General features: G+C 42.2%; 8 protein-coding genes and 1 long non-coding RNA gene across 30 annotated transcripts; 5 read left to right on the top strand and 4 right to left on the bottom strand.

The window, feature by feature from the left end:
• Positions 1-8,379: 8,379 nt before the first annotated feature.
• LOC124341825 (glutamate receptor ionotropic, kainate 2-like) lies at positions 8,380-20,486 on the top strand. Of its 3 annotated transcripts, XM_046794771.1 has the most exons (20): positions 8,380-8,839; positions 12,070-12,231; positions 14,119-14,228; positions 14,341-14,482; positions 15,140-15,315; positions 15,760-15,813; positions 15,919-16,089; positions 16,159-16,311; positions 16,836-17,039; positions 17,290-17,493; positions 18,022-18,225; positions 18,376-18,480; positions 18,672-18,895; positions 18,986-19,019; positions 19,121-19,318; positions 19,385-19,610; positions 19,673-19,834; positions 19,915-20,015; positions 20,090-20,264; positions 20,346-20,486. In XM_046794771.1, exons 1-20 carry the CDS (start codon positions 8,707-8,709, stop codon positions 20,408-20,410), a joined length of 3,003 nt encoding a protein of 1,000 aa, XP_046650727.1. In that variant the 5' UTR covers positions 8,380-8,706; the 3' UTR covers positions 20,411-20,486. The 3 variants fall into 3 exon arrangements, with proteins under 3 accessions (XP_046650727.1, XP_046650729.1, XP_046650730.1); XM_046794773.1 differs by lacking the exon at positions 17,290-17,493 and having other exon boundaries at positions 8,385-8,839; XM_046794774.1 differs by lacking the exon at positions 18,022-18,225 and having other exon boundaries at positions 8,386-8,839.
• Positions 20,487-21,994: 1,508 nt separating this feature from the next.
• Positions 21,995-47,698, top strand: LOC124343434 (actin-associated protein FAM107A-like). 4 transcript variants are annotated; one of them, XM_046796738.1, is made up of 4 exons: positions 21,995-22,169; positions 45,945-46,188; positions 46,496-46,649; positions 46,946-47,698. In XM_046796738.1, the coding sequence occupies exons 1-4, from the start codon at positions 22,115-22,117 to the stop codon at positions 47,069-47,071; spliced, it is 579 nt and encodes a 192-aa protein (XP_046652694.1). In that variant the 5' UTR covers positions 21,995-22,114; the 3' UTR covers positions 47,072-47,698. The 4 variants fall into 4 exon arrangements, with proteins under 4 accessions (XP_046652694.1, XP_046652696.1, XP_046652695.1 ...); XM_046796740.1 differs by lacking the exon at positions 21,995-22,169 and adding an exon at positions 33,640-34,030; XM_046796739.1 differs by lacking the exon at positions 21,995-22,169 and adding an exon at positions 42,530-42,786.
• LOC124343433 lies at positions 23,619-29,769 on the bottom strand. The gene is made up of 9 exons (XM_046796736.1): positions 29,172-29,769; positions 27,113-27,554; positions 26,858-26,955; positions 25,276-25,597; positions 24,897-25,060; positions 24,538-24,761; positions 24,264-24,450; positions 24,102-24,188; positions 23,619-23,972 (listed from the first exon to the last, which is right to left on the bottom strand). The coding sequence occupies exons 1-9, from the start codon at positions 29,752-29,754 to the stop codon at positions 23,770-23,772; spliced, it is 2,310 nt and encodes a 769-aa protein (XP_046652692.1). The 5' UTR covers positions 29,755-29,769; the 3' UTR covers positions 23,619-23,769.
• A 1,741-nt stretch (positions 47,699-49,439) lies between the features above and the next one.
• LOC124344359 lies at positions 49,440-50,754 on the top strand. The gene is made up of 3 exons (XR_006919710.1): positions 49,440-49,480; positions 49,776-50,091; positions 50,126-50,754. It is a non-coding gene; the product is annotated as an uncharacterized LOC124344359 (long non-coding RNA).
• Positions 50,755-54,055: 3,301 nt separating this feature from the next.
• LOC124344357 (S-adenosylmethionine mitochondrial carrier protein-like) lies at positions 54,056-56,447 on the bottom strand. Of its 4 annotated transcripts, none has more exons than XM_046797886.1 (7): positions 56,357-56,447; positions 55,804-55,913; positions 55,574-55,730; positions 55,384-55,496; positions 55,047-55,314; positions 54,838-54,976; positions 54,056-54,766 (listed from the first exon to the last, which is right to left on the bottom strand). In XM_046797886.1, exons 2-7 carry the CDS (start codon positions 55,849-55,851, stop codon positions 54,664-54,666), a joined length of 828 nt encoding a protein of 275 aa, XP_046653842.1. In that variant the 5' UTR covers positions 55,852-55,913; positions 56,357-56,447; the 3' UTR covers positions 54,056-54,663. The 4 variants fall into 4 exon arrangements, with proteins under 4 accessions (XP_046653842.1, XP_046653844.1, XP_046653843.1 ...); XM_046797888.1 differs by having other exon boundaries at positions 55,804-55,908; positions 56,357-56,446; XM_046797887.1 differs by having other exon boundaries at positions 56,285-56,376.
• Positions 56,448-56,615: 168 nt separating this feature from the next.
• On the top strand, positions 56,616-58,059 carry LOC124344358. The gene is made up of 4 exons (XM_046797891.1): positions 56,616-56,885; positions 56,949-57,165; positions 57,256-57,398; positions 57,464-58,059. Exons 1-4 carry the CDS (start codon positions 56,825-56,827, stop codon positions 57,574-57,576), a joined length of 534 nt encoding a protein of 177 aa, XP_046653847.1. The 5' UTR covers positions 56,616-56,824; the 3' UTR covers positions 57,577-58,059.
• Positions 57,747-62,565, bottom strand: LOC124344356 (telomerase reverse transcriptase-like). 3 transcript variants are annotated; one of them, XM_046797885.1, is made up of 4 exons: positions 62,488-62,565; positions 62,254-62,372; positions 58,509-61,225; positions 57,747-58,436 (listed from the first exon to the last, which is right to left on the bottom strand). In XM_046797885.1, the coding sequence occupies exons 3-4, from the start codon at positions 61,215-61,217 to the stop codon at positions 57,966-57,968; spliced, it is 3,180 nt and encodes a 1,059-aa protein (XP_046653841.1). In that variant the 5' UTR covers positions 61,218-61,225; positions 62,254-62,372; positions 62,488-62,565; the 3' UTR covers positions 57,747-57,965. The 3 variants fall into 3 exon arrangements, with proteins under 3 accessions (XP_046653841.1, XP_046653839.1, XP_046653840.1); XM_046797883.1 differs by having other exon boundaries at positions 62,259-62,372; XM_046797884.1 differs by lacking the exon at positions 62,488-62,565 and having other exon boundaries at positions 62,259-62,397.
• Positions 62,566-62,644: 79 nt separating this feature from the next.
• Positions 62,645-107,359, top strand: LOC124344354 (plasma membrane calcium-transporting ATPase 2-like). 11 transcript variants are annotated; one of them, XM_046797875.1, is made up of 23 exons: positions 62,645-62,914; positions 64,525-64,757; positions 81,139-81,247; positions 81,340-81,669; positions 83,956-84,141; positions 85,033-85,041; positions 85,749-85,981; positions 86,074-86,209; positions 86,331-86,465; positions 87,611-87,637; positions 88,425-88,628; positions 88,721-88,923; positions 89,040-89,282; positions 89,380-89,621; positions 89,686-89,950; positions 90,016-90,195; positions 90,304-90,498; positions 90,566-90,971; positions 91,071-91,279; positions 91,387-91,538; positions 92,632-92,770; positions 99,760-99,828; positions 103,010-107,359. In XM_046797875.1, exons 4-23 carry the CDS (start codon positions 81,513-81,515, stop codon positions 103,259-103,261), a joined length of 3,642 nt encoding a protein of 1,213 aa, XP_046653831.1. In that variant the 5' UTR covers positions 62,645-62,914; positions 64,525-64,757; positions 81,139-81,247; positions 81,340-81,512; the 3' UTR covers positions 103,262-107,359. The 11 variants fall into 11 exon arrangements, with proteins under 11 accessions (XP_046653831.1, XP_046653827.1, XP_046653835.1 ...); XM_046797871.1 differs by having other exon boundaries at positions 87,608-87,637; XM_046797879.1 differs by lacking the exon at positions 99,760-99,828 and adding an exon at positions 95,297-95,477 and having other exon boundaries at positions 87,608-87,637; positions 103,010-103,266.
• Positions 107,360-108,298: 939 nt separating this feature from the next.
• On the bottom strand, positions 108,299-121,812 carry LOC124341892 (arrestin domain-containing protein 2-like). 2 transcript variants are annotated; one of them, XM_046794843.1, is made up of 9 exons: positions 121,339-121,812; positions 113,361-113,541; positions 111,864-111,986; positions 111,600-111,730; positions 110,819-110,914; positions 110,563-110,742; positions 110,051-110,248; positions 109,857-109,971; positions 108,299-109,729 (listed from the first exon to the last, which is right to left on the bottom strand). In XM_046794843.1, exons 2-9 carry the CDS (start codon positions 113,470-113,472, stop codon positions 109,377-109,379), a joined length of 1,308 nt encoding a protein of 435 aa, XP_046650799.1. In that variant the 5' UTR covers positions 113,473-113,541; positions 121,339-121,812; the 3' UTR covers positions 108,299-109,376. The 2 variants fall into 2 exon arrangements, with proteins under 2 accessions (XP_046650799.1, XP_046650800.1); XM_046794844.1 differs by having other exon boundaries at positions 113,361-113,537.
• Between the last annotated feature and the right edge of the window lie 5,674 nt (positions 121,813-127,486).

Here is a 127,486-nt window from a genome sequence, read left to right as displayed (position 1 = left end):
GACCCCCCCCCCCTCCATACGGCCCGCCAACTTTGAATAGCAGCCAATGACATTTTCGGATTTCAGCCCCGTTAGTCTCGATGAGCTCTCGAGAGCAGCTCGCCTATAGGATTTGTCGGCCCCACCAGAGAGTCGTGACAAATGTGATCCAGTCTAAATGCAAGTAGGAAAAACAAAAAACAAAAAAATACTGAAAGAAGCTTTGAACAGACAGACGTCGCACATAAATATATTAAGTCTCTTGTCTGAATTTCTGCCTTATCGCATAGAAACCAGTTTGAAATGCAGATATTGTGCGACGTCTAACAAGTCAACCAGATGGGATTCGTCGCCAATCAAGTTTAAATCCGAATGAAATGTTTTAATTGGAATAATTCAAACCCGTCGGTTTTAAAGTAGACTGAGTAGAAGTAGAAGTGAGCCTGTTTGAAATTTTTGGCGGGATTGAGCTTTTGAATCAAACTGAGGATAACTAATAGGTAATTGCATAACTTTCCATCCGAGCGGAGTGGTGGTGGTGGCGAGAGAGTGGCGACGTGTGTCTTTTTTCATTTGATTGACTTTTGATTATCACGATAATTATATTTGTATGTGTTTGTGTGTGTGGTTTTTCCTTTGATTTGGCGACCGTGCCGAAAGGGCGCGCCGTGACGTGAAATCCAGATCGGGCGCTGTGAGACTGATGAGACAAGAGAGAAACGGGAGAGTGCACGGACGAAGGAGTGGGCGGGACACGGGAAAACTCGTGACTCTGGGCCGAGAGAGCCACAGCAATTAGTGGATGAAAATTGGCCGCCAGAGGGGCGATGGGGATTATTCGGACCCGGAGTGCAGCTGAGGAATTTTCTCTCTCTGATTCAATTGCAACAGCCAAGCGGAAAACGACCGGGACAAAAAGAAAGAGAAAAAATGGGAGATAAGAGAGAGAGAGAGAGAGAGAGAGAGAGAAAAGGAGAAAGTCAAGACAGAGACTGAACGTGTCACTATATAGAAGAAAAAAAGGAGAAGAAATGAACCGAGAGCGAGGATGCACAATAATCGGTTTGCTACAATGGAAAGAGGAGAGAGAGAGAGAACGGGAGTTTATCCAGCACGTCAAAAGCGAGTGCTGTCTGTGTGAGTCTGGCCCGGCTTCCCAGCCAGTCGAGAGTCTATCCCCTAGCCGCAAACCGTTGACCTTTTGCCGACCCCAATCTTTTCTTCATTTTCCAATGCGTTTTTCTTTTTTCTTTCTTTCTATCGCAATAGCCATTTCAAAACGAAGCGATCTCTCTTCTTTTTGGAAAAATAAAACTCGCTTCGAAAGCGGGCCCACGATTATTGACTTTGCATACGTAATAGAATGTAGATTGCGTCAACTCTACGATGATGATGATGGTGGTGAAAAAGGATGCCACACAGCACACACACACAAAAAGCCCCACGCAAACAACCGGATCATCAATGAAAAAGATCAGACTTTATCGTGTTTTTTTTTCCAAAAGGCCTTTGCGCAGCAGCACAAAAGAAGTAATCGTCGGTAAACTAATGTCCCTGCCGCCCATCAACCCGACGCAAATAAGGTAACTAATAAAGTGAAAACGACCGATAGATTGATTGATCGGAAATGCGGGGATAAAGAAAACTGAAGTCGCCATTTAGGAGGAGCCGCTTTTTTGGGGGGTCTTTTTGATTGTGATATTCGGGAAATCAACAAAGGGAAATGATGTAGAAGCCATCGAACCACATCTCGCAAGCCGCTCGACATCCTCACTCTCTCTCTCGCTCGCTCGCTAGCTCGCTAGCTGAGGGGATATGCCTTTAAACAATGGCGAGAGATCGAAGAGCGATGGGTTCATCTATGGCTGCGAAGCGAACACAAACAAGACAAAACGGAAGAAAAACGTCAAGGAGCAAGTCGACCGAGCCAGCGGCCTCTATATACAAGTATAGATGGCTTGGTGCTCTTATTCCAACACTAGAAAAAAACAAACCGAATCAGAAAAGTTACATCCAGCAAGAGCCGGTGGTACCCCATCCGCTCCACGTCTTGCGCAAGAGGGCGGAACCAGGAACCCTTCAACCCTCACCAGCTTCTTCTTCTTTTTTTTTTTGCTTCCACCACTCGGAAGTTGATCGTAAAACTTCGGCATGTGTCGAAAAACCCGAGAGCCACTAGCCCGACGCGCGCTACTTTTACGTACTAAACTATATATACGTATATGGTGTTTTTCTTGTTTCTCTGGTAGTCTCGAAACACTTTGTGTATAGGAATGGGGTGACTGGAACCTCTCCCTTTTTGCTATCGACAAGACGATTTGTTTTTCTGCTTTTTTTATTCGAAAGCTTCAGCCGCTGTGTATGGCTTTAAGTCTTGCAAGAGACAGGAAGAAGGATAAAGCGAAAGAGGAAGAATAAGAGATGGGAATAATGGCCAACATTCGATATCGATGTTTTTAACTTGGATGGTGGTGGTAGTAGTAGTAGGGACGTGGGGGGGGGGATGGGATATCTATGCGAATGGATCGGCGATGGATAAAGACAAAAGTGGAGCCAACAGTTGAACTAACGGCGGAAACCTTCTAGAGACGTATGTCCGCTCCATTGCGCCAAGTCTTTGTGAGAAAGCTCGTCGTGTGTCGTGCTGGCTGTGCTTGTGGCTACTGGCTGGCGAAAGGCGGCTCTGGCGATGCCATAAAGTTGGCCGAGTGAGTTTGACTTGAAACTCTAATACAGTCAACGTTGTATAGTAGAAGGCGTTCCGTTATTCTCGTAAATATCTGGATATGGTGTCGCGCAATTTCGCTCATAAATTTCTGACCCACCAGACATCAAATCGTTTTTTACGATTGGTTTGTTGATTGCGATGGTTACACGTCAAAATTGGTTGTGCAAATGAAATTCGAAACCAGTTTTGCAGCTTTTCAACCTTCTCCCATTGCGAAATGGAATGATATTAAGATTAAATCAAACGATACTCGAGTTTCTTTTGCAGTTGCTAAAATTTTCTTTTTACGGGGGGCCACTTATCTGTCACTTATTGAGTGGAAATCAGAAAGTACCAAAGTTTTTTTCGCCTTGCCATTTTTGCACTCGAGTTCCTTTCGCTGCTCCTTCTCTTTTCTCTATTTTTTTTTGTTAATGGTATAATAGTAGTAGTAGTTGCAAATGCGCGCTAGTTTTCCTGGTTTATTCACCTCGTAAGTTTTGATTGATCATACTTAATCAAAGAAAACTACGGTCGCCCACGGTAGACTTTTCTGATGCGGCAACTTTCTCTTTTTTTTTTCATGTCATTTTGATTTGATTTTTGGCATAACACTCGACCCTCTTGAAAGCAAGACTCCCTCCTTTTTTTTATTTCAGTTTTTCTTTCATTACAGCTCAATTTCATTTCTTTGATTGGATAGCGCGTAGTCGTTTGATTTTGACTTATTTTTCTATTACGAACGCGTCAAGAATAGGAGGTTTCCAATTTAACTAATGGAGAGCAACCGATTGATGTTCTGTCCATCGCGCATAACAGTAAATAAATAAATTGAAGAAACTTGTTCCGTAGTTAAATTAACTGATACATTTCGTGTAATTTAGAAAAAGTTGTTTTCAACTTGTTTGTGGGCTTGGCAATTACCCGAACAGAAACCACTATGCAAACAAGCCAAACCCGCCAAACCGCTGTTGTAATACGTAAAATATGGGTCAAAATCTTTGACATTGTGCTGGTAAATAAAACAAGTTCCCTTTCTTGACGTTTTCGCCCCAACAGGACACCCTTCTTTTTCCTTTTTTAAATTTCCAAATCTGAACCGAATGCAAACAAGCGCCAATTAAAGAAAACATTTCGGAACAGTTTCCAAGTACAAATTTCAATTTTTGTAGAATATCGTTCTCAATTGCGACTCATTTCATCACGTTATTTTGCGTAGAGTGTCAAGGCCTTTAAGGAGGAGGGAAATTTATGGTATTGCGTCAATATTTGTTGATTCAATGGTCTGCAGAATACTAAAGGCCCTTTGTTGGACACTGTCTCTGTCCTTCCTTTTCATTTTATTTCACATTTTATTTTCTAAAAAAATATATATATATATGTGGCGTTGAAAAATAGCAGACCGTGACTGGGCATCTTGTTATTTCGACATCGTCATCGTCGCCCACGAGATTAAGGTTATGAAGCGTAAACTATCATCCACCACCTGACGCCATAAAAATTTTTTTTGCGTGACCGCGTGATTTGTTAGCTTTTTGATCGTGTGACGGTATTAGACCACCGCTTTCCCTTCACTTTCACCGTCTCTATTTCACATCCCCTCTGTAAATTCGACATTGATCTTAGTTACATAACGGTGGATAGCGCAAAGTTAAGAAGCCAAGAATCGGTAAACCACAGCCATGACGAAGCAAGATATAAAATCCGCTCAAAGTAAACCGTCTTTCATTTAGAAGATTTGTTTTTTCTCTTCTTGTCATCATCCGACGACATAAAGTCCTATATGGTGATTCAAATAACCATCTACTCTGCACAGGGAAAACCGTTGCAAACCGTTGAGCCAATGTAGTCTTTCGTTTTTTATTTCGTTGTCGGAAAACCTATTGCCTATCTATTTTTTGATGAAAACAAAGCGCGCTAGATAGTAAAAAGGTATGACGTTGGTTGTTGCCAATGTAGTGGTCGTATGTTGCAGGTACTATCATGTGAAATGTGCTGTCAAGTAAGTGTAATAAGACCGACATCGTCAGGGATAGTAAACAAGAGAAAGGAGAATGCGGCCGGATCGTTACGTCTCGCAAATTTACCCTTAGATATTCGGAAATGTTAGAGCAATTTTGGCGGAAAGTGACTTAGTGTGGTTACGGTTTTGAACCAACGAAATTTATGGATAGAACTAAATTAAGAAAACAAAATCTCATATTGTTTGCGCTCGGGTACTGGTTGCGGTTTGGATCGTGGTACGTTCTACATTATTAATACAATACCGTGTAGCCCTGTAGCCCACAATCACCAAAAATAGTAACTAAAGACGTCTTCTCCTATATTAGCAATCTCTACTCCTAAATTGCACCCATTTTTCACATTCTCATCGCGACTGCAGCAGCAAATCTTTTTCGTTTGAACGGACACTCGTCGACATCTAGCGAGAAAATACGGAACTTTGTGCTTTTTTTCAATTTCGAAAATAAAGTGGAGGACAAATCCATTTGGATGGACTCGCGATTACAATTTATGCTAGCAATGTAGAAATAAAAAAGCCGCGGTCTCATGATTATAACTGGACACAGTAATAAAAAATAAAAGCGCCGAAAGCTTTCCGCTGCGTTAATCATCGACATACATGGCGTATTCTGATTGAAGGCGAAGTAGGGCGTTCGCGTATCTCGCTAACGAACCTAATCAAGTACTTTCAGTCGTGTGTAAAACGACCGCTAGCCTTTGCTGCATCCATATAAAGCTGAAATAACTCACTTTCGGCCTATCGCGATTATGGAGAGAGAACGACGTGATTGGCGGTTGAAAGGGAAAGACACGAATTAACGAGCGTAAGGGCCGAAAAGATTTCCCCTTTTTTGGGAAACATTTTAAGTTTTTTGGGACGTGCTCATTTGCGATCCTTTTTTTATCCCTTTCACTTCCGGCAGTGATGAATTTTGCCTCTTGTGCTCGCACTTGTAACTCACAGCCATCATGCGGTTTGGTTCATTCCAATAACGTCACGATCGGACGACCGAAAGAACAATCGATTGATCCCGAAAGGAAAGTCGTGCAGATAAAACGCTCTGTTGTATCCTGTTAACTGGGAGAAACTAAATAATAATTGCCCTGTGAATGGGAATTGTTGCCGCAAATATGCCCTATAGCTGGAAAGTTTACATTGTATAATGGGCAATATTTTTGCGAACTAGTTCACTTCATAACGGTTCGGTACTGCATTGAGAATCAAGTCCAGTCTCGAAGCTCTAGCGATTTCTCCTGTCATACGATTGAATGGTGTAAGCTTAACAGGAAATCAATCAACCTGAAGGAGAGAGCTGGGATGATAGAGAGGACCCGATGTATTTTCATACGTATGGGGGTCTTAAAAAAAACTGTCATCTCGTCCGATTTTTATCTATGTCATCTAGCCTGTCGACTAGCTCATGGAAATTGGCACTTTTTTTTCCTGCGATGAAGCATCGTTCCACTTCAATGTTTCGGCAGGGCAAACTAGCAGTGATTTTTTATTGTCTCCCCTTACCCTCGGAAAGCGATAGAAAAGATGAGCGATAAAACCAGGACAAAATATAAATAAATGCATACACAAAAAAAATACAAGAAAACGCCGAATAACAAGTTTCGTACATATTAATATACGGTCAATATAAAATGCCATAGACGCGCGGGTGCTGCACGTTTCATTTACATTTTTGCTGGCTCGGTCGTTTTCGGGGTGATGGTCTAGTGGTTGATGTAATGGTAATCAGATTATCTCGTGTTTTCTTGGAGGTGAGCCTAAACCTTGTAAAGGAGTCAAGTAGACCGATCGGAGCCTTCATTTTCCATTCTTTTTTTCTTTCTCGCCCTACATGTATGTGTATATACCGGCACTGTCATCCTCTATTGACTTTCTTCGCCCCCCCATCTTTTGTATTTGTTTACCATTACACCCCAGCGAGTAGTATTTGGCTAGCCGCCAAAGGAGAAGAGAAAAAAAAACTAAACTTCTTTTTGCGTCTTTTTTTTGTTCCCTTCCGCCCCAACGAGCCACTGCTATACCTCACAATCAATTGTCACGGAATCACAACAACCAGCCGTCACTGAGTTTTTGTCCTTTTTTTTTATTGCGCACGTCACTGAAACCAAGACACATTACTATAATTTATTTCTGAAGCTCTTTCTGGGTGTGGTGTAGTGCAAGGAAGGTGTGGCCATGCGTGGGTTATGTAATCTAATTCCATTCGAAGTGCGCTTGATGTTTCTCATTGTATGCAAATGAATTCCACCTTTGGATTTATTGACGCATATTCATCACATTCAAGGAATCTGACTTTGGCTACTTTTAATTTCACGCACTGATTCCCCCCGGGAAATTTAAAAATAATTTTAGCCCGAAAAATAGATTGGGCAACTTGAACGAGATCATTTGTGAGAGTTCTGCGACTCCTAGGCGAGACATGAAAGAACGGCCGTAGAAAATGAACCGAATGAAAGGCTGCGGAAAATAAAGAAGCAACAAAACCGAAAATGTTACGTAATCTCACAGTTTGAATTTTACTTCCTGTTCAAATTCAGCTCTACATAGAGTATATATGGACATACTATATGGGCGTGCGCATATAGTTTCAAACTTGAAGAAGATAGTCCATAAAAGGAGCCGAGCCCATAGAGTCTCACACAAAGTGACGGAGTTTCAATCCACTTTGTGGATCCCCCCGTACCGACTTTGAAATGACGATGGAACGAGATGACACGAGTCTCTGGGCCGTCTTAATAAGTCAATTAACTTTCCATAAAGTCATGAGTTGCAAAATCGTTCACGCGCAGACCGGGTCGTGATTAGCCTATGGCACTTTCGATTACCGACGAGTGACGAAACTGTCAACGGGAAAAAGAAAAAAAAAAAGTCTTTTGGGTGGGAGGACTTTCTCATTTTCGGCTGCTACTACATTTTTCTTTAGATTTTCAACCATTGGACGGGAGCCAATCGTTGAAAACTGAAAACTCAAAATCATAAATTCTTATAGGTCATTTCCATGTTAAACTGAGTTTGGTGCATAACTTCGCTAATAAAGCCAAGGCAGCCGGATAGATGCGTATAAAACTGGGAAATGGGTTTTTCTACCAAATGTGGCCATCCATCCTCTTGCTGGATGGATGTGGCCCAGCCGTCTAGAACCGTGAAGACGGATGAACAGATGGACATTGACCGAACCTTTAAAATCACGGATGTTGTAAGTTTCCTGTCTTACTTTATCCTCAATGAACTCGCAACTCATTCCTTTGTCTTTTCTTTCTCCCGACTAATTCCGTCAATCAGAAAAGCCTCACATTAGAGGAATCTACTTTCAACATTTCCTTCCTCGCCATTTTTTCAAAAGCAGCAAATAGGAAAAAGCCCACCTATAGTTCAATACAAGACCGTCTTCCTAAACGTTTACGTGACTTGAATCGCTCAATCAATCGGCAGCAGAAATGAACATCCGGCTGCCATCGGGGGGCGTATGTAGCCGCATCGACATTCAAAAGCTTGTTGTTGGCTTAGCTGTCCGTTCCGTAGAGATAGACAGAGAGGAATAGAGAAAAAGAAACAGATACAAACCAATGGTTAATAACGACAGTCATTGGCTCGGGACGAATGGGGTAGATGATGAAGATTTATGGTTACGAAACATGTTCACTTTTGTACGACCTCTCATACGCTCATGCGCCAACAGGCCTCTGGTTCTCAATCAGAAGAACACCATACAGCCGGACGGTAACGCGCTCGGGGTGGAAATCCTCGACTGGGCCAGTTGCACGTGACTGTTGATCCTGTGTGGAGGTGACTTCCTTCGTCTGTGATCCACATTCTTTCACACACAGGACCAAACAGACAGAAATACACGATTGGTAAACAAACAAACTTGAGCGCAAAAGAAAAAAACAAAAATAACGGAGGAGAAAAATTGATAACGAGAAAATAGAAAAACAAAAACTGCGCTAAACTTTCCCGTGTGATTTCCCAGCGCCTTGGATGGTTCAATGTTGAGAGAAAAATGCCGGAAGAGCGCTATTACAATCCGCTCGACTGCCGGACAAGATCCGCAGCCATCACTGCCTTCGTCGTCGTTTATCTTCTGTTCGCCACCGTCCAGCCTTCTGGTGGATTGCCCCCAGTCATCAAAATCGGCAAGTTTTATTGCTTTCGACCACTTGTGTGCCGAAAGCAGAAGAACTGAACAAGCAATTTTTTAATTAATGTTGTGTGTCGTATAACGAGAGTAATAGGGGGCCTGATTCAAGAAAAACAATAATCCCCCTTAATTGCAGGGCTATTACTGTTGATTCCAATAGCAAAGATTTAAAAGAAAATGGTTGTTATTATGTCCATTCGTCACCCTGTTTGACCATGCATAATGCTGGCTACAGACCAAATCAACTGCGTTCCCTATGCACCGATCTGCATTCGTCGATTAATTCAATCGAATAACGAACCAAGGGCACAGCGAATGCGACGTTTTTCATTTGCGACCTATCCATCGAAAAAGAAGTTGTCGTTGGAGTGATGTCCGCTCCTCATCCATCTTTTTTTTTTCTTCTGGATAGTTGATTTTCTTTGTTTTCTCTCTTTCTCTGTCAAGAGTTTTCTGGTCGATCGGAATGTTTTGTTAGAAAAGCTTTTTTTTTTTTTGGTTCGCCCCATCCAATCTCCATCCGTTCTATTCAATATGTCCCGACAGGAATCAACTCAACGTCGCATCCTCTGGCTCAATGTCAATATGCGATATATATCTGCGAGGATGATTCGCCTTCGTAAGATTCTCAGACATCATGTCGATATGAGCGTCAAACCTCCATCAGTAAGTTCCCAATAGTGAACAGGGTGTACAAGGAAACAAAGTAAGATGGAAAAAATAAGGTATTGAACGAAAATCCTTCTTGATTATCGTGAGGAAATTGGGCATCGAGCAAGTCACGTCTGCCTGCGATTTGAAGGCCATAAATCATCCACAGAATTGAGAATTCACCATCGTAAAAATAATTTTTAAAAAATGCGTTGAGCTCAGGAAGCTTTTGCTTTATCTCTCTTAAAGTTTCCGCTTCCAAGACTTTACGGGACCCATGTGTCAGGCTAATATTATTTGCGAAACTGTTCAATATAATAACTGAAGCAGCTGTAAATATCTGTAATCAAATTTGGAAAACTTATCGATAGAGCAGTTGGTTTTCAAAGAAGCACTTCCTTCAGCTCGTTACTTATTTTTAGCTGTGGGAAATATATGCTCTTTAGAGAACTGAGAAAAAAAGAATGAAAAAACTAATTAATCCAAGCGGTGGTAAGAATAGAAGAGAAAATCGACCAAAGCGATGCAAATCTAGTTATACTTTGCCAATATTGCAATATCTAATTTTATCCTATAATTCGGTTTTATTCGATTTATTTTAATTTATTTGATTTATTTTCTTACCCAATCATTTTATTGAATATATATATTTTATGGTATGTTTTTTCTTAATTTTGTAAACCGGTGTGAATTATTTTTGTGTAAAAAGTTGGCAGAGGCAGACACAGACATAGCTTTCTTTCTTGTCAGATTCAGGCTGAGGCCACCCTAGCATAATTAGAAGAAAATTTAGAAGAAAATAAAGGCATCATTCAGGCATAGTTTTCTTGTTCAACATCAACATCATCCATGATGTGAAGAAATCACTTATGGTTCTCGTTGGTGAAGCAACTTAAACACTAAGAATTATTTGTTTTTTCAATACGTTGAGTTTGAGGACTAGGAATTTATCTATTTAGTTTTTTAGTTAGTTTGAAAACTAGATAAAACTGAATAACAGACCAAGTGGCAAGTACTATATAGTTTATTATCTAGTTTGAAGCAAAACAAAATTCAATAATCATTTCATTTTATTACGTTTTTCGAAAAACAAAATGATTTAAATTTAATTTAGTCATGTATGAAATTTTTAAACTAACTTTCAACGCTACAAAACATCATCATACGTTGATGGTGACCAAACCATCTAATTGGAAGTAGCCGTCAAGTTCCAAGAATTAATCGAGCTCGCGTGCTTTCTAAATAAGAGCCAGACAACAGCAATAACAATGGGGAACAAAGTCAAATGTATCATTAATTTAATATGAGCCGCTTTACAAGCCGTCTTGAAATCTAATGGGAGGTCGGACTAAAAATAGAGCGAAATAGAGGCTCAACAATGCGGCATGAATGGGCTTGAGCTAGTTACAGTAGTTAATATGTGGGTGAGCACGTTCCAAAAGGCTAGAGCATCTCTCCGAGACAAAGCCGACTCCTTATTTTGATTGGGCAGCCACCGCGAGGAAGACGGCCATCATTTGGACGTGAGCTCTCCTTTATTTTCTGGTCTTTTGCCGTCTTCCCTCTTCCTTGTCAGACTCCAAGGCATATATTCTTATAGTATAGTCTTCCACCTTGTGGGGGCTGCAATCACCCTCCAACTCTTATCGCGATGACTGAACGGTCGTCGGATCAACACGTCCCATTCTCGACATCAGAACAAACGCCTGCGTCTTTAGTTATGTCCTGGTCGCCATTCTTTCCTATCTACACTTTCAAGCCTAAACCGTTTATAGTGCCCTCTTCTATTCTCGATTTCCTCCTCGGCTATTGTCAATCCTGTCTGCCGCTCTTTCTTCCCCATTTTCCTTTTCAATCTCTTTCAATTTCCCATTTGTCCGGCGATCGATCAACAAGCAATCAATCGTCCATGATTCGAGGTATTTATGCTCAGTAGCCTACGAACCTACCATCGCGTGTAGGCGAAAAAAGATATGGAATTGAAGAGCAATAATTAGGATATCATTCAGTTCCAGCATCGATTTTTTTTTTTTTTTTCTAAACCTAGACATTCTATCGACTTTTATGTCTAGCTCTTTTATTTTTTCCCCGTCTCCAAGATTCATTTCTTGTTTTTCCATCCGAACGGTCAGTGATATAACTCGCAAAAGATGGCAGGCAAAACTTAAATCCACTGCGCTTACGTCACTGTCATACTCCAAGTACGGTCCTTACTTTCGAGATATATGTCTAGTAATATAGCCAGAAAACCTATTTGCGATAAAACTAGCTTGTCAGTTTTTATGAGTTGCAAACTGTACAGCATCAGGAAACTAAAGTTCGTGTCGTAAAGAAACGAGAAGAAATAATCCGGTGATATGTTGCTGTTCCAACGGACATATCGGGCGTGTTATCGTCTACCCAAGAAGTTCAAGTTTTTCTTTTTACAAAATCGCGGAAGACGCGGTGGGGTGTAAACGGGGTGCTATATTGATTTACTCGTTGTATGCTATATATACTGTGTAGTGTGTATATCTCAAGTGATTCCCTCACGGACACTGCTGACACCCCAATCGGTGTGCCTTGTATTTATAGGAGCCATTATGACCGAAGAGCAGCGCGGTAGCCAAACGGAGCAGCTTTTCAAGTACGCCGTAGAGAGAATAAATCGCGATCCGGAGTTGCTACCCAACACGACCCTGATCTACGACATCCACTACGTCGACCGCGAAGATAGCTGGCACGCATCGAAGAAAGGTACAAGTGTGTTGATGCTAAACCTGTCAAGTCAAAGTAGAAGTCTAGTGTGTAAAGTTGAATGGCTTTTACGTCAGCCATTTCATTATGCCTTCAACAAGAACGTTTACTGAATGGCTGTCAGCTACAGCCACGAGAGCTCACGTTGATTTAACGACGGGAATTTTAGAACTCCTGTACGTTCTCCGTAATATTCAACGATTTTTAATCTCCGCCGACTAGTATACGGCGGTGTACGGTCTGGATCCTATAACAAAGACTTATTGAGAGCTGTGTATAGTACAGTATAATCACCAGTCGAGACTGAACTTTTCAAACAAGATCTTGCCGTGCTGTTTCGTCAACTGAGGGCTTCACTGCCCTTCGTGTACACTCCTAGCTTATTGTTCTAACAAGATTTTGAAAAAAAAGTATTATGTGTCGGCTTGGGCCACGTATGGCCTCACTTTTTCATGAGCCAGCAAGAGTATAAAAGAATATTACAGTCTGCTGCCGACAGAGTGTGCCGATCTGTCGTCATCAATGCCGCACTTGACGAGATTCCATCGGTCAGACGGTATGACTCGTATGCACTCGATCGACATGGCAAAATCGACGCATTGACGAAATGTTATTTCAAATAGAGGAATTCAAGGTGAAGCTTTTCTTCTGTTGTTGTTCTCTTCGACATTTGGCTGCTAACAGAAAGAAAATGACAAGGGGAAATACTCCAAGGGAAAACTAGATGTTAACAACCCTAAAGGGCTGGCGGTGAACTCTCGAGTCACTCGGTCTCCCGGATGGTAGCCCATCCACGACCTACTGCTGCTACTTTTCTTTCTTCTTTCTCCTCTTTCCTCTCCTGTCTTCGTATAAGTTCCTAATCGAGAAATGGGTTAGAGCGACAAAAGGAACTGTTAATCACACTGTTCAGGAATGGTCACGATGCTTATTTATCTAAAGCCAAACCGTGCAAATGGAAGAGAAGATGAGGGGGCATTCGATGTTTGTCAAATAGGAAGCCTTTATATGTACCGCGGGGGGAGAGGAATTGGGAATGCTAGCTGCCGCTTAGAAGTCATCCGTCATCTTATCCAGCAGCCGATCGCGTTCGAAGCAATAATCAGCTCCGTCGCACAATCTCCGCGGAATTTCCGGTCTGCTTCTCCCGCCCATCTTCTTTCGGCTTCCCGGTTCCCTTTTTCACATCCTCCACCAGAGGAATTCGCACGTTATATATTCCCAGCACCATAGTTCAGTTCTGCACTTATATATAGAAGTTGTGTGTATGAGTAATTTATATCGCCCAATCCCAGACAATGAGCGTGGGGAGATGGGAGTGTAATGGTGTACGTTCTTTGTCAGCCCATTCTCTCTTTCTTCCGCCTCCATTATTACCGGTCTGCCCAAGAAATTCTTATGTCTTCCCCGTAATATGATTTATCTTTTAGCGGCTTCCATTTTGTCCGCATTGTTGGTGATTGATGACAAACCAATAAAAGCTGAGGCGCGGAAAAATTAATGCCCGACATACAAACACACCTCCATTGAGATGAAAGCCAAATTTCATTAGGCCTTGCTCATAAGCAAGCTTAAAAAATAAAGAGTAATCTTGTTTCGGAAGGTTGACATTTTGGACCCCTCACTATTCATGGACTCAGTTCGTTAATTCTATGCTCAACGATCTATTTCTTCAGAAGTCGACGGATCGCGACCTCAATACAAACGCTGTCTGATTTACTCGGATTTAGAAAGGCCTATAATCAAATTGCAAATTCTGTTAATTGCTGCTTGACGTAGTTATAAAGATATGTACTAAAGACCAAGGCCCGCTGTAGTTCTCTAGACCTAGGTATACAGAAGAAAGAGGTCTCAATTAATGGTCAAAACATTCCCCCCCCCCCTTAGCCTGCTTACAAGTGCAACAAGGAGCGCACGCTATATTCGGTCCGTCGGATCCGTATCTTGGAGCTCACGTCCAGTCAATTTGCGATGCGCTGGAGATTCCTCACCTTGAGGTGAATATAGTCTTTCACCTTTAATCAAATCTACTTGTGTAAATGTATTTTAAAAGAATATTTGTCTAAACGTAATTTTGTTTGCTCGACGTTTCCATTGAAAATTCAAAAGGCCCGCTTAGATATGGACAGCGAATACAAACCCTATTCGATCAACGTGTATCCACCAATAGACATCATCAACAAAGCCTTCATGGACGTTATGTTCTTCCTCAATTGGACCAAAGTTGCCATCATTTATGAAGAAGACCAAGGTACATATAGGTGGATAATCAATTTTCCGCCGTTTGTCATGGGTATTATTGTATAAATTAGCCTGGCGCAATCAATCTTAATATTACCGCAGTCCCTTACGACGCCGACGGTTCGTCTCGATACTTTTGTTGGCACGTTTCGCAATCGATAGCTATTCCTTGGTATAGTGAAATAAAGCCAAGGAGCAATGTATTTCATGTTAGATGCTTCTCCAGCAAATGTAATGCAAATTTCCATGTAAAATGCCGCCATCAAATTTTTATGGGGTCTTTCAAATCGGTTGTTGCATTCATAAAATTGTGATGAGAAGCGAGAAACTATTCTGTGCGAACTTTTAGTGGGGAAAATCTACTTAAAAAAAAACACCAACCCTTTTAGAATCGCAGTAGATCATCCTCCCTCTCTTGGGTAATCGAACGACTAGTAACCCAATCTACATAATATATACAATTTTGCGATGACAAGCGACAATAGAATTGGATTATCGATCCGTTCACGAAAAAAAAAACTGCGTTTGTTACAGTTTCTTGAATATATTTGGGGTTTCTTTCCTGCTCTCAAAACGATCTCGAAAATATGTTTCTCAATCGACCTGTGAGGACTATGAGATTTTGACTTGTCTGTCTTATACTTTTTGCCCCCAACATTGTATAAAGGGTTGGTGATGCTTCAGGATATGATCCGCGCTCCAATGGCCAAGCCCATGGAAATACTCCTTCGTCAGGCGTCTCCCGACACATACAAGGACGTGCTCAAGGAGGTCAAAGCCAAAGAATTCTACAATCTTGTAATCGACACCAGGCCGGAGAACATGAATTTCTTCCTCAAAGGGGTGAGTTCGGTTGCCATAGCTATATATCCAACGATCGTATCTAGCGTCTTATTGTTCGTGTTGGAGATCTTTTCTGGTTTTTCTCAAGTCGGATTGGAGAAAAGAAAAAAATAACTAAACTAAACTAAAACACTGAGAACAAACGAGAGCCGATGCGTTCCTGACGACCGACCCGTAATAAATATTTCGGCATCGATTCTCAATCCTTTAAACCCTCGTCCGGTCATATCCGGAACGTTGAGTCCGGGTGCGAGTGGGCGTTATCGCAATCCATTCATATGTCGTGGACTGGTGGTTGATCGATCAAGGCAATCGATTCTCTTTTCTTTCTTTCGTTCTTTCTTTTTTTTCTGACACCATGACAAAAAAATCGCTTGAGGCCTTGTACAAACGTATTGTTGTTTGATTCGAGCCTATAAAAAAAAATCCCTTCTTTCACAACAGGTTCTTCAGCTTCAGATGAACGATTACAAGTACCACTACTTGTTTACGACTTTTGTAAGTGTTATAATTTTTTTTAACCTCCGCATCTCAAGTGGACGATGATATGAAAATGAATTTGCATCTCAAAAGTCTCTTATCTGTTTGGAATGTGATTGACAGGACGTGGAAATATTCGACTTAGAGGCCTTCAAGTACAACTACGTCAACATAACGGCATTCCGAGCCGTTGACAGCGAATATTTCCGTGTGATGCAGACGCTCAAAGAGATGGAACGGGTTCAAATGCCCGGCTACAATCAATCGGTCATCAATCGAACTCGAATCCTTCAGGTTTCTTTCTAGATAGATCTCATTCTCTACAACACTTCAAATATAAATAATTGACATTACTCTGGACAGATCGAGCCGGCCTTGTTTTACGATTCGGTCCACGTTTTCGCTCATGGACTGCAGGCGCTGGACCGCAGCTCTTCTCTTCGTCTGGCCAACATGTCGTGTGACGATGAAGTTCCATGGAGTGACGGCTCCTCTCTATTTAATTACATCAACGCAGTAAGTTTCCTTGCAGCGATTTAATTCTTTTATGTGTAGTATCTTTAGATCTGCGTTTAGCTTTAACTCAAATGTCACACCAGTTTACCTAAGCCCGGTTTTTTAGTTTACCAAAATTGAAATAGAAATAACAAGCATAACAGTTGAAAAGGAGAATAGACGTGACACCAAACTTACTGATGGATTGTTCGACCAGCAACTTTAGCCAAGTTGTCGCTACTGCGTTGTTCATAATCAAATACGCCCACTAAGTGAACTTTTGTCTAGACTACTAGGAAGCCAGTTGGTATATAATATTGTTCCAACACTATTGACTAAAACTACAGAACGTGATGTGAATCAGTGTAGGCGAAAAGCTGCACACACATCACGCCTCTGCCACAAAAGTAGGACGAAATCAGTCATCGGTACAACCTGCTCTGTAACGCTGAAGGCGATGTTTTATTGACTGCTCCAGCGTCACCACATAACCGAGTTAACTGAAAATTAAAGTTGATACTAATAAATAAATCCCCTTTTCGCAGGTTGAATACAGGGGATTGACCGGTCCGGTGCAGTTCCGCGAGGGCCGCCGCACCAACTTCAAGTTTGATCTTCTAAAACTGAAATCCCACGCCCTCCTCAAAGTTGGCGAATGGACGCCTCGAACCGGAGTCAATCTCACCGACCCAGTGGCTTTCTTCGACGCTGGAACGATGAACGTCACTCTCGTTGTCACCACCAACTTGGTCAGTGGCACGAAATAATCGTTATTCTCTCTGGCATGGCCATCACTTGGATTTCGCTATTCCCGTTATATTATTTCGCAGCGTTTTCTTCCGCTTCACGCGACAGCTGATGAATCGTGTCACCAAAAAGCTCTTCTTTATACCCCCCGTTCAATTATTATGTGTTTTCTCAATGTTGGCATGATTCCTAATGGCATGGCATCGCCGAAACATTTGCTGTGTTTTTCTTCACGGGAAACTGGACACACAGGAGCGGCCGTACGTCATGCTGAACCACGGTAAGAACTACACGGGCAATAACCGGTTCTACGGCTTCTCAATGGAATTGCTGGACGAGATCGCTCGCATTTCCAAGTTCAGTTACATCGTCGACATCAATCCGGATGGGGCCTATGGCGTCAAGAATCCCGTCACCGGCGAATGGAACGGCGTCGTTAAACAACTCATGTCACACGTTAGTTCCGACCCTATAACCGGTTTATTTTCACAGTTACACGTTTAGTTATATAGCTTTGTTAGTACTTGGATTGTCAGAAAAGACACTCGAGTTCAAGAGCCACAACGACGACAACAATTTAAAGGAAAAAACAAGGTAACGAACGACTTTCCGCGTTTCCGGCCATTATGGTTTTTGTAGTGCTTTCTTATCTGCGCTTATTCACGTTAATAATCAGATGATGGAACAGCACACGCCAAAATCTCGCATGCCCCCTTTAATGGTTTCATTAAGCTGCAGCATGAGTAGTCTATGTAGTGGAGTCTGCTTTTGCATGTAGTCGTTAAGTATATTCGGCTGCTGAATATAGTCTTGCTGTGAGAAACTGCTGAATAGAATGCGCATTGCATAAATAGAAAATAAATTCCTTAGCTCATTATGAGACTATCAAACCTGAAACGCCGGTACAATTATCCCTGAAGGCACTTGAGTTTCCTTGTATAGTCTCCACTATACAGACACGTTGCTATACGCGTTCGTTTGTAGGAAGTGCCCTACGTATTGCTTGCATCTGGCTACAATCTGACTGACAATGAACGCTACGAAGGCTTCTGCGTTGAATTGATCAGAGAAATCGCTCACTTGGTGGGATTCAACTACACCATTCGGCTAGCGCCCGAAGCCAAGTACGGCATCTCTGATCCGAAAACGGGAGAATGGAACGGTATTGTGCGGGAACTCATGGATCGGGTAACGCATTTTCCATTTTTCTATTCAATCAATTCCGACTCCTTTGCGGTGCTTTTTTTTTTAGAATGACGAGTCGATGATATGGACGGATAAAAATCCTTTTATTTTACAATTCAAATAAGCGACTAATCACCTTGTTCTTTTGTACAGAAAGCAGACTTGGCGATTGGTAGCATGACGATCAATTATGCGCGAGAGAGCGTCATCGATTTCACGAAGCCTTTCATGAACCTCGGAATCAGCATCATGTTCAAGGTTTGTCCTTTTGACCAGTTTCAATTATTCATTTTTTCTTTCTTTCTGGCACAACAAATGATTGAACGTGGTTGATTTCACTTTTGAAATTTTAAAAGAAGCATATTGGCCGTGAAATTGCGAGCATGTACTGCGCCGTACAGATATCCAAGAAGGATAATGATTGATTTTCTATCCTTTATTATTAACAGGTTCCAACCAAGCCGCCAGCGCGTCTTTTCTCGTTCATGAAGCCGTTGACGTTGGACATTTGGCTCTACGTTTTAGTAGCCTATGCTTTGGTTTCCATCACCATGTTCCTAGTCAGTCGATTCTCACCCTACGAATGGCACAATCCATATCCGTGCGTCGCCGATCCCACTGTCATCCGCAATCAATTCAGTCTGGGCAACAGCTTCTGGTTCACTGTCGGCACGTAAGCACGCTGGGCTGCTTTGCCTAATCTAATACATATGTTGAGTGCAATTAATATTCCGCTGATGGCCTGTCTTGTTATTCATTGTAGGTTGATGCAACAAGGTTCTGATCTCAATCCCAAGGTATACAGGGGCAACGTTATTCGCTTCCGCAATTAGTAGCAGAGCAGCATTAGGTGATGTAGCTTTGATCTTGAAATTTTATTGACCATTGAATCGTGTAGGCGGCTTCAACGAGGATCGTGGGCAGCATCTGGTGGTTTTTCACGCTGATTATCATCTCGTCATACACCGCCAATCTAGCCGCCTTCCTCACCGTCGAGCGGATGGCCTCCCCAATTGAGTCGGCTCAGGATTTGGCCGAGCAAAGGGAGATCTCCTACGGGACCCTCGAGAGCGGATCGACCATGACATTTTTCCGAGTGAGTCATCGCTTGACTATTGCATCATGGAGGACTTGAATTTAAATTCGTTACATTTCATTACAGGATTCGAAAATTGAAACTTATCAAAAGATGTGGCGGTTCATGGAGAACAAAAAGCCGTCGGTGTTCGTCTCAACCTACGACGAAGGCATCCGCAGAGTGCTGGATGGCAACTACGCATTCCTGATGGAATCGACAACGCTCGATTATTTTGTGCATCGAAATTGTAACCTTACCCAGATAGGAGGCTTACTCGACTCGAAATACTACGGCATCGCTACGCCTATCGGTAACATATTAAGAATTACAGTTCCCTACGGCATTATTTTTATTTTTCCCGGCTCGTTTCAGGATCTCCGTGGAGAGATAGGATTTCCTTGGCCATTCTCGAACTTCAAGAGAAGGGCGTCATCTACCAATTGTACAGCAAATGGTGGAAGAATAAAGAAGAGGTCTGCAACAAATTCCCTCAAGGCAAAGAAACCAAGACTACTTTGGGCGTCGACAGCATTGGTATATCTCAAAATATTTGCCTATATTATTCCCGTCGTTTTTCCCTTGAGTGAATACGGCCAATTTTCAATCGTTTGCAGGTGGCGTTTTTGTTGTCCTGCTGTGCGGATTGGCCGTAGCTGTCCTTATCGCCATCATCGAATTCTGTTGGAATTCGAAGAAGAGTGCGGCCTACGAACAAGTGAGTTTCAAATAAAATAATCCCAGGGGGGAAACAAATTGATTTTTCAATCCCGTTTATTAAACATGGAATAGCAATCGCTATGCTCAGAGATGGCCGAGGAGTTTTGTTTTGCCGTCCGCTGTCGAGGATCCGTCCAGCGTCCAGCTTTCAAAAGGAAATGCTCCCAGTGCGTCACTCACTGCTCGTACTTGAGAGAAATGGATTCTCATCACGTGCCGGTTCCCACAAACGGACTTTTAGCCGAAAGTACGTCATTTTGTTCCCACTTAGTTCAGACGTTCATGAAACTTTGAGATTACGATTATCACAATTCTCTTGATGTGTCAGATTTCCGAGAAGATTTCAGCACCGAGTACCAAACCGAAGGACTGTCCAATAATACCGTCGTTTGAAGATATATTTCCGACTATTTGATCTATTTAAGATGATCTCAATTATCGGGTTTGAATAAACTGTTTTCCCTTATTACTGATGTGGCTTTGTTAAAAAAGAAAAAAAAACCTTTTCTCTGAAAAGCGAAACTTAAGAGCCTTAAAAACTTCAACTATCGATTATATCCCATGACGGATGACAACAAAAATAAACATGAATGTAGAATATAAATGAAAGCAATCCATATACCAGCTGCGGCCCTTAGGGTCCTCAATTTCTTTGTGCAATACTAGTAACAATTTGAAAACGAAACAAGCCAATAAGTGATTGAATGTGACAAAGCCTCTTATCTTTCTCTGACGTCCTTGTATGAGTGGCCTTTCTTGATTCCTTTTGTCACTGTAATATAGAACCAGACTTTATCGATTAGTCGGGATTCTTCCTATTGAATTGTAGACTCGGACGTGACCATCTCAGATTTTGTTTCCCATCCCGTTCGTGAGTAAAAGTAATTTTTCAAAAAGCCTGTTTTGCAAAGATTATTCCGCCAGATTAGTCACACTTTTCCCTCTTGGCTTTTTAAATGAGGGTCCTATGAGGGTCTCATTGTGGCGGTGTAATACTTATCTGCGGGTTTCGTGCAAATCGTTACTTTCATCTTGACTCTGGTAAGGGGGCTCAGTGTAACTTGATGAGATGAGCTGTTAGATACTTAAATAATCCTGATCCGTTCAGCGGATGTCAAGCACGAGTGAAAAAATCGCTTTGGCCGCTATTGTCAAAAACTGCTCAAAAGCCTTTTCCCTTTTGAGCATATCAGCATACCTACTTGCTTTTGAGCAGTTTGGATTTAGGGGGGGGGGATTTTAATCGATATCTTAAGTTGGCTAATTAGAAGATAAGTGTCGTCTGCTTTCTTTTTGTTGAAAAGTCGGAAATCTGACGAAGATAACAAATAATAAAATGAAACGATCATCTTTTTGGTACGTGGCTGCACAAAAATTAGCACAAGAAGTTAAATTACAAAATTCATCGTGTCAAGAGTCAATTCTGGACAAGAACTGAGTCCTGCTGAGTCGCGTGTTCATAGAATCGCTTAATGCACATTCCATGATGTTTAGCAGGTAAATAAAAGCAGCAGGCTGATTACAAATAGAATGATTATTGGAGCTTCAATAGAAGAGTTAAACCTGTTCATGTGAAATGTTAGTTCCTGACTAGCATGTGTTATGTATGCCCCCTGTCAATGCATGACAGTTTGTTGGCACTAATATCTGCTAATATGTAATCTTCTCCTTTTTGCAGATTTGAGGCCTGAGCCAGCCATCGTAACAACAGAACTTTTTTGTTCTGGTATTGACCTTTCATCAACAGCAATCTCAGGATCATCACTTGGGTAATGATTTTCGTTACTTTCATTTACTTGTGACTATGTAATCTGCTAGATATTGCATGGTAAACTTAAATTCTCCTGTTTTTTAACAATTAATGTTTGACCACTGTCTCATTTTCAAATTTTTATTTACTTATTGTTGTTTCTGCAAATATGTTTGGTAACCCATTTTTTTATTTGTTTAGATAAACAAATAAAAGTTAGATGGAAAAAGCAACCGATTTTCGACGAATTACGAATTTCTTCTTCCCTTTTCTTTAAATCCCCTCAGTTCTCGTGTACACCTTTGTAAGTGTGACACGAGGATACGGGACGGCCTTTTCCCCGCCTGATGGATTCAACTTTTCTGCGGATGGAGGACCTGGCTGTATTTCCCGGGCTTAAAGGTAGGAAACATTTATCTCTGTCCTTCCTTTTTGACTGTTTGGTGGCGTCGGTTATAAATTGGGAATTACGATTATTCCTGAGTTCGGCGATTATCTGGAACTGTTTTCTCTTGCCGATTTGTTGACTCAGTTAAACCCATGGTTCCATTAAAAAACCAATGGAAGTGGTTGCTCATTTGTAAAACGACTGCAGGTACGATTTTTTTTTGTACCTCACAACTTTGTCTTGTGGGGTAAACAATCCAATTCTAAAATATTTATTATTCTAAACACTTCAAGCAAAGTGCAACGAGAACATTAGCAATGGACAAGAGTTCAACTTTGGTTATTTAGCGTATACCTTTCTTTTCGTTCACGAACGCAGTCGCCAACTTACTTTTACCGCGTGTCGTCTTCTTTATTCTTTTCTTAGCGAGTTGTCCCACTTTGACATATCGACGTTTTGTATTTGTCAAATGAATACAGATCAGGCCTGTTTTTGTTTTTTTGTACCTCACAACTTTGTCTGTGGGTGAACAACCAAATTCAAAAATATTTATACTTTAAACACTTCAAGCAAAGTGCAAACAGTTAATGTTTATGACCAAGGGGGACCTGCCGCCACACCGGCACCTCCTCGTATGGCAATCATCACGCGGTGAAATGTATAATAAACTGCCAGTGGCACGCGATGCGAAAGTAAAACCCATATAGACACAAATTTGGTTTCTCTATACTTAAACTGTTAGCTTGTTGTTTAAGATTTCAGCCTTTTGCGCAGAAGGAAAGTCTGCATAAATATTTTGTTTTGTTTCTTGTTCATCCTATTTTCAAAAAAGATGAGTTTAAATGGAAAGTCTGCTGGCCGTGTGTATACAAGCAGGTTATTGCCGATTTCACGACAGCGAAATTCCATATAGAGCCGAAGGTCCCTCCTTGAATTTAAATCTCCCACCAGGCGACTCATAAAGAAATTGTACAGCTTCACTTTGCTTCACAAGTCTTTTTTTTTTGTTTTTGTTTTTTTATTATTGAACTGCTGCTGGATGGATATTGTGCCAGTGCATATTTTTGTAATATTCTTAGCCAATCGCGATAGTGCGCTTCACTATGCAATCAACTCGCCTGCGTGCACCACTGCTCCCGCTTGAGGACCAGTTTCTTAAATAATCGACTAGGACATGGCGGATGAAAAGAGCACGGTCCAAGTCTTTTGTTCATTTTTGAAATTGATCATTTCTGCCCAAGCGTAAACTTTGCGTTACTCACAGTCAGTTGAACCGAATGGAAAGCCCGACGGTCAAGTCGCACGCGGAAACGGGTACACATCAACTTGCGTAACACACGTTCAAATCAGAGTATATAGCGCTCGGAGCGCTCGTCCGATACTTTTGATGTTTTTTTCTATCCAATTCAAACATTTTGAAAATCAGCCGACTATTTGGACTTAAAAGAAAAGCGACCTGCCAGTGTGAGAAATAATAATAAATTTATTTAAAAAAAGAACGTATCATGTCAAATAACCTGCATGAGCGACACGGAAAGCACAAATGTGGCTTCGAGCCACACGGTAATAGGTGGCCTACAATCGAAAAAGCGATCACGCTATCGATCAGATTGTTCATAGTATTAGATTGTCGACGACGTGCAGAACGCCATTGGTCAAGGTGATGTCTCGAACGGCGATGCAGGCTCCGTTGATTCCTACACAATCCGCGTCGCGGCGCACTGTCAGGACCTGATCGTCGAAGGTGAACAAGCGATCGCCATCAATCAAGCCCGAAGTGAACCATGTGCCGCGAACGACATGGCGCCTCAATATGTCTGAATGGAATTTTTTTTTAATTTTAACAGAAAAAGAAAAAAAAAAAGATTTAAAAATAGAATTAGCGATTCTGGGTCAGAAAAGCAAGGTGAACGAAAGGGGAAAAAAAAGGGGGGGGGGGAACTCACCTGCTACATCAGACGGGCTTGAGCCGACTAGTAAAGCGTCCAGCACTGGGCTATCGACCGGTAGGAAAGCCGTCAAAGATACGGAATCTATTTCGGAAGTAAAAATGAATGTCAAACTTGTATCATTCGTTTGAATCAAGGTTTGAATAGGATTGTCATTACTGTTGGTAAAAGCAGGATTGGAGACACTCTCCAACATCGAAAAAGCTGTTTGTAAAGCCGGCGTCCATTTGACAACCGAGTAGAAATCACCCAGAGGCGGAAGAAGAACGGACTTGACGACGTGAACGACTCCATTAGACGCCAGTTCATCCAGGTCCGATATCTGGCTGCCAGAAGCAGTGTACCACTATTGACGAAATATTCAAAAGAATCGGGACTTATTATATATGTCTTGATTGGAAAAATTAAGAAGCGATTAGGAGACTCTACTCACGCTGGCCCATCCGTCCGTGTAGAAATTGATGTGGATGGGTCGGCTATCGTAGAGCGACGGCAGCTTCTCGTCGTTGATGAGCTGCACCCTGGTTGCATTGGCCTGGACGACGTGGTAGGTGAGGATTTGTCTGAGCAGAACCGGGTCGCTGACAATATGGTCGAAGATCTCCTTTGGCAGCGCCTGCCACGCCTCGTTATCAGGTGCGAACACCGTCCACGGGCCTTTAGAACGAGAATTTGGTCGTTTGTGAACGCGCGGATAGGGAGGGCGACAACACAACGCAAACGGAAAGAAACAACAACAACAACCAAAAAAGAGAAACTTCTCTAACGCTCTCTAACGTCTAACTCGATCACCTTGACGGGTGAGCGTATCCATCAAGCCGCTGCGCTCCAGCAGCGCCAGAAATGTCGACGCTCCCAAACTCTGCAGAGTGGCTATTACATTGTCCTCGGTTTGCCAAGTTAGTTTCACAGCGTGCGCGAAGTTGTCGATGTTGACTAACAGCTCCAGCGGAATGCTGGATATTTATATTCGTTTTTTGGTGTGTTGCGTTGGGTTGGGTCGGTTTTTGTATAGATCCGCCGAGAAAATAAAAAAAAAAAAAGAAAAGAAAAGAATGGTTAGTCGGATGATGGTCCATTATTTTTATACGCCGATTCGGGATTTGGTGTTGACGTCTGTTTTTGCAGTTGAAAGAGAAAAATGCGTAAAAAGATGGTTTTTCTTCCATACTTGGCCTCCGGTGAAGGGTCTGTCTCTTTGGGGAACGGCACGACGACGACATCGAATGCGTTGTGGTCGATTTCGTTGGACGGGTCGTACTGCAAACTGGCCAGGAGATCTTGGTCGGACACTTTTCGAAGGCTAATACTGTGATTGGTTATAACGTTTTCGACTGGCTGCTGCTGCTTCTGCTGGCCTTGGGGGGACGATAACCGTTGTCTCAGAGACGGGCAGAAATCCATCAAGCGAGGACGATCCATCAGGCCGTCGATGATGTGCACGACTCCGTAATCGGTTTCAATGTTGGCTCGCAACACTTCCACCCCGTTGGCTGTTTTTGTTTCGTTTTCATTTGGACCGTAGTGTACCGTGAGGGAATGCACAAAACAAGCGAGAAGATACGACTTGCGTCATCATCAGTCATGCGAATATTACACAATGAGAACACAAAGGCAAACACACATTCGGGGGGAAAGCATCACGACAAAATTGCGGTTTAGGCCATTTTGGTAGCTAAATTTTGGCATTGTTGTTTGAAAGAACAAGGGGAAACCTTTTTCTTCTTTTGTTCCCTATTCACAAATGGATGTGCGTCCCCAGTGAACCATCAGCGTCCACCGCTTTTGCCTTCTTGTCTGAGCTTGTGTTTAGTTTTTCGCATAATTTGATGACGGTTTACTGTGACTGGTGCAGAGAAGGAGCGCTCCGCTAATGCCAACCGTCACCTGCCAAGTCTTCAGTGTCGTCTAAAACTTATTGAAGAGCTCTGCCAAAATTCACCTTGGAGGTTCTTTTTTTTTTTTTTCTTTTTCTTTCTACGAACTGATTAAGGATATAATCACAGCGTGTAAAAAACACACTCGGTTGACACGTAATTCCTCTGCCTTTTTTCTTTTCTTTTTTAGAGCCTGTAGTGGTGTTGGTTTCTTGACTTTTGATGGGAAGGAAAAGAAAAAGAAAAACTTTAAGGAGCGTGGCATGTGCAAGAGGAGGTCGACTGCTCCTTGAATTTTGGACGATTATTTATTTATTTATTTATGTTGAACGGCGTCGACTTTTTCTCGCATTGAATAGACACAAACCTTGGAAGTCAGCCAGAAAATGAAAAAAAAATATGTATATAAACTCTCTTTCACGTCGACTATCTCATCCTACGACTCTAGACGCGATATAGCCGAGGCTACGGGGCGCTATATAACTCTATGCCATATTTCGGTATAGAATAAAAACGAAGTAGCATTTCACGATATTAAAAAAGAGAAAAAAAAAGGTCGGCCGTATGAAGATTGAGCGAAGCTTTTCATGTGTCTACAAAAAAGAAAAAAAAAAAAACACAGGGTCAAAGAAGAAGAAGAAGAAGTCTGTGGGTTTCTTTGGCTAATTCAGTCGATTGTAGCCCATCATCGTTGATGGTACGCATAAGGAGCTCAAATCCCACTTTCCCACGTGCGAAGCTTCGTTTCAAAAGGAGACTATATAAATGTTATTTCGGACTCTATCGATGGATAGAGAAAGCACTCTATCACACAGAGCGATAGAGGCTGGCGTAGGCCATATCGCCGCTGTATAAAGTCAGAGCTAATAATCTTACCTTCTTTGGCGCAGATGAACACGGGTGAGTCCTCTAGTGACATGGCCACGTCTTCCATCCTGTCAGAGAGCGTCACTCGACCGAGGACGGTGTGAGATCTGTTGACATAAAACAATTCCGTCAAACTAATCTCCTCTTTGGAAAAGAGCTGGTCTCTATGCCAACGATAGCCGTTTTAGACACACAAGAAAGCAAGCAACCATGTAGATATAGCTGCGTACGGCCAAAAGCCACGGACTATTAGCTGGCACTTACCGCACGATTTGGCTGACACATTCGGGGTCTTTGAGAGCCACGGCTGATAGCGAAACGCCGAGGCTGTTCAAATAAGCGTCGGACGGTGCGAACATGGTGTAAACTGAGCGCTGGAGATCCAAACGGGCGACGACGGCGGCTGTCACAAATTGATCGTAGGTAATTCTTTTGCTATTCGCCGATCGTCCTTCTCTTTCGTTGTCCTGTCCTTGCTCTTGTTGCTGCTGCTCCTGCCACTGGATGTAGGCGGCCGGAAACGTCTCGGGACTTTTTTCAAATATTTCCAACAAATAAGGATCCGGTGCGGCTGGCGGTTGCGGCCCTTCACCGGGCGGCGGTGGGGCTGGCGCTTTGATGTTGATGCCATGAGTTGAAGGTGGCTGCGGTTCCGACCTCTTATTCAGCTGGAATCCGGACTCTCCCACAGGTGGTCCTTCAGGTTCTTTAAAAAAAAAGAAAGATGGTAATTGAAACGTTAAACCGTGAGCCGTAACGACCGTTCACCGAAAAGCCAAAAGAAAAGAAACGTGTAATTAACGAGAAGATCTTGGGTCTTCCGGACGGAACCACTTTGTCGGTTGTCAGCCTTCGTCCCTTGAGAGAGCCGAGCGCGGACTCAACAACAGAACATTTTTTCGGGCAATTTAACAGCCCATTGCGTTCGGATCGAAATCGCCGTATTATCTGTGATAGTTAACGCTAATAAATCATACGCGCTTTTGGCTGCTCGCGAGTCGACCTCATTAGAACCTTAGACCTTGGATAAGTTATGGTTATGTAGGGTTTCTTTCTTTATTTCTTGTCGTTTTTCTTTTCTTCCCCGAAACGATCATAAATATTGATCGATGGACAAGGCGGCGGCGAAAGAATGTGGCGTCAAATTGTTGTGTCGATTTTTTTTTTTGTCGGCCAGCAATTTTAAACGGCGATGGGCGGCGAGAAAATGAAATAAAAAAACAAAACCAAACGGATTGGGCGCCAGTCGTCTAGTCGCTGTTGTGCTGCTGCTGCTGCGCCCGTGAAATTGACGAATCTATAATCAAGGACGTGTTGAAAAGCGAATACAACTCAAACCCAAGAAAAGAAAAAGAAAAAGAAAAATTACAACATCAACTGTGTAAAGACTTGACGGATGGGACGGAGCCAGCTGGAACGTGATGATCGTCGTCGACGGCGACGTTCTCCAACTCTTTTTGCGCGCTATCTTGATGATTGGGAAAGTTTACGAGAAATTCACGACAATAATCTGTCGAAAGAGAACGAGAGTTGGTGCTGCTGGGTCTGACTTCGTGCCGTTCTCCCATTGCCCACCCTGACATCCTCAACTCTCCTGACGAGCCCGTTATTGCGCATTTATTCAGGCACGGCGCGTGCAAGGGAGTTGGGAATAGTAGTGGGGCCGGGCCCCGCTTTTCCAATGGTGGAATGCCAAAGAGGACATGGGAACGGAGAACCGTACCCAGCAAACAACACAGCACACACACGCTACAAAAACACGTACGACTCGGATTTCGATTGCTTGTTTTTTTCTTGCCTCACGGTGCGGAACCGCGACCGTCCCGCGGGCAAGGTCCTTACTGACGTCACGCGATGACGATCGTCGCCAACTTTCCGACGACAATACAAACCCAAAAATATTATCAGGAAAACCAGAAACCCCAAAACGCACATAGGTATATCTATAAGAAGAACCCATACAAAATTCGAGAAAAAAAACATATACCCAGTATATAATGTACATAGTGTATACGTATTTTACGACTGAAGGTATATTTTTTTTCTTATCGAATCCTGTAGATCTAAAAGGGTAAAAGGCTCAGGTATTTTTTTTTTCGACCGGAGCCTCTGAATAAGACGAAAGCATTTTGGTAAAAAAAATAAAGAAATTTCAATAAATTCTCTCCAGCTGAGTGCTGGCTTCTCAACCTTGGGGGCCTCTGTTGGGCGATCGGTAGGGGAAAGTGTCGTTGATTCCTCATCAATTCCCAATCGAGATAAACGATTATTTCAGGAACTGTTTTGAATGGCTGTATTTGAATTAAAACGCCGTGTGGTTTACCTCCGAGTGTTTGGCGTAGAATTCCTCCGTTGCTCGAATTGCTCAACAAGGTGAAGAGGAAGCAGCCGAGCCAGAAGAACCTCATCTTGTTGCGAGCGTTGGTCAACACAATTTGGTCGCAAAATCGATTTGAAAAATCGAAAAAAAATAAATACGATGGAATGCGGAATTGGTTTTGAACCGTACTGATCCTGGAAACCGACTGGCGATGACTGCGCTGTTCCCCAGTCACAAAAGTCGAGGCTACCCGTTGTCCAGACGAGCCCAGAGGGGGGTAAAAACAAATCAGCACTTGGAAGTCAGGTGCTTGGACAATATCTGCCGATGCTATTGAAAAACGGAGGGGTGGAGCGATCCCCAGGTTGTTGTTGTTGTTGTTTAGTGGTTGGTCTCTGGCCGTTCGCGAGCGCGAGAGAGAGACAGAAAGATGCTGGAAGCCTAAGCCGAGCCACGAAGTGCACTGACGCGATTTGTTTGTTTGCCGCTGGTCAAAAACCTGTTGCTGCTGCTCCTTGGCTGCTGCTGCTGTTGGCGGATGGCGCAAGCAGCAAGAGGGGGAATCAACATCCAAGACACCCGTCATGGTGCAGTTACAGGGCCAACTCGTTGGAATCCTCCCAGGAGATGGTGGAGGAAAAACAAAAATAAAAATAACAACGGACTCTGGCCCAACACGCACAGCACAAACACGGGATCTCTTCCAAGAAATGATTATATGTGTGGTTTGCTGTTGATGTTCATTTATTCAAAAAAACCGCTAGTCCGTGACCTCTCTCACTCTCTCGAATCTTGAACTTGCCTAGCTCCTGCTCCTCGGCTATGTTGGAAAGCAATTACAGGTGGGAAAACGCCGGAGGAAACCGCATGTTAGTCTTACGTAGCACAACCAAAAAAAGTGATTCGGGGCTGTTACATCAGCCAAACAACTTTGAAAGTATAGTAGTCATCCCATCATGTGTTTTCATCATCATTCTTTTGACACACGACTTTGTCCGCGTTCAACGGCGGGAAGAAAAAGGGCCCCACATATCCTTGGCGATGTAATACCTTTTGTGCAAGTTTTTGCGCTTGTTTTTGAAAATTTCCTAAATTTCTAAGAAGAAGATGGTTTCTTTTGTTTAGTTAGCGATTTGAATTTTATTTTTTTCACGGTCGAAACTGACGGCGAAAGTCAAACGCTTTTTTTTTGTTGTAAAGGAATTTCACGCCCGTGTGGGCAGCAGCAGCCGCCTGACAACAACCGTGTTCAAAAATCATGATCTGCCGATTTCAGATTGTTCCTTCTCTCAACAACAACAACCAAACAACGGAGAGATTAGCAAAACAAAAGCCGAAAAAAAAAGTAAAAATGCGAGACGAACATTCCTGACGCTTGTTTTTTTGTTTGTTCCTTTTACTTTTCTATTTTTTTTCCCCTCGTGACGATTCAAAATGACCGTCGGGGCGCGTTTATTCTTGTCGGGAATCGTAGATTCGTGCGTGGATCATTTCTTCCTCCTCGTCGTCCTTTCTTCATCTTCTTTCTTTTCTGACGTTTTGCCTTCGAGTCGCCCATGATTCATAGCTCCTTTTGAGAATCGTGAATGCGAAGGTCGTAAACCTCTAGTGCGCCGTTCCACGACGACGACGACGACGTCCATCACGCGCATATATTACTATCACTGGCTTGTGTTTTTTATTGTATTGTATTTATTCTTTGATCCATACGACGCATTGGCGGATGGATGATGGAGTTGTCTAGCCATCTACTGAGTAGGTGTTGAAGTTGGCCTCGCTACTTATTCTCTTTGGCGGTTTTTTTGCGCACCATTTCTTTTTGCCAATCAACGCCAGACAATCTAAATACGTGTTTGTGATGGACGTCTGGTTGATTCCTGACAGGATGTAAAAAAATAAACCATTTACAGCCGATTGGGAGTCATTTGAAACTTACCCTCGAAAACTGGGAGTGAATCGGTCTGTACTTTCCAAGGCTGCAACAACAGATCCGGTAAATAGTTGTAATTGATTTTTTTGAATAATTTCAAATCTCTTTGTTGCGGGTGATTCGGTAAATATGGGCTAGCGTAGAGCGTAACGTGACTGACAAGTCGATTTCGTTTGAGTACCTGCTTCGAGTATTATCGTTCTTTTGTGTAGGTATTCGTAATAGTAAATTTGACTCAACAATTCTAATTCCCGCTGGCTTAAGTAGCGCGGAACCGACGCAGGCGCTGATGCATTTTTATTTATTTATTTATTTTTTGTTGTTGTTGTATTGTCCAGTTTACGGGTCTGGCGATTGAGGAGCTCGCCATTTGAAGTAGCCTCGAGTAACCTTTAATTATTTCAAATTTAATAACTGATATTTGTGAAAAATACAGCAATTGCTGGTGTAACATCTCACGTGCAAATTAAATTAATTACAAGCTGGATAATAATCGTTCGAGTTTTTACGACGGCGGTGAATTAGAGGGTTTCATTTCTATACCAACAATGCGCAACAATAAAACTGCGGGAATTTTCAATGTGTTGGGTTTTCTGGATTCGTAAGATCGCTCCATTAGTTGTTCTATTCCTGCAGGCCACTCTTAACGCGACTTATAACGGGTTAAATCTAACCTGTTACAAAAACCTACATTTCTAAAACAGGAATTAAATGAGAATTCGATTAATAACAGGTGACCAGTAAGATGCTGTTGTTATCTTTAAACTATGAAAAAGGCATTGAGCCATTGACTGTATCCCATTTGTTTAATGCACTCGGACTTGGTTAATGCCACATAGACATTTATCTCCGGAATTTTAGAGAGTCGATTTCCTAACAGAAGACACCCGAACCTTTTAACTGAAACCCAATATACTTGGACTCGGAATATTTGGGGAGGTAATGTGAGTTGATAAATTAATTTAATAAAATCTCCGAGTAATTTGAACTGGGCACAGGACAGCTTGGGGGGATCAAGCAGGCACGTCACAGTCTGATAAATGGCTGGTGACGACATCGTTCGACTTCACGACATCCTAATCCGCCGGCCCATATAGCTATTTAAAATATCCGCTTGTGGCTCTATTGGCTCTAAAAAAATTTTCCACTTTTCATCCAATTAAAAAGGCATTGAAAACACAAGTATCTGACATTGAAGAGACTTCCGCTTACGTTAACAAGCAATAGTTGGGAGGAAGATATTAGCAGCAGTGAAAGGATGTGACTCAGACTGTGTATCATTTTACTTACTTGTGAAGAGCGCGTGTCAAATGGAATCGGTAATAAAAACAGCCAGTAAAAAGATTTTGCCCAACCCAGTTGAGTGATGAAATTTCCCCTTCAACTTAAAAAAAAAAAAAAAAAAAATATAACACTGTAACTAAATACGACTCGAAAAATAAGGAATACTTTGAAAAAAGTAGTTCTTGGCTCGCCCAATTAAGATTGGCCTATATTTCGTTCAATTTAGGTTTTTTGATAAATGGCCGTCAGTCCAAATAACTGCGCGTTCAATTTTGGTAACCACTAATGCCTCGAATAAGTGCTGGTAGTGGTCAGAGTAAAATCTGTTGATTCTAATAAAGACAATTTTTGGGGGGACTTGTAAACCGAATTTGGCACATTGGTTATAGCTGCGCAATATTCGTTTGTAATTATTCAAAGCTCGCATTTGTTTAAACCCAACAGCCAAGACCCCATTTGAAAAAAAAAAATCAGTTGCGTGAAAGACGGATGAATTTGGATTCGCACTCGATAGATGGCCTCCATTCCATATTTGGAACGGAAGACAAAAATATCCCCCTCCAAAAAAAGAAAATGCAATGCGCCAGCGGCCGGGAAAGAAGAAACTACGCGCGCGTATCGTGATTGAATTACTCCTGCAAAATGAACTTCCGTTCGACTTATCAACCCAGTTAGACAGCTTGGCGTTATTGGATACAAAAACAACCAGTATCCTGATCCACCCCCCCCTCCCAGCTCTCCATCACTCTCTGCCGTTGCGTTTCCCTCCTTTGATTCCCGTCATCCTCATCATCAAGTTTCTTTTCGATGTTGATTCGTTTTGATTTTTCCTGCTTCGCCGTCTCCTTTTTTCACGTCGTTGTTGTTCACTCTCTCGAAAATTTGTTTTCGTCTTCATTTGCTGCTCTGGGCGAAAGAAATGATTACATGAACGAGCCTCGGAGCTAAATTATAAACGATCCCTTCTCTATCTCTCTCTCTCTCTTTCTTCTTTCCGCACGGAAATTTTTCCTCCTTTTTTCGCATCGACATCATCACGGAGCGTGGCGAAGGATAGACCGGCAACGTTGTCTTTTTTAAAAAATTCTGAAAATATTATTTTAGTTTTTTTTTTCTTTGTGTATTGTTAGATGGTTGGCTGGTTGCGAAAGAATGGGTAAAGAATGGTTTTTTAGCTGCCGGCAGGTAGGAGAGGTACAAATTGGTTCTCAGGTGCGTTGGGACGGGCTTTTTTTATTTGGACGAGAGGTTCAGTCACCCCTCGGCATTGGCGAGAACAGCAAGTGTAGAATCCCAAAAGACAGACGGAACGGACCGTTCTTGGTAGACAGCAGTGTTGATCTGTCTCTCTCTCTCTCCCTACCTGGGCCGGCTCTTTATCATTGATATATCTTCCCCGTTGTACGACGTTCCGCGTTCTTTTGATTCGTGACTTCGTGTGACAGCGGAAGCAACATTCTCCGTCGTTCATCATAACGCCTCAGTGTCAACCGGAATAACCACAAATTGGCGACGAGGGACACAAGAAAAACCTGCACTGGGAAAAAGATTCTTTTCTGTTTTTTGTCTCTTTGATAAGTTGCAAAGGAGAATCAAACGCGCCGAGGGTTACCACCTGCAAGTTACGTGATCATTCCAAAGGCTAAAGGTGAGAGTGATACAATTTATTTTTTCTTTTCTTGGATTTTGAAATCGTGTTTCTATAGACTACACAGTCGTATAGTCCCGAACTTGCGAGTCACGATTTCGGTTGTAATACGATGTGAGAGAGAGGAACAGGTTCTGATTTCGCTTGTTGCAATTTGAATAATTTTACCATCGAGGGGCGTTTTCCACGTCGAATTTTGCGCGTCCTAAAAGGAGTGACTCGAATTTCTATTTCAAATTTGGCTGACGGCAGTCATGACGGATTCCTTCATTTTTTTCTCTCTCTCTCCTCCGAGGCAAGAAATGATCAATGGCGTATTTATTTTTTTTTTGTTGTTGTTTTACTTGTTGTTGACCGCTCAGGTCCCGCGATTCCCGCCGGAGATTTTGGGAAAATGTTTTTTCGAGTTCTAATTTCACTCTCTCCTCGAAGCAATTTTCTTAATATCCCGATGGTCATTTTCTTTTATGGTTTGAACGAGGTTGTAGAAATTGAAACGCTTCGTCGAGCAACTCGTCGGGAATTCGTATTTCTCTGCAGGGTTTTTTTTTTTCTTTTTTTTTTTTCATTTTCTACTTTGTTGGAATAACCCATCGAGTATTTTGGTTTTTTTATTCTTAAAGATGCGTATGGGCAGATAAGTAGTCATTATGTCTGTATAAGGGAGAAAATTCCTCTTCTCAAATTTGCTGGACACCTAGATTTTTTCTTAAATAAAATGTCGTCCTAGTGCTAGGAAGTTACTCTAGCGTGACCAGCTTCATTCCCTCGGTATTTCCAAGTGGCTACTGCTGCTGCTACCGCTGTTGGCACCGGCAAACAGATGAATAAAAAGATTTCTCTTTGCCTTCGTTTTACCTCCTACTGATTCCCGAAAAAAAAAACCCGTCGTAGCTATTAGTTGAAAGCTTTTTTTAAAAGCGCACAGCATCTGGCGATCCAATCGCTTACACACCTTTTTCACCTGTTTCTTTCTCTTATTCAATTTTTTTGTTTCTCTTGCTGCCTCCATGTTTTATCAAATTTTCGATGGGTGTGAGAGTTCTCGACTGCCTCGAGTGTCTCTTATTTTTTATAATATTTTGGACATGTTTCATTCGGAGAGAGAATAAAAGAGGCGGATCCCGGATCCCAGATTCCCATGGCGTCCCCTCTCGCAATAGTTTTCACTTGAAAGATGCAAACATTCTGGGGTAGGGTAAGCTAAAAAAAAAATTACTAAAGAAAACCGGAACGTTATTTAACTGTTTCTCCTTTTGGGGAAGCCTACCCTTACCCAACACCGTCTGCTGCTACAGATCAGATACATAAATTTGCATTCTTATATAACGTTATCGACCTTGAATATCAAACTGTCTGGACTGTCAGTTGCGTCAATTGGCCGCTGAAAGGAGAAAAATGGTGGTGTTGGTGGGAAGGGGGGGGGGTTATAAAAGAGTTTGAAAATCCTGTAGAACAACAAAAGACCACACTTAAATTTTTGTTCGTCTGTTACTAACTGCGTAGTACTTTTTTTCTCTGCGCGTTTATCTCCTTATTTTTACTGCTATTTCGGCCTTATAACTAGCCGGCCAACAGCAGATGGACAAAACAGGAACGGGCTGCACAATCGAAGGGGAAATGGTCTTTAAATTTCAAGTAAAAAGAAGAAAAAAACAATTGAAATAATGTCCGATGATAACGATCCTATACGGTCTTTGTTCTCTACTTCCTCGTCGTTTTAGTTGGAAATAGACGGATCGAGAATCGTGCAATGAATGCGATATTATTTCCAGCTCCTTTTTTTTTGTCCTCGCCACAGAATGTCGAACCCAAACGACCGTAACGGCTACCGAAAATTCTTTTTTGGGGGGGTTTTGGTCCGCCTCGTTTTTCTTATTGTTGCGTGTACATTTGTTTCTAAAAGGAAATAAGTCTTGGATATGAACGACCGAATGACCTGCCCTGATGACCTACGTGTGACTAAAAGTCTCTTAATTTCCGTGTCTTTTTTTCTTCCCCAACTCCAAACGGAAGTTTTGAACTGAGATTTTTTGAAAAAACCTTTGCTGGGAAAACAATGAGGTTCCGTTAATTGAATTTGAAAAACGAGCGCCTATCGATGCGCCGTCTGTCGTGCGCGTGTTCTTATTTAAACTTGCTTTTCCATCCGTTTGATATCGCATAACTTGTTTGCTCAAACCGCTACTACTACCTACTGCCATATCGTTCCATTGTGTCCGCCATTCGGGACATTTATTTAACGACGGCAACAAAAACAAAAGCGACCAACAAAAAGGTGAACTCCTCCCCCCGTGAAATATTTCCCGTCCCGAACTTCCCAAATGACGTCGTTCTCCATACCGACGCTCTGATAGACGTCTGCAAATGATTGCGGTAGTCACGTCAGAAACTTGTTTCCCCCCCCCCCACCCCCCCGCAGTTGTAAACTTTTTGGCGGGCGTCATAATAAACCACAGACTTTCTAGCGCGCGCACATTGGCATTCCCGCGCGTCTTCTTTCTACACATCCGCGACGTAATTCTCTCACGCCATTTGGTCTGAGAGAACCGGAGGCGAATCTCCTCTGCAGGTCATTGTAGCGGCCGGCTCTAATGGAGGGTAACCCCTCACTTTTACACAAGATGTACGCACTGACGTATTTTTTTTTCTGAGCAGCTGGAGTCAAAATGCAACGATAGACGAACCGGTAAATCTGATGTGTTTTGCTTTCGAGATGGAAGAACAAAAGAACATATAGTCAATAACACGGCTATAGGCGAGTGGTGGTGGCTGTATAACCCAGTTGTTAGCCCCGAGGGCCACCGGAATATTCTTGTTCTCTTCAACTTTTTATCTCTTATTCGGCAAACTTGACACCTGCGATCTGGACTATAACGGGAGAGCGCCTTCCAAGTTTAGTCTGAGGAGGCGAAATAGCTCAGACTGCTACGATGCTATTCCCTCCTGCTAGAGAGATATGTACGAAAAAAAAATAAGGACGGTATGCCGTTTTCACGCTGTCTTTTTGCCAATGATTTACCATAGAGTTGGACTCACGGTCTTCCTCCAGTTATTTGCCTCGCACGGTCAGTCAATCGCTTTCGGGAGCCGCTGATTGGTTCTCCCGCATGTGCCACTGTAGATTCTCTGACCGACCGTTGCGCCCTCATGTCTTGTGTGTGTAGAAACACGTAACGGACGGTTCTGCCTGCTTGTTTCTCTCAAAAATACGAGCCACAGTCCATGGCAGGATGAAATCTTTTTACATCGATAACTATTTCATGCTCACGAAATGTTTGAAATTGGCAGAGACTTGGAACTAAATTATTCCGAGAGCAACAGATTGCCGCCGCTTCCGAAAAAAGAAAAATCTGTCAGGAGAGCGAACGCATCTGTGTGCACGCACGCCACCTGCGACGACACGGACTATCTGTGAGCTGCTTGTCACGAGCAAACCGAGTCGAATACAAAAGAGAAGTGAAGGAGAGAAGATGGAGAGATCATTCCCTTCCCTTCATCCCTCAAGTCCCGTGTGCGTGGAGAGAAAGAGAGCGTGATCTTCCTTTTCACGCACAAGGTTAACTTCTCACGGTCCAACTCATTTTTTATTTCGGTTTTTAATTTGGGCTATTAAATAACGTCAGGGCTTTTCACGTCTGGCATGACGACCGCCACCTGACGACTTTTCAGAGAATTTTTGTTTGTCTTGAGCAACGAAATATAATCAGCACCGCGGCGGATGTGTGTGTGTGTGCGGAAGAAAATTAAAAAATAAATACGCATCAGCTCCAGCAGCGAATCTTGGTAGATTTGTTAAGAAACTGGAAAATTATTTTAGTCTCCACGGGTGCTGGTCTCATGGGCTGTTTTAATATTGTTGTTGTTGCTCCGAACTTGGAACGTCTGGCGCATCTGTTTCAACAGACGTACTACCATATAACACAGTTTTTACCGGGCTGATAATTTGTTTTCGTGCTATATAATCTTGGAAATTTTCTATTTGACTCGGAATTTGGAGTAGAGAAAAAACCGTTTCGACATTGTCGGAAAGTATCGACGTAAAAACAAGAAGACCGGAAATAAGTGTATATAGGTATATACGCAGTCGATCCGGCTCCTGCTTCTTTTGTCGATGCGGAGCAATGAAAATCCCCGTTAAACTACTTATTTGTATTATTATTATTTTTGTTTTTTTATGGCACCTACTAACCGTGACTCCATCATATTAAAGAATTATATTTTTGTTTGCTACATTTAACGCGGTGGAAGGGAAAAACAGAGAACCGTCCAGGGAGAATTTTTTGTTTTTTCCGTCAAGCGCTTTCTACTTTTGTGAAACGAATTCGAACAATTCGCCAGCGTTGTTTTTCCGTTGCGAACCAATCTCAACCAATTCGCCCAATCGAAACCTCCCGCGATGAGTGGCCCGCCCGTCGAGATTGAAGTAACGGACAGTTATTAATGTCTATACTTTTCCGAAGAAAATTTATTTATCTTGTTTTTTTTTTTTTGTTAAAGATTTGGGATTTGTGCCAAAATTCCATGGCTAAAGCACTGCTGACTGTCAGGCCTCTTGACTTTTGTGCGTGAGCTTACTATACACGAAGCGACGGTGACGTAAGAATGGGTGCGGAACTAAGAGAAGCGTCGGCGTGAATCGGGCACGTAAGATAGGCGCGTGACCGTTTGTGCGTTTGCCTATTGTGCCCGGCCAGTATGTTGTTGTTCATCCTCGTTTCGCAGAAAAAAAAAGAACAGCGACACACACGCATACAAACGGCGGCTGAATACGGCGGCTGCAAACTAAGCCTCGACTGGCTGTTACGACCTGTTTATTTCGAACGTATCTAGGAGGGGAGTCGACAGCGGGAGGGAGAAAAAAAAACAAACCAAATGAATAGAAATGTCTTGCCAAACAGGAGGAAAATCGCGTGAAGTTTTCCTCGTGATTCGAGCGCGCGGTGCAGTCTCAGGCCTCGTGCGTAGATTTGACCCAAAACCTGGATTTTTGTAGGCTTGTTTTTTCCAATTATTTGTACAATTGTATTTACACCATCTTCTTGTTTGGAGGTTCTCTTTTTTTAAAATTCCCTGCTGAGTCTATTTTCGGTGATAACGAATTTTAGAACAAACCCGGATAAAGTTCTGGCTGTTGCTTGTTATCTCTCTTGTTTTAACACAAAACGTGTGTCCAATTAGAAAGAAAACACACTCTGGTTTATACTAGTTAAAATAAATGGTTATTATCTGTTGAAATGTTTTTTTCATCTTTAAGTGCGTAGTCACGGTCCGTAATCTCTTTTTGCTGTTAGTCTTGGTTATCTTGGTCAAAGAGAGAAGGAAATGAAGGAGGGACCGATAAGAGTCTAAACGGATGATGGAAGATTATATAAGACCGCTGATGACAAGACAAAGACCAGAAGAGAGAGAGAAAGAAGAAAAAAGAAACATCATCTAGGTAAAATGTCTTTGGAAAGTGTCTACAGGAAAGGCCCAAAAAGAATGAGATCCATAGCACCGGCACGAGCCTCTCTCTCTCTCTCTCTCTCTCTCTTTTCGTATTTTTCTGGGTACCAGGTGCAAATGATTGGAAAACATGACCATTTAACGAGAAAAAGAGAGAGAGAGAGTTTTTTTTTTCTTGAGGTTTGTCTCTTCCTTACTCTCTCGTATTTTTGAATCGTTCGTTATTAAAAGGGGGTCCCGAGAAGTAGGATGGACCCGCGTGAAGAGAAAACGCTTTTGAAAAATGCCATGAGCCGCGTCAGAACTCGGTAAAAAATGGCGAATAAAACACGAGACAAACCAGAAGAATAAAAGTCTTTTGGGTGGGGTGAGGACGGCTGCTCTCACGCGCGCAAGAGATGCCGTCGGAGAGAGAAAAGCAGGACGTGTGAATGAAATGCAAACAAGCACACAAATCACATGGGTTTTTTTGGATGTATCATTGGTGGCTTCCTTTTCTTTGAGTATCTCGTTAAGGCGTAGTATTACTGCCTTTTCTATTTCATTTTATGATGATGGAGTCTAAATTTTGTTTTCTACGACTGTCTTTTGCATTGTTTTCCCTTTTCTTTCTCTGGTTAAAAACTCAAAACTTTACGGAGAAACGCAGGACATTTTCGTTCAGGAGGAGAAATGAAAAACGAAAAACGAGAGTTTCGGTGGGCGGTTTCGATTTCTCCATTCGCATCGGTTCGCACTCTCCCGGATGGGTTCCGTCGTCGTCACGGTACGATCTTCCCCCGCGGTCGGTTGATGATGAATCGATGACGTTGATTTTATTTAATTTTTTTTTTTTCTTTCTCGCGGTGGCAATTGCCAAGGCTTTTTGCCGGATGTTGCAATCTCTCCCACGTACACATTTTACACTGTTTAGTCGACTGAGGAAGAGATAAGAGCTAGTATTAGGTAGAAACAAAGTATCGGGCGTACATATCATTTTGAGACATTCCTCCGAGTTCAATCACTCCGGCACGGATGTGTCGAAATCGACGGCGTGGGTCGTTGTTTTTTTTTCTTTCGAATCTCAAAAGAGAACAACCCTTTTATTTTTCCCGTGTTGATGAGATAAGCAGATTTCTTTTGCTATGACTATCTCTCTCTCTCTCTCGTCATCTGGATGGCGTTTATTTTTTTTTTCGGGGGGGAATTTCCAGGCTGCGAGAGATTGGATGTGACGCATCTTTGTTTTTAATCCTCCCATTTATAGCACACACACACACACACACCGCCCCACATGTTTTGAGCACTCTGCTTCTGTAGGGCGTCGTCAAACTTTTTTTTTTCACGTTGGTGGTATCGGCAGCCGCAACACGGGAGTTTATGTCTATTACATTATATAATAGGTGTAAACTCTTTTACCATTCCATCAGACATGCACTCTGCTTCACTCATTTCACCCATTAGTGTGCGGGGGGGGGGGATGTAAAGCAGACGCATGTATATATAACAACACCCACTCCACTGGACGGATATATTTATAAATTTGCATGTGGGCATACTGTTTATTTGGACTGTGGCCGAGCTGGGAAACCAGGACCTTCCTCTGTCGCCACCTCCGTTAGAAAAGAAAAGGGGGGAAAATGTTTCTGCGCCACCAACACACTGCACTGCTGTACCCATTTCCGGTTGTGACATACATATCGAACACCGATCGGATTTCCGACCGTGTTTTATCTCTTTCCTACATTGGCGTCATCAGTCAAACTTTTTGGTTGTTTCGTTTGTTTGTTTGTTTTATTTCCTTTCGAAAAAAAAACCCGCGATTGAAATGTCGAAAAATTGCCGATAATCACTCGACGTAATACCTGCTGCTGATTACATGGTGGTATGAGATGCAGCGGTGCGCACGAACGCCGCCGTCATTTTTTTTTCTCTTTCGGGGTGATTACTTCTTCAGCCCGTCATCCAGCTCCAGCAGCAGCAGCAGCAGCGGGATAAATAACGTACTATTATCAAGCTCTAAATGATGCGTTCCGCTGACAAATAATTGTCACGCAAGACCGGATAGGAATGAAGTGGGGGGTACTACTACCACGGAGTGCGTACACTATTTCACTCTCTTTCTTTTTTCTTTTCTTTTTGTCTTTTCAAAAAGGTGAATTGTTATGTTTCTTTTCCTTCCACGTCGAAATTACCGTTTTCGGGATCGCTCGTTCGTGACACACGGACAATCTGTTGTCGATCGGAACCGAGACAAAAGAACGTGATAGCGTTTTTTTGTTGTTTTTTTTTCTTTCGTTTTGGTTGTTCCACTCTCCCAGACCCAGTGAGTGGTCATGAGAGGGGGGGGGGGGGGGCAGTTTGAAAGTCGATGATGGAAAATCGAGAATCACTTTTGACCGAGACGAGAAGAAAAAAAAAAAGTCTCAGCTCTTTCCCCCCGCTGCGTTTCGCCTCTTTATTTTCTGACCTCCTCCTTTTACCCTCTCCCCTCCATCTGTCTGTTGGATAATGACCGACTGTAAACCCCCCCCCCCCCTCTATATATCCACTAACTCATAGAAAAGAATCTCTTCTATTACAAGGAACCCCCAAAAGAAACTGGAGGGAGTTTTTTTTTCCTTCCATCCTCCGAGTTATCTCAAACTCATTAAAGTTTTTCTTCCATCCTCAGTCGGTACATTCCAGTGAAACTTTGGAGAAAAAAAAAGCGCCCAGGTAGTAGTAGTATATACTTATATTCATAGATCTCCGAAGACGACAGGGCGAATAGAGAGAGGCCCTAGCAAAGTATACGTTTTTTATTATGATTATTATTTTCCCTTTTTGTTTTGGTTTCTCTCTCTATTTTTTTCCCTCCTCCAACGAAGAGAAATACACCACCACCATCATCATGCGAGAGAGTGCTGAGGAGAAAGAGAGAAATCTTTGGGGTCTTTTAAAAAGAGAGGGTTTGTTTAGATTCGTACGGTGGGCGGGGTCTCTTGAGCTTGGGTGTCTATGGCCATATTCTCTCTCGCACTGGCGTGGCCCGCTGGCCCGCCTAACACACAAATACAAGTACGGATGCAGTCGGTGGCCATTCGGTTCACAGGTCTCTAGCCGGAGAGTCGTTTTCGACTTTCACTCTCGACTTGCGTCGAACAATTCCAGTTTTAAATCCACAGCTATAACTGATTGGACCCCGCAGTGTTCTTGTCGTGCATGTGCTAGTATATAGTATCTCTAGTCTTTGTGAACGTGTGCTCCATTGTATTGCTTTGATAATAGAAACGGGAGAACAATCGGAATTCATTGAAGGGATATTATGTGCACCATGGAGAATCGAGGTAAGACAACTATGGGATCCGCTCGGTGAATCGTTACGTATTCTTGAAGTTAGAAAATGAAAACTTTGGTCTGTCGCATTCCCTTTCGATGTCCATTTTGGTATCGACTTTGTTTTGTTTTTTGTTTTTCTTGGTCCATTTTTATACCTACGAATCTGAAACGCTTCCAAGGTTTCCACAGCCTTTTGGGATGCGGCATTCGTTATGCATTTCAATCTTTTTCTTGTTTCGAAATGTCTTTTTTGATGTAATGCCGCCCTTTTAGCGGCAATTCAATAAGAGCTTTTTTTTATTTTTTGAAATCTATCCAAGTGCTGACCCGCCAACTTGCCATGAATATTCCTAGCAACTCTGGTAAAAGTGAGGACGAAAATTCAGCGTGAAACATGATCACTGACTTTCTGTCTTTAACTTGTGAAGAGATTTGCGAACAGCTGTTTCAAGCGAAAGGATTTTGTTTTTTCTCCGTTTCATTTTGATTGCAAAAAACCGAGAAAGTTTGACGCATAAAAACCCAAAACAAAAAAATCGAAAGGGATTTTCACTCGTTTGTTTAAGTCGGGTTAGGACACCGACAATTTCCGAATTTCGTGTGCGCATACCTTAATTATTCACCTGTTGTGTGTGTGTGTTGAGTTTCTTTATTCTCCTGATTGGACACCGCAACATTTCGCTCGAGTTTTTGTTTTTTGTTTTTTGTTTTTTCTGCTCCAAAGATATGCTTTCACTCGTGTGGTCACCAACGAGGACCCGAGAAAAAATCCAGTCGCATTTGTCTCGATAACTGGAAACTCGACGAAAGTTTCAGCGAAATGGAAAGGGAAAGTCAATAGGATTTTTTGAATTTTCCGTGCGCCACAAAACAAACCGAATGTTTCAGTAGAAGAAGCTCGAATTTTTTATCGCGCTTGGCTGCTTGCTTGCTTAGATTCCTCGATTTTATCGTCTATACTACCGATACGTCCATCCAAGTTAATCCGTACAAGGATGAAATAAGAAAACTCTTATAAAACACAAACTACTGTCGTCCGCTCCATATATATAAATGTGATGGTCCCATATGTGAACTTTTCAAGGCTAAAATACCAACGTGGATTTTTTTTCTTGCTGGGCTCTCCCCTAACAACAGCGGCGACAATAAATCAAGGGGAGAAATTGAAGTGATTACACACTTGCACCCAAAAGAAGGAGTCTGAGAAAACCAGAAAGGCGTGATTTTCCATCATTCCCGATCATCGTCTTGTTCCCATCCAGTCTCTTTGCATCTCCTTCTCTCACTCTCCAGAGAGAAGGCCATCTTTTTCATGTCGAGGAAAACCGGCCAGTTGAAATCTTGACCGCCGGATGAATATTTGGAGACTATAGCACTCGACCGATCCGACCGCTCAATCACGCGTCCTGCCAACCGAGCGCACCAACGATAAGAAGAGGACACGGAGAAAATGTTGTTGATGACCGACTGGGAAATGGTTGAACCGGACAACGAATACTATATATTTATATCTATGCGCTCACGATTCGGTGAACGAATGGAATTTTAGCCGAGAGTTCGATGGACTGTGATATTTAATACCCGTCGTGATATGCGACGTGAATGCGTAATGAATAAAAGTGTCCAATGGTGTCGCATATGGCCTGGCTGGCACATTCCAAGCGCTCTAGGCGATCGAGTCTTTTAAAAAAAAATCTTTGAAACTAAAAATTTTAACTGGACAGCAGATCTGCCGATAAAAATGAAAATGATTGGAAATCTTTGACTGATACTCGCAACGTCGCTGCTGACATCTATCACGTCAAAAATCTACCTTTCTTTTTGAGTCAACAACAAGAGGAGAATGACCACTTATTGATGCAGAATTTTCTCTTGGACAAGGATCAGGAACTTGACAGCTGGAATTGGTTGGGGAGAGTGTCTTGAATGACAACATATTGGTAGGAAGCTGGTTCCTTTAGAGCTTTTGCATTCAATTTGGGAGGGTTGCGTATAGAAGAAGAGGGAGAAAGTCTGTTGGGGGACCCAAACTCTCTCTCGAGTCTCTTTTCTCTCAGCGCTATCACCTTGCGTCCTCTTCTGCCTCGGTTGCTGGTCGTGATGTGGATTGTTGAGAATTCTATTTCAACAGCGGTTTGTCGGGTCTTGGAGTCGATGCTACGGGTAGCGACAAAGAGCGTGCGGCGAAAAAATAAAGGTCCCTTTTTAAAAAGTCACTACCAACAGTTGCGGTGCTGGTGCCAAAAGACTTTTTTTTAAATAAGGAAAAACATCGTTAATTCTAATCAACTTGATGCCGTAAAAAAATTTTTTTAATAGATTCTTGCTCTAATGAACAATCCCTGTGAACCTATACTGTGTACAAACTTAAAAGAGATCGTTAACTCTTCCGGTCATCCATATTGGAAGAATTCATCGATTTCAGCTTATAGTTTGGCTCAAGTAGTCATTGCGTACAATCTAGCCTTTTGTGTTTAAAAATGACATAACCTCTCTAAATGGTCACCTCTTATATTTTATCACTTGCTAAAAAAAAAAATGGTTAAATGCGCCGTGATTTTCAGAGGGGAAAATGCTGTACGAAGTGTGCGTGCCGCGACCTCTTTAATCCGTTATTCCATCGGATGTTGACGCTTTTTGACAGTCACGCTACGAAGCCACACCACTGAGAGAGAGAGAGACAGGGACAGGGAGGATGCTCATTTGAGGCCTTTTCTATGCGCACGAATGCGCCGAGCGATGCGCTCTTGCTTTGCATTGTCTCCGTGCGTATGGCGAGCCAGGTAAAAGCTTGAGTTAGCCTGTTAGTCGTTGCCTAGTTAGAAAAGTTGTCATGACCGGTCATTTGGCTCATTTCGGAGTCAACTGTAACAACGTTCAGACATGTGGAATCAGCAGCAGCAGCCACGCAAGCAGGAAAAGGACAAACGCCGAAGTTCCATTTGGCAAATTGTGGCTTTTTTCGAGTGTCGAAAAGATGGTATTCATTGCAGTTTTCGCTTATAATTCATTCCTCTGTGTCTTAGTTTGTAAGTTGATTTAGTTGGTTCATTTAATTTAATTTTCTTGGACCTCTGTCTAGCTCTGATTTGCCCCAAATAACCGTTATTTTCTGTTTTGCTCCACTCTTGTATGTGTGCGTCTGTCTCTCTCTCTCTGTGTGCAGATAAAAAAAGCGGCCGAATGATTCCCGAACCGGACTACAATGAGGACGACAGACCAAACTACCGACGAATTTACAACAATTTCAACAACAACAACATCAACGAAAATATGAAGGAACGCTTGGGCGGCGGTGGCGTCGTCATGGACAAGGAGGGCCTGGTGGTTCCACGAAAGCCCCCCAATCCTTGCATCGCCTCGATGGAACGTCGTGACCTGCACCGTGAACTCGCGTTCCACCAGAAAACGTGAGTCGTCTCAGTCGTCATTCATGCGTGTCAAACCAAACAAAACATAAAAAAAAAAGCGTTTTCAAATTGAATTAAGCGATTCCGATGACGAAAAGTCTATTATCGATTTATAACCGAAAATGACGAGCGGCGCTATAGGTGAAGACCTTGCCGGTCGAATCTCGTAACGCTTGCCCAGCGTCACCGGTGGCTAACGCGATTAACGAACTGTGTGTTCTGTTTCTGTAGTTGCGTAGTGCCATTTTTCCTTAAACTTGTTTGTTGATTTTCTTTTTAAACTTGTATGCTGATGACTAATTTCCAGAGGAAAAGCTGTACTGAATCAGAAAAGTGAACTGCAACGAGCCTTGCAGAAACAGCGAGAAGTGCAGAGCAGGAAAGAAGTTGAAAAGGAACGTTTGTCTACGCGTTCAGCTCTGGAAATCACGCTGGAAAAGCGTGCTCAACGTCTTGAAGAGGTCTTTATTCCGATTTTCATTCTCAATTGCATTCTTTCGAAATATGAATGGACGCTTGATTATCTTGAGTTTTCCATTCGAACGCACCAAACAAGGGCAAACTCGTCACTTGTCGTCAATTTCTTCGATACGTTAACGTCAATAACGTATTCAGTGACGACCACTTTTATTCCAGTTTGATTTCTAACGAAAAAAGAAGCAGTTTTCTATTCATTTGACATTTGGACATTTTCTATCCGTTGACTCTAAAAAAAACATACTATTTTTCCTGTTATCATCCCTTTTTCTGATTTTAGCTGGAGCGCGGTTTCACCACGAACGAGTCTAAGCAGCAGCCAATGTCACCAGAATCCAACAACGAGTTTCTGCGGATGCACGCCAAACTGCGGGGACGGGTAGAACGTACCGCAGCCATGCCTTGAGCGATTCGTGCGGGTCATTAAGGGAATAAACAAAAAAAGACGAAGAAATAAGACTAGCAAACTGGAAAATTTCGTTTTAACCCCTCCACATGCTACCCGGAGAGGATAAATTATATAAGAGAAAAGGATGAAGAAGTTCGAAGTTCATTTTTAATCGATAAGGCTTGATCGTGTAAAAATCTGAAAGTCACCCGTAATTCATATTGCAATCGTATTTCATTTCAAACCTCTTAATATTTCCCCCTCCCTATTGTCTCTATTTCTTTTCCTTTTCTTTTTTTAAGTTCTCCAGTCCTCTTTAATTTCGATCTTTTTTTTTCGGTGTAATCTCGTTCGTGTAATTTCCACAAGTCTCCGTTGTGTGAGTGATCTTGCAATTGATGTGAAGTTTACTTGTTCTCTTTGGAATTCTGTTCTAGCTTTACAATGTTGTCAGCTAGCGATCAGAATGAAAACTTGACTGTGACCTATTGCATATTCATATCTAATTTACCCTTGTCGCTTTTTCGTTACGCTCGATGTCGACGCAGTCTGCTTTCACGCATGACTACGGTATACCGATCATAATGTTGTACATCATTTTCATTTCAGTTCAGTTTTTTATGTATAATACACAATCACAATGAAGTTGCGCGCACTTTGTTTTTGCGCCGTTCCGTAAAAATTCGGGGGGTTGGCCGGGAAAGTGAAGGCTTGTTCGTTCGCATAGAAAATAGTTGAAATGAGAGCGTGTAGATTCTGTAGAATAAAGACAAAACAAGTGGAAAACAAACAACCCTGAAACGGCGAATTGGGTCACTGCATTTGAGAGTTGTGTTCTAGTGGTTGCATCCGATGGCCCTGATATATATATAGATGCGGGCATCACGCACAGACGTGTGTACCTTATGAGGAATTGTCAGCCGAAATTATACACAATTACGCGAAAAACCACCGAAAGTCGAGGGGGAAGGCGGCCAACATAATTTTTTTTTCCTGGCTGAAGTAGAACACGACGAGTAAAGTACCAAATTTTGGCCTTCAAGTGCTTACTTGAGTCCTGGAGCAAACATGACTTTTAAATTTGCGTTCCTACTCCGAACATGGGTTACAGGCGGTGCTTGAGTGAATTGTTTATTTTACGTCCAGTGGGTCCCGTTTGAAATGGACAAACAATATTCGTTGAAAACAACATAGATCAAACTGCCAGGCTGTGCCCTTTTCAAGTAAAGTGATCGCCAACGTTAAAAAAAAACCTACCCGACAGTTTGTCTTGGTACTGGTGGGATATGGCAAGTAATAACTAACAACGTCCTCAAAAATGCCAATTCGGGAATAATTATACAGAGAACGACCGACAAGGAAATATGAAATTTTTCAAAGCAATGGCTAAGGCTAACTTCGAGGAAAGATCAATTATACAATATGGCAAGCGCAAGCCGTTCATGACACATTTCACGGAATGTGTAGAGGTAACAGCAACACAAGTTGTATAGTTGTAATGCTAATTCCAATTGCAAACAACTCAGTTAAAAAAGGGTTGTGATGTTAAAGATATAATAACATTAAAAGCACTGCACTAAAAAGGTAACATTAAAATTTCGTTCGCAATAGGTTTTCAATCGAGGATTAATCAATGAAATGGCTTATTTTCAATCAGAATTGTGTAATTCCCTCTTTTTAGTTGAACCAGCAGTAGTAGCTCGACGACTGTGGAGTATTCGAGGAAAAAATGTGTTAACTGTTTCACGTTATTGAAGGTGGTGCATAGCTTAGAACAGCAAAGTAGCGTGTCCGTTAAACCGTTAACGGTTTAGTAAACGCTTTTACTCAAATGCCCTACCCTAGATGGCGAAGCTATCGAGCTATTCCTATTTGATTAATCCATGCTCCATCTCCCGGCAGTCATGGAAAAGGTTTAGTCTCGTTTGGATCTTCTTTCTTTACGTCGAAATAAAAAAAAACAAACAAAAAAAACATGGCGATCGAGAGTCCATGATCGAACCACGTTGCGAGTTGCGACTTGTAAAGAAGCTAACGTCAATAATTAGTGCCGTACCAAAACAGGAAGGTCGCGCCTATTGCCTCCCCAGAATCTGGAGGGCAATAGATTTTACCAAACAGCAATCAAAAGCACCATTGATTGACTTGTGGAATGTGGATTGTGTTTTGAGAGAAGAATAGCTTCCCACAGTTAGTTAGGTCACAGACTGTGGTTAGGTAAGAATTATAGAATTTCAGCAAAGAGTAAAAGATCAAGTGTAGAAATAAAAATCTTACAATAATTATGAAGCTGCTAGTAATAATTGTTCCTTTTATTCTTTATTCTTAATAGGTTTCAGACCCACAACATTTTAAACAACCAAGTACCAATGGTGATCAAGAACAAAAAACAGGTATTGCTTTCATCTTTTCATGTCTCTTTCTCACGTTAAAGTACTGGAATATTTCTTTAGTAAACTGTGTAAATGTATGAAGTAGAGAGGACAGAGGAAAAGACACTGTATTTTTAGAGGACCCAACAAGTGATTTAGAATAAAGTGAGATTTTGCTTTATAAATTAATTGGGATAGTTAAATCTGTGTGGACTAACAAACTCAAACTTATCTTCTGCAGAAATGTTTCTTAAATGGAATAACCAATGGAGGCTTATTGGCTCTTGACTAGCATGTGCAGATCATAATTACTGAATATTGTAATGGAATTCCTCATTTCATTTTCTCAGACTCTGGAATATTTGGGTAAAGACAGCAATCGGCGCAAATACTGATTCATTGTAAGACGCAGCTATGGTCGGCTATTGTGAAGAAACTGGCAGCCTGGAAGAAATTGACGGTGATGGTTGATGTGAAGAAACTATTGCCGTGGAGTACCGTATAAGATAATGGCACTACTCGAGAAGCCCCATCAATTCGCCCAGTTGATTAAAGTTTTGACTACGACGGAATCTGAAAAGGCCTTTTATCAAGAGCAAAACTCAACCTGAGCCAAGAAATTCAGTCAGGGGGCTCCCACAAAATAGTTGACAAATGAACGTGGAGGTATTTGCCTCTCATATTTCGTTATAATATTTAGGCACCAGCCAATTCTATCTGGAATTTTGCTATAGATGAGACTAGACTTTCAGACGGTCGTCAACGTTGAGAAAGAAGAAGAATCTGAATCCAAAGTAGAGCCAGAAGAACCAACTACTACCGGTATACCAAGAGAACTTATTCCACACGCTCTGGATTGTAAAACGGTCAGGGAAGTCGCCCCACCTGATTACGTAAATGCAAGTTAGTGGAAGCGCCCAAATCGTCGCAACCAACCATCACATAAAAATGAAGATGACTTGCAACTTTAGGGTGCTACTAACTAAGCATAACGCAGCATTGCCAATTTCAGTTTTGCTATTAAAAACGTCCGTATCTTGCATCTCTGCAATCGCGAAGAGCCAATCAGCAAAAGCGGCAAAAGTCCGACTGTGAACTATGATTTACAAGTTGATGTTCTGACAAACTTGTCTAGATCTACATTCTAGATTGATTTTATCTGAATATTATACAAGAAAAAGAGACAACAATATCAAATGAGAAATCTTTTTATCTAGTGTGAAGATTAAAAACTATCATAAATCAAAGGACAACGGGAGGAACACTCAAAATGCGTAGATTGGATGAAAAAATATAAGGGTTACAAACCAGTCCGATTATTGAGGAGGGTTTGTTTCTTTTCAATAAAAAAAACGTGCAGTTGGCTTACAGACACCGTTTATCTGCTCAAAAGTGGGATACGATAAACGTGTACATGTATTCCATACAATATTATACAGGTACATCAGTTGGCTGGGCAGGCAACAGATAACAAAAGGACGGATAAACAAAAAAAATATCCCACTAGTTAAAATCGTCACGTAAGGTAGAAGAAATAATTTCCATCGAGATGGACCATTGTTAAATTGAAGAAGAAAAAGGGAGAAATAAGAATATAGGAATATCCAACACTTGTTCATCAACTGTTTCATCAATCCAAATGGATCATGCTTGTGAACTTACTAGGCACTTTGACGCAGCTGGCTGGCATTAAACAAAAAGTGGCGCCCGGAACGTTTTTCTTACTCCAAGGGAAGGGAAGGGGGTCTAGGGGATCAGCAAACGTTTAAAAATCCAGGTTAAGATATATATAATTACAAACAACGCTTTTTGCGACCCCTCATTTAGGATTTCTGCCTTATGGGCTGGTTACTGCTTTCCTCTTCCAACATAGAGCCCAATTCGTCCCTCAAGTCAGCTAGCATGTTGCCAACGTCGTTCAACACGTCGCTAGTTCCTGTTAATCGAAAACAAAAGTGGCAATGACAAACAAGCGTTGAATTTGGCAGCAAAAGCTAAACTAAATGCAAACGCTAAGGAGTTTCAAAGCGAGGCAAATGGGACGAGTGAGAGAATTTACTTAAGAGACAGGGGCGCACAATGCTCACCGAGATTATGTTGGTTTTGCTGGTGGATGGCGCCCGTCGGCCGAGTGACGGCGACAGAGGAAGAAGAGTACGTACGTCAGTGCTGCAAGGGCCGAGTGAGCCGGCGCACTTCACTATTTGATGGTACCGGCGTTGTCGTTGGCAAACGGCATTGAATCCGATTCCGTGCTGGACGCCGACTGCTTTCACCACAGATAATAGAAAACAGTTGTTTGAATTCGTCAAACCAATTTCGAATGGAATCATTTGCATTTTTACCTTGAAACTGGCATCGGATCCATTCCGGCGTTGACGGAATTCCATGGCCGGGCTTCCCGGTTTAGTATCTGAAGTTTCAATGCATTCGCTCGGACTGCATTCTCTGGTCGAGACCAATTTCATCAGATCTTCATCAGAACTCCTCCCTGGACGAGCTGTAAAAAAAATTCGACGACCAAATCCATCAGGACTTCGGTTTACTAGGACAATTTGATGGATGGACCGACTGACCAGATTTTCTCAACACTTTAATCTGATTTTTACTCCAGATGATTACCTCCAGATCCCAAAGTCTCTAATGTGCACTTAAGTCGAAAAAGATTAGGTGGTAGTACTGGCAGCAGATTTTTCGAACCTCTTGCGGTAATGCTTAGTTAGTAGCACCCTAAAGTTGCAAGTCATCTTCATTTTTATGTGATGGTTGGTTGCGACGATTTGGGCGCTTCCACTAACTTGCGTTTACGTAATCAGGTGGGGCGACTTCCCTTTTTCCTTTTTTCTCAGCGAGACATGCAAAGCGTTCGATCTTACAAAGCGAATTCTTTAACGATTAGAGGCCGTCTGTGCGGAAAAACGTGTCATTCCTGAACATAGGTCTGGCCAATGAGTAGATCCAAGCTGGTGAGTTATTCTTGCGGTCGCAATGGAAATCTTGAACGACATCGGGTTATATGTTTCAATTCGTGATACGGTCGAACTCAATTGACCGTAAAGACGAATTTCATCACCTTAGTGTTTCCGGATCAGTTAGAAAGAATAAAATGCTCATTAGCTATGGATTCGAAAACAAATTTAAATGTTTCCTATTACCTGATGCTTTAGTCCTTTGATATGATGGAGGTGATAAAGGTTTGGTAACGGGGAACTTGAGCGACAAGTTAACATTTACAGTGGTTCTCCTCCGATGCCTGGTGCTTACTGGCCACAAGTGGATTGCTCGTGTACTGGTTAACATACGTCTGGTGCCAGCCGCCCAATGCCAAAATTGAAAATAACGTCGGTTGGTAAAGAATATTTCGATTTGCTGGAGGTACCACTGCTTTCTTTATTGATGACCCCACCAGCAAAACTATTATTCGTAAGTCAACAATGATAAGCCACAATAATGCTAGTCTTGGAGTGTGTGGAATAAGTTCTGTTGGTATAGCCTACTGGTAGTAGTTGGTTCTTCTGGCTCTACTTTGGATTTAGATTCTTCTTCTTTCTCAACGTTGACGATCGTCTGAAAGTCTAGTCTCATCTATAGCAAAATTCCAGATAGGATTGGCTGGTGACTTAATATTATAAGTAACCTAAATAGAATGATAGAAACAGTTATTAAAAGCAGTTTCATAATTATTGAAAGATTAAATTTCTACACTTCAACTTTTACTTTCGCTGACATTTTACAATTCTTACTTAACTAACTCAGAGCTATAAAGCTAGTATATAGCTCTGACTAACTATTGGAAACTGTTCTTCTCCCCGACCACATTCCACACTCAATAAAAAGGTAAGCCTCTTTTACAGGAAAGCTCTGAACTCACAAGTTACAACGTGGTCATCAGTCTCGGACTTAGCACTCAGGTCACCATATTTTTTTTTTTTTTTTTTTAAGGAGAAGAAACAGACAATTTTCTTGACTGCCGTGAGATGGGGCATAGTTCGACGGCTTCGCCATCTAGGGTGAGGAATAAGAGTAAATCGTTTACTAAACCGTTAACGTTTTAACGGACGGACATGCTAGTTTATTAGCTGTAGTTTAGCCCACGCACATAACCTTCAGTCATTTAAAATTTTTTTTTAAATAACACAAATTCGTTGAGCTACTGCTGGTTCAATTATAAATTTAAAACTCGGCATTACAAAATTCTGATTGAATGAGCCATCTAATTGATTAATTCCTGCATTAAAAGCCTCTGCAAACAAAATTTTAATTTTACCTTTTTAGTGTCACAGAACTTTTAATGTTATAATATGTTTAACACTACAAGCCCTTTGTAGTATGCGCGTTACTGAGTTGTTTGCAGTTGGAATTACCATTTCAACTACGGTATACACTTTGCGTTACTGTTACCTTTACTTTTTCCTTATTATCACAGAATCCCATCAACGTTACGCGCTATTGGCAATTGGAAATATCACTGCTAACTTTCTTTGTCGGGGGGCTTAAAATGTGCAAAGCCGCCTTTTGATGTAGCCAAAATAGACCTCAGAAACCAGGTATTAATTAACAATGACCTCCTTAAGTGTCGAATGACGCGTATCACTCCCGCGTGTTGACGCAAACCAGCCGCATTAGTGAATCCTTTCCATCAAATTTACTACGGGCTCCATCATAATAAGATAACGTAAGTGCAGATTGAATGAATAAGATTTAAACAGTTTTTGCGAAAAAGATTCCACCTTGATGATGTTGATCAGACAAGAAAATGGTGGAAAATTCATTAGGTATCCGTCAGACTAATTCACATTTTACAGGAAAATAAAAATGCAAGCTAGTTTTAGAAAGAATATCCTTAAACTATTAAGCTACCAGTCCTAGCAGAGCCTGGTATCGATCGTTGCATATTAAATGGTTTGTGGCTCACAAAAAAGGTTGCGCGTAATGTCCTTCGTCAGCGTCAAACTTTTAACTTTTACACAATAGACTATATGATCTGTTTAGTCCGAGAAAGGGCTTTGATGCAGGTTCTAATAGAGCAATCTATATTACTGAAGACATCAATTATCTTAACAAGACATTTCCTGCTGAATGATTGCAACAACCAAGTGCAACAACAAAATCCTTTTCTTGATTGCAAATTCAAACGTAATTTAAAAATGGCAGATTTAATTCGGTAAAAAATCAAGCCAACTAAACATGTTACAATTTTGGGTTTCCTGTGAGTAAACTGCCAATGAAGTCAAGGATCTAGTCATGAATAAGGGTAACCAAGGCTTTGTCGTAAACTCCGAGAAATATTGCTCCTCCGATTGATATCCAAAGAACACGTGGGATGATTCCAGCAAAAAGTCTGTCAATTATAATAGAAATTTTATGTTAGAAGGGATGAAGAAAAGCGGAATAAATAAATAACTGCATTACCCTTTGATTCCTTGAGCAAAGTAAATGCTTCTCAAAACTAGGCTGAGTTTTCCACCCGCTTCAATACTAGCCGGGTCGGCCAACATTATTCTTGTCTTAGCCACGTCGAGGGGTGTTGTAACAGCTGCGGCTATTCCTCCTAAAAGAAACCCAACAGTCAGTCAATTAGTTACTTTGTTACAATTATAAGAGCATAAGATCTAACTTACCCGAAACAGCGCCGCAAACAGAAGATTGCCATGGGCTGACTGGTCGTCCTTGTGCGTCTGACCAAAAGGATTTCATCCCCTCCCAAAGAGGAAACTGAATAAATGAAAATGGAATTTCGCGGAGAACGGTTGTCATATAACCCCTATACAAGCCAGCGATTCCTTCTAGCTGTAGGATTGACCGAAAAATATGTTTGCTTGAGGAATGGAATCCTGCTTGTCGTCTTTGTTTGACTACCTCGACCGGAACGCGTATTAAGCATGCTGTCTAGACGACAAGTTTCATATTTATTTATAAACTATTTTTGTTATGTAAGAAGAGGTGCACATGACTTACAACTTCACCAAACGCAGCACTGGTCATATGAACAATTGGCTGCCAAATAGTGAAAAAGCCATTACTATTCAGTAATCGTTTGGTATTTTCATAAGTACAAAAAAATAGTGCCGCTACATTTCGCAAAAAAATTAGCAAGTAAATTAAACACATATTTGCTTGTGTAACTTAAGTCAATTCTACCACTTACCAGTTGGTGCTGAACCCAAAGCAGCTGTCCCGAGTCCAGAATAAACTCCACGAAACCCTCCTGACTTTACAAAACCATCAGGACTCTGTAACCTTGTTTTAATAGTATCAAGGGGGAAAAGTCCAGCATCCACAGAAATTCCTGCAATTCCACCAGCCTACAAAAAGTAAAGTTCACATATATTTACAAAAATAGCCTAAGGAACTAAAATTATCTCTAACCATCCTTACGATTAGGAAGTTGTGAAATGAAGTATTAAAACTTGTTTCAGTAGTCATCTTGTTCAAAACTGGAGTTGTTTCCAATTAAGAAAATGTTGATACCAGGTACAGCTACTATCCTTGACATAAAAAAAAATTACTTGTTAGATTGACAATATTGTATTGTTGAATAGAAACACACAAGACGGAATGGTAAAAACGGTATTTCTAAATTTCTTATAACTGACTAAAATGGTTTTGTAGAGAAAGAAGCTCTCTAAAATTTTCTGACAGCTGTGCAATGATTTTGTTTATCTATGAGCAACATTTTTTGCGCGTACTGGGACACATTTATTAGACTTTAGATCGAGAAAACAATGTGCTAAATTCTTTTCTATCGTTTCAATTTGTTAGAGAATGGAAAAGAGATTTTTGACATGTTTTCAGTAGAAAAGGTATACGGTAAAATGTTTGAAGAGAAGAAGAAAGTGTAGAAAACACGCAAACATGCCTCTCTTAATGTTCAACATAATAACGAGAGTTTAGAAGTAAAATAAGTATAATTTGCGAAAATTTCTTGTACTTGAACTTGAAGACATGTTTAGCCGGTTTCCGTCGTCTGCCTCTTTAACAGTTTTCCTTGCGCTACGCTGTCAGATATCGTCGATTCACACAGTAGAGCATTAAATAAAATTTTATAAAAATCATCATTTTAATTGTTTAAAGTTAAAAATAAAGCTCCTAATATAATTTTAATGACTCTGGAAGAATTTTGGAACAGATGTGAAAATTTTAACAATGACCTCACTGGGTAGCTGTTTAGTTATGTGCTTATGTCAAGTTGGGCGTGGTAAACACGACACATTCTGCAGCCTCAGGCAATTGTTCTGTAATGTTGTGATGGGTAGAATTTGAGCACGCTATTTTCAAGAGCACTAGACTAGAGACACGAGAGATTTTTTCTCATAGCGTTGCTTATTTTTCATCATTAAAGTAGCCATAATTCTACAACATTAAGTTGTAATTTCTCATCACTCATCAGTATAATAAGATGTGTTTCAAAGCATTTGCTTCCATAGCAATACTTTTCTCAACATTCTCTCTTTTCCCATGTAAGAATAATGTTTATATTTTTACTTGTTTTCTTTTTTTCTTATCTATTTAAAATTTTGCAGGCATTTATGGAAGGTTATGCCAAATTGAAAATCACAGAAGATGGATTAATGATAACACTTCTCAATTATCTGATGATCAAGATCTCTTTCACTGTCCTAGACCTGAAGATCCTCCCCAATTTACCGATTGTTGTTATTCTGATAGCCAAGCTGTTCCAGCTACTGGTATGTGCTGTGAAAGAAAGTCACATGATTCTATGTTAGGATTTGGTGATAGGTAATTAACAATTTTAGTGATCTTAAGCTTTAAACTTTTACATAATTTGGTTCTTTTTTTGCATCTATTCTGATGTATTACTATTTACAGTATGCTGATAGCTATATCAGTTGGGGTCATTATTTCCTGCCTTTTATCTTCAATATTGGTTCTTGTTTGCTGTTTTTGCAGTAAATGTCCATTATACTCTGTGTGTCACAGCAAGTATGAGCATAATGACACAATTGCTTTTTGTAAGTTCCTTGAATTTAAAAACAATGAAAAACTTGACATGATTCTTTTTATTTTTTAATCACAGCTACCAAAGAAGAATTGATGAAATTAAATGGTATGCCGAACGAAGATTACAAAATTCAGCAAGGTTATGAACCGAATGCCGTTCAGGTTCGGCCGGTCCTTTATGACGCTTGACGAGCGCATCGTCTGAACCTCCAGTATCTCAAATTAACACTTTAATTGCAATACTTAATGAATCTCATCGAATTCACGCGGTAACTTTATGCTGCATTAATGATATAACCTCATCTCGTGCTGAACTAAGAAGCTTAAATTGTCTTCGTACAAAATTATTTTTGCGCTACTTTCTAATACTATTATGCTATTTGATGGTGAATTCGTCCATTTTGAAGCTTTAGACGTGATTGATCCTCCAAGAAGAATTGTGTAATCTAGTCACGTATGCAGCTAATCTGTTTGTCTGTTTTGCAACGATTTATCACAATTTTGATGAAAAAAAATTGCATTTTCTTTTATTCAAGCAAAACACGACTTGAAAAATACAAGCTTTGATACAAAACATTTTACGTCACGCGATCTTTCATCCGTCGGAATGACCGGGGAATCCGGCGCCCAATCCACGATCGAATGTTTCTGAGCTTCGCTTCTGGCAACTTTTTCTCGTACTCTTTTTGTAGCATTCGGATAGCCAACAGAACATTCGAGTAGAGCTTTTCGTGCTGGTTGAGCTTTCGGTGAAACGCCTCGTAGCAGAGCCAGGCCGTCTCCGTCCTACTGAGAATAATCTTGACATCTTTCCTGCGTCGGTGGACACTGCTGACGTGGCCGACCATTTTAGAGCAGCATTCCTTTATCACAGTGTGGGCGAGGTAGCGAGCGTCCAGGGCTTTGTCACACCAATGATGACGTCGGGTACTACGCATTAAAATGTGTTTCACAATGGCATGAAACCGGAAAGCGGCCATGAGACAAGCATTGAACATGGATCTGGTAATAGTCGGTTTCCTATTCACTCTTGCGTCAAGGTAAATGGTCTAAAAATTTAAATAAAAAAATTACACGTGTAAAAACAAACTTTATTTTTGGAAGAGAAAACTGAAAGTCACCTCAATTTTTAGTGTTGAAATTCCTTGTAGACGCTTGAGTAATAATTTTCCCGGCTCTCCAGATGTCGGCGTGATGCAGTGGATAATGTCCGTCCCTTCGTATTTGGTGTAGTCTCCACGAATTTCCAACGTTTTCGTGTGGAATTGCAGCCCACAGAAGGAGAACCAAACAGGTTTTCGGACCGGTTTATCTTTAGTTTCGTCGCGAGGCTCGGTCAGATCCAAATTCGTTGCAGATTTGTTGATATTGACGTAAGAGTTGTAGTCTGTAAAGCCCTGGTGGATGCGATGATGAAACGCTCGAGCGCGCTCGCCATTAGTGGTCAGATAAAGGAAATCATCGACCACCCGAATTAGTAAGTCTTCTGGGTGATTGAGAAATTCAAACAGATGCTCTCGAACCAAATGACCGTAGTAAATGTGACACAGGGCACTGGATAGCTGAGATCCTTGTGGAATTCCTCGCTTCAACCGATAATGTGTCTTATCATGGTGGACGACATGGACCTCACGGACGGATTTGATGGCAAATTGCAGGATTTTGACAATGTCCAATTTCTCAGTGCGGGTTCCTGTATGGAAAACGACAGTGCCGGGTGACATTTGCTGCACCCATCCTTCTGGATTTGTTTTATGGAAGTACGGAATGACTTGGAAAGGTTTACTTCGTCGACCATCGGGACTGACGGTACACAAAGTGCGGATCTGTAGCTCTTTCGGAAGTGTCCTGCCATATCCTTTCAAGAGGGCCACCATTTTCTGGTGATCAATAGATCCAAAAGCGTCTTCGACGTCAGCATTGACAAAATAAACGGGTTGTTCTTTGTCTCGATTTTCGACAAAGTGGACCCATTTTCGATGCAAACTGTGGGTCGATTTGGCATCCATCCCTTCCGCATAAAGACCGGCAATGGTACTGAGGAGTAAACGAGCGGTGTTGACTTCTTTACGACTAGTATTTCGGAACTTGGTGGACATGATGGGTCGAGAGCCGTTCTTTTTTGGAACAAAACGCAATCGAGCGAAAAGTAGGAGATTTTGCAATTCCGCCGCTGGGTCGGGAGCTGTCGATTTCTCCAACACGGGTAGCGGTTGACGGAGACTGACGGAGCAGATAGAGCGTAGCATTCGATGATGGATCCTTTGCCAAACATCTTTCGAATAGAAAAATATCCGATTACGGCCATAAGATGTCTCTGTGGCATAAAAATGCTGTCGGATCAAAGGTTTAACGAAACCCACGAAAAGCCAAGTGATCAATCTGGCCAGCAATGAAATCTGGACGGGTAGGCTCGAAAAATGCGAGAACCAGTGGCATTTACTGGTCTGCATTGACTGAATGAGATCATTGAGCGTGAACGATGTGCCCCGACCGGCTTCAACGAATCGTCGGACGTTCGATAAAAATATTTGCTGGTTAGTTTGGCCGCCTAGCAACTCGGTTGGCACAACTTTCTTGATAACGCATCTGATAAACAGATAAACACGGCCGGCATCGACAAAAGACTTTTTCGGGTCGTAGTCTGAATTGGCCAACATCCGCCGTACGATTGGATTGTAGCGACATCGACGGTGATTCTTCATCATGACCTCGATCAGTTGACCCAATCTGGGCAAATTTGATCGTAGTTGATCTTCTGACTCGTTGCATTCGGTACCGACGGCCGCTCTCAAAATAGCCAGCACAGTCGGATTCGGAGAAGAATGAGAAATCGGATGGGTTATCGGAAAATGGGTCCAGCCAGAGCTACTGTAGAGAATTTCATCGTGTGCGATTTTGATAGAGCCATCAATAGCTCTTCGATTATCTACATTTTGTTTTGCAATCAACTTGTTGCGCCAACGCCGAGTCTTCTTCTTGCCCATTTCCTTCCAACTGGATGGATGTTCAGTTTCGTTTGTTGGCACTTTGGCTTCGATAGATAACGGTATAGGAAGAGACAAGCTGTCAGATTGCTGGAAGCGTATTTTTTTCAAAACAGGCACCAAAGATGTCGGTGCATTATCTGGAATTTTATCGACGATCGGAGCGATACTTTTGGTCGTATCTACAAGGAACTCGACATTCTGAGACTGCCCATCACTGGATGCCAGACGAATTTTCTTCAATGGTCGCTTAACAGACGGGCGGTCGAGAACTGGAAGCGTCCATGTTTTGGGCAGAATCGCTACCACATTTTCTATTTCTTTCCTTTTGCGTTTGGTGGCCTTTGGGGCTGCGCGGAATTTGAAGATGGGCGGATAGCTTTTCTCCAGGTCACCTTTATCCAGCGAACCGCAAATTTGTAGCAGGGCTCGGCTTTCAACAAGGACGAAGATGCTGCAGTGGATGAGGAGGCATTTCATCTTTTGGGTTCCGATTTCCGCATGGAGCGCCTCCCAATCGCTCTTGGTGGCATGTGGTACGAAAGGGCATTCGCAGACGCTGCTTGTTGTCACACAAGGCAGGTGCCATTTGTCCTTTAGGCCTCTCATGAACAAGTTGGAATCGCAAGACTCAATTAATTGATACCAGTCCAGCTGTTGTTCGGCTCCAACCTGCGGCGCAGCCCGCAGCTTGCACTGGTGCTGAACATGGATGGCTACAGCCTTTCGAAACAGTTGTGGCAACTTTTTGTTATTTTCCCCATCGTCCTTCAAATCAGCTAAGCTGATAACCTGCCTGCCGGCAAAGACTTTCTTCAAGATATCAAATCCGCTTTCAGTCATCGGGAATTCTGCGTGAAGAAAAAAAAAAAGAACAGAAAATTAAAGCAATCAGGCAAGACGGAGAGTTTCAAAACACAGCGCAGTATTTTCAATTTTCTCCCGATTGGTACTGTACAGATCAATCAAGGGTGTTGAGTCATGATGGTTTGAATTGTCTCTGTTCTCTTCCATGGCTCATTCAACTCTCAAAACTAGAGCGCTAGGTATGTGATGAGAAACAGGATCACAAGTTTTTGTTTGTTCTTTTTTGCTTAGGAACTATGGGGGGGGGGGGGACACAAAAGGGAAAGTGGGGCATTCGTTCATATTTGAGAAATCCCATGAAAAATTTACCGCAAACGGTGGAAATTACCGCCGTCTCCGCTTTAATACACCCCGGAGCTGTAAATAATAGCCTAGGACTCAACTTCTGTTGTCCGCCTCTCACCACAGAGCCATGTGCGTCATCGAAACATTGAACGCCACCATTTCTTCTTGGCTAGCACAAATACATATCCAGTTCACAGATACACAATTAAGGATGAATGAGTACATTCATTATTGCCCAAAGGAAGACTTTTATTGGTTTTTAATTTGAATTATGTAAAGGAGCCTTTTATATAACAAAATCTGAACAATGGATCATATTATCATACAATCAACTCATAAACTAACTGAGCTGATAAGTAGTCGTGCAGCAATACGATCCAAGTTTTAAGTTATCTATGTTTGAGTGAGTCAACACAATTTGACGTCAACCAACAGTAAATGTCAAAAGGTATTAACTGGGAATACAATTATTGTAAATCAAACAAAGATAGTCTTTAAAACGGAGAGTAGTGGTGACGTAACTGTCTAACGGACCGGAATAAGGCCTAGAACCCAATTTCCTGAAGACCTAATTTTTTCCACCTAATCATTTGACTAAATTAGACCTGTTTAGGTACCGACCCCAGATGACATTTCCTACTGCCCCATAATAAATTCCATGACTAATGAATAAAGATAGACAAAGTCATGGATATTGATGAGTCTAGCATATCATGAATGACGATACCTTACATTTTTCATCTAGATTCCTCTCCATTTTCAAGGCGCGAGTCCCGCAACAACAAAACAAACAAACGTCGTCTGCTGGTGACGAGACCTCCCCAGAGTTGACAATCTGTGTTATCCCTTTTGAAACAAATCAGCAAATGAAATAAATGAAATCGTTGAATGAATTTAGAAATATTGAAAATAGCTATAGTCACTTCCAAAAAGTAAATATACCGTTAGAGACAACCATTACCTTGAGAAAAAATGAGAGATTCGTTGAGTGAACGCGCCCGAGCCCGCCACATTCTGTCGGCTCCTCCTTTCTCCCCACCTCTAAAAAGAAAAAAAGATGGCGTTAGTGCCGGGCAGTGAGTACTAGTAGGGAGTTTCTCAGTCGACTCTGTAAGAGAGAATACGGTCGGGTCGTGATTTTGGGGCTCGTGAATCGTATTTTCGATTGACTTTTTTTTTCTTCTTTGCTGTCCACTAAAACAGTGTGATTGTGTATGTGTGAGTGTGCGTGAGGCCATATTTTTTTCGCAGCCGGTCGTGGACAAATTTCGACGTCTGTGTGTTGAGATTTTTCGATTTTTCCTTTGGCTGTATACTTGGGACACGTTATTGCAAGAAATATAACTCCTGTTTAGCAGTTGTGTGTGCCCATCGGTATTTGCAGCTCTGTGAGTATATCAAACGACACATATATATTCTCCCTATCGGGTTTTTATCGTTCGTTCGTCTCAGTGTGAATATGGCGAAACCTTTTCTCTTTCTTCCCATGTTGTGTCCACACCGGCAAGATCCCGAGCAAAGCAGCTGTCTAGAAATAATTCATTCTCGATTCGTGTCCCACAAAACGTGACCTTGTTTTTTTTCTTTCTCTCCAACATGGGCTTTGAAAATGGAAGGGAATTGAATATTTTTTGTTGGCGAAGAAAAATTCACACACAGTTGAGAGAGAGAACCATGCATATTCAATGGCCGAATGGGGGGGTGTATTTTTTGTCTTAAAGATTATAGTACCCCTTGACAATTCGTCATTTTCCACAGCTGGCAATAGTTGAAAACGTTTTTTCTTTTCTTTTTCTCCACGAATTTTCAATTAAAAAAGACTGTATTCGTCATCCACCAAGATATCTTCTGCCTTTCATATTCGTGATGGATGAGATGTGAAAAAGAAATCCTCGAGAAAAAAGATACACGAGACACAGAGGCTGCTATTTTCGTCAATAAAAATGTCGGGTTCCCTCAGCTCCGCGCTTGCGCCTCGTTTCCTTTCCTGTGAAAATTGGGGATTACTAATCAGGTCGTTGCCATTTCTTTCTTTTTAGCCTTCCAACCTCCTCACTATTTTCAAAAAATTCACGCCGTGTGTGTGTGTGTTAACCTCAAAGCCAAAATATCAACCCTACAGCAGCTACAGTGAGATTGTCTGGATTATATGTAGGTCACGCCATCCTTTTTTCGGTTGTTGTTGTGTCGTGCTGCTGCTATTTCTGCTGCTTCTTGAATAAAAGAACCTTTCTCTTCTTTGTACAAGAAAATGAAGCCCACGTTTGCATGAACCAACAACACCTGCTTTGCCATTGAATCAAGTTTTCAGCCGAACTAATGTCCGTGAACGATTCTTCGATCCAAAACACTGAATTAAATCACATTTGGGGGGGGAAAAAAAGGTGTCTCATCCTATCCCTTTATGAGCGTGAGAATGTCCAGTCACGTGGTAGCTGAGAACAATCGACCAACTGAATGCGGCCCTTCCTGTAAGAACGTGATTAAATTCGTCTCTGCTTTAGAGCAGACGCTTCTCGGCTCAATTTGCAAAACATTGGAGAAATATGGAGAATAGAGACTTTATTCCAATCACGACGTTTTTGTTCGAAAACGTTTTGAGAAAATGCCAACCAATTCAGTTTGTCGCTTTTTTCCCGGTCCCACACACTTTAGTGTCTCGACACGATCCATATATCTTTTTTTGTTTTTTAATCTTCGACATACGGTTAATACTTTAGGGCGTAACTTCTTGTCATCTCTCGCTCTTGTCGGTAGGCTTTTTAGTCCATCAGAGATTGCGATTGGGGAGTTAGTCGGGTGGCCATTGCCAGGGCAAGATAACGTGTTATTGTCCTGGTATATTTTTATTTTCCCGTTATCTTTTTTCCCCCCTATAATCTTTTATAATTTTATCATTTCACCTCAAGTAAACCTGCAGACCTGATGTCTATATACAGGAAAAATGACGTCAAATCCACTATAATATTTCTTTATTTCCTCTTGTTTGTGATTTCAGATTTCTACCTACCCACAATGGGGAGTCGGAATAACAACTGATTGATCAATAGAATTTGTGATCGAGTGACACACACACACACACACACCCGGACATTGGTAGGCAGACAACGACGCCCCGATAGACTTTTTTCTGGAAGGGCGAACGGTTCTTTTGTGTGTGTGTCCTCCTGGAGGCATGGAACGCCACACCAGGAAGGTTTACTCGACCACATCCATCGCATCCTATTTCAGGTATCTATTGATTCTTTTGCTTTTTTTTTGATATTTCTCGTGTGTGTGTGTGTATTTCTTGCTCGTTTTTTATGGACGTATGTGTTGCAACAACCAACCCCTAGAAGATATAGAGAGTGACGAAACCCGTTGGTTGTTTGTTGCTCGACGATTGGGTTGGTTGGATCGATTATGTATGTAGTCCTACTATTCGCCGTATGGATGAAGGTACACACATATATTATCCATCGTTGTGCTCGGTACAGAGAAAGAGCGAGAGCAGATTCCCTCGTTGTGGTATTGATTCGGTTGGTGGCACACGCGTCGAATGGGTTGCCGCAATTATTTTCATTAGAGTTAATAATAGTCGCCATTTCTTCTCTGTCATCATCTTCGATTGGATCGGCGGCCCCTCCCCAACTATTGTTTGCTGCTATCCGGATGATTATTTCATTGTATTAGGTTCTATTCTTTATGACCAGGAAGGGAATAATTCGATAGAAACGACGATGACTACCGGTAATGTTCAATAAATGAGTAGCGTAGGGCGTCGGTATTTTGAGATATACCATTTTCTTTTTCCCTCCTCTCTCTCACTTTTTGTTGCGTTCTCTTCTCTCCGGGTCTGTCGGAGGGCATTAGTCCGATTAGTGATTTAACCCCCAACCGCCCATTCCTTTTAGTCCTTCCCTCGTCTATCCACCCACTCCCACACACACACACATCGGAAGCAAAAGAGCCGGAACGTGTTGTTCTGCTTCTCTTTCCACTCTGTTCGCGGCTGGCAGCCTTTTTCTTTTTAACACCCTTTCTCGCTTTAGCTTATTAACTGCACCAGCTCCTGAGAGAGTGTAGTGACTAGTGAGGTAGGAGAAAGAAAACCTAGACTGCGATTCGCTGCAGGGGAGGACCGCCATTGTTGTGTCGAACCTTTTCGGCTCGATGATTAGACCATACATGGAATCTCCATTTTTCACTTGCAAAGTTCTGTGCATCGGGCCGGGGGTAGGTAGGAGTCCTCGAGAGCGAAACTTTCTTTTATTTTGCCTCCTCCTCCTAACCCGTTTCTGATTGATTTGTATACGGTGCGCAGTGGTGGTAGGTAGTCGGCACGTTCTCCAATAACACAAGCTCCTAGTTTCTAGCTACTCTTTAAGGCGCTTCGACAATACACTAGGCAACTTTTTCGGTGTTTCTGATCATTTTTGAGAAAGTGGAGGACAACTAAAAGAGAACGGGGTGGAAGGGAGAGGGTGGGGGGTGGTCTCCCGTTGTCACGCTATATATTCTTTTTGTGCGTGTCAAGAGTGTGTGAGTATCGATCAGATGCCACTCTTGTATTTGTTTATATGATCACGGCCCCCCCCCCCTGTTTTATTCAACCACCCATCGCCCCCACCTCTCATCAGAATTTGTTTTCGGGAGCGGGGTGGTGGTAGGTCTCTTCTTGAGCGCGCCAATCCTTGTTACATCACGATCTCTTCGACCCTTATTGATTAAAATAAAAACGGAAAAAAGAAAAGGAAACAGGGATGAAAACAAGTTGACGTTTTATTTATTTCCCTACCTCCCTTTCCTCTTCACGTTTTTTTTTTTTTTTTTTCGTGAATCGAAAAGCCAGTCGAGCCAACCCCATGACTAAGCGCCGTCGTAGAACCGGCTATTACTTGAAAAACAGGACAGGATTTGGTGGACTTGGATGGGCTTGTTGTTTTTATATCCAGCGGGCCGCAGGGAACCGCGGCCGGTTAAAAGAAGAAGAAAAAATAAGGGACGAAAGAAAAAGATGGAAGCGAATAGCGTGAGCCCCCCCTTCCTCCTCTTCTTCTTCTTCTTTCTCCAAGAAACGGGAGCTCTATTGATCGTGGCTACCCTTCTGGCAATGATGGACCCTGTGTGGCTCCTTGTCTCCACGATTCCTCCAGGAATCTTTGAGAACACGACATTGGCCATTGGCTCGGCCGTTCGCAGTTCTTCTTCTTCTTTGATTTTCCTTGATGATCTTTGATTTCTACGATGATCTTTCACGCCGGCAATGGGAGTGGTAGGAAGGAGGACGGACGGGCGATAGGATCACGCTCACGCCGTCGAACGCAGTTGGGGTAATTGTGTCAGATCTCGCGTGTGTGTGTGGGAATGATTTTCTTCTCCTTCCCACCATCCATCCATCCGTCCATCCATCGCGCCTATTAAAAGAGAACCGGAAGAAGAGATGACATAAAAAGGGAAAAAAGACAGGCCGACGCCCGTGTGTGTGTGTGTGTGTGTGTCTGAGCTTTGATTGAATGTGAACCTCAGAGGGCTTCCAGCATTTTCTATTGTTTTACCCGCCTTGATTGCTCAGCCTGACGGACATGGGCGAAAGACACAAGAAATCTTGAATGCTGTAGTCATTAAGACAACAAAAAAACGGAACAAGAAAAAAGAATAGCGTGCGCACACAAAGATAAAACCAAAATCAGTTTAAGCTTCTCTTTCTCTAAGGAATAGTTGCCGGATTGTGTGTCTGTACTAGAAAGATGTTATCATTTCTTGGAGGGGATCCATGTCGACTTTTGACTATCGATTTTTATCACAACCACGTATTTTTCCCTGCTTTCCCCCCCCCCCCCTCACTTAAGTTTCAGTTTGTCTTGGGCCCTGATCCGGAATTGCGGAATTCTCCAAGTGGAGAAAAACTGGTCGTCTCACCCTCTTGAAATCTCGTTATTAAAATCGGCGTCCTTTTCTTATTCCTTTTTTTTATTTCCCCCTTTTATTCGTGAGCGGATGTTGCACGAAAGCTCTCTTTTTTAATATTTAAATTTGAAAGTAAAATAAAACATGGGAGACAAACAGGAATAAATCTGTCGTCGTCAGCGACGGATATGACATAAAGAAACGAAACAAAAATAACGGGGAAGAATGAAAAAAGAAAGAAAAAAGAAACTAGGAGGTTGTTGGGTGGACGAGAAAGTAGAGGGGGGATGTGAGGATTTTCTAGTGACGAGACAATCGATCCGGCAGCCAAGAAGCCGGAGCAGGCCACTGAGAGCGGAATGTTGACAATCCCAAAACGAGCGAGTATGTGGACTCGTTGTGTCTTACCGAAATACAGAACCGAGGACTTATAACCGTTCCCGCGATCTTACCCTAAGAAATAATAAGTAGTCTAGTTTGACTGCTTTTGCCTTTTTTGTTTTTTAGCATTTTTGTATTTTTGTATTTTTAAAAGGGAATTGAATTTTGGGTTTTTGTGTCAGCCGGATGTTTGTCGTCGACCGGTTCTTTTGCGCGAGTCATAGTCTGAGCTCGCCTCCTTCTTCCTTAAGACTTTCGTGAGGGAAGATTGCATTCGAATTTGGCAAGAAACTGACGAAGGAGTTTCTGTCTTCCTTTTTTCATTTTCCTTTTTTTTATTTTCTTTCGAGATCCAAATGGTGGAGCCAAGTTTCTTTTTGAAATGGCTGTTGGATATCATGGCGAAGGAGGATGATCTGTGTGATGGCCATCGTTGTTTCTCAGGCTGCGATTCTCTGTCCGAGCTTCTCGACGAGCGAACGTGTCAGTTGGATTCTGTGAACATTTGGCGCAATAAAAAAAATAGATGGAGGGGGGAGAGAAGGCGAAGCAAAGAAAGAGAGGAAAGAAATGGGTTGTGCGTTGCCGGTTGCCAGGACTGGTGTCATCCATCACTCTGTCGTCCGGATCTCTCTAGGACTCTAAGCCTAGCAGAGTAGTAGAAAAAAAAATATCTAAAGAAAAACAAGGAAAAGAAGAACTACACTCCCTCCGCCCTTTTAATTTTTTTTTTTTTCCTTTTTTCTTCTGTTGGCAAAACTGCAAACACGGAGAGAGAGAGTCGACGTTGAACTTGGCCGTCCGGGAGAGAAAGGAAGAGGCGAAGAGGAAAGCGAATGATGAACGATCCACTCGCTCCAGCTCCTCTTGCAATAGTCTTATTAACTATCAGAGCGATTGGTTCTTTTCTTTTGCCGGGGTCCTCCTATAAGGTCCTTTGACTCGTGCAGTCGTACTTCATGTCCGATCCGTGTTATTTATTTATTTTTGAATACGACTTCTTTACTTTTTGCCGTTTGGCGTCTTTCATCTAGTTGAATCGACTACCACTAGAGAGCTCTATCTGTATCTTTTTCTTCCCTTTTCAATGTGTCGGAAGAAAGAGAGCCGGACTCCGGAACCTACGAAACGTGAACGCAGCCCAAATCGATTTTCCTTTTTTTCTAGTTTTTGCTATTATTTTTCGATTCAATCAAGTTGAGAATTTCCGTACGTGAATTCTGAATTATCGATTGGATGGGCATGTAATATATATAAGAGTACGGAATCACGAACATGGTGTATAGCAGAGGGGGGAGACCCACCCATGTTCTATTTATAGAGGCTCGTCGTTGGTCTGGGAAAATTCCTATTGTTTTTGGGGGTCTCCCGTTCTCTCTCCCCCCTTTTCTCTCTGCCGGTTGAGCAAGCTGGATCGTTATTCTGGCTGTTCGCGCGACGGATTCTGTCCCTTTCACACACAGCACAAGCCCCCCCCCCCCTCCTCTCTCTCCTTTTCCACCCGGAGCATCGACCGTCCGTCCAGTCAGTTCGTTCTCGAATCGACTGCCTTGGTTCTGCGAATCCACCAATCAGCCTACACGATCCGATCCGTCCGCCCACCAACACACCAACACCCGAGGACTTCACTTTCACGCCCGTCCTGTCGATTTTGGGACCGCTGAGCTTTGAGCGAGGAAGACTTATTGTTCCGCCTACGTAAGCTGCATCTCTCTCCTCTTCTAGACCCCTGCTCTATAAAACCTCCCCATATCTTTTTTTCTTAATTTTCTTTATGACGATGATGATTATTCTTTCCTTTCTTCTTGTCTGGCAACCAGAAATACCGACCGACCCACATACTCGGCTGATGACTTAATTCGGCGTCTTTTCTTTTTTTCTCACCATTTCTGCGACTTTCATTTGTTTTTATAGTGAGAAGGGTGGGGTGGTAGAAGAAAAGCAAAACAATAATATTAATGGACTGGACTAGTGGTGGTAGTACTAGTAAAAAGTGAAGGGTTGCCTTACACGATATGATGGATCTGTCCCAGCACTTAAACCATATGGCGTGGATAAGTCTAAGAGAGAAAGACGGGCGGGGGTCCTTTAGCTCTGTGAGCTGCCGGGCTCTTTTTGATTTGTTGTGCTGTGCAATGTGTTGTCGTCCTCCTGTTTGGTGCGTGAGCTCGTATATGCTCCCCGCTCTGCACGACTCTCTCTCTCTCTCTTTCTCTTCGACATGTCAAATATCCGTCGAGAGATGAAGGCAAGGAACTGAAAGGACCCGAGAACTCATCGCCATTCCTCCCACAACCCCACCCATCGTCTAAACCCCCTCCCCCCTTCTCCCACCTCCGTTTGAGCGAGTGTGGCAAGAGGTTCTTATCGATCCTGAAAAGCGAGTCCGCGCGCCACTCCCGACCTAGTCCTCCTCCTCCTCCTTCTATTCGCTAAGATGGAATAAGATGGATGGACGAAGGAAACGGAACATTTGGGGAGGGATCTTTTTTTTATTATTTTATTTTATTATTGGTTACAAGGGGAAGAGGAAGGATTCTTCTTCCACCCTTTCTTTTTTTAACTCTTTGGAGGAAATGACATTGGAATGCATTTTTTGGGTGGTGGGGAGCGATTTGAGGTCGGTGAGGTTGCGTCTTTTTTTTCTTTTTCATTTGACGACATCGTTTCCATACGTCGGCGTGGATCGATATGCAGTTTGTTTTTGATCACCTGTCGCAAATGGGAGTCTGCAAACTAAAATAACAGAGAGTAGAGTAGTCGTACCAGCAAGCGTGCACACACCTGTCTATACACAGATGGACCGCACTGACCTGACAATGGTGATGATGACGAGAGTTGTTCCCGGAGAATAATGGATGATTGTGCAAGTTTTGTGCGAGGCCTTTTTGTTGTGTTTTGGGTCTCTCTGTGGGGGTATTATGCCGGGCCGTATCCGGGTAACTCTTGTCTCTCTCTCTCCCTCTCAAATCCTATTCCATTCTTTAGTTTAGACATTCGACTCGGCTATTAATTGCGGCGATTTGGAAGGAAAAAGAAAAAAGGGAAGGTCTCCTCGGTTGGCAGCCATCTTGTGGCCGGGAACGGGACAGGATTGAATCGTGTCCCGTCCCGATGTCCTGGCCCCCCCCCCTCCCCTCCTCCTCCTCTCCTCTCTATTGTCGTGAATGAAACATGAAGAAAATGGTTGCCAACAACAAAAGGGCAAGATGAAATGAGAACAAACAAACAACAAGCGAGAGAGAGAGCTAGGGAAAATGAAGCGCAAGCAAGCAAGAAATGAAAATCCCCCCCACCAAAAGAAGAAGACGGGAAGAGTAATAGAGGAGGAACGATGGAATCGCCCAAACGCAAACAACAAAATCTAAAAAATAAAATAAAAATAGAGGTAGAGGAAGGACAACATGGAAAAGCATAGCGACATGGACTGGACGATTAGCATTTATATTGATCCCGGGAGAGAGATGCCTCTTGTCTCTCTCTCTCTGCTATCTATAGTTTCCCTCTCTTTTGCTCTCTCTCTTTATGTGTGCATGTCTCTGGGTTCTTATGTGTTTGTGCGCGCGTCCTGCCGGACATTGTAGTGGGACCAAGCGGAAACTGGCAAAGGTCGAGCCCGGCTCTCATGAGTCTACCATCTGTCCTCGTTACGCATGCATGAAAACGGACGGGGCCGGCCCAGAGTTTTCGGACGTTCCATACACCAAACTGGGCAAAAGCAGCGGGTCCGTAGAGAGAGAGTGTCTCTCTAAAGCTGGTCGGAAATTGTAGACTAGAAATTTGCTCATCAACATTCTGCCAACTGGGAAAGAACAACAACAACAACATCAATGCAAAAGGGGGAGGAAGATTGGATTGGATTGGATTGGGAGATCAACCTCAAACGGCATTCCATTTTGGTAGACCGAGGCAAGAGGGTTGTTTTTAGAGCCGAGTGTGGAATAGAAGGGGAGGTGTATCGTATCGAAATTTTTCATTACGAAAGGGCGGAATGCCGGCCGATTCCCGGTGGGAAATAGGCCTAGCAATACAAGAATCAAGATTGGACTTGGACTAATGGACTTTCCGATGCTGTGAGAAAGAGAATGGCGGAGAGATAGGAGCCGAGTGAGTGAAGGAGGGTGTATCTACTTAATACTACACATGTATAAAGTATGGACTAGAGACGATGAGAGAAAGCAAATACAAAAGAGCTGAGCCAAAGAAGAAGAAAGAAAAAAAGTCGCCAACGTCACTGGGCAGTTCAGTTGACACCTAGCGCAGACTGGCGGTCGGCAGCGGCGGCTCTATCGATCCGTCCGGATGAAAAATGTTGGAACTTTTTTTCCCTTTTTCTTTTTTGTAATTCTTTCTTTTTTTTTTATTTTTCCCTTCTCGTTTCTTTTTGTGTTTGTCTTCCTTTTTTTGTTTCTCTTTTAGGTCCGTCTTTTTATATATATTCTGAGTGCGCGCACAGCTCTCTTTGATACAGAGGCGTATGCCGCGAGTCGAGCGTAACAGCAGCAGCAGCACAGAGGACGAGAGGTAGAAGTCCCTTTTACCCTATAGGCCACCGTACAGGGCACGCTGTAGTATACACACGCACACACAGAGGGACTGGTGTAGTTTGGTGACTTGTCGGCAGTGCAAGTATACTCTTTGTAAGAAGAAGAAGCGGAAAAAGGAACGAAACGAGGGAGTGTGTGTGTGTGTAGCTAGCTAGCTAGCTGGACTAGGCGAGAGCGTGAGAGCGAGAGCTATAGCCATCGGAAAGTGGGGGAGCAGGAGGAGTAGGTGAAAGAGTAGGAGCCGGAGAAGACGTCGAGCACCGCTCCGCTAGTGCACGGTCGAGCGTTGCCCACTACCGGTGTGTCCCGGCAGCGGCTCGTGCTGTGGTGCGTGTGTGTCGGTGTGTGTGTTTACGCTTGTGGGACCCCCCTTCTTTCCTCCCCTCTCCTTATTACCCTGCCCTCTACAACCCCTATGTACTCGTCCGAGAAGAAGAAGAAGAAAAACAAGACGGGAAAGTCAAAGAAATCTAAAAGTTTTGTTGTGGCTTTTTTGAGTGTGTGAGTGCGTGTGTGCCGTGCTGTTCAGTCGGTCCCCCCGCTGATTACACGCCGCCTCGGGTTTTTAAATACAAACCCCATCGCGTCATTTTTCAAAGCGACAATTAGATAACCGAATCGAAAGAGAAAAACACAAAAACAAATTTGCCGAAACTTTTTCAACGGCGAGCGCGCACTTTCAGCGTGTTGCGTGTTTGCGTGAGTGTACATGTGCGAGTGTCCATCTTAACGGTGCGCTCCGAAATAGGATTGCCGACGAGAAAGAGAAAACCGATTTAAAAAAAACAAAAATCAAGAGAGAAGAAAATTCGACGTTTCTCTTCTTCCCCATTTTGATCTGTAATTATTGGCTGTCTCTTTCTATTCTTTCCGTTTCTTTAAACGTCCGTTTTTACTTTTTTATCGGAGAGAGCTGGGGATTGGAGAACTTTATTTGCTTCTTCTTCAGCCATTTTGTCTCCACCCTTTTTTCTTTTTCCTCTTGTTAACTTTGATGATGTCACGTGCCGGCTGACGATTGGACCGACGCGCTTGCGCCGCCGTTAGAACTGTCCCCTCGAGACGCAAGCGCGCACTCTTTCATTTCCCTCCCGGATCTTTTATCTTTATCCTCCTCCTTTTCATTATTGCTGTAATCCTCCCCAATTTATTTCTTTTCCTCCAAACAAGAATTCGCAACGACTTTGCTCTCCTTTCTATATTTGATTTTTCCCTTTTGTGTTTTCCTGTTTTTTTTTTCTTTTTTAATATTTCCAATTCAAATTTTTCGACTGGCGCAAAGGGAGAAAAACAAAAAGTAAACCGGAAGTGAAAAGTTCACGGAATAGTTTTTAAACAACCAACTTGGTTTCGCTTTGTCTATGCCGCCGTCGTTTGGCAGCAAATTTTTCCTTTTTTTTTTAGAGAGAGCAGTTCACGTTTTTCGTTTTGCCTGAGATCCTACCCGACTCGCTGTCGGCTCCTGTTCAAAAGACAGACTTGCCCTCCCGCTACACCAATGCGACTTACCACACGAATCCCGCCGTCCAGTATTTTTAGCCTGTTCAGCTCCTCTTTGGCTGCTTGGCATTTTTTTTTCCTCCTCTTTTTTTTTTTGCCGATGAATAAAAAAGAGGAAAAAAAAAGTTCCATGCATTGACTATGAAAACCCGAAAATAGCGAAAAGCCTTTCTCCGTATGCGACTTCACGGCGCATATATGTGCTTTTTGTGTGTGTGTGTGTATATTTTCCAGCGCATGTTAAACAATTGGAGCCGGAGCCGAAATGGATGCTATAGTGTTCTTGTTATCTTTGTCATAACAGTTGGGGGAGACTGGTTTGTGTGTCGGCAATAGAATAAAGGGCACACACACACACATGCACAAGCTTCTCTTCCTTTCCAGGCTGCCTTCCTTCCTTTTTTCGCCAAACAAATTGAAGTTTCTGTGCACCGCTCGCCGCTATTGCTCCTCTCTTGCTGGCGTTTGACGATAGCAGCAGAGGCGCAAGATAGCAACAGCAGACGCACACACACTAGGTTATGTCGGAGCTAGGAGAGAGGATAGATGACAAGACGGAAAATGGAAGTGAGGCACAAGGAGGAGCAACTCTTTGCCACGGCTGAGACTTTGAGCACTACAACAAGTAGTAGTAGTAGTAGAGTCCTACTAACTAGTTCCTTTACCTACTTACAATAGTTCTAAGCCAGCCAGCCGAGTGGGGGTGTCTGTATATGTGTGTGTATTTGGCCCAATTGTTTAGATGAGTTAGCCGAGGCGATCCTTTTTGGAAAAACTTTCAGGGATCGGGCAAAGCAGCACAAGTTGTTGTGTTATGTGTCCTTTATCGGACACGGTCCTTTTCCACTGTAAATGGAGGCCGCGCCTGGGATTTTGTTTGTGTATTTTAGCACGTGCCTCTTTTTCTCTCTCTCTCTCTCGACCTAGTAGTATAGTAGTCCCACGCAAACATACACACTTGTACCCATCACCCAACTGTGTGTAGTGTGTGTGTGTGCTGCTGCTGCAAGTAGTTCGTGTATATTTACACAAGGTGAATTGTACAGCAGGAGCTTCTGTTCAGAGTAGAACGAATGCTCCAACTTGCGTTTAGGAATGTCCTCGCTCTCCATTCGCCTCTCGTGTTGTTGATGAGATCCGGATCTAATACCCAGCTGGGCTGGTACGGACGGTGGAGGAGGGGGGGGGGTTTACTTTTGGATTTTTCCACAGTCGGACAGCCTCTCCTATTGCGCCCGTTGTCTCGGGGTTGTCTCTAAGCGCCTTTCTATTTCTCTCTCTTTCTCTCAGTTTCTGTTTAGTTGTTAGTTTGCTGTTTGTTTTTCAAATTGACATACGCCCCTGTGTGCGCTCTCTCGTCGAAATCCATCCGGATTCGAAATAGAGACTGTAATGGTGGCGGTGGTAGTGATGGTGCAACTTGCACGCAGCTCCTGGGCGCCTTGTTCTATTGTTAGATCGGAAGTTAAGACCCTCGTTCGCCAATAACGTACCTCCTCCTCTCTTTTTTTCCGTTTTGGTTCCTCACACTTTCGCCTCGTTTCGGTGTGTGTATGTGTGTGTATGCACCTACAAGACAAGTGGGGCACCCCACTGTGGAGAAGACAGCAGCTGCTGTTTGGTGCTCTCGGGACCTGGCTAATGAAATTATTTCACTTTCTTTTTTCTTCTTTTCCCGTTGCGTGGGAAAATAGCGTAGCCAAGTTATTTTCGAAAAGACAACAAAACTTTTTTTTTATTTTTTCTTAAAAAGACTGGACTCGATTGATGTGCGGAGCTGTTGCGCTTTTATGCTGCAATCGGTGCACTCGTCCTGGATGCCTAGTTAACGTAAACACAACCTGTCTTTACACTTCCTTCTAGCTCTTTTTTTTTTTTGTTTCTAGTCGCCGATGATTTTTTATCGCCGGAATGTTCCAGTCATCTTTTTATTTTTAAGGATCGCTTCCAACCTTGCCGTTTCCCTCGCAATGGCTTTCTGACGCGCCTGTCACGACGCCATGTTTCCTTGTCTGTCGACTTGACATGCAGAACGTGGGTGAGCCGGGTGTCCCATTCCTCCCCAGGCATTTATTTTTCTTTTTTTTTTTCTTCTTTCCACAGTCGTGAAAGCTCAAAAAACCCTACAGTCAAAGATATTCCGCCCCGCCAGGTGTCTTTTATGAGTACTAAAAACAAAAAAGGAAAAAAAAAAAAAGTGGGAATATGTAGATATACAGCTGGACAGAAAAAAAAAGTAGGACCCCTGTCGCTGTCGTCATCGACAGCAGCACGCTGACGTCACGGGATTAGACGCCTGTTCGAAGGGGGGCGTCTGTTCGAGTCCGTTCGGCTCTAGCCAACGAGAGGTGTTTGGTCCCAAGGAGGCCATATAGGGTCGAGTTATGTCAAGAGAGAGAGAGAGAGGGGAAAAAAGGGGAAGCTTGTACGTTATTGATTCGCCTTGTCCGGCTAGGAGGAAAAGTGGAGTCTTTTTCTCGTTGAATGGCTCAAATAGAATCAAAAATAGAGAAAAATGACGAGTAGGAAAAGCCCCAAAAAACGGACGTCTAGCTGATGGACGATTGTGTTTCTTGCTAAAAGTAAGTCGAGGAGGTTTGAATGGTTCCTTCCAGTTCTGTGCGACCTTCTTTCGGACTTGCCTATTGACCATTGAAAAGAGCTAATAGAAAAGTAATCCGGATTTCTTTCTTCCTCTTGGGGCAAGTCTTGTCTTTTCAAGTGGTGTATCCAGTCTGTTGCCATGGAAACTGCAATGCCGACTCGATTGACCGGTTGAACTCTCCGGCCTACACCCCAAGAGGGGGGGGGGGGCCTCTTCCGCACTATATGACGAGAGGCAGAAGAAAGCAAATGCAGCAGCAGGTCTTTGATTAAAACTAATTGAATCTTTACCGGGATCGGCACCGACCTGATCCATCCGGTCTGACGACGAACAGATATTTATTATCATTTTCCAAAGAAGAGAGCCCGGGAGAAGCTCTACACAAAATAAAAGCTGTAGAGTCAAAAAAATGAAAAAAAAAAGGGGAGTTTGTGTCTGCCCGTCTGCTGTTGTGTGTAGCTAGGAAGAAGAACTTGGAGGGCTTGGAGCCGATTTGATTCTCCATCCAACTATCGCCAATGATTTGGGTCTTAAACACATACACACACACCCATAATACAGTATCGATTCGATGACGGGCACCACATCTAGTCGATGTTGTGTGTGTTTCTACCCGCTGCGCGCGCGCGCGCCGTTTCGATCCTGGCTCTTTTTCCCTCACCGACATCAAGGAGGAAATGGCTTCTTAGGAGGGGGCGGGCAGAAAGTAGGGGGCTAGAGGATTTCACAAGATGGAAACAAGGATCGCCAAAAAAAGCGAGTTAGACAAGAGAGAGAAAGATATACACACACACCAAGTCCTCCGTAGTCATTGTGTGTGTGTTTGGGGTGCGACATATTCTTGGCTGTTTTTGTTCCTAGACGTTAGGAGAGAGTAAAAGGGAGAAGGCAGAGACTCAAGCTCTTGACAGTTTGATCGAGTTCCTCCTTTTTTGTTTATTCGTTCCGTCATTTGCTTTACCCCCCCGTCCCTCGATCCTTGATATAAACACACACACACACAAGACTTTTCGGGTGGAGTCGGGCAGATGCCAAAGTCGTGACGCTCGTCGCTCCTTATCCATTATGATGCTTGTGGCTCACTCTCTCGACGGCCACGTCGAAGGAACGACGATTTATTTTCTTATTTTGCCTTTTTTCTTCTTTCCTTTTTCTTTTTTTTTTTTTTTGGGGGGGGGGGGGTTTCTCGGTCGAAGATGTTGGCTCTCCTCTACTCTCTTTCTCAAGGGCAAGCATTGAAGCTCTCTGGAGCTCCTCTTTATCGATTGAAGAGCGCTGGAGCTACTGCTGCTAGTACAGTAGTGGTGGGAGGTTTCGTGACACGATCTCTCTCTCTCTCTCCGTTCGTGCTCCCATGTATGCTTCACGTCCAAAATGGCTGCCGGGCGTTTTGCCTCTTCAACCAAACCCCCCCACCACCACCATCTTCTTCTTCTTCTCCTCGATTCTTGGCTCTTCAATATTACACACAGTTGCTAGGCTCTGTCTCTCTCTCGCCCCTTTAACTTTTCTCTTCCTGAATCATTTGTTACAAAGCCTCCATCCCGCCCGTCCAAAGTGGCGGTGCTCTGTCTGGGGAAGAAAAGAGTATCGATACATCGTCCGTCGGATCGGAACAAGATACTTTTTTTTTTGGCTAGCAATTTTCTTGATTTAGGGATGAAGTATAAGACGCAGGAAAGAAAAAAAAAAGAGTCTGAAATAAAACAAAAGCGGAAAAATGAAGAAAAAGAAGAGTGTAGTTTGGAAGAGTGGGGAGGAGCGCTGTGTGATGGATGATCGCGAGCTTCTTCTTATTTTATTTTTCTTTTTTCTTCCTCCTTTTCTGGTCGAGTTGTTCGCGCCGACTCGACTATCTCTTCGTCATCGATTACCATGTCTCTTTTAACTCTGCACAGCAAAGTTGGGCGTGTGTGTGTCCTCGTAGCTCCTTTTGCTCCTGGTTCCTTCCGTCCTCTGCGAAATCTTATCTCAAGAATAAAAAGTAGTCGAAGAACTTGTTATGATTATTTCTCTCTTTTCCATCTCCTTGAGCCAAGGAGGCCGCAGGGAGGCGGTTGGGTAGGAGGAGGAGGCCAACCCCGAAAACCCAAAGTTGTATAAATACATTCACAATTTACTGCTGCTATGGCTCCTAGTTTCCTGCGGGCGCATCCTGAAGCTTATTCGGAGAGAATGCTAAGGAAGGAAAGAGTCATCATTTCCTCTGCCTACCCACAGCCCCAACGTCGTCGTCGGCACCGGCTAAAGAGAGAGAGAAAGAAGACTCTGTCTCTGTGCAACTCGAAAAGAAGAAGAAGAAAAAAAAAAAGGAAAGAGCCGGTGGATGGCTGCTTTCATTGAGGGGGGAGGGTTTTTTCTTTTGAGTTTTGGTTAGGTTCCAGATCGGCCGCAAGGGGTAACCAATAGAGGTTAGGATTTTTTTATTTGATTTCTCCTGAAAAGCCAAATAGGTTTGCTGCCGAGTGAAGAGATGATGGGGTTCATGGTTTTGAGATGGCGCATTTTATACTCGTGGTTGTACCTCGCACGGTCGTTTTCTCGTGGGTCGTCGTAGTAGTCAAAGTACTGCCACTAATACAAGAAAGCGAGACAAAAGCGACGAGTTTTCAATAGGAGGCGAGGCTCCTCCGTGCTAGGAGGAGGAGGAGGAGGCAGCTGGCCAACAACCGTCCCTTTTCTAACCTTTTCATCTCTCCTTTGACGAAGAAGACGTTCCCTTTTCAATTTGAAAGAGGATTTCCTCTTTTTCTCGCGTTTCTTTTTCCCTCGCTCGCTCGCTCGCTCGCTCGATTCTTCTTTTTCTGTATTTTATTTCTTTGGCTTTGGCAGATGCGATTGTCTTCATTTGTCATCGATCCCCTTCATGTCCCTCCCCCGTATCTTGTCAAGCAGAAGAGGAAAGGGAACAACTCCCCACTTTGGCTCTTTCGTCTCGTAGCCAAAAAGAAAAAAGAAATGAGCCAACTCTCTAGCTCTCTCTGCGTTCGGTCGTGAGCGTCGGAGGTGATACGCGATTGTGACAAGATAACACTGCAGATATTCACCGAACAACTTAGTATTCCCTCCCTACTACTCTACTACTTCTTGGCCATCCTTCCGCGACTTGTGCTGGAAGAAAGAAGAAAAAAAATTGTGACTCGTAGCCTCCTCGTTTGATTTAATGTCTGTCATGCTGCTCCTACGGGTCATTTCCAGTTAGATAGGGCGTTGCCGGCAGCTCTCCTTTCTCGTTATCGCTGCTCCGACGGGCGGGCCGACGGACGGGCGGGAGAAAGGAAGGAAATAAGAGGGGGAAAAAGAGAAATGGTGTAATGTTCCAAAACTTTGGGTTAGAGAGAGATTTTCCGTTTTCTCTCGCAAAAGTAACGAGCACTTTAAGTCACTTTGAAGACGAATTTCATCGTCTACCAATTGGACGGCTGTTGTTGCATGTCGACGACATCGTCTTCGTCGTTTGTGGGCGTGATGTGTACAAATCTTTTTTTATTTTTTGTTTCTCTTTCCTTGATCGAATTAAATCCCTTTTTCTCTGTTTGTCTCTAGTAGTACCTTCATTCCCATCTCCTCCGGGTCTTGTTGCCGAAGATGTAGAAAAGAAATGGTGGGAAGGGCTGAAGAGAAGAGAGAGAGAGAGGGGGGGAATGGATTTCGGTTACAAAATCAATTGGTCGTTTCATCCGCATCTTAATACTCCCCGCCCTCCACGAAAGAAGGGAAGGAAGGAAGAAGAAAAAAAAAATCCTGATTTCCTGGCATCGTCTTTGTATTGTGCCGCCTCCTCGTCCCTCTTTCGCGGGGCGCGCTCTATCTCGTTTTGGCAACGACTCGCGAGTTGCGCCGAGCCAACTCGTAGGCTATAGCCGACTAGTCTATACCCGACCAAGCAAAGCCAAACCAACCAACCAATCGCTTCTGACGTCATTTGGACCACACACACACACACATTTCCCGGCAAAAGCCTCGCCTCTGTTACACATGAGAGGGTGCACTGTACATAGACTGCTGTACTACTTTTGTTGTTGTTCGTGCGTGCGTCTGTGTGTGTGTCTGTGTCATGGATTTATCCGAAATGAAATGAGGGTATGGAGCAACCAACCAACCAACCGACCCAGCTGGGGGCGGTTAGCTTAGCTACTCCTAGCCACGTACTATTTACTAGACAGTATAGCGCTATCATTACTGTTATTACGACGACTGTACAAGCATGTCTCTAAATCGTTAAGACTTTTAATGTCGAGGGGAAAAGGAAAAGGGAAAAAGCGGGGAACGAGTCTACACACTTTCGTTGATGCGCTCGTCTGATGCAAATGACCGGATTTGACGTCATTGAGTTTCTCCCCATTTTTTAAAAAAATGTCGAGTTCAGTGTGTTTGTTATGATGACTTCGATATTGCAACAATGTATTGCCCGTCGGCTACTTGACAGCTTCCCATCCTCCTATTGAGATAACCCTTTGTCTGATCGACAGACTGTAGTTAAACGACTGAGGCCCAGTAAACACCCGTTACTTAGGCCCCTCCATACCATCATTCATCGTGTGTTTACATTTGTCATCAAGTTATTAACATTTATCCGTCCCTTCATATAAAGTGTGTGTGTTCCCCGAAATCTTATTGTGTGTGCATAGCCGGAATGTAATTTCATCATCTTTCATATCTCTCTCTCATTTTTTTCTGACGTCTGTAGGTTGTGATGTAATACGCCAACGCCCGGCGTATGTGTGTGAGTGTGCGTGAGTGAACGCGTGTCATCTGTGTACTTCAGTCCTCACTGGAGACGCTGTCTGACAAGAGAGGTATAGAAACAATTTACCCATTTAAATCAATTTTGATCATTTATGAAATTTCAAAAAATGAATTTACAAATTTGTTTTTCTATGAACGACAGAGTTGTCATCGGTGAAAGTTTTCCGAAATTCGTTGGAGGAGTGTTGGAGCTGTGTTTCTCTTTCCCACCCCTCTTCTGGCTGTTGTTGATCTGAGGATCAGTTGGACGACGCGCACAAAAACCCTTTTTACCAAAGAAAAAAAGTTCCCAGGGACAAAACCCCCAGCATCAAGATGGCGACGGTGGACGGAAGGCCGGCCCAGTATGGGATTTCTCTTAAACAGCTCCGAGAGGTGATGGAGCTGCGGGGCAGCGAGGCCGTAGAACAATTGCGTCATTATGGCGGAGTCCAGGAGTTGTGCAAAAAACTATACACCTCACCGACGGAAGGTAAAATAATCCCAAAAATAACATTTGCTCACGAGTTTTCAACATTTATCCGTGCTCCTTCATTTTTCCTTTCCTTTTATCCTCTCCTTTTGATTATATTGTTTTGTTTTTTTGTTTTTTTTGTTTGTTTTTTTTACTTTTCCATCGGGGATATTAAAAAAAGAACCAAACGGAATGAATTGAATATACATCCATTTCGAAGGGCAAAGTCGTCATGTCGCTCAAGTCAGCTGGCGCTGGGAATAAACGTCACGAAAGAGAACGATGGGGCATGTCGACATGTTTTTCGCATGTCCTCGTTCCGTTTCGTTGCGTCTGCACAAAAGGGTTTTTCTCATTTCGATTCCCCTCTTCTTTTTTTTTTCATTTCTTTTCACGTCCTCTCTTTTTTTTCTGTCCAGAAAATGTCGTTGGATTGATTTTCACTGGTGTGAAACTTAAACAACTTTTTTTTTTGCGCTCTCCTTTTTATTTTATTGTCCACCGTTACATTTTCTCTTTTTTAAGGGTGGCCTCGCTAGTTCTTATCGCACTCGTTCGCAGTTTAACACCCGCCATTGACAAAAGTCACCCCCGACTCCCAATCCTCGCCCTTTCTTTTTTTCTTTTTTATTATTGGACGTCGCTTTAATGGCACGTTTCCCTAAATATAAGTAATAAAAAAAAGGGCTAGCTCAGTTCTTATCTCTCTCTCTCTTTCTGTTTCTTATATATATATATCCTAGCTAGCTGTGTCTTGTCTTGGCCCATTCGTTCCTCTTTTACCCGCTAGACTGGCCCGGCCCGGTCGATATATAGAAAGTCTTTTCTCATTGCTTCTTCTTTTTCTTCTCTCTGTTGTTGTGTCTGCCTTATCTGTGTGTGTGTAGCTCTTTGCCCCTCCGATACTCGAACGGTGAGTGAAACGCGTCACGGCGGGCCAACTCAAATAAGGGTTACACAATGCACTCTGTGTACACTGAAAAGTGTATACGAGAAAGAGAAATAATAATAACGCCAGAGAGAGGAAAAATGGAAAAAGGAAATAATAATAATAAAAAAAAAAAAAGATTAGATGGTACACACACACAAGAACTCGAGAGCGCCATCGACCCAGACGGATACGAAGGGAGAAATTTGAAGTGGACAAACAGCCGGTGATAGTGTAGTGCGAGGGCTATGTTGCTGGGATCGGTTAAACAACCGGCCAAGAGGTCTTTGCGAAACCTGATCCGATTCTGACCAATTTGACCGTTGGTATGTGTGTGTGTGTGTGTGTCGAGGGTTTAGCCATAGATGGAGGAAGTACTTCAGTAGCGAAGAAGAAACTTTCGGGAGAGGGAATTTCATTAGGTCTATTTGATATCAATCAAACTGCAAACGTTTCTTTTTCTTTTCCGTTCGCCTGCCCTTTACGGTTAGTTGTTGTGCAGCAGGGTTTACCATTTCAAAGTTTGATGATTACATCACCATCATAAGCGCTCGCCCCGTCGTCAGGTTCCTCCTTGATTTTAAAGCTCCGCCTACCTTACCGTCATTGACGTCATTGCCGCGTCACTATCGACGCCTTCAAAAGAGGAGCCCTCCAGCAAATATCAATTTGTCCTTTTTTTCTTTTTTCTTGTTTAAACTGAGAGAGAAAACTCCGTAATTTCCAAGATCTCGGCTGTGCCCCTCAAACTCACTTATTTAATATGTGAAGCGGGTCGTGTGAGTCTGTTTTCGACTTGATTTTTGTTTGTTTTCTCTTTTCTTTTCTCTAACCAGGGAATTGTTTGCTCATTTGGGAAGTTCTCTGTTCTCTGTGTGTCGCTTTTTATTTGCGGCAGCCGTAGATTATTGCTCACAAACAGAGACAGAGAAGAAGAGACAGACAGACAGTACGTGCTGGCTTTCATTCCGGTCCCTGTAACGAACTCGTTGCCCTTCTTCTTCTTCTTTTTCTATTTTTCCTTTGCCCTTTTTTTCCTTCTCCATCGCTTCACTTGCCTGTGCCTCAACGTGTCCGAAAATTCGATCAACTAATCAAGCTCATAGGGATTGAATCGATAATAGAACAAGAAGAAGAAAACAGGGGTAAAGCCCCGACCGGAATAATGGATGATGTATTTGCACGCGTGCCAGACTGTCGCTATTGTAGTCGAATTGGATTATTCATGTTTTCTCTATCTGTCTGTTATTCCTCCTCCTCCTCTATGCTCAATTTTTTTCCCTTTTTTCCCGTCTCCGTCCTTTGTTGATACATATTCATGTACTGCATATTTGGCGGGTATAGATTTGTTTTCATCTGTTTGTTGTTGATAACAGGATTATCCGGTTCGCCGAAGGACATCGAACATCGGCGGGAAACATTCGGATCGAACACGATCCCACCTAAGCCGCCAAAGACCTTCTGGAGATTGGTGTGGGAAGCGCTGCAAGATGTCACCCTCATCATCCTCGAAGTGGCCGCCATCGTCTCACTACTTTTATCTTTCATTCCTTCCAGTAGCGGTAATTACTTACATACCAACTCCCTCTCTCTCGACCGTGTGTTCTTCTTCTCCTCTCTCTCATCTCCCAAATAATGCTCTCTCTATATACGCGTGTGTGTGTTTGTGTGTGAAACGGGGATTTTTTTTTCTTTTGCAAGGGATCATGGCAAGCAAGAAAAAAAGAATGACGTGAATGCTGCACTTCATGCGCGCGCGCGAGAGAGAGTCTGTGTGTCGAGTAATATGGCCGGAGCTTGGCTCTGTTTTGAGGTTTTTTTAGCCGTCACGGAGCGCCCGCAACTAAAGAGGTCGTGCAATAAAACAACTAACCCAAAAAATCCATCTCGGTAGCAGCAGCAGCAGCAGCACAGGCTGCTTGAAATAGATCTCTGAGCCCTCCCCCTCTTGGACGATCAAGATCTCGAATCGATGAGAAGATCGCACACAAGAAAAGAGTAAAAAGGAAAATATATAATAAAAAAAAAGATGAAATAATAATAAAGGGCGGTGGGGAGAGGGGGTTGGGGGGCAAAATAACGTAACGTCGATTCTTCACCGTCTGGTTTTCGGTCGGGCTCGTTATCCTTGGCCGACTTCCTGTGGGAAATGTCGGGATTATTGCTGATTGCTGGAGAATTTCTAAGAGGAGATGGAGGTGGTTATGGTTTAGATTGAGTTATTTCTCGCCATCCTTTTTCTCCGTTGCGGGCTGGGGAAAGGAGAGGGGGGGAAGCGGTTAGGGATTGGGGAGGGGTTGCTCATAGTGTGTGTATCACGCACGCGGAGAACATCTTCAATCATCGTAAAGCACCATAACTGCCTCTCGTTGATCGGTCTTTCCATCTCTTTCTATCTCTATATATTTCTTTTTTTTTCTCAACACATGCTTGACGTCGTCTCGGTGATGTAGGCGACGAAGGTAAGGGTAACAACCATTAACACGCATGGGTGATGACTCCTTCCTTCCTATATACCCCAGCGTTTTTTCTCCCTTTTTTTATTTTATTGTTGCTGTTTGTTGTTTACACTCGTGCGCCCTTTGGCTGTAAAATTTGATGGGCATTATATATCTGGGAATCTGGGCCTTTATTGACGTAAGATTTACAAGGAAACTGGGGTTTAAAAAAAAAGGGGGGCGAAAGCAAAGCCAAGTTGATGCGCTAGTTGAGTCGGGTCGGTGTAAGGCGGCAAGCTGGAGCTGCTCGCAGCTGTGCGGCATCAGAACAACTAAAGTTTTGGACTTTGGATTTTGTGGAGCATCAAATTCGACTTGATTAGCGACTCTTGTACTTGTACGACTCTGCTCGGTCTCCCTCTTAATTGGGGCCGTCCTTGAATGTTCGTTTCATCTTCGGGGGGTAGCCGGGGAAACGAGCAAGCCTCGCTGCTGTAGAGGATTCTCTTCTGGTTTATATGTTCGCCCTTTTCGCGCTCGATATAGCTTTCATATATCATCATTTATCCATTTGATGTATTGCTAGAAACCTCGTACCGCTCCCGACTGTGTATTGACAGTTGGCCGAGTTTTGAAGGCAAAAACGTCCGCGCCCGTTTCTCTCCAAATGCTTCATCTCTTTTTTCTTTTTCTTTTTTTTTCCCCCATTTTTTTTATATTTTGTCTCTCAGAAAATGAGCTCGTTCACGAGGAGGACAAGTCTCACGAATGGATCGAAGGCCTGGCAATTCTTATTTCCGTCATAGTCGTCGTCTTGGTTACTGCCTTTAATGATTACACCAAGGAACGACAATTCCGCGGACTGCAGAGCCGAATCGAAGGCGAGCACAAATTCGCCGTTCTGCGCGGAGGCGAGAGCAGCCAAATCTTCGTCGGCGAGATTGTCGTCGGCGACATTTGCCAAGTAAAGAGAATTTTTTCTGCTCCCACGAAAAGAATTTAAAAGGATAATAATCATAATCATAATTTCAATTGATCATCTTTTTTCTTGTCCAGGTGAAATACGGAGATTTGCTGCCCGCCGATGGCATCCTGATCCAGAGCAACGATTTGAAAGTGGACGAGTCGTCACTCACGGGCGAATCGGATCATGTCAAGAAAAGCGAGCTGACGGATCCCATGCTTCTCTCCGGTAAGAAGAGGGGAAAACAAAAAAATAGTTGCCAACTCCACCGAGGTGGCCATTGGCCAATGACCGTGAAACGACATTCCCCCGGTCTCATTTGACTGTTTTGCGCTACCACCTAAATTAGGTACTCACGTCATGGAAGGCAGCGGCCGGATGCTGGTGGCTGCCGTCGGCATCAACTCCCAGGCTGGCATCATTTTCACGCTGCTAGGTGCGGCCGCCGATCAGCAGGAAGCGGACGCTAAACAACGGAAGAAAGGTGACACTCTCTCGCCTCAATCTTACCCACCCTTTCCTTTTTTTTGTTTTATTTTTTTTTTCTCCTCGATAGTCGTTGTTAGTTCGATTTTACACGCCCCGTTTATTCTCTCCCCTCCTCCCGTATTGGCTATTTTTGGGGTTTCACGTCGATCGATACCAATGATCTTATTTAGCCGGTTCGCTGATCCCCCAGCATTTGACTATGGGGGCGTTAGACATTGGATGAAATTCCATTCGTTAAAAGATAAAAAATTTAACAAAGTAAAACTAAATAATAAGGAATTCCGTCGAAGAAAAATCTAGAAGGAAAGAGACGATGATCAACTCTCTTTATTTGTTTTTATTTAAAAATTTAAAATTTTGCAAGCGTTCTAGTTCTTATTCAAGAACTTTATATATTCTATGAATTGTGGATTTTTTTCATTTTCACTTTTGGTTCGTAGTTTGCAAATTCGAAACTTTTTTCATCTCTTGTGCGTGTGTGTGCGCGTGAGTGTGAGTGATACGTCTCATGTTTCCACCATCGTAAAGTATGGACACTTTATGATGAGCCTAGTATGCCTATTCTTAAGTTTTGGATGCATTTTTCAGGTTCAAAATTCCTGCCTCCAGTAATTTTATTTAAAAAAAAAAACGTCGTTTCCTACTTTATTTTTTTTTTTATTTCAGTAGAATTTGATGGTACTGCGGGATTTATTAGAGCATTCAAACGGGTTTTCTTTTTCAAATTTTTTGAGCGATGAATCGATATGGTAAATTATGGAGGGATGTTGAATCTAAATTTTAAAATGGTTTGAATTCTTTGAGTTTGAATTTCCAAAAAAGATTTCCCTTTTATCTTACTTTAGTGCTCCTCGTTTCTTTTTATCGAATATTTCTCTCTTATACATGTATATTTACGCATGGCCTTTATTTTTATGATTCCCCTATTACCATCCATTACCCCAAAAACCACGACCAAATAACCACCGTCACGCGACCACCGACACGACCCGACCCGTACAACTTCCTCTATACTACAACAACTACAACAACAACAACTACTTCTACTTCCCCGATTGCAAAAAAAACCCAAAATCTTGTACAAATACACCAACACGGCGTCTCACATGCCTATCATAAAAATGGGGCGTGTTTCAGAAGCTAAAAAACAACGGAAGAAGAAGAAAGGTACGCAACAACCACAAAAAAAAACATCATCAACACACTGCAGCTTCTCTCTCTCTCTCTCTCATTCTCTCATTCTCTCGTTGTCTCTCTCATTCTCTCTTCACTTTATCTTATCTCTCTCTTTTCCAAATCTATCTTTTCCTACATACTTTGGTCTATCGCTCGTGAATTGGTTTGGGTTGACGCTTTTATTTAAATCTTTTGATCACTTTTGCATTTTTGACCAAACAGCTTGACTTTTACTTGCATGTTTTTTTGTTTTGTTTTTTTGGTGAGAGATGCCTATTTGTTTGAAGATTTGAAACGGGCCAGTTTCCTACTTTTTTCTATTATTTGTTTTGCGAAAATCGATACTCTGGTTTTATTTGATTAAACTTTTATTTACGGGTGGGGGGGAGATATACATCGTCATTCGTCTTTGATGTCAAAAGATGAAACAACAAAAACAGAGAATTGCACTGACACAAAATTGGGCAAAAAAGAAACTTGGCACTCTTTTATCTATCATATCTTTTATCCTCTCGATATAATAACCGTCGCTCTCTTACGTACCTCTCTGTCTCTTCTCTCCTTTCTCGTCTTCTTCTCCGTTCTGTCGCTGCCTTCGCTGTATGCTCCATTCATCAAGCCTCCGGCTTTTGGGTTTTATGTTTTTTTTTTTTTTTTTTTTTTTTTTTTCGGTTCTCTGTTGAAGGGAAGACAGGGGGGTTGTACTTCAATCTTCTGTGTGTTCACTAACATCTAACGCGCATTGTTTATCTTGTCGGGCTCCGTTTGACGTCTCCAGGAGATGTAGAGGAAGGCGCTGTTGGCAACAACAGCCACCCGTCAGATCATGGAGGGAACAACATGGCCAGCAAACAGGAAGCCAGAGAAGGATCCAGCGGACCGTCTGGCGATGCTCCCATCAAAGAAGAAAAATCGGGCCACAAGGATAAGTCGGTTCTGCAAGCCAAATTGACAAAACTGGCCATTCAGATCGGATACGCCGGTAAAGATGATTGTCGTATTTTTATTGTTGTTGATGAATTCCTATCTGACCTTTGGGTGTACGACTTTTTGTGTGTGTGTGTGTGTTTGTAGGTTCGACCATCGCTATCCTGACGGTCATCATTTTGATAACGACCTTTTGCATCAAAACTTTCGTCTACGAGAACCAGCCGTGGAAAAACGAGTACTTTAACTACTTCGTTAAGTTCCTCATTATCGGTGTCACCGTCTTGGTCGTCGCCGTCCCTGAGGGTCTCCCCTTGGCTGTGACTCTTTCGCTGGCCTACTCGGTCAAAGTGAGTAGAAGTTGTCCTCGCTCACGGAACATGAGCTTCCCAACGAGCAAGCTATTAGAGCGACTAATGATTTGTACCCCCCCCCCTTCTTCTTTTCTTTTTTCGTGTGTAAACAGAAAATGATGTTGGACAACAATTTGGTGCGGCATTTGGACGCTTGCGAGACCATGGGTAACGCCACCGCCATCTGTTCAGATAAAACGGGAACTCTGACAACGAACAGAATGACGGTCGTCGCTTGTTATGTCGGAGGACAGCATTACAAATCCATCCCGAAGTACGATTCACTTCCACCGCAGGTGGCCAACCTGGCCATTCAAGCTATTTCCATCAACAGCGCTTATACCTCGCGTATTCTGGTAAGAGAGAGACGAGACTATTCTGGCCACGTCCGCCGCCCATCGATTGACAGCTTTGAATAGATTAACAACACGCATGTCCTATTCGATCTTTCAGGATGGAGACTTGCCTAACGAACCCATCAAGCAGGTTGGCAACAAGACGGAATGCGCCATGCTTGGTTTCGTGCTGGATCTGAAGAAATCCTACCAGAGCATTCGTGATGAGCATCCGGAAGAGTCCTTCCACCGCGTCTACACCTTCAACTCTAGCCGCAAATCGATGAGCACCGTTATTGCCCGTGAAGGGGGCGGCTACCGCGTTTTCACCAAGGGTGCATCCGAGATGGTGCTGAAAAAGTGAGTCCAATCCAGCGCTTCCGGGTTCCTTGATAATAAATCCAATTCCTTTTTTTTTTATAAGGTGCGCCTTTATTTATGGCGTCGATGGAAAACTGGAGAAATTCACTCGTGAGAATCAAGATGGGCTAGTGCGAAACGTAATCGAGCCCATGGCCTGCGACGGCCTGCGTACCATCGCCGTTGCTTACCGCGATTTTGTGCCGGGCAAGGCTGAGATCAATCAAGTCCATTATGACAACGAACCCAACTGGGATGACGAGGATGGAATCATCAACAATCTCACGTGCATGCTTATCGTCGGCATTGAAGATCCTGTCAGACCTGAGGTAAGCAACGCGGTCCAATCGATTTGTTTGACGTCTCTTTGTTTATCATTCTGTTTGATGAATAGGTCCCAGAAGCTATTCGACAGTGCCAGAAGGCCGGTATTACAGTGCGCATGGTGACGGGAGACAATGTCAACACGGCTCGATCCATCGCCATCAAGTGCGGCATTGTCACGCCCGGAATGGACTATTTAATTATCGATGGCAAGGAATTCAACCGACGTATTCGGGACTCGAATGGCGAGGTTTGTTTGTTGTAATTCGACTTCGTTGCCATGGTTATGTTTAACCTTGGGCTCTCGTGTGTGTTTTTCTTTTGCCTTCCTTCTTTTTGACCCCATGCGAACGTCCAGGTCCAACAACATTTGCTCGATCAAGTTTGGCCCAAGCTTCGAGTGTTGGCCCGCTCTTCACCCACCGACAAGTACACCCTGGTCAAGGGAATTATTGACAGCAAAATATCCGACAACCGGGAAGTAGTGGCCGTGACGGGAGACGGTACAAACGACGGCCCTGCACTTAAGAAAGCCGACGTCGGTTTCGCTATGGTGAGCCACTTCGGGGAAATTCATTTCCTTCTACGGTGACATAACGAATGCCATTCTCTTAACTCAGGGCATCGCTGGAACGGATGTGGCCAAAGAGGCGTCCGACATTATCTTGACGGACGATAACTTCAGCAGCATTGTCAAGGCTGTCATGTGGGGTCGCAACGTTTACGACTCCATCGCCAAGTTCTTGCAGTTCCAGCTGACCGTTAACATCGTGGCCGTCATCGTGGCTTTCTTCGGCGCTTGCTTCATCCAAGATTCGCCGTTGAAGGCTGTCCAAATGTTGTGGGTCAACTTGATCATGGACACCCTGGCCTCATTGGCCCTTGCCACCGAAATGCCCACACCTGACCTGCTTACGCGCAAGCCCTATGGCCGCACTAAACCTCTCATCTCACGAACCATGATGAAGAACATTACTGGCCAGGGCATCTACCAGCTGTCGGTCATTTTCACTCTCGTCTTCGTCGGTAAGGATTTTTTATTTTATTTTTTTTTTTTTAGCGGCGGCATCCCTTTTTCCCTCGGTTGTTTCACACCTCAAAAAATCGCGTTTCGTTTTGTTCCAGGTGAGCAATTATTTGATATCGATTCGGGCCGATATCGGGCCGATACCATACCCACCCAGCATTTCACCATCATCTTCAACACTTTTGTGATGATGACTCTGTTTAACGAAATCAACGCTCGTAAGATTCACGGGCAGCGGAACGTGTTCGCCGGCATCTTCACGAACCCCATTTATTATTGCATCTGGATAGCCACAGCGGCTTCTCAGGTGAGACGAACGTGTGTGGTTGAGTTGAACATGTTTGTTGTTTGGGTTATCATTATTCGATTGTTTTTTTTGTGTTTTATTTTTTGTGGTTTCGTGTCTATCCATAGGTGGTCATTGTGCAATTCGGTGGTCAAGCGTTTTCCACTGCCCCCCTCACGATAGCCCAGTGGGCCTGGTGCGTCTTTTTCGGCGTGGGAACCCTAGTTTGGGGCCAGGTGGTCACCACCGTTCCCACTAGCAAGATTCCCAAAATCTTCTCGTATGGCTGCTTCCTTTTTCCATCCAATAGTGTATCGAGTCAACCGTGATTCTTTAATCTTGTATAGAACATTTTCATCTGTTTTTGTCTCGCACTCAAAACACTCAACACACCTGGTCTTTGCCGGCCACGATTGCACACGACGAAAAGGTGTTCCTTAAAGTCACAAAACTTTGTTTAGTCGCCTCCGCACCGTAGTAGCTCTTTTTTTCCCCTTTTTTACCCCCCCTCCACTCTCCTCCCTTTTCTTCAGGGTTTATTTTGCTATCGAGACGATTAGGGAAACTCTTCTAACAAAAAAAATTTCTAACCAATCGGTGACGACATGGTCTCACGGACCGGGACCGCTTGAACATGGACTCGGTTGCCATAATCTCTGATTATTTATTATCTCTTTATTTCTCTCTCTCTCTCTTTTTCTCTCTTTCCAAACCGAGAAAAACAATTAACCATTACTAGGATCTCCGGTAATATTTTGCACTTTAGCACACACAATTCACGCACTTGAAATTCGGAAAGTTGAATTTTTTTTATAAAGAACTGTCATCATTGGAAAAAAAAAACACCTTATTGAAAAAGAATTGAAGTGAATTTTTTATTCATTTCCCTATAGAAAATCGATAGAATTTTACTAGCCCAATTTGCTGACCATATCTCATTATAAAAATCACAATTTTCGGTCCACCGAATCGGACGCGACAATCACACAAAACACGCAATATTCTTTCGTCCTAAAAAGCACTTTGGGTCATTGGGAGTGGGTTTCTCACAAACACACACACAAACACACAATCATTTGGGGGAAATTGGCTATACTGGAAAGGTTGTTGTGTTAGGAACGGTTAAAGTAGAAGGAAATTATCTTTGCGAGTGTTCACTCTTGGCCGGCAAGAAACAGACGAAAGATGTTGGTGTTGCGATCGTCCGAATCCAGCAATCACGCTTTAAAAACAAAAAGGGTTTAAAGAATCGCTGAAAATGATTTCAGAAGTTAAATTTGAGTTTTGATTTATTATTTTTTTTTTTTCTGTTTTTCTAAATGCTCCGATTCGATGTGTTTATTTCCCTTTTACGAACTGGACAACGACAACAGCTGGGGTCGAGGACACCCTGAAGATATTTCAGCTGCCATGGGCGCTCTCACCGAGGATAGATTCGATGCGGATGGTGAGAAGAAGCGGACGACAGGCCAGATCCTTTGGATCCGCGGCCTCACTCGACTTCAGACACAGGTAGGACGCAGTTAAGCCGATGTTGATTCGCATCGGACTTCGTTTCACTCTCTCTATCTCTCTCTCTCAATCTCTCTCTTAACGTACCCCCGCGTTTATTTTCTTTTTGTTTTTACTCTTATTAGAGAATCTTTAACTGTTTCCACACTGATTGGTTTTACCATTGGTTTTTATCTGATTTTTTGATCGAGTTTGTTGCCCCTCCCACCGCCCATTGACAACGTCAGTGCTCCAGAGCATTTACAGTATTATCCACACACACAAAAAAACAAAACAAACACAAAAATTTAATCTGAATTCGCGTGTTCATTCCTAATGACGTGAATTCTCCCATTTCGGTTGGTTTTTTTTTTTCGATTGGTGTTTACCGACTATAGTCGCTGGGTCACTCGACCCCACAACAACATCGAGCGATGTGTTATTCACTACGCTATGAACCTACTTTATTTGTTATATAATTTCTTTTTCTTTAGATTTTGCCGTGGCTATTCGGTTGTGAGTTTCTAGTTCTTTTATGTTTTATTTTATTTCTTAAATTTTGTTTAATTTAAGAATAGTAGATTTAAACAAAAAGTTCTACGTCGATTTAGTTTTCTAAGTGTATCGCTCGGCGTAAAAATATCCCCCGATCGAGCGAAAAACGAAGCAGCGAACATTGCCCGTACAAGCAAAAAGAAAAAAAAATCAGAAAAGATGGTCACGATCGACAATCGATTTTTGCCTAACGAAAAAGAAGAGAAAACGCTCGTGCGTGATTTTCCATTAGACGAGAAAATGATGGCCGTCAATTAGGATGCGACAATGTGGTTCCACACGGTTTTTTTTTCCTCCTTTCCTTTCTCTTCGAAATCATCTACTTCTGCTCTTTGTTCAAATCATCGCTGAAGAAAAGACTTTGGGTTCCTGGAATTTTTTCTCGGTGTTTTTTTTTTTTTCATTGTAATTCTCCCGTTGTTCTTTCTACATCCTTTCCGAGGTTAACAGCTCCACTTCATGTACAGTTTTCTTTGAGACGATGAAGCGATTGTGTATGTGTGTATGTGTCCTCGGTTCAACAATAGTTTTTCACCGAATTGACAAGAGGGTTCGAAGGGTTGGTTGTTGCCATTTTTAACTGGATTTGAAGAGGATATCATCCCCCCTTTACTCGGTTCGTTTCCAACATCATTTTTTGGGTTCTAATTGTTTCCTGAAACCATCACCCCCTTTCGCCGCCCTTATGAAATCTGTTCATTCCTTTTTGGTCTATTCAACGATTCTATCGCTGCCTCAATCCTCTTCTTTCTCTTTCTAATTCCGGTTGCCCCCTCGTTCCGTATCCATCTTTTTTTTTTATCGAATCCATTACACTACCCTGACCAACTCTGGTGCCCAAACTGCTGCCCTACCCCTGTTTGTCGCATTATGTTCCCACATTGTGTTATGCCTCATTTTTCCATCCATCCATCCATCCCACCTCCTCCGTCCACCCAAAAAAAAAGAAAAAAAAAATCCTTCATAAATTCCACATTAGTTGGACGTTGTGACCCGTTTTTATTCCTGCTCGGCTAATTAGGTAACCCCGATTTATTTCTTCTTTCTTTTTTTGGGTTCTTTTTATTAATTCCTGATTTGCTGCTAACCACATTGCATGCACCGTGCTCTTCATTTTCGTCCGTTTGGTTTTCTTTCACGTTTTCGGATTTTTCTTGATTTTTCGCCGTCAAGATCGAAAAGAAACACTGGGGGGAAGGGAAGTTTAAATCGCACTCCGGAAGAATCTTCGGAACTTGCGGCTCTTGTGCCTTAGTGGCCATCACCGCATTCGGAGTTGAGCTCCTTTTTATTGTAAAATGAAAAATGAAAAAAAAAAAAGTAAAGAATAACGGAAAGAATTTCTGAACGAATGAGATGTATTAAGTTGATTGATTTATGACATGAAAATGTCAAGTTAATTAATACGCATGATATGTACTGGGTGTCGATAACGATTTAATTTTTACAAATTCGTGTGTGTGCCTTAATTATTATTTTTAAGTTTTTAACCAAAATCGACGAATTTTTTTTTTTCCCAGAGAAGTTCATGATTTGTAATGTGGTGTTTTGATTAAGAGCATTTGAATGCGTCTAATTTTACGTCTTACTCATGAATGAACACTCGGGATTTCCGTGTTCCTCTATGATTTAGTCTTAAACATTACGCACGTAAGAGTTTTTCACCCTAGCAACCAATTACGTAAGCCTGAAATGTTGATTGATGATCGTGTTTGTGATTTGTTTTTCAATGGAAATCACAGTAATGCTCTCTATTAATAATTGGTGATCGAGAGGAAAATAATGATGAAACAAACCAAAACAAAACTGACCTGCTCCTCCCCCCTCTTTCTGTCCCCGCCCTATAGCCCACACACTCACTCACGTCCCAAAGTCCACGCTAATTGATGGTGCAAATGTATTGATTTCTTTTGTGTTTTTGCTGTCCCGACTCGTCACTGGCGACGCCCCAACATAAACCGACACCCGATGCCGTGTGATTGTGGTTTGCAGCTGCGAGTGATCAGAGCGTTCAAGTCTACGCTGGAGGACCTGGAGGAGAAGCGGTCCGAACACAGTGTGCACAGTTTGCGGAGTTCAAGGAGTCAGTCGGGTCTTCGCCCGTTGTCGGACATCACGTACATAGACGACGACCCCTTACACAGGGCGGCAGCGTCGCAACATCACACCCCCGGTGAGCGTGAGCCCCACGACAGGAGCCGTCCACCTATGGCTTTGACTTCCGATGGTTTGTTGGCAGTGGCTGGCGGGTTTGGGGGCGGTGGTAGTGGCGGAGGTGGAGCGGGTGGACATCATCATGGACACCACCATGGCCAGAGGCAGCAACGGCACTCGTCGTCTGCTGAGCACTCGAACAACAACAACCGAGCCACCGAGCGCAAGAGCGCCAGCGCCGGCTCCGGTGCAGTTCCCTCTGCGCTGACCATTAACGGGCATCACGTGACCCAACCCAGTTCCCGCTCCCATTCCAACACCCATCCGCAATTCCAAACGTCATCCACACTCGTGAATGAAACCACCAACTCTTCTTACTTGACCAGTATGTCTCCTCCCCAATTGCTCACCCCGTACCAGGCCAGCAGCTCCACTCATTATCAGATGCCTCCTCAGATGCCACCCTCAAACCTCCTGCCCGTTCGCTACGACGTTCTCGACTACGATCCGCTCCCGAACCTGCCGGCTGACCTGCCACGCCTCGTTCACGAGACCAGCATCTAAAAAAAAAAAAAAAAAAAAAAATATATTAAAAAACCAAAAAAAAAAAAAACACACATATTTATATTATATCCCAAACCGCACGACGCGAGATGGCAGATCTCACAACCACCACCTCTTATTCCTGCGACCATTTTGGACGGCTTCTTTTTCCCCCCCAACAACATATCTTCTTCTCGCCTCTCTCTCTCTCTCTCTCTCCAACGTTGTTTTCGCTCTGTATTTTCACACGCCAACCAACAGCGTCGTCATCCTCATCCTTAACAAAAACCACACATATACACAACACACACATACACACGGGGCTTGCCTCTCTGTCCATCTATTCATCTCTCTCTCTCTCACTCTCTCTCTCTATTCTCTCTCGATTTCATCACTCTTTTCTCGCTGTTTTAACAAAGTGACTAGTTAGTTTTTGACTGGGGGCGCTTGGTTGATGTCTGTCTGGATTGGGGCCCAACACTGGAGTTGAGCTTCAAAAAAATGTGTTTGTCGCTATCATCTCTCAAGCCAATAAGAGAGGGACCGCGGGAATCGGGGCAAGTTTCCTTTCAAAGAAAAAAAAAGGGCAAAACAAGTGACGCGAAAAGGGGAAAATGTTGTGTCGCATTTTGTGAATGTCGGCTTTCTTTTCGGTGGTTTGTGTGTCCTTTCGTCGGCTTGGCGGATGTTGATTTTGACAACGCCCGTCATAGTGATAAAGTACTACTATTATAGACGTGACAATTATTGCTCGTTGAAGCTTCCAAAGCAAGCTCTCTTCTGCGAGATTCCTTTTTATCCAGCGTCCGATTCCCCCTCCCCCCCCCCCCCCTCACTCCGCCCTTTATACCGCCATCGTTTTCCGGTTCCAGTGTCAATTCTTGTTCCGACTTTTGATGGAAGACAAAAATTGGAAGTGAGGAGGAAAGGGAGGAACTGTCATGTGGCTTGATGTGAGAAGCCCAGTGTTACTTTGATTTCGAAATCTCCTCCCAAAACATATGCGAACATTGCCCCCCCCCCCCCCCCGACTCTTCACCGTTTACGATGGCGATCGCCCGCCAGGGGAAGAGAGAGAGGTTATCGATTCACGAACGGTGTCACAAGAGGAGACTCAAGAACACAAACACAGAGCGCAACAAGAAGATAATGATGAGAGGATCCGCCAGTTGTGCCTGCCACGCAAGATGGAGCTGTCTTTGTCTTCAACATCTGACGAAACAAAGCGATTCTATCGCCAGCCTATTTAAAAATTCACAAAACGAGTAGGCTATCTTACTAATCACGGTTGCTCGTTTTTTTTTTCTAATTTTTTTCTTTTCTGATTATTATTATCATTTTTTTTTATCGAATCGTAAATATTTATATCTTTCTTACCCTATTCTCCCTCTGCGTTGTATTTTTCATAGCGGTTGAAGAATTTTTTTTTTGTCACTCACTCAATTTTTCTTTTGGATTGTTTGTCATTTTCAGTTGGATGACGTTTCGATTTTTAGCTTCGGTTTTTTTTTAACGGTTTTTCTGTTTCCAATATTTTTGATGCGATGAAAGGCAAAGGCCGGAATCGGTGGTTCGCGTGGTTCTGCATCTAGCTCTTTCAGAAACTTAATTTTCGCTAGTCTTCAAAAAAAGGTTCGAAGGTTTGGCGATCCAAGCAAGGCACTGCATGTCTTCGACGATTTCAGTAAACAAACCAAAAAATCTTAACGATAATCAGGGAACTATTTCGTGTTGATTGGAATGTACCACATGGAAGTTATTTTTTTTTTCCTAAATGATAGTTTATCGTCACAAATTTCGTCTACATTTCTTTTTCTTAGTTAGTAAGCGTGTGATTTATGAAACTGCCGTCAGATCTCGGATCTGCTTCCTCACTCAAATCGCTTTTTCTATTTCATTTTTCATTCATTCCGTCTTTTTTTTAAATTTCGGGTAGATTGTTGTTTCCTCTTTCCTTTTTTCCCATCTTTATACTAGTGTGTAGTCGATTACTATTTTCTGTTTTCCTACATATATCCTCGACAGCACCCTCGTCTCTCCCTTTTACCCCACGTCTGTATGAGACAAAAACCCGATTACAAAATTCATCACCTGTGTCACCAAATCTAATTTTTGTTGGCCCTTCTCTCTCTCTCAATCTCTCGTCCTCTCTCTCTCTCTCTCCTCCCTCATCCCCAATTGTATTGAATATCTTCTCTTCCGAATTCTGATCTTTCCATTCCTCGACTATTTTTATTTCATTTTCGTACTCGATGAATTCTTACCTTTCGATACATTCCCCCCTTATCACCACCACGATTCGTATACCGGCACAAAAGCGAACAAATCAAACCTATCTCAAAATCTGTTTCGTCAAGAGCTAACGACAGATGATGTTCTTAAACGAGTTAGTCCGATTTTTTTTTCCGAATTAAGAAAAATAAGATAGCGCACTTGATAACCACTATCTCGCCTTCTATAACGGATACTTCTCTTCTCTGTCCTGTCAGATGCAACGATTCCTTTCTACTTCGTACAATACGTCGACAAATATCTCTTTGCTGTTTTCTCTATAGTTACCCTCGTCGGTAGAACATATCCAATAGATAGCTTTTTCCTTCACCGCTCAATCGGGGTTATTCCACCGCATTTTGTTTTCATTTTTGTTTTGTTTTTATTGCGATTTTCGATCACGGCCCATGATCTCTGAAGTTGCAATTCTTTTTACGAGTTTTTGTTTTCCAAATGGTTATGGCTTATCCCCTTTTTTTGAGTATCGAAGAACTCGTAGATGCTGTTGAACACACCAATTTACAGTTTACATCCCGTTTAATTTTTTAATTTTTTTTAAATTTGTTGTGATTATGTCACGTGGCAAACAATTAGTTATGAGCTTCAGATTTTCGGATGGATCGCATACTCAATATTTTGATACATTTCTTAAATTTTGTGTAGTTGCGGAGCATAATTCTCGGGTACAACTTACGATAGGGGTTCATTGTCCTTACTCTTTATTTTTTTCAACCAAACCCTGGCTTTAAAAATTTTATCATCTTTGTTAGTTCGAGGGAACTCCTGCCTTGTATTAATGTCGAGATGGACTTTTCGTCTACACTCCACACATAACCTGTCCCGAGTTCCCCATTTCTGCCATACATATTTTGTTTTTCCTTTTGACTTGTGAACACTGGAATCTATTTGTTCCCCATTTTCTTATTTGGTTTTGGTAACGCGAGACATGTGGCCGTCTTGTTATAGCCATCTTGATTCTCTTCGCTTCGTCCTTTTTTTTCAGTTGTAGGACAAATCCAACAATTCTAAAATTTTATTTGAGTTACACACATCTCTCTTCCTCCCGATCTCGGGCTGTTTCAGTTCCTCTACACTTTCAATCAGTTTAGCTGATTGGATAAACGATCAAGACGTCATCAATCCGGTTCCGTCGGCATGATTACATTAAATTGAGAACCAAAGCCAAAAAAAAATCCGATTTTTCTTTAAATTTCTCCATCGTTATTACAAGTTGCAGTTGAAATGGATTTTTCAACTTCAACGTACCCGACATCGAGATTTGATGATCGGGGCAATCTAAATTTTTTTTTTTCTTGTTTTATTTTAATTCCTTAAAACTATCATTATTATTTTGTCGTGCATTTCAACCTGGATCTTTTTATCTTGAAAGTTAAACAAACAAACAAAATCACGCCGCAAAAAATGATCCCTGTATTCTTTGCTTTTCTCTTTTTTATTCTTACATCTACATTCCTCTCTCCGTCAAGGTGATTGGTGGTGAATTGCAGGAACGTTTGATTCCGGTTCCCTACAGCAAGAATACCACAGACCAAGCTGTAAGCTCTTCCTGTTTTCATTTTCCGTTTACCTGAAAAAAAAAAAAAAAAAAAAAAAAAAAAAATTAACCAAAAAAAAGATAGCCAACGAAAAACAGAAAGAAAGATGCATCAGCTTGTGGCATTTAAATAGTCATCATTTAATTTTTCTTACATTTTTGTTGATCCTTTTATTTCTCGTTCTCTTCGATAAAACTCTTTAGACCTCCCTGTTTCTTCTCCACGTAGCATGAAGCTCATTTTTGGACGCATGATATATCGAGGCTGGCAGAATAGCATAGACGTTAATGTATCGTTATTCTCTCTCTCTCTCTACACCGCCTGATGCCTCTTGATTCTCACTTCAGAAAGTCAAAACAAACAACCAAAAAACAACAAAACAAAACAAAACCGTTTATGATTTGCTTGGCCTGTTTCGTTTTTTATTGATTTATTTTCAGTTGTCATCATCACGTATCTCACTTGGAGTTGCCCACGCTCTAAAGTCGTTGTTTCTGTTACTTTTTTTCCGTGTTCGCATTTCCAGGTCCGATTCCTCCCCCCTTTTTTTACGTGTATCATTTTAGCTTATTAGCTATTCAGTGGACCTGCATTGACATGTCCCTTTCTATCTTCAGCCCGTTCCCTTGTAAATTTGACTCAAATAATTTTTTTCTTTATTTCTACCATAATTTGCTCTTTGCGATTCGAGAAATTAGTGTTTACGGATATTAGACATTATTTGGTAGGATTCGAAACGTGGGAGGTTTCACGCGTTCAGGGCACTACCTTTTTTGAATCACACAAAGACAAGACTTAAATTTATTGTATTACCTTCCGTTAAATTGGCATCCGGCTGTTTGGTTCTTATTTGAATTCAATTTAAATTCGTTCGTTATTTATCGTTTTATGTTTTGGAATTTTGTAGCTTAGCAGGCGAAATTGAGCTGGGTATTCCGCCCTTCCACTTCGGTGCATGATTGCTGTTTCCATTTCAATTAGTTGAACCCTGGCAAATCAGAATTAAAAAAAAAAAAAAAAAAAAAAGACCCCCTTCTCTCTTCCCCTCTGTGTCCTACTACACACAATGTTCAATTCAAGCCTCTCCTTGTCAATCTTTTTCCTTTGGCGGGGGGAGGGATGTGGGAGAACGGGATTTAGTAGAGTAGGAGCCGAGAGGAAGAAGATGACAAGATAATACAAAAACCTGCCTGTTTCACACATCACACTGCTGTGTACAGTACAACCATACCCCAAGACCGATGAGATGTCACGGAAATGGCACCTACAGTCATCAGTCAGATAGCATGCTGCGTGTCTATTCAAACACGCACTGTTTACACCCCCGTATTATTCCCTTTTTAAAACCCTATTGAATTGCGATTCCTTTTTCACCCCAAACCCCGCAGTCTTCTATTCTTTTTATTAAAAATATTCTCTCTTTCTCAGAGGCGAGCCGTTGTTCATTTATTTTTTATTATTATTATGTTTTTCTTTCAGATTCGCCAAAACTAAATTTTCCATTATTTAGATTTCGATTTAATTAGCGTCTACTCCATCAAATATCGGCCGATTTCGTACGTATCTCGTCTTGTTCTTTCTACTCGCGAAAAACGAAAAAGATTCGGGGCAGGACAGGAATTTCAAAGCGAAGGGAGGGAAACGAAAATCGTTGAGGAGAAATTATTCTGAGACATGCAGTGTTTGTCTTCTTTTTTTTCTCTTAGCTTTATGGTTCGAATAATTTTTTTCGCTCCTATATCTACTCCAATTCTCCAAACGTCTCCAGAAGCGCGAAAAAGCAAATGCCACACAAATGTTCCATCCAGCCTTTGCCAGCTGCGTGTCGTATTTTTTCTTTTTTTTTTCTTTATTATTTTTCAGATGGATTTTTTTAAGTTTCATTAATTTAATTTCTTATTCATTATTCGAATTCGGTTTGCAGCTACTTCAGCCGACTTGGTCTGACATTTTTTGAGTTTCAATTATCCGTGTGACAGCTATTGTCTTTGTTTTTCGGTTATTGGTGTTGCCAGTTTCATTGTTGTTGGAAGCGTTCGCTCTTCGCTGTATGTTCATGCGTATCGATGTATTCCAATCTGGAAATCCAATGTTTATAGCCCTCGGACTTGACACACACCGATTGCGTGGCTCTGGGAATCATGTTTGTCCGCGTAATTTTCTGTCCTTGTCGGTTGGAAAACAAAAAGTTGTCGGCTCTATATTCATTCGATGTCCAGGTTTCGGTGGATATTCATTTCAACATTCTATTTCTCTCTATCTTCATTTTCGTTACATGTAATTAGTTTGTTATTGTTATAGTTGTATTTTTCGTGGAGCAGCTTCTATGAAACATTTTCATTCATACTTTTACTATTCTAGATAGAAATTCTTACGCTGCTTTTGGTCAAAGAACGAAAAAATTATCATATAGAAAATCGATCCTTCTTCGGAAAATCTTTTTCTTATTTTCAAAATGTCCTTGTGTTTGACTCGCTTCTCGATGTGAATACGAATTCAAGTTGTTGGTCTGTTTTGCTGAGTTGTGCACGTCATATCGGAACACTGCCTCTTATTGGTTTTTAGTTTTGAATGCTGGTTGAATTAACTACTAATCTACTAACAATGTACATAGCTTACGGAAATATTTTTATTATTTTTTGTCTCACATTTTTTTTTTTTTCGTTATTTCTATTGGGGGAAAAACCCGACCGCGAAAAATTTTATGCACAGTTACAAGTAGCTTTCTATTTCCATTTGATTTCGTCATTCTAGTAGATTTTCATTTCCGATTTCACTTTCTTTTTCTCATCCAACAGCACCTTTTCTTCTCGTAGATTTCCCAGAAAACGTACATGTTTTTATAGTTCTACTATTTGCTGTACTTTACTGGTCGATCTTTTGTAGACGCTAAATCAATATTTCATTATTTTGTAAATTTGTAAAAAAAAAAAAAGCAAACAAAAAACAAAAAGTAGAGATGGAAAACCACTTGAAACTTGATATGGGGGCTTTGTGCATTTGTTGTCGGATTCATGTACTTACGCAAGGTCTGGTACACATTCTAATAATGTTTTTTTTTCTCTCTCTCTCTCTCTTTTCTTTGTCTCGTGCATTTGTTTTTGTTCCGGTGTATTTGCCGACACACCAAAAAAACAAAACAATCGAAACAAAAACATTTTCACGGATATCACCGATGTAGATCCGCGTCGTTAACGCCTTCCGCCAGGGGGTTGATCCGCGGTTGATGGAGCGCACCAACCCGGCCCTGGCAGCGGTGCTACAGCGACAAGCATCCGCGTCTTTGGCGAAACGTTTGTCGCAAGCCTCTTCAATTGACTACGCTGACGCCCCTGGAGCGACGGGGATAGGTGAACGCGAGCGAGACTACTTGGCACCCGAAGTGGACATGGAGCGACTCTCTTCGCGGAGCCACACGGAAACGGCCGTTTGAGGAAACAACAACAAAAAAAAAGACAACAAAATTAATAAATTAATAATTCATGATCTAATGCTCTTCGAGGCGGAGAAGAAAAACTAAAAGAAAAAAACCTAAAAAAAAAATCGAAATAGGAATCAAAGAAATCCATCCATCATATACTGACTTTCCCTGACTTCCCAGTTCTTAATTTCTGTTTTTTTTTCTTCTGTTTTTGGAATTCTCCGGCCCGAGTTCTGTATGCATCTGTTAACTCTCTTCCAACTGCCGAAACATGTTCTCCGACGATGAAATTGATCAGCCCATACCACTCCATTTCTTTAATTCTCTTTGTGTGTTCTTATTCTACCCGTTTCCCTTCAACGAGAATGATGTGCTATGGTACGCTTACCTTTTTTTCTACCGTGCTAATATCCCCCAATTCTTAGACGTCAAAGGAAAAACAAATGGAATGAGGAGCAGAAAAACACCCAATTTTTACTTTGAAAATTTAGCAAACAAAAAATTGGATTCAACGTCAATTACTTGTTCAAGTGAATGCGATTTTTGTTTTTGGTTCTTACTTTCTCTCATTATTATTTTGTTTTCCTCTGTTCGATTTTTATGTGAGTAAATTCAACTGCTGTTGAAGAGAAAGAAGGTAGTATAACACAGGAAGTGATTGCTTAGTTGGGAGGGGGAGATATTAAGAAACCCAGTTGCCGTGTCATCAGATTTCTACGACCCTCTTTAATTGAAAAAAAAATACGCAGAGAGTTTGCAACCTTCTCGCCGATGTCCGTCTATTTAGAAATAATTCTGCAATTTAAAGAAACCTCTTCGATGTCCTCCTTATATATGATTTTGAATTTCTCTATATCCCCCACCTTGCTTTTTCGTTTGTTATATTTTACTTATTGGGTTGAGTGGAGACACTTTTTCATTTCTTTACTTGTATCATATGAAAAAACCCCTTTTTCGAGTATTACCGTGTGTTTGCGTGTGCGTTCTCTACACTTCCCATTCCTCTCCGACCTTGGTACACTTCATTTTCATCATTTTGTTGGTTTGGGAAATCTTTCGTTTCGCTGTAATCTTCCTTTTGTTTTGTTTTCTTTCCTCCCTCTCTTTCTATCTTTCCCTCACAGTGTGCTTTTTGTAATGTACGTAAGTGTGCTACTTATATTTCCTCCTTCGTTTTCTTTTTCACCTCTTTTTACTTGTTTTATTTCTTTCTTTTTTTTCGAATTCAGAATTATTAAAGTGTGTATCTCCCTCTCCATCTCCCGAAAAAAAATCTCCCTCTCTTAGTTTAAAATTGCCACCCTTTTGAACTCTTTTTATCATCTTTTTTTTTCTTCCGTGTCTTTTTTCCATGAGGGATGTTTCGATTGGTTTCCAGACGCGAGGTCCTTATATACATAGTAAACGAGAGAACAAAGCCATAGTCTTACGTTGTCAACTCTGTTTCAAATACTATTTGATACGAATCGGTTCTCATTAGTTCCTCGATATGTTTCGTCGGTTTCTTTTCTTACGTCCTCATTTTTCCTTTGATTCTTGATCGAAATCTTTTCTACAAGACCGAGAGAAAGAAGCAATGACGAAGACCCACCTATAACTCTGACTCCCTCTCCCCTTCTCCCCTCTAAATTTATTGACCTACAAATTTCTTTTTTATGTTTCACTGCCAATTTTCCACGAATTGCCCGAATGCATGTGTAATTTGTCTGTTTTCAGGAGTTTAAACAAGCGAGTGAAAGAGATATTGAAAAAAAGAGAATTTAACTTGGGTTAAAAACGATTGTGAATGAGAGTGAAATGTAAAACGTTCTGATGTGGGGGTGGTGCCTTGTTTCACCGATCACCCCGTTCTGCAAAGTCGCCCTTTTTTCTTTTTTTTTTGGGGGGGGGGGGGGGGGGGGGGTTGAGGATACTTTCTCCAGTGAGTTTCAGGACGACTCTTTTCTGTTCTCTTTGATATCACCATTTCTCTCTAATCCCGACCTCTTTAGTTTAGAACAAGTTTCAATTGGAATTTCATTTCCTCACACTGCCTCTCATTCAGTTGGTTGTTAGAGTGGAATCGTGGAGACAGAAATGAAGCTTACAAACACCGTGTTGCCGGTAGGACATAGAAGCAATAGTTGTGTTAGGGGGGTGACGCCCGTGTATGAGGAGAATAGAAAAGAAAAAAGAAAAAAAGCGGAAAATTCATTCTGGTCGTCTTATCCAACGCGGTTGTGTGCGCTATTGCTACTCTCCGTTTGGTTATTAATTATTTATGTAGATTTTTATTTCTTTTTACTGAAAGAATGGCGTGAAATAACCCATTGGGGGTTCCCTATTTTTAAAGTTGTTATTAATGAGAGTTAAAGAAACACACACATAAATAATCTATGTGAAAGCGGCGCCTGATTTTTCTTTCTTGCATATAATTTGACATTTTTAAAAATTATTATTTTTATTATTAATTCCCCCTACCCATCCGTGAATCCATGATAGGATAATTTTTCGTTGAATTCATTAGACAGAAGCATTTTAAAAAAAAGAGAGGCATGGACATTTTCACATTGAACACTATGTAATACCTGCTCGGATGGCCAATTTGAACAAAAAATGTTGCGTCACATCGAGCGTTATGAAATAGAAAAACAAGAACTCGCGTGCGTGCGTGTGTGTTAATTTTCCCTGTTCTTCTCTCCTGCTGTTTTTTTTATTATTATTTTGTTTTATTTTATTTTTATTTCGTGGTTTTCACCGTTGGCGAAGAATCCATAAAAAAGTTATGCATTGTAATTGCTGTTGAATAGCCAAGTATTTCTTTTCAAAACAATTTTTTTTTTCAAACTTCTCGTTACATACTTTTATTGTTGGTGGAAAGAATATTTGCGAAGCAAAAATGTGTTTCTGCTCCTCCCTCCTTTCATCCCACACCACTTCTGAAAGTGTTACTGATTAACTATATGATTATGGATTTTAAAAAACTAAAAAAAAAAAAGAGAAGAGTGTGTTGTTTTTTCCACCCCTTCTTTTTCATTACAAGAAGTCAAGAAAAAAAAGAATTGTTTGTTATAAGCGAAGAAATTTTTACAAGTGTTGTTGACGTAGCGTTTTATCTTATGGTTATTATCTTTATATAGTTGCGCTCCAAAGGGTTCATCGTTTTTCATGACACACACACACACAAAAGGAAGACTGTTTTTTCTAAGTCACGTCGTCCTCTCTTGTCTTTTTTCTCTCTCTATCTATCTATCTAACTATCCATCTCTAAACTTTCTCTCTCTCTGTAGCTTGTGGTAGCCAACGGTTGTTTGTTTTCTTCTCGATTCCTTCCCAATTTTAACGACTGACCCCCCCCCATCCCCTCTGATCCCCTCCTCCTGGAAAAGAAAAAAAAATACTTAAATCTCTCTATTAGAGAAAAAACCGGAAGTTATTCTTGATTCCACGACTCCAATCTTTCCATTAAAGGTGTAAATGTGCCAGTGCATTATGTCATAATTTTAGTAAAGGGGGGGGGGGGGTGATGACATTTGTCCCTGGCGGAGAAAAAAAAGGAAATGGGGATGAAATACGAGTCTGTGTCTCTTCGCATCCTTCACACTTGTTTTCCCGTCATTTGATTTTACTTTTACTTTTAAGTTGGACGTGTCCATTATCTTTTTTCCTCCTATTTCTATGGCTGTCATTCTTTCCATCTTTTCTGGCTAGTTTTCTTTGATTTGATTTTAGGTTCATTCGACAACAACAAACAAAATATGACTCTCCGCAGCTGAACTTATATATTCCCGGAATTATTATTATTTTTCATTTTTTCTTGAAACTTAAAAAAAAGGTTCCCTTCCATTTCCCGCTGATGATGATTGTTTGACAACCAAAAACATGATGCCCTCTATAGCCCTTGTATCGATTATGCAGCCACGCGTAATTCGCAAGTCTAATGGATAGAAGAGAGGAGCGTGATTTCTTTTGATTATGAGGTTTGAGTTCCGAGTGGTCTTCTTTTGATTTCCTTCATTTCCCCGTCGACCCTTTGTCTCTCTCTTTTCTCTCTCACTCTTTTTCTATCCAATTTTTAAATATCTTATCTTCGTATATTTCTCCTTGTACAAATAAAACTTTGAGCTCTTGGTTACCAGTGTTCTCATACTGTTTCCCCGGCACTTCTTTTTACTCGTGTAATGCTGTTATTAACAGTGTGGTGTCTCTATACTGTCACTCACCGTGTCTTGTAGTCCAACTAACCCCCCTCCCCCCTAAAAAAAACAACACTTTTCTTCCTTTTTGATACATTCAACAACAACAACAATTCTATCAGCGTCAGGCCATTCACTTTTTTGTTTTTGCCACAAAGGTTTTTTTTTTTTCATCCATTGCAATCAGCCTGATATGCATGTGTCGGATATCCGATTTCTTTGAGGGTTGGGAAACAGGTAAGGAAGTGGACTGAATGGAATCATAAACACTTCATAGTTTAGATTTTTCGGGGGTGGTGTTGGACACAGGTGTTCTACGGCAAATTAACTCCGAATGGTATACGGACATTCTGGCGTTATTCTCCCTTACTTACACGAGATGCAGGACGTCAACCTTGTCGGTTGACGAGGAATAAGTTGAGTCGGCCGCAATTATAAATTAGAGCGTCTCTTATTAGCTCTGTCGAAATAGCGGTCGACCAATAAATCAGGTAAATGCAAATGTCGAATGCAAAAAGAAGAGATCAATTGCGGTATGCTATACGAGGTGGACGAAAAGATAATACAAAAAATCTGCCCAAATGTGTGGAGCAAAACTATACGCTATAGATTATTGAATGAATTAACCAGCACTCAAACTGTCAAAAACAAGCGTTTGTGCATTGGTGGTTTCTACAGCGTGTTATACCAATATTTCTATATAGCTACAGTATAATATATACAAGCTAAATAAAACCAAACACTATTTAGCTCATCGCGAAGCTAATTATAGTTTTACCTTTGCAATTTTGTTCAAGCAAATTACGATGTCGAGAGAATATGTGGTTCGTTGCGTTTCCGACATAGCAAATAAAAATTCCAAAATAACATTCCGTCATCACTTAAATATTGAAATCGTCCGATTGTATTCACGACTCGAATGCAAAAATGGGGGAGCATTTAAAAAAAAAGGAGATGTTCAAAGGGGCAAAGGGAGAAAAAATAACCGGTTAACTCATCAGAAAACCAAAGTATGTGCAACATTCGAATTGTGAAAAGATGAAAGTAAAAAAAGAGATTAGAAAGAAAAAGAGTCTGGCCTTGAAAGAACCAACAAACACGGGTAATATCTAAGACAAAGAACGTTTCAAATCGCGGCCAAATAAGAAGGCCGAACTGCGTTATACATTCACAAACAATGTTTCATCATAAATATGCGCTCCAAAAACCATGAAAAAATAGGAGATTTTGGTTGGGTTTGTTGTCGACCGAGTGCGAGACCGTTGGACATTTTTTTTTTTTAGTTCACTGGGAATCGCTAGGATTCAGTGAGATCCGATTATCTGATTTGTGGAACGAGGGCCGGCCCAGGTTTCCGACATCCTTTCCGCTGGATCTTTGCGGATGAGTAGTATTAATACTGCCATCTGTACCGTACTCAGTTACTTACCGCTCCCACACGAAGCAAGGCTGTCTAAAATAATAACTGTTACCACAAGTAAAACAAACAACACGACGCGTGCTATGTGTAAAAAAAAGGAAATATCAATGCTCTCATCGACTAAAAATTCACACATTTGGCGTTGAAAAAACGGGGGAATCGGAACAAAACAACTCGGAGCCAGCATCCGGGATTATTTGTTTTTGTTTTATTTGGTATGTATATTTGTCGATTCGACTGGTTTTTTTGAAAAATTTGCGTGGCATTTCTCAGTCGACTGGGGGAAGTATTTCAATGCAGTGGCATGTAAAATAAAATATAAAAAAAGTCAACCATCATCAGCAAAACGTCTCTTATGAATTCCATGTGCGTTCGTCTTTGTGCATGGTCGACAAGAGCACCAAGTTTGCCAAGAATAAAAATAAACGAATTAAATCGTCTGCTGATCCGTGTTGGGACACTGTTGGACAGAGTCCGGCCATTAAGAACCGGTGATTATAGTTGTCGTGGAAATCGTTCACGACGCAACATGTCAGGAGTCTTGAGACGTAGTCGACTGCTGTGCACCGCTTGACGAGCTCCCGGCATTGGCTGTAGCGGAGACGGCCGCCTTGGTGACGGGTGAATTCGAAGCGATAACATTAGTCGCGGTGGCAGCCAATAGGGTGCTTCGATCCTTGCTGTTCTGTTGCGTCAGTTTAGCACAATTGGCCGCGAAATTGTTGCCAGTTTTCAGGTGACTTCGCAACGAGCTGACGCAGACATAGACGGGACGATAGAGAACGACGTCCGCGTCACAAGTGTTGGGCCCACCGTCGTAAACTTGGCCAAGCTGGAACTCCGGCCCGACATATCGACCTCCTTCCACATGCTCACACGCCGGCTCTGTCCGCATAGCACAAATAATAGAAGAGAAACATGGGCATAATCAAAACAAATGGATGGGTGGGCTTTAGAGCGCCTTGGACGTCATTCCAACCAGCATCTGCCGAATAATTGAAATGAAGCGTACCGTAGTAAACCACTGGCTGGTTGGGTGAATTGGGAATCCGGAACGGAACGGTGGCTATTGTTACGGGGAACTCCATTGTCAAGTCCTCTGCCTCCGACTCCAACAGCAAACTGACCTGTGTGTGTGTTTCCAAAAATACATTTGATTGCTGGTCGAGATCAATCGGCGGCAAGGCGCACTTCAAATTGACTCACGTGAAGGGCGTAATAGACGTTAATCATCCGACAGACGCCAACTAGCGTCGTCGGTAAGGCTGGCAGCACCAGTGACTGAGATGAATCGAATTTGGAACGCCTCCCCGGCTGGACTGGATCGCCTCGATATTCTAGCACAACATGTTGCAGCTCCTTGGTGGCGCCGAGAACTACTCGGTGAATAGTGTACTCCACATACTTCAAAGAAATACAAGTAAATGAATAATAGAAGTCCAATGCTGTTACAGTCTTCTTGATTTGATTAGCTATTGCATGGTGGATCGGTGGAGCGATTGCTAATTCGCCGCCGACCTTAGAATCACGTTTCGTAATTGCCTTATATATTCATTGAATGGAATCCTCAAGTTGCCTCGCCCAAATGGCCCACCTCTGAATGGCTTTTAATTTGTGTAATATGATCACGCTGCCGAGCAACGCACCGTTTCGTCGGTCGATCAAGAAGTTATTCACTGTCAATTAATATTGGAATAGATGAAGAATCGGGCACTGACCTGGACGAGACGTAGTCGAAGCCGCACTTCTTCAGCGCTGCGGTTGTGGATGTCAGCCTTCAAACGCAAGCTTTCGCCGCTGACGTAAGCAGACCTGTCGAGTTGAACGCTCAGGGATAGAGGACCCTTCTTACAGCAGAGGCAGCAAGAAATCCGCTTTCTCCGTCGACTGAGCGGTTTCTGTCGATTCAATTGTTTCAGTTCAATTTAAGGCTGTTTCAATGTTACTTAAGCAATTTGTCATTTTTCAACACACCAGGTATTGCTCCTCCATACAGTCGATGTGAGGTCCGATGATGGTGAAGTACTTCATACCTTGTGGAGGGGACGCGTACGGTATATCAACCGTCGCCTAGCAAAAGGCAAGCCAAAAGTTAGACGATAAGAAAATTGTAAAAAATTATCCGAAAGCTATATGCAATCCAAGGTTTCAATAGCGATCTATATAAGCTACTTGAAAGGAAACTTGATTTTAAAATATTTGGTCCCATTCCCTTCAGATGTTCAATTTTTTTTTTTCAGTAGTTGATTCTTTCCAGTGAAAGTTTGAAGTCAAATAAGTTGAAAAAGGCAAGTCAAAGACTGCCAGTGTGCCAAAAAAATCCCATAACCAACGACAAATCCCCTATATGCCTTACATCTCCCTTCCACTATATAGAGAGCTTCCGGCACTCACGGGAGCTCCAGTATAGAAGTTGCGACTAAAGATTAAGCTGGCACACTGGCAGATGCAACATCAAAATCCAACAAGAGCTCACAATCAATAAGATAGCTTTTAAGCTCCTCCTCTTTCCATTCCCGTCTCCACCCATTCTCATCTTCACCGTCGTATCTCTTTCATTCGCTATTCCAGTGCATTCTGGGTTTTTTTCTCGTCACCGATCCTGCGGAGCAAGAAGAAACTCGCTCACCCACTACTGCTGTTTGGGTTTATATTGCTGATAGCACGACAAGAAGCACGAAGAATTCTAAATTAGCAGCAGCTTGCATGTACAAGTTTATATATCGGTCTGTTGGCCGTCTATTACGAAGCTTACCTTGATGTAGTATCGAACCGTTCCTATCTTGCTCTCGAACGAGCAAGGCAGACAGCTCTCCGGCAATAAAAAGTGAAAGGGAAACTGGTGATAACCTCTGGGCAGCACTGGGATGGACCCGTCGGCTTTCTCTGTAACAAATAATGTTTTAACGAATGGTGCAAAGAGAAAAAGTTATGCAATCTCAGCTTTTGGGTCGACTGCGGTGCTATACCAATTATCGAGCCAATTATAGTTTTGCATGGCATTTTACAATTTACATACCTTTTCCCCAGATAGTCGATCGTTCGTCTATGAAGTACTGGTCGTCACTAATTGATTGTTGGTCGCCGGAAACCACCACTTTCCATTCTAGATGAGCTCTTCCTCGTAGCACTACGCGGACAGCTGTTTCGAGAATTTCAGGACAAAACAAACGAACAGTATTATTAATTATTATTCTTTTTGTATTTGGAGAGATTCTCCTTTGGTTTGAAGTGATCAAATGAAACGTCCGAGTTTCAACGCCAGAACAATTTCAGTCCGTGTAATAATACAACTATGTCATCAAATGCCCAGCTTAAATTACGCAAATGAAACTTGAAACTCATCCAGACGTAAATAGCCGAGTATTTACGACCTCTACTCTTCTTACTCCAATTAATTCAATACCTGCATTATCTGTTTCATTCACAGCTCTCTGCGTCCAGTCATTAAAATTGCGTGTGTGAGTGTCTACATGGACGTTATACCCATATTGCGCGCGCTCTTCTCATTAAATTTGAATGCCCCGCTTGTTTGACAATTGCACGATAAACTATTCGATGCTGGTTCTCTACCAAATACGATAATTTGAAATAATAACGGTAGGTCGCCGGGTATAGGAATTACAAATTGGGAAGATATAAAAGGGCCTGCTTATAAATGCAAGGTGTTTTAATATTTAGAACCAGTAACCCTTTACCGATGCCTCGTAAAAAAACCGGACAGGAAAGATATTACTATTTGGTATGTGTATCGATCAAACTGTCAAACAACAAAAAGAAAGTGAAACATTTGGGATATCGGATTCTGTGGAATATCATTCCCACCTCAATGTATAGACCTGATACCACTTTTCCACAGTGCCTCCCATATAGTGTGTAAAAAAAAAGGACATGAAGTTGTTCCCTCGACGGGGAAAAGAATGCGCTTCCTCAATACTTTATAGTTTATACTGTAGAGTAGTTCCCAAGTAAACCGGAAATTATGTATGAAAGCTCGGGGTGCCGCTAAAGTATGGCTAGAGGCTAGCAACCAGATGAGATGAAAGTGCCGATAAAAATATGAAACTACTCGGAGATGGATTGATTATGTTCTCTATTTCCAATCTATTTCCACTTGATTTACCAATTTGCTGAATCGGAAGGCGCTCATCCCGTCAGCACGCACATGCAGCACAGCTGACGGAATAATTTCCGATACGAGAAGTCCTTTCTCGTTCTCGAGCTCGCCCAGCGCATTTGTCTTTTTTCCGCCCACACATCGAGATTGATTTTTATGTTTCCCGACCAGCAGGGACATTGCCACCCACACGGCCTGTCATTCCGGCGAACTGTGGGCATATTGAGTAATAAACTATTTATTGAAGCTGGCTGGCGATGGAGAGTGCCATTGGTCGAAGTCTCACAGCAACGCGCATGTTGTTAGTGCTCGTGAGCACTATTAAAAATGGATCAAGAAACCAGCTACAGCTCGTTTCAGCGCAGTGTGTGTCCTATGTGCAGCGCGTATACAGTATACCTCTTAGTTTGAAGTTCTCTGAGGTATCGAGGATAACGACGCCGTAGACGGTCTCGCCGGCGTAGTACATTTCTTTCTCCAGGCGGATGTCGAATTCTCGTATGTAATCCATGTCGGTGGCTGAATGGCGGCGCTTGCCGACAGCTGGAGCTCCACAATTGATCTATCTAGTCATGACTGTCTGTATAGAAACACACAAAAAACGATAGAATTCACCAAAAGGAAAATCAATAAAAGAAAGAATATATATAGGAAGCTGGAAGCTGTCTCTTTTCTTTGGTTAGCAGTAGCCAATAACAGCCGAATGCCACGATATCTGTCAGCCAGCTGTTTTAGACTCTTTTGGTTCAATTTCCTTATACATGGGGTTGCAGGTTATGAGCAGAATTTTACGGTGTAGCGTGTGCTGTGTATGTATGCTGGGCTTATTAAAAGCCAATTCTAGTCTCTAATAAAAAATTCACGCATGTCTTCATCTATTGTTCTCAAATCGAGCCAACAAAACTGTAATCACAACTCAAACAATCTCGCATGATTTCGACGGGGAACCCACGACCCGTAAGAAAAAGGCCAACCATGCGGCAAGCATTCTCATATTGCATCATTTATCCAACTGAATCCGCATTCATTCGTTCATTTACGAAGGCACCTTTTATATAGCGTATTGCGTATAAACAAGGTTTATTATAGAAGGAACAAATTGCTTCTTTCATTTCCTTGAATTGCTTGATGGCTCTGAAGCAAGCTCTCCTAAATTCTTGATAATGCAATCCCCGCGTGATCAATAATGGTAGCTCTAGTTGAGGAGAGGCTCATCGTTTCTGGATATTTGGAGATTACCGATTACTTTATTTAACAAACTATTTGGGGTCTGTCTGCAAGACAAAAATTTATTCATTGACAGAATTAATTTATTCGCATCTCATTGATGACGAGGATCGATTGAGCGTCGACTCTCGACATTACAGATATCATTTACATAAGCCCCCGAATTAAAAAATAAATGTTAAAGTGAATGTGGGCTGTTTTTACACCGCTATGTAACTCGGACTAGACTATATTTATTATCGAAAAATGAAGACTTTATGACGGTTTTACAAATTCAAGGAGCGAACTCAGTACCGGTATTAATGCTCCTCGTTTCAAGTGGGATGGAAACTTTGTCAACCGAGTTCAATTTGTTTCTTCATCTTTGATAGCAGGAATAAACCTTGGGTCCGTATATACTTCGTAAATCGTTGTGCATCAAAGACAAGGGCCCTCTCTTGCAACTTCCTGTCCCCGTGCCCAATTTTATCGCTTCCGTCCCCTTTATATCTCGGTCAGCCTTACAAGCGGAAATAACGGATTGATGGGAGTTTACCAAACGGAACCTGCATTGCCATAGCTCAGGGATTCAGGGAAACTTTTATTGCACACGTACTACTTCAGAGATAGTATCGATAAATAAACAACCAACCGAAACACTAAAAAAAAAAAAACATGTCATTTTCCAAATCTTATAAAGATTTCAGTAGCGAAGTGAATTCCCTTTTAACGCAAATAAAAAGATTTCGCAAGAGAATTGGGTTTCTATACTCATCTCGAATGGAATGTGCGTTGGTTTGCACATAGCCTATGTGATAAATTCGTTTCGTTTATACGATTTCATATGTTAAATTACTATAATATCCGCTTCTACGAAAATTTTTTATTGAATTTGGGTGAACGTGAAGCAAATGCCAAACCCAAAAAGAAAAAATTGTTAACAACGAATTGAATTAAAAAATCCGTGCCAGCGGTGAAATGAGTTATCCATTGATCTTGACTTTGAATACGGGCCTCCGCATTCGAAATAATGTGACGAAGAGTACGACAATGTTGCCCCAATTTGTCGAGGGTAAAATATCGCCCACAGTTGGATAAAGCAGTAGACTACTTGGTAATACACGACGAGCGGGTGTTTAACGTCATGGCTGGTTCGGACAGAGAGAAGAACTATACGTCATTTCCGACTGTTATCTTCTTGGTTTATCTTAAAGAACGATAGCACGCTGTATACTACTGCTTGCTGGCTATCAAGCGCATCTGTTCAATGTATCAAAAAGCACACACACGATTTGTTCGAAGAAAACAGAAACAGGCTTTTTTTGACAGAAGGATATGGAAGGAGAAATGACAACCTAGATGTGCTGTGTACTGTTGGACGGAAGACGCCGCATAATCCCATCGATTGGTTCCAGCATTATGTACAGAAAGCACAATTCCAGATTGAGATTTACTCTCGGAAAGAGGATTTTACCGGGCTCATTCTTATCAGTTCACACTGTATTCCTAGGTATTATTACGTATGAATGATATACCTGACCCTTTTCGTGCACAATATGTTGAATTCTTGTGTAAGTCCGGACAGAGCTTATTGAAGACACGGAAAAAATAAGGCGAATAAAATTCTATTTCCTCCACTACAGATGGGAATCGATCGCAAGAACCTCAACAACCGAACAAATACAAGCGCTTCCTATATTCTCATTCGTGTAGCATTCACTACAAAGTCTCGTGGTCCGGGTATTTAACCAAATAAAGCATATCTTCACGTGAAATCCCAAACAGAATTCCAATACACCCACATGCTTCATAAAGGCGGCCTTCTTAACTGTACATCTATGTATACAAGCCTCCTCCAGTCGTTTCGTTCGATAACGGTCTTATTCACATTTTTATGTGGTAAATTACATGCAATTATACTTTTAACGTCTCTTCGTTTTGGGGATGGTAAATTCTATATCTGAACGTCAACGGGAAATTCATCAAAATATATATATATGTTAATGTCATTCGACTTCAATTATCTCTCGTCGCTCGATCTATACTCAGCTGCAAAAGACTCTCATTAAAGCACTCCTTGTTATAAGTGATTCACTAAATTTTAATCCCAAAATTGCTTCAGCTGAGAGCTATGCATGGAAAGTGGATTAAATATCCTTGCTTTTGATCGCTTTTGTTCTAGGCGTGAATAGTAATTATGTAGGTAGTGAATACTTCGTTAGGGATGATGCAAAATTTAATAGTGTAAAAATTGCTAATGCTACACTTTTTACTCTTTTTTTTATTCATTACATTAATTGATAGACTAGCTTATAATAATCGTATTCGTATTAAAGTAATAAGTGAGGCAATAGCAGCAAGCGATATCGATATCAATGATTTGAATAATAATGCGACTTCTATTTGCAGATGTTTAATTTTTTATTATACTGATGGGCGTAACGAGCGAAAGGAACATTAAACAATAACGCAACAATTCACGTCACCTCTACTACAGCCCTTTGCTCCAGCACCCCACCCCACACTGACCCAACCTTGTTAGCGAACTGGTTAAAAAATTGAAGAATTCAAGCGCCTCAAATTGCATACTACCAACAATCTGGTTGCGCAGGGCAGCAGTTTCATAAGTTCACGAGAAATTTTCGTACCGTAGTTCATTATTGCAGTTATGTAGGGCCTATAGCTATACTTAAACATAGCCCACTGTGTCAAACCGTATCTATAGAAACAACGCCTGTCACCATTTTCAATGAAACACCCACCGTGCTGATTCCCAAAACCCTGTTCTTATTTGAAAAGTTTATATTTAGTTATTCCCTTTGGATATTCCTTGATAACGCAGATGTTAGAGGATCAACGACGAGAGCCCCCGCTTTATTTTCAGCGTTTCCAAAGATTTGGAAAGAAGTTCAAGGTGCAGAAAGACGAACAAGCTCTATATGCACAGGTGAAAAAAGCAAACAGATGCCAGGCAGAAATCCTAGTTGGAAATAAACTTTATTCCATATACAAGTTTGATAACGAAGATAATTCCTGTATAATTCTTTTGTCTCTCAACATTTGCGCTCATTACCTCCGTTCTTTATACTTCTCAAGACATGCAGTGTGAAGCTGGGTTCTCGGAATTGAATGTTTTTAAAACACCCTCATCTCGTACGAACCATTAAACTGTAGCCTTCTTTACAGTTCTGTGAACATCATATTACCAAACCCTTATTTATTGTGTTCGTGAAAGAAATGTGTTGTTTATTATTATTATTATCGTCGCCTACAACAACGTATAAAACATAGCTGTTACTTAACTTTTAATGTCAATACGAAAATAGATATCAATGCTACTTACTCCGGTTACCGTTTATCTGGATATAAGATATCTATAACAAGGCTGATTTTGAATTTAGCCTTATTCCATCATTCGTGCACCCAGCGAATGTTAAGTGTATTCCAATCAGTCAACTTTTTATATCATAATGAAATTTAAAAAAAGTGTGTACCGTGAATAGTATAGGTAAATGTAATAAAAACGTGCTTTTACGTCCTCTTACATGGTTCCATTCGACTTGTGCAACGGTTCATCCAATATCGCACAATTATTATTATTTTGTTAGCTTTTGAAAGATTTTTTTCTTTACTTCATTTGGTCCGACACGCTCGTCGCACAAAACAAGTTTTACAACAAGAGCCGTATACGTTACGTAAAAAGGCCTTTAGATTCGCTTATGCACAATCGAGGGCAAGGCGATACACATTTACGACGGCATTCAGTCAATTTGCTTGCCATTAAAAACAAAATTACAAGCTCAAATACAGTATGGCGAAGGTTGTAAAAATAAAAGCGCTCTCCCTTTTCCGACCCAAAGACATACCCACACGATACCGTAACCTTTTCCTATGTGTATCAAAATCCTTATTGGTGAGCTTAGGGTTCGTAGAGTTGTTTATAACGAGGTACGTATAGCGTTTCTGCTTTTGCTCTCTGGTATCAGTTTTCCCACTTATAAACTCCGAGATCCGCAAGCTCGGGGCGTCCCTATAGCAGCGCATTGATCGCGTTGGTGATTAACCGAGTCAACACTAAAACACGATCCCCGTTGATTACGCGTAACAGCAAGGGTTCTGTCTTGATACAAATAAACCTGCTGAAATTAAAAGGAGGATTATTTTCTATCGACTGTTATATGTGCGCTCTGTATTAAGATTTCTGGGTCGATGCTTATTTACTTATTCTCAGCGGTATGGCGACCGTAGAACTCCAAAGACAGAAGAACTCCACCGACAATAGAACTCCAATGTTTTAAATAATTGTTAAAGATTTCTTTGTATGCGACTGTAGAACTCCAACGACAGTATAACTCCTTTTTTTTATATTATTAAAAATGCATGAAAATAGAACTCCAGTGCCCGACAGTAGAACTCCACTCCACATGAAAATAACAAAAAAAAATTATTGGAGTTCTATTGTCGCGTAGTGGAGTTCTACTGACGGGCACTGGAGTTCTATTGTCATGCATTTTTAATAATATTGAAAAAAAAGGAGTTCTTATGTCTTTGGAGTTCTATTGTCGCATACAAAGAAATTTTTAGGAATTATTTAAAATATTGGGGTTCTACTGTCGGTAGAGTTCTACTTCAGTCAGCAACCCTTCTCAGCAAAGAGTACGACAAAGTCTTGGACATTTGTGTAAAATGGTCAAAAATATCTGAATTTGGTCACTGATGACCTGTATACTACCTAAGTCGGTTAGTTTGCTTGTGATTCGAATCGTTCGGAAAAGGAAAAAGAAAAATATCAAAAAGATTATCAAAAGATTGGCTTGATGTTGGCTTCCGGGAAAAACCTTTTGTTCTTTTCCTAATAGCGGCGCCGAATCGCCTTCCGAAGATATCTCTTTGCCGTGCTGGTTAATCTCCTTCTCTTTCTTTTCGTATCCCTAATTTTGTAAATGTTTCCTCGTTCTTGGCAAGATTCCACATCACTGTGCGATCCGGATTTCTTTCCGTTGATGCGCTCCAATTGACGTCGCCTCCAATGGGCCTCTTTTCTTCTTCCTTTTGCAGCGGAGAGACTCAATCTTTGCGGCAAAATCATCAGTATGTTTACAGTATAGTATACCTTCTTGTTTTGTGGCCTGTGATGTAACAAACAAACAGAAGAAGCTTGAAGCCTTGTGCACACTGGTGTGCATTCCATGCTGCCGGAAAGTGATATGTATATGTTTTATAGCAAATATAACGGTAGGCTATGGTACGGAAATACAGAAATCTCCTGTCTATAGAGTACACAGAAGGCAAACACACGAGAACAACGGAGCGCTGCGTAGTCGATTTCCTTTATTAATAAAACCGGAGCGAGATCGAATGTCAACGCGGTTTTTATTTGCCATTTTGCGAGACAGGATATGACCTTGACTTTGACGAGATGGAAGCCAAAAATGACACAAAATCAGACGGAACAACGGGGTTGGCAACGGCATCATGGAAATATTCGTACTTATTATCTTATTATTCGTATACCAAATAAACCCAGCAGTGAAATGGATTGGAAGATAAACCTGACCGAAATGATGTGCAACACGGAAGCCTATGTAGTCTTAAGATGATACAAAGCGATAGTATCCGTAATTTTATAAGACTATATACCTATTCTGTTGTCTAGGCGGCGACAAGCGCGGCAAGGTGTTTAGACGCGTCCGTTTCTATACGAAAAAAAATACGAAAAGAAGAAGGAGAGCGACTGATGTGCGGTTGTACGCAGCGTCTTTTATTTTCGGACACGTCGGTGCTGTAGGTTTGATTTCAAAGCACCACCTTGAAGTCGAGATTCCCTTCTTCTTCTATATGTTCGACACACATCCATTAGAAGGAAATTGGAGGCCCAAGCCCAACCCCCCCAACCCCCCCGTCTCCGACGATTCCGTTCTCGCTTCGCTGACACATGAAAGGAAGTAATCAACGTTGGAGTTGATGCGGTCCCTCGCTCTTCAATGCTCTTCATCTCTTTTCCTATGTACAGAGCTCGAATTAGACGAATACCCAAACTCCCTAACTGCGAACGAGTGGAGATGGCCGGAGCCCAGCAGTCCAGCACTTGGCAAAGGAGAGAGAGAGAGGCGGCGGTGGGAAGAATGATATCCGCTGAACGAGATAACGTCTTCCGTCTAATATCTTTTCATTGGGATAATCAACAGGAACCATCAGCAACTGTTATTGCATGCTTGATGTTCTCCGGCCTCTTGGATATGAAAAATGTCGTGCTTAATATATATTCACGACTTGGAATTTTTGAAATTCATCGATCAGTCAATACCCAAGAAGAAAAACAGATTTGGATCCAAAAGTATTCGCTGCTGCTGCCTTTGAGAAATTTCATTTCATTTTGCGACGGTATCTATAATGCTCTAATATCCGTAATTACTGAAATGATAAATAAATCTGAAATCTTGTGCAACATATGAATGCGTTATTATTCTCTTGAGCCCGAATACTCGCAACGGATGCCAACAATACGTTGGCTATTCGCTACTTGTAATCGTCCGGCCGCCGTTTTCTTTTAATGGCGTTAAAAATTAATTTGAGCGGAATTCCGCCACTAACTAGAAACTTTCTACGCGAGATGCCCGGAGATGCCATAAAAACAAAAGACGAGGGTCGGTCGCTTTTTATATACAGGGCCGTGTATAACGTCGTGCAATCTCGTTTTCCCTTGTTATATATCGCTATAACAACGGAGATGTAGATAATAAAAAGAAAAAAGAAAGAAAAAAAAAACCTAACCAACCAACGAACTCACCAACCCAGCTTGTTTGTTATTTTAATCACGCCCCGTTATTCCTATATACGTACAGCTTCTATCGATCCATCGTTCTCCGACTTGATTTTCTATTTGTCTTCGAGACTAGTACCGGTACTTGACTTTCTATTTAGTATTCATTGATGGCAGCAGGCAATGCCGCTTTTCAATTTGCAGTAGCAGCGTGTAAACAGCCAACTATATAGACTTGTTGAACTCAGCACTTATGTCACACCTTAGAAAGGAACATCTGTCTATACAACCGAACCGAGAATATATAAGGCACGTGACCTGTTCAAAGCGCAGTGCGCACTGCTGACAATAAGAGAGAAAGAAAAAATAAACAGCACAAAAGCTGTGTCTGATGTTCAAATTCGTTACCGTTTCAATCAAAGTGCGCGGTGAGTGTTGCTTTTGTGATGCAGAATTTATATTGCAAGCCGGAGAGCTTCGATGCTGATTTATCAGTCGGAATAATATAGATCGACTGGCGCATCCCTTCAACGGATGCCGCTGTGTATATCACTTGATTTTTTCACTTTGCAATAATGGAAACTGGAGAGTGAATATAAGGAATGTGCACTTGTTTTGTGTTTGTTTGTTTGTTTTTAAATAGCGACTGTATTATTCGTTAGCGCACAGGGGGGAAAATTAAAATGCAACTGAAAGAAAAATGATTCGATGTGGTTTTATATGTTGGGAGAATTTTTGACCAACGTTGGTAATACTTGGTTAACAGACACCACTCACGACTGATGGGCAGACGGATAGATATGAACAGACGGGAACAACCGAGAGCCAGGGTCAGACCGCTTGTTGGCGGAGCAAAGTCACTTGCCCAACTGGATGGATAGCGGGGCAAGCGAAGAGCAATGGAGGAAAGAAAAAGAAAGAAAAGGAAGGACAGGGATCCAGAGAGCTATAGGAGAGAATGTGCTGTGAGGACAAAGAGGGAAGAAGAAAAGTCCCTGAGCCGCCGCACTCGCTCATCAGCTGAAACGGTCATCTTCATTGCGCAGGTTGGCTTCAACCCATGATATTCTTCGGGGATCGGGGGCTGCAAATAAAAACTCGGGTTTTGTCCAGCATCTAGGCCTATATGTAGCTTTTGGTTCTTCACAATAACACTGTATTATTTTGGTATATTCGGATTCATCACACTAAAAATCCTCCCCCTAAAATTCGGCGGCGTTATACATACATATAGGGCGCGCTCAGCAACGGATAATACGTTTTACTTGCCTGTCTGACCTCAGAGATTTATCGCCGGGTTGGGCAATCACACAATTAAGAGACAAAAGAGTTTAGAGTTGATGGGCGAACATATACACTTTCAGCAGGAGGATTTCATCGAATCATGTTTATTTTGGGGGAAGTTTTATGATGTTATAAGACTGTATATGACGAAACTATACTATGCTATCGTATTTTCTTATTTGAAATAAGTTTGATACCGCATTTTTTGTTTGGCTCCTTTTTCCTTACTTTCCAGTTTTCCGAGCTTTTCCCTGAACTTGCACCAGCAGTCTTTTTCTTTCTTTCTTTCCTCATTCAGTTTCGATCTCTGTACTTGTCTTGCTACATCAGCAGTGGACTGCATAACTTTATATCCTCCCTCCAATGATTCCAAACCCAAAAGTCTTTTTCTCCCTCCATACATATATTCAGCCTATGTAGAGTGTGTGTACGTATATGTACATACATAATACACATATCTTATTCATCTTTGGCTCCCGAAGTGGCGTGGAAGAAAGAAAAAAAGGAAACAAGAAATGCAAATAAAACTACAAGGCATACAACCGAAATACAAATCCAACATTTTGTGAATCGAATGGATGCCGCTGGTTTAATTTCTCGGATACTTTTCTTTTTGCCAGTGTCAATTCTCTGTTTCAGTTGAAAAATAAAATTATCCGAGTCATTGACGTGGTACATTGAGCAAATTCGCTGACGTACACATGAAAATGAAGCTCGCAATCAAGTCAACTATCAGCGACACGGTTGCAAAGTTCGCTTGAAACAATCGCTAGCTCTTATTCCTTTTGTTTGACGGGAAACTTGGTCTAGTAAATAGGTATAACTACGTACGGTATACGGGCGAGTATACTTATAAGCCTATATACACGCCATTAGTGTGCGTGTGACCGCGACATCCGCGCGGGCATCGATGCCGTGGCCCTGCTGGACTTTGTTCTTCTCGTTGGCGCTTCGCGGAACGATGGAGCAGCAAATGATGCCGATGCCGGCGGAGCTTTTCCCTTTGGTCAAACTATTTGATGCCCCCCTCCCGTGTGTTCGTGCAAGTTCGGCTCGTTTTCCTCGCGCCCGCCAATTCCGTCCTCTTTGGCGCTCCGCCCACGCACGCTCAACACAGATATATATACCGGCCATGATCGATAAAGCCGAGCCAAGGGGAATAACTTGTTCCTTTCTTTCTTTCTCTCTTCTTCGACTTTCTCCTCTTCTTCTTCTTCTTCTCCTTCTTCTTCTTCTTCTTCCCAAATAGTCTATACTCTATACTCTACACAAAAATGGTAGGATAAATGTTTTCCTTGGCTTTAATGGACTAGACGAGAGGGAAACGAAAGAAAACCAACGGTACCGATAGGGAAGACTTGACAGATTCGATTGACACGACCCATCGTCAAAGACTGTTTTCATTCTCTATCTATCTTATATCCATCCATCTATCTATCTGTGAATAATGTATTCCTTCTCCCGCGTTCTTTTATCTTATTCATGGAGCCCTCCAGTCTTTTCACATCTCATCGCCCTGCGTGTTGGGCTGGTGTAGAGTTCGATGATGAGTCGACGAGTTGAATAAAGAAGAACCGAGTGTGGGGACATGTTTTATGGGAGGAGGGAGGACGCTCAGCTGGGGGTTTTCCTCGAAAAAGAATGGGAAAACAAAAAATGGTTGCGGCGGGGATTGTTTTATGACAGGATCACACCGAAAAGAGCAACTTGTTTAAATGCAAAAATAACTAAAAGGCAGACAAAAGAAAGGAGCTGGCGGAAAAAAGAATCAAAGGCGAACAAATAGTATACATATAGACCGCGAGATCACGACGCCAATCTTGATACTAGGCCTATACATACGTCGCTCGAACGCATAGACCTTGGTGCGTGTATAGTGCTGAGCCTGCTGTTGCTGACATGTTTCCGTTCTGCCATCACATAACGTGCCAACGTATATATCTAACAGCCCCACGGCAGACAATGTTGCTTCGCTTGTCTTTTTTTTTTTTTTTTTTTGATTTACCGTATAATCTATTAGGGCTTCGTGTATTCTATAGGATCCATCTAGTCTTTGTTGGGTTATTTTTTCTTGAGTTTTATTCCCTCATCCTTTTCGAGGCTGCTTTTGATGTCCGTCCACCGTTTATAGTTTGTTATAGCCTCTTCCACCTATCCCATTTGGCTGGGCGGATTGATCGTTGGACCGACAAGTAAACAGCATCAGTGCGCGCTTGCCAGTGCGCACGGAAGTTAGCGGGGATCAGCAAAAAAGAAAACCCCAAAAAAACACCGCTATAGCTTTCCCCGGCGCTTTATATTATTCGAGAATCATGTATAGCAACATTTTAACTGCTGATGGCAACTATAAAGGATGAGCGAGACGGGTCATCGTTCACTGTCCCCCTGTCTCGTTTCCCTTTGAAGTTGAAGAAGAAAAACAAAAACGAGAAGCGGAGAGCGGAACGACGAGGGTGGAAATGGCGAAATAAGCAACTTGTCGGTGATTTACATACTGTGTAAACGAGGGCTTTTTATTTCCTTATATATAGATCATAGAGCCAAAAAAAAACCAACAGTTTCTGTCTATTTTGTCTTTCTCTTTTTTGTTCCTCTCTATATTTTAGTAGTATTGTATAGTTCATTTCTCTCTATAGGGCTATATACGACTCGGCGGCAACACACAAAAAGTCTTCGTTACATAAGGGCCAGCCGGCCAGCTCTCTCTACCTATATATAAAGTCTATTATTGGGTCCTTTTGACTGCTGGATCTCAACGAAATTGTGCTGCAGTCGCCAGCATTGCAGCATCGTTCGAGAAAAACGAAATCGCGGACTTTATATCAGATTGTTCCGCTCTGTACGGACGGCACTCTCATGAGCAATTTGTACGCTGGATTGGCATCGATCTAAAGTAATACAGCTCTCGACTATTTCTTGTATTATTCTTCTGTTTTCTTTGCTTCGACTTTGATTTGAATTCTCCTTTCTGTTTAGCTTGTTATTGGTGAAATGTGAAATCGAAACATTTCTTCGGGAAATCAAAGAAACCAGCAGCACGAAATGTGACGAATTGTTTGCTGCGCTAATACATCGAGTGTTGACTCTCTACAAATTGCTTGGAGGTCAACACATCATTGAAATTGACCGCCCAAAACTAGGGGAAATAAGGAATAGTAACAGCAGTGACCATAATTCGTCTTCTTGTTAGCTGGCCATTGTATAAGCTCCGATAGATATATATTCTTCTTCTAAGCTGGAAAGTAGATCCGGATTAAGAAGCGACAACTCAGCCACAGCAGCCACAGCATCGTCATCGGAGCGGCGAGAAAGTGAATGGGGCCAGCAGCAGTCTATGTACATAAGGAGAGCGATCTATATGTGTGTGTGTGTGTGTCTAGGGTTGGATATATAGATGGTATATGTAATACGATGGCTCGCAGTGACCGGTCGATGCTGGCCGCCGAGAGAAAGAGACGACAGCATCAAGGAGAGTGAAGTAGTGGCCAGCAGTGCGGGGGAAAGTGGCGATATAACCAGCACCCCTGTCCAATGCCCATGATGTCTGACGTGACGATGGTGATGGAACCGAAAGGGAAAGGATCGGAAGCGAAAGCACTATGTCCTGATCACGCGTCAGTCTCTTTCTCTTTCCTATATACAAGTCCTAGAGCAGCACGCGTGCCATTCTTCTCCTATATAGCTAGCCCTATTCATGCTGGCTGACTGGGTTGGCTGGTCGTCGGCTCTCTCTTAGCTCTCTGCTGCTGCTGCTGTGTGTATTTGTCCGTGTGTTTTCCTCTTCGCTATCGATCTGCTCATGACTGATGCCCGCACCCATCGTCAATCCCCGCGCGCTTCCGACCGAATTCATACATTCTCGAATGCTGCATCCGAGTCTCGTTCACCGATCGATATGGCCTCAGGATGTCGGCCGTTTTTTTAGTTTAGTTTTAGTTTTAGTTTTAGTTGTTTTTTTTTTGAATTTATTTCTTTATTGTTTTCTCTATTTATTTTTTTATGATTGTTCTCACCGCAGGTCTTTGATTGAATCGCGGACGTTTTAAAAAATGGATTCTAAAGGTTTAATGATTATTATTATTAATTGTGGGAGGATTGGCAGCTTTGATCCCCACAAGGCGCAAATAATGAGGAGACAGACAAATGAAGATTTGAGGTGGTATTAAAATGCAGTTAAATCCAGTCGTTGCAGTACAAATGATCACTATATAAATTAAGGTGCAATGATTAACTGAGTCATCAACAGAATTCCTTGTTCAAATAATTAGACGACGCCACTTGCCACTTTCTCTTCGATGTAATAGCCGTCGAGATGTTTACTCAATTGCACTCTGTCACACTGGCACTCACGTAACGCGTGAACTGCTGGCCGAGAGTTCTGAGATGTTCTCAAACATATATTCGTGATGCCAACTTATAATATTCTGTCCGAAAATACCCTGTAGCCCCTGTAGCACCCTTTTGCTATCCAACCTGCTACGAATTTGTGTTTGTGTAATTGATGACTGGTTATAAGTTATACAGTGTTATACACGGACGACAACACACAAAAAAAACAAAATAATCGCGATTCAATAAAATTGCGTGCCAGAAAGAAAAAAAATTGTGGATTGAATCAAGAAACTATAAAAACCTTCCCATTTGTGCTGGGCTGCGCGGCACGAAACGGAAATCAACTTATCTGTATAGCTTTTCCCCCTCCCCCTTCCTTTATACTCCCCAGCCCATTTTGTACGTGCATTAGAGGCCATCACACAGGCTATATAGTCCTATCAGTAGCCTATGGTCCTATTTTTTTGTAGGTCTGTTGATCCGTGAACAAAAACCTTCCGTGACACACAAAATGAGCTATCAGGTAGCCTATATCCTATTGCTTGTTCCTATTTTTTTGCGCAGTGACATTCTATAGTATAAATATAGCAAGATCTTATCTGTTTTTGGGACGAGAGTTTCAGGTATATATCTGGCGTGCACAATAGTATAACCATATACATTATAACCACATGGGAAGTGGTTCGCGTTGGTTCGTGGAAAGTAGTGCAGAACACGGATTAGTAGATATGGATGTGCTGGCCGAGGCCTGTATGGATCACTCAAGCACGGGGCAAACAAAATGACAAACGAGACCTGCGGGCATACTGCAAATAGAACAGTTTACGCCCGCTAAGCTTTTTCGAGAATCGTCAAAGCTTCGAGACTTGGCCGCTGCTGGCCCACTGGACATCAATCTCCAGCATTCGCACAAGTTTATATCATCTCCTTCTCCCTAGTT

The sequence above is a fragment of the Daphnia pulicaria genome, chromosome 6 (assembly GCF_021234035.1).
Source record: "Daphnia pulicaria isolate SC F1-1A chromosome 6, SC_F0-13Bv2, whole genome shotgun sequence".
Taxonomy (NCBI): domain Eukaryota; kingdom Metazoa; phylum Arthropoda; class Branchiopoda; order Diplostraca; family Daphniidae; genus Daphnia; species Daphnia pulicaria.
Note: the sequence above shows the minus strand (reverse complement) of the source record. Positions and strands in the feature narration are given on the sequence as shown.

What these genes read in the sequence shown, in the direction of transcription:
- LOC124344354 (XM_046797871.1), top strand. Translation starts at nt 81,513, where the DNA reads ATGGCGACGGTGGACGGAAGGCCGGCCCAGTATGGGATTTCTCTTAAA. An exon ending in CGCTGGCCTACTCGGTCAAA is followed by an intron (nt 88,924 to 89,039) that starts GTGAGTAGAAGT and finishes GTGTGTAAACAG; the next exon opens with AAAATGATGTTGGACAACAA. An exon ending in AGAATACCACAGACCAAGCT is followed by an intron (nt 99,829 to 103,009) that starts GTAAGCTCTTCC and finishes TCACCGATGTAG; the next exon opens with ATCCGCGTCGTTAACGCCTT.
- LOC124343433 (XM_046796736.1), bottom strand. Translation starts at nt 29,754, where the DNA reads ATGACGGGTGTCTTGGATGTTGATTCCCCCTCTTGCTGCTTGCGCCAT. An exon ending in TCTACGCCAAACACTCGGAG is followed by an intron (nt 27,555 to 29,171) that starts GTAAACCACACG and finishes TTTTTTTTAAAG; the next exon opens with AACCTGAAGGACCACCTGTG. An exon ending in ACACGGACGGATGGGCCAGC is followed by an intron (nt 24,451 to 24,537) that starts GTGAGTAGAGTC and finishes TTTCGTCAATAG; the next exon opens with TGGTACACTGCTTCTGGCAG.
- LOC124344356 (XM_046797885.1), bottom strand. Translation starts at nt 61,217, where the DNA reads ATGACTGAAAGCGGATTTGATATCTTGAAGAAAGTCTTTGCCGGCAGG. An exon ending in TTTCAACACTAAAAATTGAG is followed by an intron (nt 58,437 to 58,508) that starts GTGACTTTCAGT and finishes TTAAATTTTTAG; the next exon opens with ACCATTTACCTTGACGCAAG.
- LOC124344357 (XM_046797886.1), bottom strand. Translation starts at nt 55,851, where the DNA reads ATGACTACTGAAACAAGTTTTAATACTTCATTTCACAACTTCCTAATC. An exon ending in CATTTCACAACTTCCTAATC is followed by an intron (nt 55,731 to 55,803) that starts GTAAGGATGGTT and finishes TACTTTTTGTAG; the next exon opens with GCTGGTGGAATTGCAGGAAT. An exon ending in TTTGCTCAAGGAATCAAAGG is followed by an intron (nt 54,767 to 54,837) that starts GTAATGCAGTTA and finishes TATAATTGACAG; the next exon opens with ACTTTTTGCTGGAATCATCC.
- LOC124343434 (XM_046796737.1), top strand. Translation starts at nt 45,662, where the DNA reads ATGTGGAATCAGCAGCAGCAGCCACGCAAGCAGGAAAAGGACAAACGC. An exon ending in CTCGCGTTCCACCAGAAAAC is followed by an intron (nt 46,189 to 46,495) that starts GTGAGTCGTCTC and finishes ACTAATTTCCAG; the next exon opens with AGGAAAAGCTGTACTGAATC. An exon ending in GTGCTCAACGTCTTGAAGAG is followed by an intron (nt 46,650 to 46,945) that starts GTCTTTATTCCG and finishes TTCTGATTTTAG; the next exon opens with CTGGAGCGCGGTTTCACCAC.
- LOC124341825 (XM_046794771.1), top strand. Translation starts at nt 8,707, where the DNA reads ATGCCGGAAGAGCGCTATTACAATCCGCTCGACTGCCGGACAAGATCC. An exon ending in TCGTTGTCACCACCAACTTG is followed by an intron (nt 17,040 to 17,289) that starts GTCAGTGGCACG and finishes CTGGACACACAG; the next exon opens with GAGCGGCCGTACGTCATGCT. An exon ending in CGACCATGACATTTTTCCGA is followed by an intron (nt 19,319 to 19,384) that starts GTGAGTCATCGC and finishes ATTTCATTACAG; the next exon opens with GATTCGAAAATTGAAACTTA.
- LOC124341892 (XM_046794843.1), bottom strand. Translation starts at nt 113,472, where the DNA reads ATGGATTACATACGAGAATTCGACATCCGCCTGGAGAAAGAAATGTAC. An exon ending in ATCGACTATCTGGGGAAAAG is followed by an intron (nt 111,731 to 111,863) that starts GTATGTAAATTG and finishes TATTTGTTACAG; the next exon opens with AGAAAGCCGACGGGTCCATC. An exon ending in TTCGACTACGTCTCGTCCAG is followed by an intron (nt 110,249 to 110,562) that starts GTCAGTGCCCGA and finishes ATTTCTTTGAAG; the next exon opens with TATGTGGAGTACACTATTCA.
- LOC124344358 (XM_046797891.1), top strand. Translation starts at nt 56,825, where the DNA reads ATGTGTTTCAAAGCATTTGCTTCCATAGCAATACTTTTCTCAACATTC. An exon ending in AACATTCTCTCTTTTCCCAT is followed by an intron (nt 56,886 to 56,948) that starts GTAAGAATAATG and finishes AAAATTTTGCAG; the next exon opens with GCATTTATGGAAGGTTATGC. An exon ending in ATGTTAGGATTTGGTGATAG is followed by an intron (nt 57,166 to 57,255) that starts GTAATTAACAAT and finishes TACTATTTACAG; the next exon opens with TATGCTGATAGCTATATCAG.